This window comes from Polypterus senegalus, chromosome 15 (genome assembly GCF_016835505.1).
Source record: "Polypterus senegalus isolate Bchr_013 chromosome 15, ASM1683550v1, whole genome shotgun sequence".
Lineage (NCBI taxonomy): Eukaryota > Metazoa > Chordata > Cladistia > Polypteriformes > Polypteridae > Polypterus > Polypterus senegalus.
The window spans coordinates 30929039-31073217 of record NC_053168.1 but is presented as its reverse complement, the minus strand read 5'-3'; the positions used below and the strand labels follow the sequence as shown (position 1 = coordinate 31073217).

Genomic DNA, 144179 nt, shown 5'->3' with positions numbered 1-144179 from the left:
AGCAGGCTTTTCTGACCCCCAAGTCGGAGGACCGCCAACTGGCGCTCCAGGGCGTCGAGGAGGCCCGACATGTTTTGATAAGCGTGCCCCGGACCTGCTGGGCGAGGGAACTGGGCATTGCATTGACCAGGCCTTCACAGGCCACCCGCTCGACCACTTTCCGCCCGTCGGGTCCCTCTGGCCGTAGCCAGCGCCCATCTTGCCCCAGAACTTCGAGCGCCTGGGCGGCGGGGCTTTTCAGGGTCAAAGACCCAGTTCCGCCATTCGGCCGCCTGCTGGCCCGGGCTAATGCCGTAGCGGGCCAGTATTTCGGGCTTGAGGAGGTCGTAGTAGCGGCCTCCTCCTCAGGGAGGTCATAATAGGCCCAGCGCGTCCCTTCAGGATATGGCGCCAAGATGGGCGCCCACGGACCGCTGCCACTTTCGTTCGGGTGGCGTCCTCTCAAACATGCCCAGGTAGCGTCGGCGTCCTCGAAGGGCCCATCGGACTAAAGGAGGCGGCTGCCTGGGCGGTCTGGTCTCGCCCGTTGGGCTTCCACTAACCTGGCCTTCGTGGCCTCCAGCTCCCGGGTGGTGGCGGCTTGCGCGCTGCAGCGCCTGGAGCTGGTCATTCATGCCTGCAGCACCGTGTTGAGGTCCTGTCCCTCCGTCATTCGGGATCTCTGTATCCTGCCGACTCGCCACTTGTAAAGGACCGAGGAGACAGCAATAAGGGTTGGGGTTTCCGGCCCGTATATTGTAAACTTTGCACAGAAAAAAAAGTGGTCAAAAGCAAACTAAACAGTTCATAGCGCGCGCCGACTCCTGGCGTCGCGCCATTATTGGGGTGGAGCGGAAGTGGAGGATGCTGGGAAGGACCGCAAGGGAGGATGGGAAGGATGGCGTCAGGGCAAGATGGCGGAGGAAGGCGGAAGTACGCACTGCGGTCAATCCAGCCTATGGTGCAGGAAGGTCTTTCTTTCTATGAGGAAGCAGAGGGAGAAAGTTAATACCCGCCATTCCCTGGCGAATGGTTTCCCAGGTGCTATCGAATCAATCCATGCGGCCTCCTACTGGCGTGCGTGACAATATATATATATATATAATAGATAGATAGATAGATAGATAGATATGAGAACAACACTCATATCAATGACAAAACAATTACATTAACAATCATGTTACGTTATTTTTAAAATTTTTCCTTTTCTTTTTAGTACCTTCTTTAACACACTACTTCTCCGCTTTGAAGCCTTGGTATTCTCTTAGTATATATATATATATATATATATATATATAAATGATTTGTATAGGATTATAAGTAACAAGCTGGTTAAGTTTGCAGATGATACCAAGATGGGCAGATTTGCAGATAATTTGGAATCCGTTATATCATTACAGAAGGACTTGGATAGCATACGGGCTTGGGCAGATTTGAAGCAGATGAAATTTAATGTTAGTAAAAGTAAAGTATGACACATAGGAAGTAACAATGTTAGGTTTGAATACACAATGGATGGTCAGAAAATCAAGAGTACACCTTATGAGAAGGATTTAGGAGTCATAGTGGACTCCAAGCTATCGACTTCCCAACAGTGTTCAGAAGCCATTAAGAAGGCTAACAGAATGTTAGGTTATATAGCACGATCTGTGGAGTACAAGTCCAAGGAGGTTATGCTTAAGCTTTATAACACACTGGTGAGGCCTCATCTTGAGTCCTGTGTGCAGTTTTGGTCTCCAGGCTACAAAAAGGAGATAACAGAGCTAGAAAAGGTCCAGAGAACAGTGAATAGTCTGATTCCAGGGCTACAGGGATGAATTATGAGGAAAGATTAAAAGAACTGAGCCTTTACACTTTAAGCAAAAAAAGATTAAGAGAAGAATGATTGAAGTGTTTAAAATTCTGAAGAGAATTTATCCAGTGGATCGAGACTGTTATTTTAAAATGAGTTCTTCAAGAACACGGGGACACAGTTGGAAACTTGTTAAGGGTAAATTTTGCACAAGTATTAGGCAATTTTTCTTTACTCAAAGAACGATAGACACTTGGAATAAGCTACCAAGTAGTGTGGTAGACATTAAGACTTTAGGGACTTTCAAAACTCGACTTGATGTTTTTGTGGAAGAAATAAGTGGATAGGACTGGAGAGCTTTGTTGGGCCGAATGGCCTGTTCTCATCTAGTGTGTTCTAATGTTCTAATGATGTCGCCCTTCTGTCATCGCTGTTTCCTCTTCTGACGTCACTTTCAGACAAGGCATATTTATTATAAAATTTGTCCTTTCATGTGTTTCGCAACACATAATTATTGTTAAATACACCTGATTGGCTGGCTGTCAATATGATGGATGAATTCGATCAGACTCTTTAATGTGTTTGAGTATGTCCGTTTTCTCAAACAGTAAAGTTTTTGATGTTTTAAGAATCTCTTGTCTCAAGATGTAAATTAGTTTGACAATTTCTGGTCTCACGGCATCTCCTTCTGTTTGCAGGTTGTAAAGTTTAAACAGATGTTACTTTGATTGATACTGGTAAAATTTAGGAAAGTAGAATGTTTTGATGTTAAACTGCCCATGCAAGTGTCCTGTATTTAAGTACACCTTGTTTTGTCTCGAGCAAAATATAATAAACGTCTCGGCAAAAATGTGCACATTTTGCACACCAAAACAAACCCCGAATGAAAAACCAAAGCTACGCAAGAATGGCTTAAAACAATAAAGTGAATGTCCTGAAGTGGCAAAGTGAGAGTCCAGATCTGTCCTATTGCAAATTTGTGGCTGAACTTCACATAGGCTGTTCACTCACAATCTCCATGCAACTCGACTGAGTTTGAGAAGTGTTGCAAAGAAGAATGAGGGAAAATGGCAGCGGCCAGATATACAAAGCTGATGGAGACCTGTGCACACGGATTCAGGACTGTGATGGCTGCCAAAGATGTGTCTACTAAATACCTACTTGAATTGAATGAATACTTATGTAAATGATTAATATGTGTTTTATATTTGCTATTAATTTAGAGGTCTGTTTTCCATTTCACATTGAGTGTGTTTTTTTCTGTTGATCAGTGTCAAGACTAATGTATTAAATCTTTGAGATTTATAACTGTACAACAGAAAAATCTGACAACTTCCAAGGAGGTGAATACTTTTCATAGGCACTGTAATTCTTTCAAAATGATTTTTCTTAAGTACGTCTCATTTTTGTATTTTAAGAGGTGGGCACTAAAATATATTTATTCATCCACTGCTTTCCTGGGCCCAAGTTCTCTATTACCAGATCACAAAGCTAATCCTGGCACCATCAAGTCCATTTGAAGTGTCAACAATGGATGGGACACCAGCTTGATAGACTGTGTGTGTAGGACTGAGTATGCCCTGAAATGGATTAATGATATGATCTAAAAGTGTTCAGATTATTTCAACCAAGAAATTGGATTGAACAGATTCTGGAAATGGAAAATTAAATGTAAATATATGAATCAGTGCGCAATACAAAGACTATGAACCCGTCACCACACTGTATTTGTAAGTGACCTAAAACATATGGAAACATAACAGCAGTAGAAATGATAATAAACCCAGGTAAGGACTTACTAAATGCTCATTAAGACATTTTTGTCTAACATTTTAACTGGTTTTATAATACTGAACAGAATGGCAAGACCTCTGGGATTTTATTTCAGCTAAAGGTCTTGTGGGATTGAAAAGGTGGAAAATGAATGTCATATTTTGTGAGGCTGCTGATCCATCTGAGATTCTGCCCCTAATTATGCCTGTTAATAAATGAGCCGTCTGACCCTTAACATCTAATCTCTCTCTGTAAATATTCTTATTGCCTTTCACACTTTAATTTGTGAAATACTGTATATACACATAGCCTGCCATATATTTTTGACTGACATTTTAATCTGATCAAAATAGTTACTTTTTTCATATATATTAACAAACTTAAATATTAGATAAAATTAAAACAGGGCACATTTCTTCATTGTATACACAACACTCACATCACTGGCTCACTGGATTATGAAGCCACAAACGATACAGTCGGTAGTATGAGAAGATGAAAGCATCAGGACCTCCTGAATAGTAATCAAAAATGGGTGCATCTGCTCAATGATCTACAGCATGGAGTATCGAGTACCAGTTTTTACTTGAAATGTGAACAAACTAGGAACTCTTTCAGTAAGTTGAGTGCGCCACTACAGTATTTGAATCTGTACATTCAACAAAAAATTTTGCTCTGGATGATCAGGTTTAGAAAATGGACAGATGGATAGTGCAGTGGGAACAAGATACCTGGTAATGAAATGTTTTTTGGAGTTGTTCATGTTTATTTGAGATGGCTGATGCTAATGCAGTGCAGTGGTTGGCACTACATATTCACGGCTCGACATGTTTGCTTTCCATCCTGAATATGCAGTGCACACTCTCCCTAGCATCTTTTATTTATTTATTTTTAAATAGGTATTCTGGTTTCCTTCTGCATTGCAAAAATGAGTAAACAGGACCAATTAGTCAAGTATGAGTAGGATTGATTGGCACCCTTGATCAGGATTAGTTCCAGCTTTGTGCCCACTGCTTGGCACTGTATGACATGGCATTGGAATAAACAAAGTCAGACAATAAACTAAAACGTAACATTATCAGATCCGTCTAATCAAATTCAAGGTTGTATATTATATTATATTATATTATATTATATTATATTATATTATATTATATTATATTATATTATATTATATTATATTATATTATATTTTTCATCCATCCTTTATCCAACCCGCTATATCCTAACTACAGGGTCACAGGGGTCTGCTGGAGCCAATCCCAGCCAACAAAGGCCGCAAGGCAGGAAACAAACCCCGGGCAGGATGCCAGTCCACTGTAGATATTATATTATATTATATTATATTATATTATATTATATTATATTATATTATATTATATTATATTATATTACACTAATAATGGCGCACTACACAATAACGTACAGTAAATCCACTTGACTTGAGCATTCCTAGTTTTCATCCTCTCTCTTTGTATGTTTAGCATTCGTTTGCTCAGAGGTTGATGCGTCTGCTGCTTCCTGAGCTTCTCTTCTATTCTCCACCCTAGCGGCCTGGCATCTTTTCCTGTTAAAACTGATTAAGTCAGTGTTTGTGTTGCAATTACTTAGTATGTTTTCTTTAACTTTTCACTTAAGTTGCCACTGAAGTCTTCAATCTGCCTCAAGAATGATTTAAGTTATGAAGAGGTAGGGGAAGTGACAGCGAAGGTGGTCGGGATGAGAACGGCGCCCATATGCATGTGCCGCACGGCCACCCTGCTGGCCACTGCTGAGAGCTAATTCTACTATAAAATAAAATAAAAATAAAAAGAGGAATAACCTTGAAGGTCAATCATCACTTACGAAAGCAGATAGCAGACGTCACGTAGTATATGTGTACCAAATTTCAGGTCAATTGGTCAAACGGTTTGCGAGCTACAGGTAATTTAAAATCCAGGACAGATAAACGGACACCCAGAGTAGCGTATTAAATTATACTATATATTATATTATATTATATTATGGATTAAGGGTAGCAGGAAGTAACAAAGAAGGGAAAGAAGGGTTGAAGAGGATGGTTGTGTAAACTGTGGCACTTTCAGTTCAGAGAGGAATGAAAGAGAGGGTGCCCTAAACCTAAGCAGGTTAGCAGAGTCTGGATCGCAAGGTGCCACAGTAAGAGTAACAATTATATTCTTAATCACAGTTTCCTTACAAGCTGCTAAAGTACATGGACAAATTAGCACAAGGATTATAATGAAAAGTCCTATCAAGTGACTTAAATGTATTTCAGTAAATAGGAAATGAATGCCAACAAGGAGATGAGCCAGTGGTCACCACCCTCTCAGTTGAAGATCAGGGTTTCAGAAAGCTCCTCTGTGCATTTGGAGAGTTCCATTAAGTTAGAAGAAGTATCAGGAATGTAATTGTCACATTGACAACCTATCATGATGCACTCTTTGGTTCCTATATCACATCCAGACGCAGGCAGCTCTCAAGAACAACAGGAATTAGTTTAGCATTGATCTCATCAATAGCAATGGAGCTTCAATCAACCACAGTTTGCATGCCCAGGGAAAGTTCATTATTAAGCCAACCATAAGCTAACAAAATGGCACAATGGTAGACAACCCCAATACTTCTAACTCATTGAGGTATTGATTAGATACTAGGGAAAGCCAGATTGGTTGCCCTTTTTGTTTTGGAATGGGATAGTTAATAGGTTTTAGAAAGTGCAGATTTGATAAAGAAATTACCCCAGCCAATAATCAAATCAGCCTCCTCAGATATTACTGTCTCATTAGCAAATGGTGTAAGAGTGAAAAGAAAAATGTAGGACACCGTCACATACACTGAGCCGATTTAAAACTGCCTTTCAACTTGATAGCTTGTCTTTAAATTGTAAGAACATGCAGATGTGATACGCAGTTTGGAGTCAAGAAGGTCCAAGTGTTGTTTGCTTGTCATCCACTTTATCAAAAACCATAAATTAAATGATCCTGCTGCTGCTTTGTGATCCCCTGCAGCTGTGTCTACCTGACCCTTTCACTTCTGTGTTTTTTGAATTCTAAGTGTCTGTCTGTTTCACTTGTGGTTCAAGATAAACCGAGTGATTGAAAAGAAGAAAAAAAAACACCTTAAGCCTATTAGTACATCATGGACACGTAATTTAAGTCAGCTATAAGTCTGTCTTCACATTTAAATTCCATCTGTCCTAAACTTTAATAATTATTCATCTCTTTGTGCAAATTATGAAATTATTGCTGAAAATGGAGTAGAAACATGATTGTTAAAATGTTACAAGAAACAAAGCATTTATTGATTGAACCCACTTCTTCTGTAATATCTGGAACTCTTAAAGGCAACAGTGGGCAACGGAATCCGTCCTGCTCAGGCCGTTAGTAAACTGCCAGGCACACTCATGCGCCCACATCACAATATCCAGAGTAGATTCCGCAATTAATATGACAGACAGGAAGGAAGTACTGTATGTATACATATTACATTGTGCCTGTCATATCCATCTATCTGTCTTTCTTATATAGTACTTTTCCTATGAATCTTTTATAAAGTGCATTAACTAATTATCTATCTACCCTTCCATCTATCCGTCTTATATGCAGTAGTGCCCTTCTTATCCATTTGGTTATTATATAGTGTTTTTCAATCTATTATAAACCGACTTGATAGATAGATAGATAGATAGATAGATAGATAGATAGATAGATAGATAGATAGATAGATAGATAGATAGATAGATAGATAGATAAGAAGAGCACTATCTAAGACAGACAGAAAGATTGATAGTGAAGGTTGTATTTATTATGGATAGATAGACAGGAAGGACACTAAATAAGACAAACTGAAAGTTTTCATCATATATAGCACCTTTCCTATGTAGCTGTCCTATAGAGTGCACTAGCAGCAGCACCCAGCATTGCCTGGGTAAGTAATTTTAAGCTCTGGTCCTTTTGTCTACTAGTCTGGTTTCAGTTGGTTCTGCTGTTTCTCTTTCTCTGGATATCACTGACACCAGTGAGACATCAGGTGGCGCTGTCCTTAAAAGTCCACCAAAGGTACCCCCATGTGGAATATACCTTTAAAGTTTTGTTAAGGTTGGACCAAGGGTGTGGAAATGTACAAGGAACAAACAAACAAACACATACACACACAGAGAGAGCTTTATACTCTATATATTCGATTTCTTATCCATCTATAATACAGTGTTTTTCGTATATACTGCATCTTTTATAAAGTGCCTTTTATATCTATTTCTGTGTCAGATAGATAGATAGATAGATAGATAGATAGATAGATAGATAGATAGATAGATAGATAGATAGATAGATAGATAGACCTTATTTGTCCACAAGGGGTAATTTATCCATTTTACATACTACAGTACCATTACTTGCAATCTCCCTCTGTCTCTCTCCACCTACAGTATGCAGCATTATGTCCTTCCTGTCCAATATAGTGTCTTTTCTCTCCAACTATCTGTGTTATATGGCACTCCTCCTCTCCACCCAGTGTATATAATGCCCATGCTATCTCTCCCTCATATAGTGACTTTGCCATGTGTCTGTCTGTCTACTTTGAAGTGCCTTACCTGTCCATCTCTCTCTCTCTATCATATATAGTGCGGTTGTTAACTATTATATGGCACCATTTGTGACGATGCGTGTTCTGCTCCATGCTCTCATCCGCTGTTCGGGAGCCCTTGAACCCAACACCGTCGGTATTGTTACCGATGAGCTACACAGTGATGCAATAACAACAGAGCAAGAGGATGGTGTATAAAAACTTTTATTTAAAACAGTCAACAAACAAAAACAGTGTTTCCAAAATAAAGTGCAGTGATTCTCAAGTTCAAAAGTCTTCATCAATTAAATAAATAATCCAATGAAACAGTGACAATGGTGGAGGTTAAAATCAATAAATAGAAAACAATCCTTTAAAACGAGGTTAAAACGTTGATCAAGAAGCAGTCTTTTAAAAGCCAATGTCAAGCCCCGTGCTTCTTCTAAACTAGCGTCACCCACTAATCCCGTTAGGGCCCTGCAGCCGGTGAGACACTCTCTCTCTCTGCAGCTGACCTTCTTTATTCCTACTTCTGCTACTGCCAGTTGCCTTACCGATCCTTGGCTCCGGTCGGCTCCCCCGACAGTGACTTGGGAATTCCCCCGCGACCAAGGGTCTCACATAGGGGACACCACGTCCCAAGTCGCGACTCCCGCTACCTTCCACGGAGAGTACTACACCTTCCGGTCACTCCCGTCCTTCAAAACAAACTCTGCAGGAGTGACCACAACCACTACTTCTCCCCGGTGTTGGCCAAACACCCAGGCTGCCTACTCTGCGAGTTTGCTCTCGTTCGCTTCCTGCTGCACCGACTTGCTCGCTCTCTCTCTCTCTCTCTCCTCACTGCTTCCTCCTGCAACCTCCGTTTCCTTCTCTTTTTCTGTTTTGATCTTCTTTTCCTTCTAACTGACTCGTGCTTCTATATATTGAGGGGCCATAGCAGCTGCAGAACATTAACAGTCTCAGGAACAATCACGGATGTGGGTAGTAACCCACCAGTGCACTAGGTGAGAAACGGCAACACCGCAGATCGCCCCGAGATCCACTACAGCCACCACGTCCCCTCACTAAGCCGCGAGCACGGTGATTATTTATTTAAAACAAAAACGGCCTTTGCTGGACACATATCACCACACCATTCCTGTCTATCAATTGTAAAGTGCCTTTTGTAGCTATAAAAGACAGACATACAGACAGATCACAGTACTTTATTGTTTGCAACAGCAACTTGATACGTAAAAACAAAGTGCAAAACAGTAAAAAAAAGGGCAGACTATTTCCTAAGTAAAACACACAGAATTAAACATAGAGCATAAATTATAATGATATACAGTAATAGTACAAAGAAAACTGTCCCTTTGCAAACCTGATTACTGTAAGTGAACATGCGGAGAACAGAGAAAATCTGCACAGACTGTGAGCGGGCCCACTACTGTGAATACACAACTATTTTTGTGCTGTGCGCGTTGTGCAGCAGTCACTCAAATGCTGACAGTTCAGGCACAAAGGAATGAATTAGAGGTAAACAGGAGCTTTGTGTTATCAATTAGATACTCACGAGGATGGTACACATGTAGAAAATGAGCCAGAAATAACTAAATAAAATGGAAAGGCAATCCACTGCATTGGCTAATGCCCTCCTGCCAGGGAAGCGTAATGAATTCATCCCACAATATTGCACGCGGCTGTTACAAAGCAGAGTTGAGTCACTTGGCACGTAAAGGGCAGCAGGCCCAGCAGAGCTCCCGGATATTTCCTTTCACTCACTTGACAAGTCCTGCCCCAGCTGTTCAGCCCTGATTGACTGTCTCCCTCTAACTTGTCTGTGCAGGTCATTCCAGACAAGGTCAGTGGACAGCAGACTGGGATGCCCAGTTCATACATTTTAAAACACCTTTCATTTCCATCGTCCGGATGAGTGCTTTGGGAAATTGCCCTGTATGATGAATTTGACTCCAATTAAAACTGACCAGATGGCAAGACGCATCTTAACAGAATCCTGAGATCACATTGTTTGGCTAGGGTGCCAGTAATTTACGCCGAGTGCCAACTATTGTTACCAAATACCAGACTTTACACATTTGAAGAGGACGCAGTGCACACACCTCAAGTAGGCCCCACTTGAAACAGATTTAGAAGGCAATCCTACATAAAATCATAGAGGACATTAATACAGAGCAGATTTCAGTGCACATTTAAACAGATTACCCTCCTACACAATTTAATTGCATGCAGAAACTTGCAAACAATGTTATCTGTTCCAAAATATGTATTATTTGTATATTATGTTTTATAACTTATAAAACAACAAGTGTAATTCAGTTCTACACCAAAAAAAAAAATAAAAAGTTCCCATGCTGCCAAGTCGAATGTATGTATGAAGACTATCTGTATTCAAAAAATAACAAATTAAATGGCAAAAAGCCTCTCTTAATGTTTTGTGCTATTAGAAGAGCCCAAAAAATGTATCTGGATGTGTTTCTCTCAGACATTTAAACTTCTCTCAGACCCTTTTATTTGCGAAAACTGCTTCATTCCAATATATGAAGATAAGAAATTTGACAAATGGGAGGAGACCATTCAGTCCATCAGTCTTGTTTGTTTAGCTAATAGCTAAGCTGTCCCAAAATCTCATCTAGATTCTTCTTCAATGTTCTTAGGGTTTCTGCTTCAACTACAAATTTACGGGGTTTGTTCCAGATTCCCACAATTCTTTGCATAAAGAAGCAATTCCTGGCTTCAGTCCCCACACAGTCTCCTACGGCTGCAACTAAACAGGCTTATTTCTTGGATTCTGTCACAGTTGGACACGTCCTTAAGTCCTGGGATGCACTTGGTTGCTCTCCTTTGCACAGCTTTAGGTACTGCTCAGTCTTTTTTGTAGTGTGGTGACCAGAACCACACGCAATACTCCAGATTTGGTCTTATTACTGCCAGATTATAGTCTGAGCATAACGTCACTCGATTTATATTCAACTTTTTGTGATATAAGCTATTATTTACCTTTTTAATTGCTTCTGAGTATTGCTTAGATAATGGAAACATGCCAGCATAAACCCCCAAATCCTTTTCAAAGGTTTCTTCTTGTGGAACAGTGTCTCCCATCTTGTATTTTTAACTGATTTTCCTTTTGAGCAATATGTAGGGCTTTGCACTTTTTTTTAACATGAAACTGTGTTTTCTATGCGTTTTCCCAGTTCTGAAGCTTATCTTGTTCCTCCAGTTTTAGAGTCATCAGAGAATTTCACAAGTTTAATAACTATACTGAAATCAGTATATTGTTGTTGCCCAAGTTGCCCCAAATTTAGACACCAGTAAGAAGTGGTCACCAGCAGAAGCAACCAAGCTTGCAAAGGCAGCACTCATGCACAGGGACATTGTGGGTCGGGTCCAGCAAGCGTGATAAGATATAATGATAAGATATGATAAGGTCCAGCAAGGAAGGGGGGGTCTTGGACTTGAGGCTAGTACACCATCTTGGAACAAGGCCACACTGTCTCAGAGATGCAGACTTGTGGTGCAGGAGATTCGCCAGCAGGAGGAGGCAACTAGGCAGGCAAAGGGCATTGCACAGGCTAAGCAAGGGCAATGGCTGAGATGGGAGGGAGCAGAGAAGAGGAAGTTCTCTTGAAAAGATCTGTGGGAGATGGAGGCATTTAGAGCAAGTTTCACCATCAAGGCTGCCTATGATTTCCAGCCGTCTCCAAAAAATCTAAGCCAGTGGTATGGAGAAGATCCCACATGCACGCTCTGCCTGTCACCAGAAACATTAAAACACATCTTGGTGGGGTGTCAGACCAACCTCCCTCAAGGCAGCTACACCTGGTGGCACAACCAGGTGCTACAGTGCTTGGCAGGAATACTGAAGAAGCAATGGATGAGTGTTAACACCCTCCCTCCCCCTTTATTCCATCGGCTGGCAACATTTGTCCGGGAAGGAGAAAGTCCAGACGGACAAGCCACTCCAGGACCACACTCCGGGCAGCTGGGAGGTGCGTGAGATTGGAAGCTGTTGGTAGGCCTAGGTCAAAAACTCTGCTCACCAGCTGAGACTGCATCTACCAACCTCAGACCTGACCTTGTGAATGACTCTAGCTCGTCTATATCATTGAGCTTACTGTACCATGGGAGGATGCAGTGGAAGAGGCCTATGAGCACAAGAAGCTGAGATACGAAGATCTTGCAACCAATGTGCAACAACGCGGCTGGAAAGCTAAGGTCCAACCAGTCAAGGTAGGCTGCAGAGGGTTTATTGCCACCTCAACATCAAGGCTACTCCCGGAGTTGGGAGTGCGGGGACAGGCTCACTGGCATGCATTGAAGGACCTCTCCAGAGCTGCTGAAAAGGGCAGTCAGTGGCTCTGGCTCAAGAGGAAGAACTCCAGCTGGGCCTCAACTGGGTAGATGGTGTCTTGGGGGTGAGCCTGGGATGCTGGGATTCACTGCTGAAGCCTCTGGAGACGTCGTGGGCCTATCAGTGAAATTCTGAGGAAGGGGGGCACCCACTTGATAACCCAGAAAGGTACCATCACTCATTTCACTGAATATAAGCTGATGGTCTCATGTTGTGCAATTAGGGATGTAAACACCTAGTCCTATGAAAAAGAATAGAAATCAATATATGGAAGGGCAAAGAGGATGTGCCCAAATGCAAAAGCTATCACCCGATTCGCCTGTTTAGCCATGGCATGAAGATATTTGAATGTGTCTTTACGCAAGCGTTGAAATCATGGCGAACCAATGTAGGTTCATCAAAAGCAGCAGCACAACGGATGCCATACACGCTGCCCATCTGCTGACTGAATGCCATCGAGAGAAGAGCCTGTCCCTTCACCTTGCCTTCACTGATCTGGAAAAAGGCCTTTGACTGCATGCCACGTGAGCTTATTTGGCACTCATTATGCTCTCATGGTGTCCCAGAAGCCTACGTCCAGTGGGTCAAGCTGCTCTATGTCGATGTCTCGAGCACTATCCACTGCCCACTTCTCCACTCTTCAACATAAACGCTCACGTGCACCAGGGATCAGCCCTGTCATCGCTCCTCTTCATTGTGTGTGTGAATAACATCATGGTCAATGTCAAACGCCCCCACCCCTGGAACCTCCTGTACGCCGATAATGTATTTCTTGCCAATGAGGCTCATGCTGCCTTGAAGACCAAATGCAGTGGTGGGCAGCAGAACACACTACCAACAGAATGCACCTAAACCTTCAGAAGATGGAGTACTTGAATGTAGTGAACAGACAGATGGCAACATCTGAGTCGATGGCCACGACATTAAGAAGACTAAGCAAATTCGATACCTTGGCACAGTCCTGTCAGACGGTGATACTCTACCCAACACTCAAACCTGTGTCAATGTGGCCTGGTTGAAATGGAGGCAAATCACAGGCGTCCTTTGTGACTGGAAAATGCCCATCTAATTGAAGGCGAAAACCTATAAAGTGATGGTTCACCCAGTCGCCCTTTCTGGATAAGAATGCCGGCCAGCAAATGTGAAACACAATGCGCTCCTCAAAAAAATGGCAATGAAGATGCTCCGATGGTCAACTAGGGTGAGCCTGACTTGACCATGTCATAAACGAGGACGTCCAACAGATGATGCACATTGTGGCATCCATAGTGCCAATGACTCAGGAGGGCAAACTGCGCTTTATCTCAGCCCACTCGGTTGGCGACCATGAGGCCAACTGAAGCGGCAGTGGATGGATCAAATTAAGGATGATTTGATGCACACCAATGATGTCCCCGAGGATGCTCTCAACCATGCCAAGGGGAGACATGCATGCTGGATAGTGATCCCTGTGCTGACACGGGACAGTCACTAGGATGAAGAAGAAGACTAACTATACTGAAATTAGTGGTGTTAATAATAAATCAGAAAAAGTAGCAGGCTAAGGATATGCCCTTGAGGGACTAAACTGATGACCTCACTCCACGTAAAGTAATCTCTTATCTGTACTCTTTAATAATAACTCTTTACATGTATATAGCTCTTCTTCTCACAACTCAAAGAGCACACAGTGAGTGGGCTGCCACTTCAACCACCACTAATGGGTAGCATCCACCAGGATGATGCAATGGCAGCCATTTTTGCACTAGTACACTCACCACACATTAGCTATTCAGTGGTGAAGTACGGAGAGATAGCCAACTAAAGACAGGGATGATTAGGGCTTCAAAATGATGAGGCCATGTAGGGCAATTTAGCCTGGACATTGTGACACACCCTACTCTTTACGAAGGATGCCAAGAGATCTTTTATGACCACAGAGAACCAAGGCCTCATCCGATGGACAGCACCATTTTTACAACACAGTGTCATTCCCTATCACTGGACTGGGACATTGGGATCCACATTCAGGTCTTACCAAAACCTCTTCCAGCAGCAACCCAAGCTTCTCCTAGATGGTCTCCCATCCAAGTACTGGCCAGGCCTGAGCATGCTTAGCTTCAGGTGGATGACCTCTTCTGAGGCATTTAGCATTGCATCTTGCTGGCTAACGAACTTAAGATCCGCTGAGTTATGGTTTTAAAGTATCAGAAGAAGCGTACAAACCAGGACTGGAGGGGGCTTCTTGCTGGGCACATGTAATCTTGGTAAGCCCTGCTACTGTCTGTGCTGCCCTTTCCTTCCTGCAGTCCTCTGGACCAGTTCAGAGAGACTGAGGAGGATCTTCTATCCACAGTAAACAGTTACACATCCTAGAAGAGGGCAGTGCCTAGAGCTACAAGATGCCTTATTGATAATTCACTTATATTAAGTTATTTATTATTTATTCATTTGTGAGACCCGGGCACCCAAAATTGCTCTGTGTACTAGAGACTCTGTTGAAACAGGCAGGAGTTGGTTGTACGCTACCGGGTCAGCAACAAGTTCATAGGCTTACTGCTTAACATGTCTATCGCACAATGGCTGACTCGGGGAACATTTAAAACCGGCCGTTGAGCTGGCCTTGTGCTCACTTATAGCCTTCTCTGCAAGGAAAGCTATCTGTTCTTTTAATCTGTGGAAGGAAGCTAATGCATAACGATGCTGGCGTCACTGCTTGCTTGCTGTGTTTTGTGTATGCTGAGGTGAGTTTTTGATCGTTCCCATCTTCTCAACAATAAAGCTGACTTTTTTGGAAACCTGAAGTCACCTCCTTCTCTCTTGTACAAGTCTGTGACCCACACATCACAACTATTAACTTATTTATTACATATTTTTATAACACTATAATGTAAATAATGGCTGTCATTTAATAATCATTTTAATTGATATTTATAAAGTTATGTATTAATGTTTATTATCCTTTTATATTCTACTGGACTTTAACAGTTAAGCATTTCACCACGTATCGTACTGTGTGTATAACTGTATGTGGCAAATCATATTTGATTTGATTTTTTTGATTTGGATTAGAACCTCATCTCCTTGAGCAGTGAGGCAGCAGCATTAACCACTGTGCCACCTGGCCACCCCCTTAATGGAAATGCTATTGCACACTGTCACATATAACCTAATTAGCCTGAGACTGCTGCATTGGTGCTAAAATGAAATACATTTTTCAAAATGAATCCAAAGACTCTGATCGCAAATATGCCAGGGTCTACTTGTCACAGCAGTAATAGCAAACCTCCTAAATCGCCTCTGACAACTTTACTGCTATTGCACAGTAGCACAGCTTCGGCTTGATTTGTCAAAGGCTGTTGACTTGCTGGATCAGAGGTTATTTCTCCTTAAATTAGCTGAGACCTGGGTCAGCGGCTCTGCACTAAATTGGCTGGAGTCCCGCTTAAATAGACAGAATTCAGAATGCTGGTCTAGGTGGCGACATTCGGATCCAATTTTCCTTTCTTGCTGGGTTCCCAAGAGTCAAAGGCCAAACAGTTTCTCACTATTGTTTTCTTTAGATTGTTCTTCCACCTTTATTGATTTATTTCTAAATAATTTTCAGTTGAATTCACAGAGTAGTTATGATATATAATGTATTTATCCATGTATTTCCTGAACCTGTTTAAACTCAATATAGAGTCATAGAGACCTGGAGTCTAATAATGTTGAGAGAAAATTAATAGCCAGGATGACTGTCAGGGAAAAAGGAAAATATGGCAGGCCACCATGGAGGAAACAAAAAATGGGCTTGTGCTCCCCATTCAAAATGATTACAGGTCAGGTCAGGCTGGGGAGCATGGTACAGCAAGATCCTGGGTGGCAAACCCCAGGCAGACACGCGGTCCAGTCCCACCCCCCTGGAAATGACCATCTATCTGCCGTAGCCAGGTGTTACGTGGGCGTCCCCTTGGTTTGCTCCAGCCACTTGTGTTCTCAGCAATGAGGATCCTGTGAGTTGGATCACCCTCGGGGAATCGCGCCACATGGCTGCAGTTAAGTAACTGACACTCCCCCACAATGCAGGTAATGTGCCTCAATTAGGACTCCATGAGCAACCGCTCAATCGAGACAAAGCCAAACCAGCGGTACCCAACGATCATCTAGAGAGAAACAGTACCAAAGGAGTCCAGTCTTCATCTCTGGATAGCGTCCATGTCTCACAACCATATAGCAAGACAGGAAGCACCAGGACTCTAAAGATTTGGACCTTCGTCCTTTTGCATAGACATTGGGAGCGCCACACACCCCTTCCCAGTGACCTCATGACCCCCCCATTCTCTCCCAATCCGTCTACTGACTTCACAGGAAGAGTCACCAGAGACATGACTGTCACTGCTGACGTAAGTAAACCTCTTGACGCAGTCGACACTCTCTCATGAAATGCTTGCTTGCATGTGCCCATGCAGACAGTGAACATAGACAAAAAAAACACACACACCATAAATAAATGAAAAAAAATAAGTAAATAAATAAAACCAGAATCCTAGGAATAAATAGAGACAGTGGCAGAAGTATATGTGCAGGTAGCAGTGGAGGTGACACAAGGTTACAGATTGTTCATGAGTCTGATTGCAGTTGGGTAGAAACTGTTCCTGAACCTGGAGGTGTGCGTCCAAATGGACTTTTGTCACTTCCCAGATGGGAGGAGGGTGAAAAGTGACAGTGTAGGGTGGCTGGGGTCTCGCCTGATACGGTTCACTTTCCTGAGACAGCATGTAGTGTGGATGTCATGGATCGCAGGGAGCTGTGTGCCCGTGATCTGCTCTGCTGTGTTCACCACATGCTGCAGAGCTCTGCAGTCCTGAACTGATCAGTTGCTGTACCAGGATGTGATGCATCCTGTCAGGATGGATTCCACAGTACACCTGTACAATCTGCACAGGGTTGTGGGGGACATCTGGGCTTTACTCAGTCTCTTGAGGAAGTAGAGGCGTTGCTGGGCTTTCTTAACTAACTGCCACAGTGTGACTTGACCAGATTGGACAGATGAAACTCTCAGATATGCTAAAAATATCCATAAAGACAGCAGCTAGCTGGTCGCAAAATGTTTTTAAACGTGACCTGAGACTCCGTCTGGGCTGGGTGCTTTGCGGATGCTAAGTCAGGAAAAAGTCTTCCTCATGTCATCCTTGGAGAGCCTCAGGCTGGAGTCTTGAGGCACTGCAGGGGTCACACGGGCCTGTCCATTCAACTCATCCGGGACTGAAGTGGCAGTAGCTGTGGCCGCGTGGGTCCGGGGTTTGTAGTCTGTGATCAGCTGATTACCCTGCCACATCTGACGAGCGTCTGCTGTGCTGTTAAACTGAGAGTCCAGTTTGTGGGCGTACTGGCGCTTTGTGTATTTAATGGCTTTTCAGAGATCATACCTGCTCTTTTTGTATGCCTGTGTATCTCCAGAGTGAAACACAATACTGCGCTCATGGATCCGCCAGCGTACTTCAGCACGCATCCAGGGCTTCTGGTTGGAAAATACGTGTACAGACTTTGTGGGTACACAGTCATCCACACATTTCCCGTTGAAGCCTGAGACAACTGTGGCATACTGGTCCAGATTTTCAGAGGACTCTTTGAAAACATCCCAATCCACAGATTCAAAGCAGTCCCTAAGTTGCTCCTCCGCTTCCGAGATCCAACAGCGTACCTCTCGCAAGACCGGCTCTGCGCGCTTTAACTGCTGCTTGTAAACAGGGAGGAGCAGCACAGAGCGGTAGTCTGACTGCCCAAGGTTCGGCCGCTGAGGGGGGAGCGATACGCGTTTTTCTGTGCGTTGTAACAGTGGTCCAATGTATTAGCACCCCTGGTGGGACAGGAGATGTGCTGGTAGTATTTGGGGTAAACAGACCTGAAGCTTGCTTTGTTGAAGTCCCTGGCGAAGATAACCAGACCTTCATGGGTGTTTTCACAGTCTGTAATGAGGCCGTACAGTTCCTTAAGTGCAGTGCGGTTGTTTGCTTGCGGGGGAATGTAAACAGCTGCCATGTGTACAGCTGTAAACTCACTAGGCAGGTAAAGTGGCAGGCACTTGAAGATCAGACACTCCAGGTCTGGTGAACAGCTTTGTGAAATGACCTCCACATCCGTACACCATGCGTTGTTGATGAGGAAGCATACCCCGCCGCCTCTCTTTTTCCTGGAGGAGACTGAGGCCGATCAGCACGGTGGATAGAGAAGCTATCTGGCTGAACAGTCGAATCCGGTGTGCAGGTGGTGAGCCATGTTTCTGTGAGACAGAAAACACGACAGTCACGCAGATCTCGCTGAAAACAAAGTCTACCACAGAGATCGTCTACTTTGTTGTCCAGAGACTGGCATTGGCCAGGAAAATGCTAGGCAGTGGAAGTCGCAGTCCTCGGCATTTCGTCCTCGCTTGGATCCTGGCATGGCGGCCACGTCTTCTCCTCCGGTTTCCTCTGGGCGGGGCCGGGTGGGTCGCGTCCTCTGGGCGGGGTCAGGTGGGTCGCGTCCGCCACCTTGGTCTCGAGTTATTGTGGCGAGCAGCCCCTGGTCGATAACTTCAAAAGTAGCACCTTGTGCCTTTGTTGCTCCGATGTTTACCGGTGTTGTACGGTCGTACATAATAAAACCGCGAACAGGCAGTGCAAACAGCGACAATAACAAAAATACAGACACAAAAACAAGGAGTAGCATGTAACACGTCACCTCTCTCTGGCGCCATGTTGGGGTATTGCTGATGCACATTGCTGATGGCTGTGCTTAAGAGGTCATTAAAGGCCTGGATCTTGGTTTTTATCCAAGACACTCACAAGCCCAGACACTCAGACTCCTCACTCAGTCTCTTGAAGAAGATCTGAAGGAATAGGACCTGACTGGTGAGGAGGTGCAGGACCGAGCTGTTTGGAGAAGGCTGATCAAGCACATTAGCCACACATAGGAGTGGGAAAAGAAAAGAGGAAGAAGAAATAGATGAAGACGACCCTCAGATCTTTAAAGAACATGTCACATTTTTTGAGGGAAGCATAACATTTTGTTTGTTGACTAGTGTTGTTTGTATAACACCATAACATTTTTTAATTATATTTCCGGGGTGCAAACCCTCCACCACCTTAGCACAGTTTTGATTTTCAGGGTATAATGGTGTCCAAAGACTTATTTTAAGTCCTTGTATCTTGATTCTAACCAACAAATTGAAAAATGTGCAATAATGCTATAAAAAATCAACCCAACTCAAATACTTTTTCACAGCACTGCTAAAACCAGATGTTTCGAGAAGAGGTTGTGCACCTATAATAAGCATGCATACAGAACATGAATGAGAAGCTGAGAAGTGAAGGCCCAGGCAGCTCTGCCCGTTTCTGTGACTTTCCTCCCAACAAAAACAAATCACTTCACCGTCTGAAACAACCGTGCAATCCCTTAGTCCAGAATCTAAATATTATGAGTAAGCATTCTTCCAAATTAAACATGTAATTTTCAGTCGATTTCAAAAACAAGATTTGACTCTGCAGCCTACTACTACAGTAGCAGGTTGTTATCGTATTAAAACCGGGGTTTCAAAAGCCCAAGAAAGCAGCTCATTAATTAACTAATCAACACTTGCAGCTCGGAGACAGAATTAAGCATATGGAAATCTGTTAGCCTGGAAACGGAAAAAGAGAGAGTTCTATGAAATTGTAAAAAAAAAAATGGCTATGCCTGTACAGTATGTAAGAAATATGTTACAAAAAGAATAGATGATGGAAGGAGGAATGTTACACTCAAATGAAAAATAACGAGAACGTAACAAGTAACTTTGAATGGGGGAAGTCAGGCAGTCTGCGGAAATATCTTCATTAATTTATTACAGCATTTTAGAACAAGGTAAGAGGAAACTCACTTTTAAAAATTGACTTATGTATTTTCAATATCACAATAGCGCCCCCATATGTATAATTTGTGCAATACTCGGTACCTTATTATTATAAGGTAATTATAATGTGCTTAAATTATACCGATTTATGAAAGCCAAAGTGAAGCAGAGGAGATATGCTGGGTGTAATTGGGAGAACATGGGAAAGGCGCTATATAAATAAAATGTATTATTACTGTTATTATTAAGGATGCTAAGGATAGAGCTGCTAGGCAAGAGGAAAAGAGGAAGACCTAAGAGGAGGTTTATGGATGTGGTGAGAGAAGACATGCAAGTGATGAGTGTAACAGAACAAGATGCAGAGGACAGAAAGATATGGAAGAAGATGATCTGCTGTGGGGACCACTAACAGGACCAGCCAAAAGAAGAAGAAGAAAGTGAAGCCTCACTGTCATGATGGTTTCCATCTTATAACAGTTTTGATGAGGGTGTGAAGCGGACAACTGGCAAATAAAAGGCACCATGAACATTTTTTTTTAACTTTATTGATTTTATTTGAAGAAAACATTCCATACGATATAGAATTCAACCCCCATTCGTTCTGTTAAGCCAGAAGTTCCCAAGCTTTTGTGGTTTGTGACCCCATTTTGAAATCTGAGCTTTTTGACCTGTTTGAAATATTGACATTCACTTCTTACTCAGTACATTGCTTTTCTATTTTTTAATATTTTCTCATTAGCATATCAGGTGACCCCACTTGTGGTCTTGACCCCAAGGTTGTGAGATGCTGTGTTAAGCTGTGCAGCCAATGCACCTTCATGAGCACTAAGGATTTTCTAAAAGTTACACTTATTAAGCCCCATAGCCCTAATTTTGATTAAGTGGGGCAGAGAATGCATACATGTGCACTTACTTGAAGAGTTTGTGTGACAGTTAATTTCAAAAATGCTGAATTGTTGATTTTTTAAAAATTCTTTTAAGGGTTTTAACTTTGAAGGAAAATGTCTACACATTTTCGGTATGAAAGCGTTAGAGAGCTCACTTAAATAACTGGAGGGTAATAAAGGGCCTGCAAAGAACCGCTTATTAATGTTGGAGGGCCGCAGTGGCTGCAGGTTTTCATTCTGACCCTTTTCCTAATCATTTTTCATCGCTAATTAACTCATTTTAATAGCCCTGTTTTGAAGGATTCAGTCCTCTGAATTTATTCTTTTCTTCATTAAATGACAGCCAAACAGAAATGAGATGTGAAACGAGTCAACAGATGACCAGCTAAACTGGGATTTCAAACTCCAACCAATTGCACTCCAACCGATCTCTTAATGAGAAACTAATTCTTGTTGGTAAGTAAGCCCATTATTTAATTCCATGGCTTGTTGTTTCTCTCATTCTGCCACAACAGACATTTCCAAAACCGTCAAACCGTCAAAATGTTTTGGTGACCTGAGAGATCAGCCTTTAGTTTCAGATATTGAGTGATGGGCACAGGTGAGCTGGTCATCTGGCGGCTAGTTTTGTGTCTCATTATTGTTTGGCTCCTAATTAAGGAAAAAGGAACAAGTGAGGGGCCTGAGTCACACCATTTAAAACTAAGGCAAATGAAGTTAATCAGCAGCAAAGCTGAAGAAGATGGTTAGAATGAAAACCTGCAGCCACTGCGGCCTTCCAGGACCGGAGTTCAACACCTGTGCTTTAGGGGGTCCATACATTCAGTAATTAATCACAGCCATCGGGTCCGTATTTAGTGGATGCACAGGCATTTAGGTGGACCTGACATCCAAAGCACTTACACCGATCATCACTTAACATTATGACCACCCACCTGATATTGAGTAGGTCCCCTTTTTGCCATCGAGACATGGACTCCACTAGACCTCGGAAGGTATGCTGTGGTATCCGGCGGCAAGCCGTCAGTAGCAGATCCTTGAAGTCCTGTAAGTTGCAAGGTGGGCCTCCAGCACATCCCACAGATGCTTGTTTGGACTGACATCTGGAGAATATGGAGGCCAAGTCAACACCTCAGACTCGTTGTTGTGTTCCTCTAACCATCCTGGAACCATTTTTGCAGTGTGGCAGGGCACATTATACTGCTGCAAGAGGCCACTGCCATCAAGAAATACTGTTTCCATCAAGGCGTAAACATATTCAGCAACAACGTTTAGGTAGGTGGTACATGTCCAAGTAATATCCACATGAATGCCAGGGCCAAAGGTTTCCCAGCAGAGCATTGCCCACAGAATCACACTGCATTTACTGGACTGACTTCTTCCCATAGTGCATCCTGGTGATGTGTCTTTCCCAGTTAAGCAATACAAAGGTACCCAGCTATCCGCATGATCTAAAGGAAACACGGTTCATTAGACCAGGCTACCTTCTTGCATTGCTTTGTAGTGGTGCTACATGAATGGGAACGTCTTAATGTGTTTTGTGCCGAGTTGCGTCTTTCGTTGTGTTGTCCTGTTTTTTAGCCTATGGTGCGTCTGTGTAAATGTTGTCCCCCTGGAAACAATGGGGTAAGGAGAACACTGCAGGACCGTGATCCCTCAAGGTAATTTTTCTGTCCACCCATCAAGTCCATCCGGATTATTTCTTATTTAAATGAGAGGAGGGAAATAAGGAGTGGAGGAGGAGAAGGAAAATAAACAGAACACAACATCGAACACAATACAAGAGACAGAGAAATGTCGATCCAGGTTGTCACATACCTATCCACAGCTTGCTGCTCTCAATGCCGGACCTGTAACGATCTCGCCATTCTCACAAAACCCTGGGGTTCAGTAGTATAAGGAAAAGCCAAGGACCATATGGTGAGGAGCAAACAATTAAGTGCTTCCATATTGCAGTTACTGCTGGACAGTTTCTAACCGGTTCACAGTCATTTCCATTATTCGTTCTCTGGATAAATTCCTGGACTTTACGTGTGACACGTGTTTCTTGTGCGTCATATCTGTTTTATGTTCAGTGTTGGGTCAATGGAGGGTTTGCAGTGTATTTTTTATTGCTGCACTGTTTATTATGATATTCCGCCGTTCACTTGTGAGGTTGGGGGTGTTAGGGGAGGGGAGAGCTGAGATGTTTATACTGTTTTGCATTTTGTTTCACTTCTTTTTCATTAATATATATATTCACATTATTATTTTACATACTATTTGTCCTTTTCTTATTTTTGATCGCCGATTGAGGAAGTTATTGGAAGAAGTACAATTTGTCTAAGTCTGATGACCCTCAGGTTGCCAGGCCACAGGTCTTGGCAGTGTAGTTGCCAGTCTGGACAATTGGGCCAGCCATTACATCTTCATGGTCCAGTTCTGATGCTCACGTGCCCATTGTAGGCACTTTTGGTGGTGGACAGTGGTTAGCATGGGCACCCTGACCAGTCTGCGGATATGCAGCCCCATACGCAACAAACTGTAATGTATTATATGTTCTGACACCTTTCTAGCGTTTTCAGCAATTTGAGCTACAGTAGCACTTTTATTAGATTGGACAACATATGTCAGCCTTCAGTCCACGTGAATTAATGAGCCTTGGAAATCCATGACCTTGTCACCAGTTCTCCTTCCTTGGATCACTTTTGGTACATCCTGACCACTACAGACCCGGAACATTGCACAAGAATTGTAGTTTTGGAGAAACTCCGACCCAATCGTCTAGCCATCACAATTTAGCTTCTGCCAAAGTCGCTCAGATCCTTATGCTTGCCCGTTTTTTATGTTTCTAACACATCAGCTTCAAGGACAATATATTCACTTGCTGAATAATATATCCCACTCACTTCCAGGTGCCATTGTAACTGGATAATCAATGTTATTCACTTCACCTGTCAGTGGTCATAACGTTATGGCTGATCGGCGTATATGAAGGAGAGATTTCAGTTTTTTGATTTTTAAGAAATTTGCAAAACTTTCTGAAAACATGTTGTCACACACGTCCGCATGGGAGGCAGCTAAAGGGCTTGTATGAGGGTAATTCAGAGCCAGACCGGGATGTAGAAGAGTGCACTGACTCTTTTTCTTGCTTTTCTAAAGACTGTTCATGGGAAATCCCGCCTGTTCCTGATGACGTCAAGCCTACTTTCGACCCCTTTGACGTCACTTCTGGGTCCGAGCCTTTGGATGAAGACCCTTCCGGGTCCGGTCCCGCTAATGTCATTTCCAGTCTTGAGCCTATGAAGGAAGATCCTTCCGGTTCCGACCCCCTGATGTCATTTTCTGTATTGGCCTTTAAAAGCTGCCACTTTTCCCCTATCCCTTCAGTTCTATTTTGGACTCTGAATCTTGCACTACAGTGCTATCAGTTTTGCAATTTTGCATCCAGGAAACAATATACAGGTGGCTGCCCCAAACCTTGCTATGGCTCTTAGTCGAATTTGTGACAATATTTTCATTTTGTCATTATGAGTTATTGAGTGTAGACTGAAGGATGAAAATGACAAGATTAGATTAGATTAGATGCATTTTATTAATCCCATGGGTAAATTCAAATGCATACAGCAGCAGAAACATAAAACACAAAAATACATACTCACAGGGCAGTTAATACAACCGATCAATCAATCGATAAATAAATCAACAAATAACAATAAACTTAACAAGTATATCAAGTGGAAGCATTGAATTGCCTGATAGCAGTGGGCAGAAAAGACCCCCTAGAGGTGCTCCTTAGCACACCATGGTGGAATGAGCCTGTGGCTAAAACAGCTCCAAGACAGCACCTCCTGGAAGGGCTTTTTCATGATGGCATCCAATTTTGCTACCATCCTCTTTTATAAAAACAGCTTCCAGTGGGCCCAGGGTTCACTCTGTGATGGATCAGGCTTTCCTGATACGTTTGTTCAGTCATTGAGCTTCTTTTGTGCTCAGACTGCTTCCCCAGGTGACTGTAGTGTAGTAAACACGCTGGCTACTATGAACTGGTCGAACATTTCCATCAGCTTGCTGCAAACATCAAAAGACCTGAGACTCCATAGGGTGTACAGTCTGCTCTGGCCCTTCTTGTACGACGCCACTTTGTTGTTAGGCCATTCCAGTTTGTTCTTTGTGTAAAGCCCAAGGGACTTGTAGCTCTGCACCACTTCCATATCCCCTCCATCTTAACGGTGACTGCTCTCAAAGGCTTCTTGGCACGTCCACCACCAGTTCTTTTGTCTTGCAAGTTTATTAACTTAAAATTAAATCTACAACACAATAAATTGCACAGAAAGTGAAGTGGTCTCAAAACTTTCTGAATCCACTGTATATGCATATTGTCATATGCGTGGTGGGGGCAACTTCAGGGCTCATCTGATGGAAATTTAACTCTAAGAGTGGCATCGAAAAACTACTAACATCACTTCCTGGCACCGCCCTCTTCTGTTTACTCAGCCTCATAACCGGCTACGCTGCCATCTGGAGGCAGTCGGTTGAAGACTCGCATCAGAGAAGATGCTCTACATAACTGCATGCCAATTGTGCAATTCTTTTTTATCATTAAATATTGTGAGGTTTCTGAATTATTTTAGGACTGTCCCCGACCCAATGGGACAGCAACAACAACATTTATTTATATAGCACATTTTCATACAAACAGTAGCTCAAAGTGCTTTACATATTAAAGAATAGAAAAATGAAAGACACAATTATAAAACAAAATAAATCAACATTAACATCGAATAAGAGTAAGGTTCAATGGCCAGGGGGGACAGAAAAAACAAAAAAAACTCCAAACGGCTGGAGAAAAAAATAAACAGCATGGCGAAGCACAACTGTTGCGTCTGTGGATGACTGCTTGTCCATTGCAAGGCAACCACAGGTTCTCAGGGCAGCAGCACAACGCCGCAGAAACAACTATGAGCCGATCGAGATCACACTATATGCGCCTTTCACTGATGGCTATAATGCAAGGGACATTATAAATGCAGGGAACAGTATAACTTGGCCACTAATCTGGCCCAGACTATGCCTGTTTGCTGTGTCTGTGTTCAGGAGAGTGATATCTCCCACTGCCATAAATAACCATGCTGTTCTTGTTTCAAGCTGAATAAAGCTGATTTTACTAAAGTACCAAGTCCCTGCCTCGTGTTTTAGGGTGCAAGACAGGGACTCACACATCACAATATACTGCAGTGCCCCAATGCTTTACAAGCTCTCTTGTCTTACTTCTACAATATATTCTGAATTTTTTGAAAGTATCCTCCTAAACATTAATGTGATTATAACATTCCCTGTACTTCAAAGTGAAACAAAGGCTCCTCATTAATTTTGAGGATCAGTAAGACTTTGGCCCTTGAACTGCACTGGAGAATCAGATAAGCATTAAACTTTTTCAGACCACTTAAATCTAAGAAGAAATTCTTGTTATCTATACTTAATAAAAGTGAACAGAAGGCTATCCAATGGGTATGGCTATGTAGTTATTTTACCTGCAAGAATTTAGTACAATTATTACAATGGTGCTGAACAGTACAATTATTTTCACTCCAGGCACAAATGTTCAATTTTAGCAGAGTATGATCATTTTAACCAGCCCATTAGAATTTTAAATAAAATGCATTAGAACATTTTCACTCCAGAAAGTCAACAGGATGCTCCTTCAAAACATACAGGATGTGATATTTATAGAGCATGTGTCATTACGAGCTCTCAGGCGGATGACACATTAGGTTTATGGTAATCTCCAGGCACCGGTCTGATCCACAGGTACGCTATTTCCAGTTCGGTGTTGTAGCTACATGTTCTAGTGTAACAGTTTTTCGTTTACCTCCATGTTGAAATTTGACTACATTTCTAATTAATTATTAAGTACATGCTTCAACTTGAGGATCTGCATATAAGCAGTCCCACAGTGGAGGCTTATTATCTCAGCAAAGGGTTAAACCGAGATATGTGCAATTTTAAAATATTTCGGTGGTGCTGGAGATCATCATAGCTCTCTTATCTTTTTTTTCACAAACTGGTAAATATTGATCTCGAGAATGCCAGTCTCCTTCATATCCTACAGGGTGAACAGTTGCCTTGATTCTGTAAGACATTCCCTAGCATGCAGACTTTAGAATTCAACACAAAAATACAAAGCAATTAAGGTCACAATTTAAAGGATAAGTAGTGTATAACATGAAAGAAATTTAAACACCAAAAGACATCACAAAACCCTGGAACACCACCATTTCTCTAGACTAAGCGCCCCAGTACAAAAAAACAAAACCTGCAAAGCATTGCTGCCTTTTGCAACCCCGCCAGTGCCAAGATACCAGCTGCAGGGTCATCCTGCCACCCATCAAAGTCAAGTAAAAGTGAACTTTATTGTCATCTCAACCACATACAAGTATACAGATAGACGAAATTGAGAAGCTCAGGGTCCACAGTGTAACAACCTGAAGTGCAAATAAAAAAATGAAAATTAAATTATTTAAAAAATAATTAACTAAAGATTTAAAATTAAAATGAAAACACAAACAAGACATTGTGCAAAGACAAAGAAGTAGCAGCAATCACGCATTTCACTCCTTTAAGTCAGAAATGTTCCGTGATTGTGGGGCTGTGGTCATGGAGGTCTCCTTGCAACTACCTAGAGCTGGATTTAGACCCTCAGGAACTTCCTTAACTAACTGGTATCTTAAATCCCCCCAACTCTCGTCTTTCCTTTCTCAAGATCTTTCATCTGTAGCTTTTTTTTATTAAAAAGCTCACAAAGCCATGGCAGTCGATACCCCCTGGGTAGGTTATAAATATCCAACCCATATCTCTACATTCTGCCACCACCTTGCCATATGATGTCTTCTTCCTTTCATAGGCTTTCTGGATGCCCTCTCCCCAGGGAACTGCCAGTTCATCCAACAATACATGCTTCTGAGTCATCAACCACATGACGATGATGGGTCTCAATGAGGTGATGGTGATCTGAGTAGGGAACTTTAGCTGCTTAGTTATGTCTGCTTTCATGACCCAGCCTGCCCCTTGGTCCAAGGATGATGCCCTTTCTTGTGATGGCTTGCCTGGACTTTCATGGACTCTGCATGTTCCACCGTCTATAGCAACCTTGGCCTTAAGTGATTGTTTTGTCAGCGAACTGGCAGATAAATGTTGTTAATATAACATAAGATGTGCATAAAAGACAAAACAAAAAAGGAGGTATAAAGTGAAATGAAACCGAAGTCCAATACAAGAGACAAGAGGGTCGAGAACAAAAGTACATGCGAGAAAAGAGCACAATGATAAATATTGAACACTTAAGAGATTTGGTATCCACCGATCAGATAAGGATTTGCACTCACGGCCATCCTCTTATCCCGTTGTGTCGATTATAAATGTTTTCCGACCTCAGAGGCCACGCCCTTAGCAACACTGGCGGTGGACCTAACGACAGAAATAAAGACTGCTGCCAACTGAGGACCCAAAGTCCTACCAATTCACAACAGTAATGTTACAGCCACATAAGACACATGGATCATAACTAATTTGACCCAAGGGTGGAAGATTAACTTTTTGAAGAAGCTCAGGTCAAGCTAATTCTCCATAAGAACTTGGCATTTAGCTCATGAAAGGTAATTTGCTGATTTTAACGAGAAATGAAAACTACTATCCTTCATGAAAACTACTATCCTTCAGAGCCCAACTGTTATCAAACCCTCTTAATATAGTTCAATGTTGTGGTTTTGGGCAAACATAACGGACGAACTAAATGTGGACAGGGAACCAATCCGTTGCAGGGCTACCAATATTATATCTTATTCACGAAACTGGTTATGGATTCTTTTTATTCACAACTTCAGTTTTCCTGATTTGTTTTTGATGTATCGGTTAGACGCACACCATAAGGATATAATGTGAAAAGCACCTGCTGTCACCATCACGTCTGTGTGGGTCTCTGTCTGTCTGCCTGTCTCTCTGTATGCATGAAACGACTTGGCTAGCAGTGGACTAATATTGTTGAAAATGAACACACTTATTCACAAAGAAATGGGTTGAGAAAGTTTGATTTCCATGTAGATATCTTAAACACAGCACACAATGAGTATGTTTTACATATTCACACATAACCTGGTTAAGGTCAGTCAGTCATTATCCAACCCGCTATATCCTAACACAGGGTCACGGGGGTCTGCTGGAGCCAATCCCAGCCAACACAGGGCAGGAACGATTCCCGGGCAGGGCAGCACACACACCAAGGACAATTTAGGATTGTCAATGCGCCTAACCTGCAGGTCTTTGGAGGAAACCAGAGCACCCTGAGGAAACCCACGCAGACCATGCAAACTCCACGCAGGAAGGACCTGGGAAGCGAACCCAGGTCTCCTTACTGCAAGGCAGCAGCGCTACCACTGCGCCACCATGTCGCCCCAGGTTAAGGTGAATAACCAAATTAAGGCAAAAACCTGATGTCCTCAGAATCCGCATTTAACTTCGCAAGTAATCTTCTGGAGATCTTCTTTGGTAAAACAAAAAAACATCATCATCAGGTTGAAAAATAAGCATGATGCCTGTGATTGTTTTCTTGACTTTTTATAAATATGTTAAGTCAAAATGACATGTTATTTCTAGGTTTCCAGTACCGGATTTTGCACAGCAGACTCTTTTCTGCTTGTCTGTGCGATTAAGACTTGCAAAAGACCGGCGGTACGTGTGCTTCTTGTCTTACCCCCAGTGCTTCTTCAATAATAATAATAACGCAGGTATATTTATTTCAGTAAGATATACGTCAGGTTACTTGTTACTATAAAAAAAATAATCAGTTTACTTAGCAGACATGTGCTACTTTTAACATGTTACCCTACTGCTCTTGAGATTGTGCTGCTAAGTTTAGCTTTGTATGTTCAGCTCATCAACATAATTTAGCAAATTCTGAAATTCTGAGACTGATTATTTCAGCCAGGAGAAAGAATAACACGATCGCCCAAATATTTGCCTTTAGTAAAGTATTTTGTGGACGCTTCTACCCATGCCTGCTGATTAAACTGTGTGTGCACAAAGCAAAAACATGAACAGGCTGACAGAGTGCAACGGACCACAAAATCCTTAAGAGTAACCCTTTGATTGGTTTCTGTGGCCACGTGATTGGATTATTTGCAGAGAGATCTACCTCTGTTAATCAGGTTTCTCAGAGCCCAATCACTCAATTTCTTTAACCAGAATAAGGGTTAATGTGGTGTGACAGATAGGGGGCACTCTCGCTCCCTTGAACCCCTGTCCACGACTCCAAACACCAGGTAAAAGTCCTCAAATTGACTTTATTCAATCGCCACAGTGCACAAAGAACACTCTCCACCACAATGCTCATATAAATTAACAATACACAATCAATAAGCAGTCCTCCAGCTCCCAGACGTGTTGGCACCCTTCCACCCACCTCAGCTCGCCGTCTGGGAGCTCCCACAGTGATTTTATATCTCCTGGCCCGGAAGTGTTCCTAATCCCCAGTCCATGTGACTCTCAATCACTTCTGGGTCAGGTACAAGTTCTTTTCTTCCTCTTGTCCACGTGTGCTTCCGGGGCGTAGGGAAAATAGCCATTATTCCTCCCTGTAGCATCCCCTAGTGGCCCCCACGGCATCCAGCAGGACTGTGTATAAAAACTACAATGTCCGTGATGCCCTGCTGGTCTTCTGGGGACCTCCATACTGCAAGGAGGGCTCCACCTTGCGGCTTGGGGGTATTGGCCGGGATAAAGAGCCGGCCATTCACCACAGTGGCATTTTAGAAACCAGGCTTCTATGACTAACTAGGTTATTAAGGCGATAATATCCAGCTGCAGAGTCAGAGCACCATACATCACCACAGGTCTACACCAGCAGTTCTAGTGCTGAAGCTAAGGTTAGGGGTTAGTGTGGTTAGTATTTAGGATAAATGGTTAAGGTTAGGAGTTTGTTAGTTTTAGGGGTTAGATTTGTTAAGGTTAGGGTTTGGTGTAGTTAGCATGTCAATCAGTTTGATTTGTGACAAGCAATATGAAAGGCCTTCTCAATTGGATTCAAATTGGGTGGCTAGCTTGGTCATTCAAGAATTTTCCATTTTTTTAGCTTTGAACAGCTCCTTTATTGCCTCAGCAGTGTGTTTGGATCTTTATCTTGTAGTAGGATGAAGTGCCATCCATTACGTTTGGAGGCATTTACTGGAACTTGAGCAGATATGATGTTTCTATACACCCCAAAATTTATTGTGCGACTGCTGTCAGCAGTTCCATAATCCTTGAAGCCAATTGTGCCAGGACCTGTGGCAGCTATACATGCCCACGCCATAACACCACCACTATGTTTAATAGATGAGGTAGTATGCTTTGAATCTTGGGTAGTTCCTTTTCATCTCCACAATTTGCTCTTGACATCACTCTGATCAGGTTCGTCTTTGTCTCATTTGTTTACAAGACTGGTTTTCCAGAATTCTCAGGCTCTTTTAAGTTATCTTTCTCAAACTGTAACCTGGCCATCCTGTTTAAGTGGCCAACTAGTGGTTTGCATCATGCAGTGTGGCCTCTGTATTTCTGTTCATGGGGTCTTCTGTAGACAGTCGTCTCCTGAAGACTATTTCTGATCTGTCAGGCATTGGGGGCTTTTTCCTTTACCATAGTGAGGATTCTTCTGTTGTCAGCAGTGGAAGTCTTCCTTGGCCTACCAGTCCCTTTGTGATTACTGAGCCCACCAGTGCATTCTTTCTTCATAATGATATTCCACACAGTTGATTTTGGTAATCCAAGGTTTTACTGATGTACCTAATGGTTTTATTCTTGATCCTCAACCTCATAATGACTTTCATTGGCAAAGCTCTTGTCCTCATATCGAACAAGAGAGAATCTTTCCTTTAAAACCAATCAAGGCACAGTGCTTCTTTCTTAAACCAGTTGTGTACTGTGCTTATCCTGGATGGGACCTTGCAGCAAGAGTAGACATCCGTGCGACAGGCACAGTCACCCTTCAAATCCTGATGGGGTCCCTATCCGCCAGTCTTTCAGTTTCTCTTGGTCTTTGGCGAGAGCCCACTCGCAATGTTTGATCGTTTCTGCTCTGTGGCGTGTTCAAGAGAAGCAACCCCTCTGGAGGGCTGTCTTAACGTATGGACAAAATGGGCACTGGCCGGGGGCCCCAGGAGCATAGGAGCCCACAATGTTCCGGATGCCCATGTATGTTTTTGTTCTGCTATCAAAACAGGGTGCCCAGTGCACTACTTTGCCCATGGGCCTGTGATGCTGATAAGACAGCTCTGCCCCTCTGCCCCACACTCCTCTTCCGGGGCTCGCTTTCATGACTGCTTGCCTACTCTTCTACCACACCTGCTCCACCATGATTCCACCGTCTTCCTCTTTCCTTTCCTTTAACCTCATGTTCACTTCTTTCGTCTCTACATTAAATATCCTGATTTATCGCTGTCCAGGCTCCGTTTATAGCACCGATTGGGTGCTGGTGCTGTCATTACCTACTCTGAGGTGTGAATGAAGCACTTGACCAATCTGCTCACATTTACACTTGAATGTGCGGTCAGCCAAGCACTCCAATAAACCAGGGAACATGGCATGTTCTTGTACCCACCTGCAGCCTGCATGCTCCAGGACTCCCAATTACTTATTTACATGCACATCGCCACAAACCTCTCTCGTCACACTTTATTGTGTAGGTTAGGTTTTTGGAGAATGTCCATGTTCCCAAAAGTTCTTCCGCAATAGACTACCATACCATCTCCTACAAATTTGGACCTTCCAGAAATGGAAGTGCCATTTAGACTACAATCAACTGAAACCCTAAACTAGTGGTCTCTATTGAACTAATTCTGGGACTGGCAGGAGTGTTACCCAGGCAATGGTGCAGACTTGTCTTTTCATAGCCTCATAATGGCGTCCCACAAGAAACCAGTCCAGGTGTTGCATGCTTTTGACAGAGATATAAGCAGTGATGATGAAGTGAATCTGTCTTCAGGCAGTGAAATTAAAATGGAAAGTGAAATCGAACGCGATTCTGGTGAATCTGAAAGTGACGCTTGTGTCAATCGCACATGTGCAGTGGGCTGTTCAAAAGCTGATCATTTTGGAATGAAAGTCTGCATGGGATCACACTACTATTGTCCTGACTGTAATCTTGGATTGTGCATTTCCCCGTGCTTCAAGATATACCACAAATGACACATTTTGACAGTATATACGGTATTAGCATTGTTTTTATTATTCATGATTGTTTGCATCGTTATACTTTCTGCACTTCTGACTTTGTACTTTTAGTGTATTACAGTAGAAAGATCAGATTTAATAAATATGTAATTTTTCAAGCCAAAAACTGCAGTCCCTCACCTCGGCTTCTTATTCCAACCTAATATGCTGCATTTATTTGCTTTTAGGAAGTGCATGGGAAAATAAATGACAATCTCAGGCAGGTGCAAACAAATGTGTGGCTGGAAGTTTAGCTTTATAAATTGCTATACCATGCCAGGAAGAGGAAAAAAATCTATAAGATTACACGGATGTTTAAATTGTAATACAACATGTTGCAGGGGAAAAAAGTAAAGATAGATGGCATAAAGACTTGGGGCAATATAACAGGAACTCCGTGTATTCAATGACAACAAAATGATCGATAGCAAAAGGGACATCTTTCCAGACACAAGTCAAAAATCAGACGTCTCCAAGGTGGCGGTAGAACCCTGATGATGAAGTAGCTAAGGAGGAAGAGGCGGGCTCAGGAGGCCAGGACCCAGAAGTGATGTCACTGCTGGTCATCAAATATTTTAAAGAGCACGGAGGAGGCAACGGCACCAACCCTCAACTCGGGGTGGAATTACCATTCGATGAGTCTGTATGTTGTCAGCACGTGTGTGAGACAGTGTTAGAATTTCACAAATACTAATTCAATGAAGTTATTTTTTTCCTATAGCCTTTTGATAAAACTATAGCCTCTTTTTAATTTTGCGAATTTTCTCATATGTTTAATGCTAGTTAATGTTTATAACTTCTTTAAGAAAATATATTAAAAAAGCCTTAATGGCAGCACTAGAACCGTTAAACCAAAACTTTAACAGGTTAGCGTTCTAAAACATAGCCTGACGATTCATGTTGGTAGCGATGAAATGCTGTGAACCTTGTATGTTGTGTGCTTTCAATCATCATAGTAAATAATTACAGGTAGAGGAGTGTAGAGTCAGCGGTACCAGAAATTGAGGAGTTGAAGTCAAAGTTGGAGTTGAAGGTTTTGTGTTTTGACTCCACAGCCCTCCACACTTGGGTATTTTTATTTTGTATGTCACATTTCTACAGCGAACATCACACTAAAGGTGTGCAACAATAGAAACACAGTGCCATTGCAGGTTTAGTGACTTGTTCTTGGTGACACAGTGGATGAGAAAGATCGAACCAGGAGCCTTAGCAGTTCATAGATCAATGCCATAGCCACCAGACTATCCTGTGTGTAATAAGTTGCCTCAAGTATTTGCTCTCACATATAAAAATTACTCTGAACTGTTATGCTGACCTTAAAAGCTAAATTACTTGTGACTTTACACTGTATATACTCAACTGCAACTCATTTGCAACAGGCTGGCATATTCCTCACAACGGGTTTGCAGGCTTTTGTCAACCCTTGTTAAATTTCATAGTTTATTTATGAATAATCTGGAACTCCAAAAGGATAAAAGAAGACCACAATAAATTAATGAAAGCTTTGCATTCATTCTCATAGATAGATAGATAGATAGATAGATAGATAGATAGATAGATAGATCTAATGCTTTATTTGACTTTGGGGGGACTTTGGCTTTTTATCAAAGCTCTTTAAATAAATACATACATACACAGGTAGATAAATAAGTAAATAAATAAATATACACACACATTGGTTTGAACACACACTGGAGTTACCATAAAGCAGAAAAAGCTTCAAAAGAAAAAAAAAGTCTGACTTTATAGTCCCGGTCACAGTGAGGCTTTATGCAGGTGTATTGCTGTTGTTATAAAGGAGTCCCCTTAACGTTTCTTCGCACAATTCTGCTGAATGAGTCATCGGCTGAAAGTCCTCATTGTTGATGTGTCATAGAGAGGATGTGCAGCATTGTTCAGAATGACACTAAGTTTTGTTTTAATACTCTCCTTTGCTACGACCTGCAGGGTGTCCAGAGTGTGTTCTATAACTGAGTCTGCTCTCTATACTTAGTCTGTCGATTTGGTGGACCTCTCTTGAGGTGATGTTACTGGACTAGCACACCATAGCATAGAAAGTCAAACTGGCTATCACAGAGATGTAGAAGATGTGAAGGATGTCACTTCCCACATTAAAGGAGCACTGTCTCCTGAGGAAAAAGAGACTGCTCTGCCCTTTCTTATACAGTTCCTCTATGCTCTGAAACCAGTCCAACCTGTCATTAATGTGGACTCCCAAGTACCTGTAGGAGTAGACCACCTCTACATCCATTGCTTGAATAGTGACTGGACTATAATAATAATATATTAATTTGATATAATTTGATTTTATTTATTATTTAATATATTAATATAATACATAATGATCTGCACCACCACCACCTCAAAGCACCACGTAGGACTTACATTCATGGATTAAAGGCCAGAGGTCCACATGAACATCATCATCTAATTCTTCCACATGAAGCCTGAAAACCATGAGAACTGATTGAGATCATTGATGTTAGGTAGAATGCCCAGTGGGGTTGTTGTTGTTGTTGGACATAGAGACTTTTTGGTGCAGTGAAAGTCAATAAGTAGTTCCTTGGTTTTACTGATGTTAAGATACAGACATTTTTTCTTTGCACCAAGAAACAAACTTTTCCAACTGAATCCTCTCCTCTGTCTCATCCCCTTTATCAATTCACCCCATAAGTGCAGAATCTCCCGATAATTTCTACAAGTGACATGGCCTGCTGTTAGATTCATAGTCAGAGTTGTACAGAGTGAAGAGAAAAGGAGACAGGCCTGACAGTTCCTTGTGGTACTGCAGTGTTGCTCAATTACTATAGAGAGGGAATCATACTGAAGTAAAAAGTAAGTCATATTTGATTTGACAAGTTACAGGATTTTGTCACAATTCCAAAGTATTAAACTCTTAATATTGATCACAAAAATACAGTTGACAGCAGATCTGAATCTTCACCCTCTGCTGCCCCAAAACAAACAAATGCATTATTAAGTTATGTTCAGCTGCAATGCAAACAGTAAAGAAGTGATGAAGTGGAATAGTACTAAAATAGAGAGAAAATGAGAATAAAACTGAAGAATCGACTTGTTACAAGGAAAATGCATTACCATTATGGTCACAACACAGCATCTGAATGTTCCTCAGCTTATACAAAGTTTTAATGCAAGTGCAATCCTACCAGTTAAGAAAGGCAAGGTTTTCATTTTCTTTAGTACTGCACTTTTAGTTTTACAGTGCCTATAAAATGTTTTCAACCATCTTAGAAGTTTTCACATTTTATTATCATACAACACTGAATCACAGTGGATTTAATTGGGCATTTTTGATATTGATCAATAGAAAAGACCCCTTATTTGTGAAAGAGAAAAAAGATCTTACAAATATTAAATGCAAATTAATTGATTGCAAAGTACTCACCCCCTCCAAATCTGTTATTTAGTTGATGTGCCTTTGACAAGCCTCTGCCTCTTCAAATATCCGAGGACAGCTTGCATTTCTCCATCTGTCCTCATGAACTTCTGCCGGTGCACAGTGGAGGCCATCCTCACTGACCACATCATGTTCTGGTGTACCACCCTCCCACCTCAAGAGCATAAAACACTGAAAAAGCTGGTGAAAGCAGCACAGAGCATTACCAGCACCCAGCTGCCATCTGCTCAGGACACACTTGCGGTCTTGAACAAGGCAAACAGGATAATTCCTGAACCGTCGCTTTAAATACTTCTCCCTTCTGAAAAACGGTACAGGACCACTGGCACTTGCACCAGGAGATTCTGGGACAGTTTCTAGCCACAGGTCATATAGTTACTGAGAAGTCAACCATAAAAACAAATATTATAACAAACAGAATGCATGTTTAAATGCATATACAGTAAAATATACTAGCGGTGTCACCCCACTTCACCTGGGAAATTTCATAAGACAATGGGTCTCACTACAGTACTGCTGGTAAATGTGATCACATCTCTTTTTCCTGTCCAGGACACCGCTCCTTCTTCAGTTGTCTGTCCACCCTAGTAGTTAGTGGTGTTTTTTTGGTATTTTGTGCATTGCTTACGTATTGTTCTTCATTTGAATAACGCACACTCTTAGTGCAGTGCACAGCATATACATTAGCATAAAATTAGTAAATATCAACAGATAAAAAATTTATTTACCAAAAAAAAAAAAAAAACTACTTTCAATGAAATCAGTCAAAGCATTTTGCAGATTTTAGGGGTATTTAGTATATTAAGAATTCTCCACTCCAGCAATTCAATGAACCGTGAGGAATCATGGGGAGGTCCTCCATTACATAGGGTGGAGGGCTGTTCCTAGCGGTGATAGGCAGGTGGCCCCCACCCCTTGTGGGACCACCGACAAAGCGCAAGGGGCATAACTAAGGCCCTTTTTCTAATATACACACAAAAATATACATAGCAAAATAAACATTAATATAATTAAATAATACAAAATTAAACAAGACAGACATGAAACAACTGTGAACAACAGCCAAGGGGAAAATTGTGGCTGAAACATAACAAGCACATATTATTTGTGGATCACCTAGAATTGCGAAGGGTTATTAAAAGGTTTTGTGCCTGATCTGGAATTCAGGTACTCTTTAGTGATGGTTTTGTCAGTAGCCTAAGACTGGCTGTTGTGTCCTAAAGTATGTGAGGTACATATTTGCAGCATTTGTGGTTTACTATGAAGGTTTCTTGTTTCAGAATGAAGTCGACACAGATGCCTAAAAATTGCAAAACCAAGTACTGTGCCATGTAAAATTTTTAATTCTAGAGAACAAAATGCCTTGAGAGATTCATTCTCACTAAGTCAATGGGCATCAGAACCACAGTCAAGAATTCAGTTGTGCCAGGATGCCTCTTGAAGATGACCCCAGGGTCTGGTTGGCCTTCAACATCAATGACATTAAGTGTCGCAGTGGAGCAAATCATGTTGGAGAAGAGAAGAGTGACGGTGCCTTAGATGACAGACACAATATGGATGAGTTCTGGTTCAGTTTAATCCATTCTTCACAAAATATTAAACATGACCAAAGTCTGTGCACATTTGATGCCTGGAATGTTAACTCCTCAAATGTTCCATGGGTTATCTCAAACTTTAAAAAGTGTTTCACAATTGGAGATGGCGCTTGGGTGCTTCACTATGTCAAAGTGGGTTTAAAGGTGGAGTGGAGGCTCTGAGGCTAAGAGGTCTGAACTGATATCTGGAAGGTTTCCGATTTAAATCCTGTTACCGCCAGAAGGGATCCTGCCCCGTTGGGCCCTTGAACAAGGAACCTTAACTGGGAAATTGCTTCAGGTAGGCTGTACAATGGCTGACCCGGTGCTCTGACTAAACCCGCCCAACCCCGTCCCCACAAGGGCATGCAAATAGCCAATTTCCCACTCGGGGGTAGTAACATACAGTTAGGTCCATAAATATTTGGACAGAGACAACTTTTTTCTAATTTTGTTCTGTACATTACCACAGTGAATTTTAAATGAAACAACTCAGATGCAGTTGAAGTGCAGACTTTCAGCTTTAATTCAGTTGTGAGAACTAAACGATTGCATAAAAATGTGAGGCAACTAAAGCATTTTTTTAACACAATCCCTTCATTTCAGGGGCTCAAAAGTAATTGGACAATTGACTCAAAGGCTATTTCAAGGGCAGGTGTGTTCAAGTCCGTCGATATGTCTTATCAATTAAGCAGATAAAAGGCCTGGAGTTGATTTGAGGTGTGGTGCTTGCATGTGGAAGATTTTGCTGTGAACAGACAACATGCGGTCAAAGGAGCTCTCCATGCAGGTGAAAGAAGCCATCCTTAAGCTGCGAAAACAGAAAAACCCATCCGAGAAATTGCTACAATATTACAAGTGGCAAAATCTACAGTTTGGTACATCCTGAGAAAGAAAGCAAGCACTGGTGAACTCAGCAACGCAAAAAGACTTGGGGCCTCATGCATAAACGGTGCGTACGCACAGAAATGTTGCACGTTCAAATCGTGATGTATAAAACCTACACTTGGTGTCAAGCCATGCACTTTTCCACAGTACCTCATACCCTGTCGTACGCAAGTTCTCCACTCAGTTTTGCAGACTGGCGGCACCCAGCGTCAAAGCAGTGCTACTGTTCCTGTGTGGTTACCCTTTATTTCTTAGAACCACATTTCTGACGCGACTTTATAAATACACTGAAACTAACTGCATACTGTTTACTAGTGTAATGCATCTGATTTCATCTGCTCCCTTTAAGGGTTGCCACAGCGGATCATCTTTTTCCATATTACTCTCACTGCACCACTCGGAGTATTTATATCACTGTATCTGAGTGGGGAATCACAGCAGCAGCCGATCAGAAAGAGAATTATCGGTATACAGCATCAAGTACACACTTGCCATTCAGCCACGGCAAAACGTTTCAAAGCCTTTCCTGTACGGACTTCGCAGTTCAGAAACAGTTTCATCCCAAGAACTATAAACGCACTCAAACAATTGCTCCTTGTAGAAATGTCTGTACTTATAAGTACAATTACCTCACTGTAAACTTGCACTACAGTTATAATATTGCACAACCTGAGCCACTTTATAAAGCATGTATTTACATATGATGACGGTATCATTTGCAAGATGAAATGCAGCAAAATATGTTGATTATATTATACAGATAAAACATTAACTTCATTTAAATAATCTGTATTGTTAGTAATTAAACATGTGAGGACACGGTGCAGCAGCGCTGGAAAGTCCATGTATTGTTCCTGCCTTGCGCGCTGTATATTTGCTGAGGCTGGCACGACACTGGAAGGATAGATGGATAGAATAATTAAACACGTACTATGAAGATATTTCAATGTTCCTTAAAAGTTTTGAGCTTACAGATGGCTTAACGTCTATTACAGAGCTGATTGTGTGGCGATTGGGTATTTGGGGAAAGAAAAGTAAGGACAGGAATTGGAGATTAGTACATTTGAAAGAGACAGTACTGCTACAATAAAGTATTTCATCGAAGGTCACACATGGCACAAGAGTATCTTGTGTGAGACATGAACAATCACTGCACCATCGTTTAATAACATGCTTTCATTCCAATCATCATTAAAATGATATCACGTATACATCTCAGTATTTTAATTATTCAGAGAGCTGTAATATCACGAATGTAATGGATTCTGTGTCCTGTCGGAGAAAGAGAAAGAACGGAAGCACTTGATGATTCACACACATAGAGCACTTTGAAGATCAAATACAAAACAAAGCATTTAACATGCTACTTTAGTTACGATGGGATTTGAGAAACTAGTAAATTAAATGAATTTAAGATGAAGTTTATGATGTTCTACTTTAATGACAAAATAAAACTATGTGATTAAAGTGGAAATTTTGAGATTAAAGTTGACATTTCGTGCTGTTTTCCCAATGTGTGCCTATTTTTTTTGTCTGTACCCTAATTATCTCAGACGGTGGGCTACAACTCGCCCTTTCACGGCGACTTTGATATGTGACTTTTTTATTTCCGGCACTGTGTGACTTTGTGAACTTGAGCTTTCGAGTTTCTCCGACACGCTATGTCACTCAATCAACTTCCTTTTGTTGATTATATCACTGTTTAAATCAACAAATAGTGTGTTTTTCCTTTGCCTCCACTTGGTATTCACTGAAATTCTTATATTTTTCCCCGTGCTTTTCCCATTGTCTTTTCACAGAACGCTGAGCTTAAGGGCCATTTATTTTGATTTGCATATTCAAGGAGGCGTAATTCTGGGAGAAATTGAGAGAACAGTACACACATGCACGAGTGTTACTTTTCACGCTGACCGGGATTTATGGAGCAGAAGAACGCGGAAGTTGGAGTACACACAGATTCCTGCATCTAGATTTTTCTGTGCGTAAGCACATTTCGGCTTTTGTGCTTATGTCATGTTATAGTGCAAATTCTACACACGGCGTTATGGATGAGGCCCCTGGACGTCCTCGGAAAACAACAGTGGTGGATGATCGCAGAATCATTTCCATGGTGAAGAGAAACCCCATCACAACAGCCAACCAAGTGAACAACACTCTCCAGGGGGTCGGTGTATCGATATTCAAGTCTACCATAAAGAGAAGACCACATGAAAGTAAATACAGAGGGTGCACTGCAAGGTGCAAGACACTCATAAGCCTCAAGAATAGAAAGGCTAGATTGGACTTTGCTAAAAAACATCTAAAAAAGTCAGCACAGTTCTGGAAAAACATTCTTTGGACAGATGAAACCAAGATCAACCTCAACCAGAATGATGGCAAGAAAAAAGTATGGAGAAGGCGTGGAACAGCTCATTATCCAAAGCATACCACATCATCTGTAAAACACGGTGGAGTCAGGCAGTGTGATGGCTTGGGCGTGCATGGCTGCCAGTGGCACTGGGACACTAGTGTTTATTGATGATGTGACACAGGACAGAAGCAGCCGAATGAATTCTGAGGTGTTCAGAGACATACTGTCTGCTCAAATCCAGCTAAATGCAGTCAAATTGATTGGGCGGCGTTTCATGATACAGATGGACAATGACCCAAAACATACAGCCAAAGCAACCCAGGAGTTTATTAAAGCAAAGAAGTGCAAAATTCTTGAATAGCCAAGTCAGTCACCTGATCTTAACCCAATTGAACAGGCATTTCACTTGTTGAAGACTAAACTTCAGACAGAAAGGCCCACAAACAAACAGCAACTGAAAGCCGCTGCAGTAAAGGCCTGGCAGAGCATTAAAAAGGAGGAAACCCAGCATCTGGTGATGTCCATGAGTTCAAGACTTCAGGCTGTCATTGCCAGCAACGGGTTTTCAACCAAGTATTAGAAATCAACATTTTATTTCCAGTTATTTAATTTGTTCAATTACTTTTGAGCCCCTGAAATGAAGGGATTGTGTTAAAAAAATACTTTAGTTGCCTCATTTTTATGCAATCGTTTTGTGCAACCCACTGAATTAAAGCTGAAAGTCGGCACTTCAACCAAATCTGAGTTGTTTCATTTAAAATTCATTGTGGTAATGTACAGAACCAAAATTAGAAAAAAGTTGTCTCTGTCCAAATATTTATGGACCTAACTGTATATCGAATCAAAAAGAAAAAAACAATCTAAACAATAATACGTAATAATTCATTATAGTTAATTAGCACTTTTCCCGCTACTGAAAGAGCTACGGTGTGTGGGAAGCCACTTCAACCCCCTCTAATGTCCAGCATTCACCTGGATGATGCGGCGGCAGCCATTTTTGCCACAGTACGCTCACCTCACTTTAGCTGTTAAATAGTGAAGTGGTGAGAAGAGAGAAAGCCAATTAGACACAGGGGGTGATTAGGGGGCCACAATGACTAGGTCATGGTGGGCAGTTTTAGCCTGATATACCCTACTCTTTACAAAGGATGCACAGGGATATGTTAAGACCAGAGAGAGACAGGACCTCAGTTTTAAATATCATCTGAAGCATGACACCATTTTTACAGCACATTGTCCCCATCACTGCATTGGGATCCACATTCAGAGCACAGGGTAAGGCTGACATCCCTCAGACCTTTTCCACCGAAAACCAAAGCTTTTCCTGGTTGGTCTCCCATCCAAGTACTGGTTGAGCCCAAACATGCTTAGCTTCAGGTGGATGACCTGTTCTAAAGTGCATGTGGCATGGTTGCCAACAATGTCAGTATGGCGATTCTTTAATACCAAAGAATTTCAAAGCAGTAGCCTTCTCCTGCAAGGTCACGTTCAGACGTTTTTATGAGACAGGTGTGGCATTTTATGGATTTACAGGTGTCATGACCAGTCACTGTTACACCAATTTGTTTTGATATTTTTGGTGATCAATCAGGGAAAAAGGGTGACGAAAGCTGTCAGCCATTCCCCTTCTGCTTTCCAACAATGTCACCTGCTCACACTGCAAAAAAACAAACTTTAGATTAGGGTGTAGGATCTTCTTGAATCTCAACACCTGGCCCACCATGGCTATTTTGTATTCCCAGATTTAAAGGAAATAAGCAAAATGAAACACTAGGTCTAGGTTTGCTAAACAGTACTGTAATGGTGAATCCTCAAAAACAAATAAGATTTTTTTAAGCTTTTCTAGTAGCAACTTTCACGTCAATCAGACCTAAGGCATAACATTTTATTCATCATTGTACTTTGCAGCAACAGACGCTTTCCTTTTAAACATCTCCCTTTCTGCCCTGATATCAGGCTATTTCTTCATGGCTGCCTATTACTGACACCTTCTGGTATAATCAAACAATTCAAGCTGCACCGTGCTGTGCATCAAGTGAATATTAATTCTTTTGTCCTTGCAGCGTGCACAACATTAATCACCGCAGAGGGGAAACAAAAACTTTTATCTAGTGCATTCTCCTCTGCTGGAGTATAAGGAGAGTAGACTGCAGAATAAAGATGACATTACTAGGCAAGAGTCCCAGCTTGTCATCTGTGGTCAAGGTAAAATGTTTTAAAAACGTGTCATTTCAAAACAGGTTGTTTGTGCTTCTGACCTCAAATATCTGAACTGATCCTTAGAAGATGGATGTTATATTAACGTGATACTTGAAGCACATTAGCACAAGTTTTTCTTTTTTTCTGCTCTCGAATGCAGTAAACGCTAGTCTTTGTTAAAGTCTGTGAGGTCTACCACCACATTTAATAAAATGCAACAGTCCAAAGCAAACAATAATCCAGGTTATTCCACTCTAATGTGTCACCATTAACAGGACAGGAGCTTTGGGGTGCAATAACTGAGAAAGCCGGGCACAGCAAGGGCCAACAGACTTCAGCAATTCTGAAGAAATACAGTGACGGGCAAAAGAATTCAATCTCCTTGAAAGTCATCATAATTTTCTGCATGACAAATGATTTGTACCCATATTTATCCATTCAGTATTTTTAATGTGATATCTTGTGCTGTAACAATATATTTACAAAGTGAAAATAAACCATTTTCTGCAGATATTTAACTGAAACTCCAAAGTTAGGGTTTGCAGAAGTCTTCAAGGCCTGCACATTAATACTTTGTAGGGAACCTTTTTTCTTCAATAGGAGCCTTAATTCTTTTGGGGTAATTATATTACAATTTTGCACATTGTTCAGGAGTGATTCTTTCCCATGGAAGTGTTTAGGAGAGATGGCAGTGGAGTTTTTAACCAGATTGTTTAATGGAATCTTGGAAAGTGAGAGGATGCCTGAGGAGTGGAGAAGAAGTGTACTGGTGCCGATATTTAAGAATAAGGGGGATGTGTAGGACTGCAGTAACTACAGGGGAATAAAATTGATGAGCCACAGCATGAAGTTATGGGAAAGAGTAGTGGAAGCTAGGTTAAGAGGTGAGGTGATGATTGGTGAGCAGCAGTATGGTGTCATGCCAAGAAAGAGCACCACAGATGCAATGTTTGCTCTGAGGATGTTGATGGAGAAGTTTAGAGAAGGCCAGAAGGAGTTGCATTGCGTCTTCGTGGACCTGGAGAAAGCGTATGACAGGTTGCCTCGAGAGGAGCTGTGGTATTGTATGAGGAAGTCGGGAGTGGCAGAGAAGTATGTGAGAGTTGTACAGGATATGTACGAGGGAAGTGTGACAGTGGTGAGGTCTGCGGTAGGAGTGACGGATGCATTCAAGTTGGAGGTGGGATTACATCAGGGATTGGCTCTGAGCCCTTTCTTATTTGCAATGGTGATGGACAGGTTGACAGACGAGATTAGACAGGAGTCCCCATGGACTATGATGCTTGCTGATGTCATTGTGATCTTATGCTCAAGACAGGAGAGGAATGAAGGTCAGTAGGAACAAGACAGAATGCATGTGTGTAAATGAGAGGGAGGTCAGTGGATTGGTGAGGATGTAAGGAGTAGATTTGCCGAATGTGGATGAGTTTAAATACTTGGGATCAACAGTACAGAGTAATGGGGATTGTGGAAGAGAAGTGAAAAAGAGAGCACAGGCAGGGTGGAATGGGTGGAGAAGAGTGTCAGGAGTAATTTGTGACAGACTGGTATCAGCAAGAGTGAAAGGGAAAGTCTACAGGACGGTAGTGAGACCAGCTATGTTATATGGGTTTGAGACAGTGGCACTAATCAGAAAGCAGGAGACAGAGCTGGTGGTAGCAGAGTTAAAGATGTTAAGATTTGCACTGGGTGTGACGAGGATGAACAGGGTTAGAAATGAGGACATTAGAGGGTCAGCTCAAGTTGGACGGTTGGGAGACAAAGTCACAGAGACAAGATTGCATTGGTTTGGACATGTGCAGAGGAGAGATGCTGGGTATATTGGGAGAAGGATGCTAAGGATAGAGCTGCCAGGGAAGAGGAAAAGAGGAAGGCCTAAGCGAAGGTTTATGGATGTGGTGAGAGAGGACATGCAGGTGATGGGTGTAACAGAACAAGATGCAGAGGACAGAAAGGTATGGAAGAAGATGATCCGCTGTGGTGACCCGCAGCCGAAAGAAGAAGAGTTATTGGCTGAATTTCTAGGTTGGTGGGATGGCACCTCTGGACAGCACTTTTCAAATAGTGTCATAGATTCTTGATTTGGTTAAGATTATGGCTTTGACTTGGCCATTCCAAAACATTCACCTTTCTGTTTTAGGGCCATTCAAGTGTCATTTTGGTCTTATGCTTAGGGTCCTTGTCATGTTGATAGATGAATCTTCTCCCGAGCTGTAGGCTCACAGCAGACTAGAGGAAGTTTTCCTGCAGTATTATGTAGTATTTGAGTCTATCCATTATCCCTCAACTCTGAGATGATTCCCAGTCCCCGCACATGAAAAGCATCCCCATAGCATTATGCTGCCACCACCATATTCCACTGTAGGTATGGAGTTTCTTGTGGAATGGGCAGTGTTAATTTTACACCACACATACCTCTTTGAAGTCTGGACATAAAGTTCTATTTTGGTCTAATCTGACCATAAAACCTTCTCCCACACTGGGTCATTCTCATGCTTTGAAGCAAATGCCATATGTGCTTTTTTGTGGACCTTCTTAAGGAATGGCTTCTTTCTTGCTACCCTCTTGTAGAGGCCTGTTTTATGGAGAGCTCGAATTTCTAGACCCCTGTACCTTCACTTCAGTTTCAGCTGAAGAGCATTGCAGACTTCAGAGAGTGATGGTTGGATTTTTAGTTGCCTCTCACACCAGTTGACGTCCTGCTCTGATGTTTAGTTTTGAGGGATGGCCTATTCTAGTAACAGTCTGGGTGCTGTGATGAGCCTTCCACTTTCTAACAGTGCTTAACCAAACTCTTCGATATTTTTGTAGCCATTTCCTGCTCTGTGCATTTTAATGATTTTTTTTTTCACATCATTTTTGCAGTGATTATCTAACAAAGACTATGGTCCTTACAAAGGGGGCTTTTATATCCAGAGAGATATAAAGGACTCACAAATAGTACCCAATTATGCTTGAATATGACAATCACCTTTGTGTCATTTGTGTAAACCTGGAGTTTTAAATACTTAAGCAAACAGTCAGTCATTCTCCAGCCCGCTATATTCTAACACAGGGTCACGGGGGTCTGCTAGAGCCAATCCCAGCCAACACAGGGCACAAGGCAGGAACAAACCTCTGGGCAGGATGCCAGTCAAACGCAGGGCCCACACCCATACCGCACAAACTATGGACAATTTAGGATCGCCAATGCACCTAACCTGCATGTCTTTGGACTGTGGGAAGAAACCGGAGCACCCGGAGGAAACCCACGTCGACACGGGGAGAACATGTAAACTCCACATAGGGAGGACCTGGGAAGCGAACCCAGGTCTTCTGTCAGGCAGCAGCACTACCATTGAGTCACTATGCTGCCCTCTTAAGTAAACACTTCATAATTTTCCTCCTTCTGTTAAATATCTACATAAAATGGGTTATTTTGACTTTGGAAATGTATTGTTACAGAATAAGAAGAGTTCACATTAAACACACTGGATGAATAATATGTATACAAATCTTTTGTCGTGCAGAAAATTATGATGACTTTCAAGGGGAGTGAATACTTTTGCATGTCACTATAGTTATGGTATATTGCATAAGCAATCTATGTATATTTTATGCAGTGGTTAAGAATCCATTCATTTATTCTTCTATAATAAAAGAATGTGTATCAAAACAACCCACAATAATTCCAATAATGATAACACATTTTAGTTAAGAAAGAGATAACCAAAGACTTGCCGGTCGGAAACCGATCTCGCCATCATGCAAGCAAGTACACCGCTCCCGATCGTCCCAATGAAGCTGTGGTGGTGGATACAGGGAGTCATCACACCTTAATACGGTCTAGTATTTGGAAGAAGATTAGCCGACCATCAGACAACTTAACATCTGCCCCCTCTGTCCGATTTGTATTGGCAGATGGGAGTGAACACAGGGCCCTGGGCAAAGTCCCCTTGAGGTACAGTGTACTCTCCACCACCTGGGAAATGGATACATATGTCCTGGATGACCGGCACCTGTTCGTCCCGTTACTCCTTGGGCTGGACTCCTTGACCACCATGAAGATGACCATCTATCTCAGTCCCAGGGGGTATACGGTGTCGGGGGAAGAGGTATGCAAATTTATTTATAAATCCAAAGATCTGGGCTCAAAATTTATTGGTTTCTACGCAGCAGTGAGGAGTGATGCAAGAAACTCAGTGGCAGCCCCTGTGGAGAAACAGCCCAAATAGGTGAGGCCGGTGGTGAAGAAATGGGCCGAGGAGTGGACTGAAAAATTAGGAGTCGCCCGTGGGGTTACCCATGTGATCCACACTTCGGACGAAATTCCAGTAAGGCACCGCACTTACCGCGTTTCTCCACTAAAGAAGGGAATAATTAAAGAACATCTTAATCGAATGCTCGCCGAGGGAATAATCGAACCATCTTCCTCCTCCACTTATGTAACGGCTGACCTCTTTCCCAGCCAGCAGCTACACCTCCAAGGCCATTGATTAGACTTCAGGTTTGCCACCTCCTGACTCCAGTTAGCATTTGTTGAAGTTATCCTGGGGGTTTGCAGACATTTTCCAACCTGCACCTGTGAATATTTGAATGATGTATTCAAAATGTACAAGAATAATACAATAATTTGTCTATTATTGGTTAAGACAGATGATGTTCATACATCTTTGTAACTCAGATGAAGATCAGAGCATATTTTAAGACAGTTTTCTATACATAAATATAGTTATTTCCAAAGGGTTCACATGCTGTTTGTTCTTGTCGCTCTATTTGTAAATGATAAAAAATTTTTAGTTGGTGCATGACCGAGCTCTATTCCTTTTCAGAAATTTTGATTATGAGTTCCCTTTCCTGTCATTCCCTAGGATCAATAAAGGGTAAATTCCTTCAAATATTTTTGTATAAAGATAGTAGATACTGAGTGGGGCAATTGGTACGGAAAATTGAGTAGGTTGCTTTTAACAAACTTTCTAATTCATACATACGAAAAAAATGTGTAGCTGGAAGATTCAATGTAGAGTGTAATTATTTAACAGATACAAATAAATTATCAATACAGAGATCTCTAAGTGTTGCAATCCCAAGTAACTGTACAGAGAAGGCTGAAAAAGGTGATTATGATATATCTCTCTCTATAAAAATATATATATATATATATATATATATATATATATATATATATATATATATATATATATATATATGAAATCCAACATGTCTGTCCACTTTTCACGAGAGAACGACTTAATGGATTTAGATTGGGTTTTTTTCTATAATTTGCTTGAACATTCTGGTTGTTTTTACGCTTCTCTCATCGCGCTAAATATCATAGTTTGCTTGCAATACGGATTTATTTTCATGAATCAGAGAGCTGCAGTGGACCAAGGGGAGGGGGCAGAGCCCTCCTCACTCACACTCCAGCCTCCTCATTCACACGCTGGCCTCCATTCGAGTCGCTCTTCCTCTTGCCATGTTTTGGAGCGTACCTTGCCTCTGCTTAGCTAGCGATACTTGGTTGTTTATTAATTTTTAAAGTTTGTCCCGGAACCGCGGGGACAGCTAGTATTGTATATACACAATGGATACAGGAAGTTTCAGACCTTCATTTTTTTCACATTTTGCAACCTTATGCTAAAATTTTTAAACTAATATTTTGCCCACATCAGGAAACACTCAATATGCCAGCATGACAAAGTGAAAACAAGATTTTTTTTTCAAAATTTATCAATAATAAATAACTGAAATATCACACTGATACAAGCATTCAGACCCTTTGCTATGACAGTGAAATATAGCTCAGGCACATCCCGTTCTATTGATCATCATTGAGATCTTTCTACAACTTTTGTGGAGTCCACTTGTGGTCAATTCAATAGCCCGGACATAATTAGGAAAGGCATACACCTGGCTACAGAAGGTTCCGCAGCTTACAATGTGTGCAAGAGCGAAAAAACCAAGCCATGACGTCAAAGGAAGTGCCTGCAGAGCTTAGTGATAGAGGACTGTGTTGAGTCACAGGTTTGAAGAAGGCTGCAAAAAAAATTCTGTAATATTGGAGGCTTCCAAGAGCACAGTGGTCTCTATAAATGTTAAATAGAAGAAGTATGGAATAACCATGACTCATTGTAGAGTTGGCCGCCCAGCCAAATTGAGCAAATGGGTGAGAAGAAGAGATGAACAAGTAAGATGTTCATAAAGGCTGAGGTCCAGAGAACATCTGTGGAAAAGAGAGAAAGTTACAGGAGAACAACCATCAGTGCAACACACCATGAATCTGGGCTTTATGGTAGAGTAGTCAGACAAAAGCCCCTCCTTAGTAATAAGACACATGAAAGTGAATTTGTAATTCACAAAAAGACACCTAAAGGGCCCTCAAACTGTGAGAAACAAGATTCTCTAGTCTAATGAAATCTAAGATTAGCGTCATACTGGAAGAAATGAATTGCTCATCTCTGCACAATACAATTCCAATGGTGAAGCAAGGTGATGGCAGCATTAAGCTCTGGGCTTTGTTTTTCAGCAACAGGGACTGGGAGACTAGTGAGGTTTGAGGGAACGCTAAATGGACAAAAGTATACAAATACCCTTAATAATAACCTGCTCCAGAGCACTATGGACCTGACATAGGGTTCATCTTCCAATAATACAGGGTGAGTCAATGGAGCACTATTGGATTATTTTTATCTCGACCACACCTTTCCAGATCGATTGACAGGTCTTGGTGGACCATTGTCATGGCCTCCACACTCCCCTGATTTGACACCATGTGATTTCTGTTTTTTGGGGTATGGTGAAGGAGCGCATGTATAGCAAGAAAGTTTGTGGTATCAATGACCTGAAGGAAAGAATATGGACTGTGGTATCATCTATTCCCAATGAAATATGTGTCCGGTCTTTAAATGGTACTGTTTCTCTTTGGTTTTTGTGTGTTGAACATGATGGCAAACAGGTTGAGGCATTCCTGTAAACCACCTTGCACATATGAAGTATGCTTTGTGAATAAATTGTTTCCGCCATTCAAATGTTAACATAATTTTGACTCACCCTGTATAGTGACCAGAGCACAAAGCAAAGACAACACAGGAGTGGCTTAGAAACAATTCTGGGAAATGTCCCTAAGCAGGTCAGCCAGAGCCTGGACTTGACCCCAAAAGAACATTTCTGGAAAATCCTGAAAAAAAAAACTGTACAATCATGGTCTCAATCTAATCTGACAGAGCTTGAGAGGATCTGCAGAGAAGTTTTCCAGAAAACACCCAAATCCAGAAGTGTGAAGTTTGTCACGTCATACCCAAGACAACCCAGAATGGAATCACCGTCAAAAGGGCTTCAACAAAATACTGAGTAAAGGGTCTAAATGCTTGTGTGAATGTCATATGTCAGTTTTCCATTTTAATAAATTTGTCAAAAATTCTAAAATCGTGTTTTTGCTTTGTCATTCTGGGTATGAAGTGTTGCCTGATATGAGAAAGAAAAATACTTTAAATGATTTGAGCTTTGGGCCGCAGCAAAGATAAATCTGAAAAAAGAGAAGGGGTCTGAATACTTTCTAAAAGCATGGTAAAATCTAACAACTAATGCGTAGAGAAGTTTAAAAAGAACAAAATATGGAGAAACTGCACTTGACATTGATCTTGGTAAGTAGTTTTTATAGTTCTTCCTTAGAGATTGCAATTACTCAGATGTACAAATGAACCATACTGGAACTGATTATTCAAATTAGCCTAAAAACAGAACAGATGGGTCTCCTTCACTAGCTCACCCAATAAAGGCATTGTATCACAAACTTAAAAAAATTCACACACTCATGGCCTGAAGTCTTATTTGTACATCTTTATATACTTCATCTATACATCCTTGATGTCTGTAATCTAGCCAAGAGTATCAAACTGGGAAGAAGTAAGCAGTAAGTAAGAAGAACAGCAGCCATTACCCACTAGTAATACAACATAATCTGCTTAACAGCTCCGTGTGAGTTTTTTTTTTCTTTTAGTAAATATGCTTAGTTCACTATACAGTTTTTACCCAAGTGTACATTTAATCAGTATGACAATAATTAAAAACATCACCAACTGAAAAATGCCTTGAAATCGGTGGTTACAGCAATATGCTGGACTTTCTAAAAGTTTTTTTCCGTACTCTACACACGCTGAACTGTATTTTATTCAACTCCAAAGTTCCTTAAGCCAATCAACACAAGCTTAATTTAAAATCAAAGGTCCCTCCAGTGCTTATTCACACATCATTTGGATTTATTATTGTGCTCTGTTACACAAGTTGAAAAGTTGGCAATACAAAATGCTGCGACGTTATGATAAAATATGAATTTTAGATTATATTGATTTTACTGTAAATATAAAAACCATCACTTCAAATATATATTTGTGTCATGCTACTGTTTTCACAAAAGTAAATGCAGCCGTCTTATAAATAGGGAAGAAAACATCATGCTGAAAAATCATCATGCCAGTGTTTAACACACATTGTATTTTTACAAAAACACCGGATGTTTTTGTTATATGTAAACTAAACCTAAAAACATCTAAAACATGGCACTACACAAAAGTCAACCATATTACATATGCATTCCAATACTTAGATCCACATAGTTAAATTATATGGACTACAAATGTGTGAATTATTGCACTGCAAAAAGGGTGTAGAATTTAAGCCATAAACATAAAGCAAAGGCAAAATGTAGTTTAAAAAATGCATCAATTTGCCATATTCTTTAACATTTACAAAGGCGGGGAAATTATGACCATCATTGATAATAATAATAATAATAATAATAATGAGGTCACAGATACCTTTTCAGTGTACTGGCTATCTTGCCAAACCTTCCATCTTTTTAATTTTCGCAAGTTTTACATGATCATTTTACCTGAAATGGCAAAAGCTTTAGAGATTCATAAAACCTGCTGATAAAGAGGCAGCAAAATATAATTGTTAAAGAAAAATTCACAGGAAAATTATCGTGATATTTAATACAATTAAATTATATTCTGAATAAAGATATGAAAAAGTGCTCAAACTCAAAAATAAAAATTCTGACATAGTACATTCCTTGCTGATTTATTTTGACAATGGTACCTACTGTCAGAATCTCTCTTTCACACAGGCCAAATGTCGTAATGGGCTGTAACTTTCTTTTTTGGAGGTGACGCATGAAAAAAACATAGATTATGATACAGTGCATTTTACTTGCATAAAAAATATTTCTAATTTTATTAAAATCAAGACCAAAACAATAATCAGACATCCTAAACCATAGTTTAATCAAAAAAGATTAAGCTTGAATATGTACCAAAGGCTACAAAAGCAATATGACATTCAATATCATACTTTCAGCAGCATTATAAAGGCAGTATGTGAAAAAGATTAAACTGCTGCATTACTATTAACTATTATTATTGTAATTCTTTTCATGCAGAAAAATCTGCACAATTACACAAGTGGAAAGACATCAAAATATATTATTCTGTTTAGTTTATACTTTTTCTTGTAGACATAATATTTGTTTAAAGTACAGTCAAAAGAAAGTGGTGTCGTTTACTACAGAGGTGGTCAGTTTACAACACCCATAATGGGTGGTACATCATTGTGCAATAACAACCTTTTACTTCAGGATGAGTGACTGACAATCTAGCATAGTGAAAACCTTATTCATTTGAACCGAATCACTACTGCTGTGCATTCTCCATGCGTAGAGCTTAGACAAAAAGGTTTACTAGGTCTCACAAAAACACCCATAAAATGACAACAATATTAAAAATAATACTACCTGAAAAAATATTGCACTTTATCTCTCAAAAATCATGCTTATTTTTTAAAACAGTTGTAGAAGGAACTCTGGGGCCCAGTCTAAAGCAGTCTGTGCAACAGCCAATGCCGTAGCCCCCAATGTCGCAGATATGGCCCACACTGCCATTTTTACAATTTGGCTCGTTCCTTGTGCAACCGATTCATCAAAAGCTGCAACATCTGACGGGATTTTTTCTCGAGTTTGACGTTGAAGTATAGCATCCGGACGTTGTTGTAACGTAGCCATCTGAAAGTCTCCAAAGGAACTCATTGTGATGCTAGAAAAATGTTAAAGCAGAAAAATATTTAATATCCTATGCACCGCTTATCACAATCTTATACTTTCACCATAATTACACAGATAATACAGACTCCCTAATTAATGGCATCACTCTAATAGTGCTGACCTAATGAAAAAACATATATTTAATTCTTATCAATAAACTCATGAGCACTTCAGGCTTATCTGTAATGTGAATGATCATAAGATAAAAAAAAAAAAAAACAGGTACAGACAAATTTTAGTTGTCACATTAAGTCCGTCTCAAAGGCAGGCCTAAGCATGTGTGTAATCTGATTAAGAGCCTGTCCCTCAAAAAACAAACAAACAAAAACTAAAAGCAGGAATTAGGGTCTGATTCCAAGCCCTATTACTAATAATAATGTAACTGAAATTGGACGGTTCTGATTTGTCTTTTTATCTTTTTAATTTTTTTTTAAACATTAAGCTTCTACATAACCAGTCATTTAAAAGCCCATTTTAAAGTAGTATTTTGATAATTTGACTAGATACCACAGGTGTTACCTGTTAATTGTTTTAATAACAATCAAATTCTATATGCTTATTGTTCAATGACCACAAAAATACTAATGACCATAAACAATACTAATCAATTAATAAAATCCCTTTAAAACATACTAACATACAAACTAATAAAATATATACAAAATATGTATCCTATAATACACATGCAATAAAGAAAATACAAATTTTTGTGGTAGCTATAGGCAACCACATAGCTATGGCCTGTTCTTGTCCAGATTGTTCTAATAAAAATGTTCATGTTCATCAAGAAGATATGGGGCAAACATACTTAACACATTTACACATAAAATCGACACATTTGGCTCTTGAGCCAATAAAACAACTGTTTACTGAGCAGCAGAGGCAATTTCTTCTTTATTTGTTGTTTTTCTAATTAAGTTGTAAGCATATTAATATTTTTTAAGTGCAGTTTACTTTTGGACAGACTTAATACTTTATGTAAAGGAGCATTACAACTAAATTACCACAAAGCTTAGAAAAGCAGATTATGAAATATCACTTTTTTTTGATTGGCTAATTTACTAAGTACTGATCGAGTCATTTGAGGTAAAAACAGCACCCAATCAATCGTAACATCGCAGCTTATTACTGGTTTCTTGTAGTTCCCCCTTTGTTTCATGGGCTACTTTCAAGTTACTCAAGGGTGAGTTTCTGCTTTGTGCCAGATGTTACGTTGCTCTGTTGAGGCCCTGGTTTCCCTGTAATGAAGACGGCAAGTTCGGTAATTTGATGAAATTGCATATAAATTATTACTTATAATTATGCACATAATTACAAGCCCATGTCCATAAAAAAACACAAATGTTTAATGTAAAAAAAAAAAAAAGCTTTTTTTCCCCAGCAATCATTTTCATAACTATGCGAGGGAAACAAAAATACAAAAAACATAAGCCAATATCAATGCAGGGACACTACAGCTATATGAACACTAGGATATAGTGTATTATGACAGGCACCACTGGGCATGTGTACAGGAAACTTCAGTTGTTGCTGTGTAAGGCTGGTGCTTCTAGTGTTTCTTGAACATTGATATCCCAAAGCTCTTTCAAAGCCGACACAAAAAGCTTGAACACGAAAGAACTGGGAAGAATCTGATCAACCAGTCTTATATACTTTCTCTCCAAGTTTCTCTTCCTCACCATAGTGCCACAGATCTGAATAAAGTAATATCCCATGTCAGGCTAAAGCATATTCCGAAGCTTTATCACTACAGCTTGCCAATCAATTCATGTTTATTCAGGCATGAGCAAGTGTTCTAATCAGGCAAAGGATTTTCTGAAAATGTTCTTCAACGTGAATCTTGTTAGAATTGTTAATAAACTGTTTGAGGGCAGGATCCAAGATTAATAAGCACTTGATTTCACCAATTACTAGGTCAAAATAATCCCATTGTTGTAGTGATTTACAGTAATACTGAGTAGCAAATCAACAATTCACAAAATAACGTTAGGGCATGCCTTATTCATCTATATGTAATAACCCTTGATATGAATAACAAGCAATTATGCTAGAATTATTGACTAGGTAAAAATTACGGGACATAATCATTACAGAAAGACATGGATGAGAAGTGTCTGATAATCACGCTTTTCCTAATGGATCAGATACACTAAATTTCATAAATATCTTCTACTTACTGGGCAGCATACCTATTACAATCTGACCAAAACGGTGCAGAATTTATTACTAATGATGCAACTCTTGAATTCGCTTGTTAAACTAAACTTCCATTCGTTTTAAACAAACAATGCTGAATTGGTGGGCAAACTTTAATTAAAAATGACAATCTAATATGTTTGCTTTATAGGAATTTCATAAAAAAGACATTTCAGATTGCCATTTCTAATAGCTCTGTGGTGTGGTTTTTAAAAAAAATTCTCTCTGCTGCAATAAGCAATAGGATCTGTCTCATACTGTAAATACCAGAAACTTCACAGAACATGTTTTAACTTTGTAAGCAAAATGTCAATGGACAGTTTCTGTTAAGGACGACAGCTTTTTTGTTTTGAGCTTGTAGCCACTGTGATAGGGTCTGATCACCTACATCCTTATAACAGAAAAAAAATGCACTCGGGATACTGTAGCAATTGATGCTGAATGACTTGTCAGGTTTAGAGATTTGTTTTTTATTTTTCAGAATGCCTTGCTAAGTAATTGTATTTAGTTGGATATCTACTGCTACTTCTATCATATTGGTCGCTCAGTCATTTGGGCTTATGTGTTTAGCTCTGTTGAACATTTAGTGGAAAAATGTATGGAATGTCAAGAGAAAAATGCATACCAGATGGACACATTTTGTAATATAACCAATTATTGCATATAGACATAGCTTATTTATGCTCAAAAGGGCTAGAAAAGATAGATTTGTGTCCTGTGTGCGTGCTTTGTTAAAATGTACAATCTCCCTTGTTTTCGAAGCTATCAAGATTGATGTGGATGATGTTATAGCTGAATTTGAGCAGGAGAGAGACCCATTGAATATGAAAAACTGATTCAGCCTGTGAAGACCAGCTTTATGTGGTCGGCTCTGTTCCAAACAGAAAATAGGTTTGCATAATTTAGTGAAATATAAATATATAAAGTATATTTGCTGCTTAAACATTTTATTTTAGGTGTATTAACTCACTGTTGGACCAGGTTTTGAATTTTCAATTTCAGTCTCTAGGCAAACTACATTAATACAGCCAGATGTCAATTTCAGTGTAGTATATTAATCAATATTTCAGTCAAACTCCTGTTGAGTAATTTATCAAGTAAACAACAAAAACAATTGAATTCATACTACTGCTTGGTCACTGCTAATAAATCAGACATGCACTTTAATTCAGAATGGTTTACAGACGAGAATGGAATTCAGGTTGTCACGTTTTTTAGTTAAAAGGGTAATTGCAAGTGAAATCATCATACTTTTGGATCTCATCATCACAGATTTTAACAAAACCTGATCATAGGAGTAATCCACAGAAGTGAAATTGCACGTCTCTTGGATCAATTTTAAGGAACAAAGCTAACAAAGTTTGAACTTATTATTGGGAGTGGAGGGGTGGTTGGCAGATTATGACTTTGACTATATCTCCCTAAAGATAAGTTGCACAAAAATGATTCACATTGTTTTAAAGTTCTTTTCCAGCTCTAAATATTGCATAAATACTATGCTATCCCCAAATCGAAACATTATCATGTTATGAGTGATTATAATATTAACAATTGAATAGCAAAATAAACATATTTGAAAATTGGTCATGGTGGCATGGTAGCACAGTGGTAGTGCTGCTGCCTCACAATAAGGAGACATGGGTTTGCTTCCCAGGTTCTCCCTGCATGGAGTTTGCACGTTCTCCCCATGTCTATGTGGGTTTCCTCCGGGTGCTCCGGTTTATTAGGTGCACTGGTGACCCTAAATTGTACCTAGTGTGTGCTTGGTGTGTGGATGTGTGTGTGCCCTGCGGTGGACTGGCGGCCTGCCTGGGATTTGTTCCTGCCTTGCGCCCTGTGTTGGCTAGGATTGGCTCCAGTAGAACCCTGTGTTAGGATATAGCGGGTTGGATAATGGAAGGATGAATGGATAAAATTGGTCATTTTTTTGTTTACTAAAGCTAGCTTTTAATGTTATGAACATCTACAGAAAATTTGGTCTTTATTTTTTGAGTCATTGCTGGGCTATCATTACTTATAGGTGGAATCACATGGTTTCATATCACTAATGGGCCTTTTTCATAGCAGCCATATTTACATGTAATAGTTTTGTAAGTAGTGACTTTATAATTAAGGTTCCAGTTATGATATGCCAAAATCGTTTTCAGTGAATTTTTACTAGGACATGCAAGTGTCTTTGAGTATGTAATTGAGTTTTTATTAGAAGTTTTCTAGTTAAATATTAAGATTTTTAAAGAACAGAATTCAATTACAAAACACATATTGGCTAGAAAAGACTAAAGAGATTCAATCACATCTACAACTTCCCATTTAATCCACGAATTCATACAGTTTCTTTTGTTTGTGTGACTTCTGGTGCTGCTTTGTCATTTTTGAAGCACAGTAACTAGAATTGCAACAGTCCTGCATATACTGTCTCACTTACATATTCCATAGCCTGATCCTAAAATCCCTTAATTTAAACTCTAAATAGTGGAATGTTTTGTTTACCCTTTTAAATTGCTTCTGTGCATTAACTGGAAGGTGACAATGATACATTAGTGTAAAACCCTAAATCTTGTTCAAAGTTTGTTTTATATAAGTTACTGTGTCTTTCAGCTTGTATTCATCAGTGTTACTGTTGTCTTGATGTATCAATGTACTCCTGTCTACAACAAAATGCAATTCCCAGCTCTTTGTCTTTCCAGCTCTAAAGACTGTCAATGACCTTTAGAACTGTTTACTGCCAACTTTGTATCTATTATGTCTTCTATCTTGGCGACATTTGCAAATTTCATAAATTTACGCCCTATATATGAGTTTTAATTACATAAGAAATATCAACACAAAGTCTTTAAGGAAATTCACGACAAATTCTGATGATGATCTCACCCATGTGAAGCACTCTTTTTTATTTTTACACTTTGTGTTTTGCATTAAACAACTCACAGTCCTGTTTCAAAGATACCAATGACTTGTATCCTAAGGAACAGTCTTTGGTACAAACAATTCTATGCAATTTTATTTTGTACTTTGCAGAGAGTGCAGGCAGGGTGGAATGGGTCGAGAAGAGTGACATGAGTAATTTGTGACAGATGGGTATCAGCAAGACTGAAAGTGAAGGTCTACAGGATGGTAGTGAGACAAGCTATGTTATATGGGTTGGAGACGGTGGCACTGACCAGAAAGAAGGAGACAGAGCTGGAGGTGGCAGAGTTAAAGATGCTAAGATTTGCATTGGGTGTGACAAGGATGGATAGGATTAGAAATGAGTACATTACAGGGTCAGCTCAAGTTGGACGGTTAGGAGATAAAGTCGGAGAGGTGAGACATGTGCAGAGGAGAGATGCCGAGTATATTGGGAAATGGATGTTAAGGATAGAGCTGCAAGGTAAGAGGAAAACAGGAAGACCCAAGAGGAGGTTTATGGATATGGTGAGAGAGGACATGCAGGTGATGGGTGTAACAGAACAAGATTTAGAGGACAGAAAGATATGGAAGATGATGATCCACTGTGGCAACCCCTAATGGGAGCAGCCGAAAGAAGAAGAAGAAGAAGTTGCCAGCATATGACAACATGACATTCACAAACTTGCATAATCCAGTTCAGGTTTGCAGGGCTGAGCAGCATTGGGCAAAAGACAGGACATTGGTCAATCATAGGAGCCACTCTCATGCACACCCACAACAAGACAATTTGGAATTGCTAGTCAACCTAATCTGCATATGTTCAGTGATGAGGGAAGAAACTTGGAGTACCCAGAAGAAAATCCAAAATTTGCACTGACAACTATGAGGTGTGGGATTCGAAACCAGGACATTTACAGAGTAGCCTTCTTCCTTGAGATCAACTCTACTTGAAATAATTTGTTCCTCTCTGTGGAAATCTTTTAAGACAGAATGAACTTAATAGGAAAAATAATACTGTTGTCAAAATCATAAAAACATTACAGCTGACTGACCTCATCTTAGAACTTGGCAAAAAAACATACATTATTACAACACACTTCTGAAATGTATAACAAACGGTTTGGAGTCCAGATGAACTTGATCAGCTGTCTTTAGGAAACACTGTGCTAAACAATATATTGCTACTTAAAATCACATCATTTGCAATATGAATATGAATAAAAAAAACTATAGGATAGGAGGAAAACTTCTAGTATTTTTTTTAAACTTTAACACCATGAATGGCTCAAGAACCACAAAAAAAAGATACAAATTATCTATTTTATATACTGTTTTTTCATACTGAATGCCAACATAATGTATTTTAGAAATACAAATAATAAACTACAATTGTGTATTTATTTTTTATAGTAAAGCATACAGTAATTAGGAATGGAAAGCAATTCAGAGTTGGAACTATAATGACAGGCTGGGATTAAAATGTCCAATGCCTTACATACAGCAGCTGCACACTGCTTCCCTATAATTGGAATAACTGGTACCAGTTAGAGGAGAGTACCACAATTAAGTAAACTTTCTATTATACAAACATATGAAATAAGCACTCATAAAAAAGTTTAGATGCTGATGAGCTTTGTTCACCTCAGTTTTATGGGTAAAGTTGGACTATTAGTAATGAATGCCTAAATAAGTAAGAGTGTCAACAATCACTAGAGTAGCTCAATTTGATAGCAATGGGAGCATGAAATCCTCCCTTTTGCAGGAATCAGCAAACAGTTCCTTGGTTCACCCATTGTTTTGAGAGAAATTACTGCCTGGTCATTCATCGCTTCCTTGTAAGAGTCATCATCTACAATGGAGGTGTCATCCACAAACTTGGAAGATGGAGTACTAGTTGTGTCCAACAACACAATCATGAGTGAATGCTTCATAAAGCACTGCTGTGGGGAGGCTCCTGTCACAAGGATCAATGTCGAGAATATACTGCCGCTATTATATAGATGGAGTTCTTATGATCTGAAAATAGATTTGTTCAAAGTCCAAAATTGCTAAAACATAGTAATTAGATTATAAAGAATTAAAATATTGAAAATGTTCAGCTACAGTCTATAAAATGTAATCTTACATAGGTATTTTTATAGTCTGAGTGAGGCCGGACTGTGCATAGAATAAGAAAATGGCTTTGTGGACCTTTCACAGTGGCAAGCAAAATGTTGTGGATATAAACTGAAGGGGATGCTATGTGTCATCACCATCTTGTCAAAACACTTCATTAAATCTGATAACTGTTAAAGCAAGTAAGCTTATTTTTCATTGGTACTGAAATAACTTTTTTTCTTTAAACAGAGAAGAACAATAGACTGGGAAATATTAAAGATGCTTATGCAAGAAGGACTGCACAGTACATAATCTCTTAACTCATGGCTCTACAAATGTTTGCTCATTTAAAACTTTTTTTTTTTTTAACTATAGTTACTTTAACCAAAACAATAGATTTATCAAGAGCTGGTAAAGTAGGCACAACTATTTCTACATCCTCACAATGAAAGAGTGTAAAAGACATTCAGTTTGTCAAATAAATGGGTCTCATTGGTAGAAGTTTTTTGATGTATTAGTTTTACAGCCTGTATGCATAAATGAGACAAAAAAGACACACACCACAAATATTATGCTGCCACTTTAAGATGTATTAAAAATCTGTCCCATTTACCCCACTTAATCTGAAATCTTTTTATTTTCCATAGCAGATTTTTAAAAGTGATAGAGAAACTGTTACCAGTGTCCTAACTACCTTAGTGATACCAAAATAATTTTCAAATAAATATTCCCCAATGAAGTCAAGCACCAATGCCATTACAGTATCTTGAACAAATTTAAAACTTTATGGAGTTAAATGTGCAGGTTAGGTACTAAATACAAATGTGTTCTTTCCCCATTCACTTTGTATTACATGTTTGTCAACCTTTATGGCTAAATTCTGCTTTTCAAAAAATGCATACTGTTAATGCAGGCTATGGTGAAAGAAATTGCTCATTTTTCCTGAAGTTAACAAATGTAAATATTTTACAACAGGCTTTTGTGAATAGTGCAAAAGACAAGTTCAGATATTTTATATTATTTCTCTGGAGTAAATAGCAACCTGAAACATCTGGTCCAAATGGGTCACATATAGGGCTACTTGCAGAGTGCTTAAGTTGTCATAACCAGTCCATAAGGTGTTTATTATATTATGGTGTGAACACAGAACTGTGAACCTCAGGAGACAAGACAAAATGATATTACCCTTATTTTCAAATGCACCCATCGTCATTGTGATGATACATGGATAATGCTTTTATCTTAAAATTCTCTGGTTCAGTCTGTCAGTTTGTGCCTCTTTGTGTGAAAATCTAGTTGTATAAACAAACATTTCAACTGAACTTTAAAATCTTTAGAAACAAACGTTAATATCTTCAAACAAAAATAAAATAAAAGTTTGCATTTATTACCTAATCAATAAAAGTTCTGATAGCAAGAACTAATATTGGAGTTACTTCAAATAGACTCTTCAGTTGCCAGCAAGGTTTCTCTTTATGCTTATTTTGATACATTTTGCGTCAAACAATGTACTTCAATATATTTGGATACAACTTCCGATGAATTCCGAGATATTTCAAATACATTTGGAGATATCCCATATTTACTTTCTGTTCCTGTTTTTCAATAGGACTTCCTATCATTTTAAAATGTCTTCTGAATATTATCTGAATTGCAGAGGAAGTTATTTCAAGATATCTGGAAATGCATTCCAAGTGAAGATAACAGGTTTTGTGCCGAGGAAAATCAGACTAAGTTGATTGGCGATTATGGAGTGAAAGGCAGAGGATATTTGGGTGAAAAAGTGCGCCAAGGAGGGAATGGGGCCAAGAGTGAGGCTAAAAAGGATGTAGTTGGAAGTGGTTTCAGATGATCTGACATAAATTTTTCTCAGGGTTCAACCTGTTACAGTGGCGAGGATGATAACTCAAAATGTAATCAAGATACCACAAAATACATTACAGTTACCTTCACCACTGATGCACACTGGAGATATCTGAAATTATTGTTTTATATATCATATAATGGGTTTCTAATTGATTTGAGATATCTTAAGTTTTTCAAGATATCGCAAATTTTATTTCAAGATATCTGAAACATTTTAATATTTTTCTGAAAAAAGGCAGGAAGTTTTTTTCCAGGGTGTACATCATTAACAGAGTTCTAAAACGCAGTTTATATATATGATTGAATTTCTGCATGTTTCCAACTATTTACCTGTTTTGTTTTTTTTTTTTTGAGATAATGCATTTAAAGATGTCAAAATAATGTCCTGTGTATTTTGAGGTTGCACATACATTTTGACAGATCTTAAAACAGAATGAAGTCCTATTGAAAGGATAGGAAATTGGGCAGCTAGTCTAACCTGAATGAATTTCAAACATTTTAAAATGTACAGATCAGTTTGATCAGTTACGTCATCTCAAAATGTATTTCGATATCTTGAAATGTGTTTTCAAGATCTTGGAATGAACTGTACATTTCTTCAAATATAAAGGAACTCATTTTGAGACATCTAGAGTTAAGTTTTAGATCTCTAAAACGCTGAACTGCATTTTAAGATACCTAAAATTAATTCTGAGACAGCTCTAAATGTTAATTTGACTTGCCATAGACTAATGTGCTGCATTTCAAATTGTAATAGTTTTGCATGTCAGATGATTTAAATTGACAGTAGCAGTTAAAAGGCTTTGCAAAGCAAATAGATCCTAAAAAACATATTAGAAATTTAAACTGACAATTATTCATGATCAATCTGTGCTAGAATGCTAAAATAAAACACTTGTTACAAAATACCAGATTATAAAAATTGAAAACACAAGTACAAAATGTTTTTCTGGGTACTTCACCTGATAGCAATTCCATATATTAAGTCTAAGTGTGCTTTCAATGATAGACCCATGATTTAAACCTTTACCTGACACTTCAATAAAATTTTAAAAAAATAAAAATGAAAGAAAAATCTTATAACAGTACTCCAGAGTTGCAGCATTCTAGAAAAATCCAGTTACCAGATAAGTTAATAAGTAATGCAAACATTGAAAAGAAATAAAAATAAATCCGTTAAAAAATGTCTCTGCCTCAATCCATTCTCACGTATTCTCCACATATGTTTTGTGAAAAATCTTAAGCCTAAAAAAAGCAACTCTGTAACTTTAGTCTACAAATAAATAAGCACAATGTCCTTGCAGCAGGATGTGCATTAGTCTTTGCACTGTCTCTTGGGATCTGTTCATTAATTTGGTCTGGACTGTTTAATTCCCATTAGCACTTGATTAGAAGTCTATGTATTTAATTAGCCCAGTCATATTCAAAGGCAGATGAGCAGGTTCCCCACACTAACACAGGCACTATTTCTCCAGAGTTACTACTGGTCAGGTGACAGGGGATTTCACTACCTTACAGTATTTATTAAATTGAATCTATCACTCATAATATTCACCTTAAGACTAACCTTACATAAGCTATAAAGGTTTTAATTTTTCTGTTCCAAAAATCTTAATTCTTCTTAATTGCTGTGCCACAGACTAACATGAATTCTGATATTTCAGTATGCATACTTAAGTATTTTTTTCAGAGTTAAGCTAAATTTACAATGTTATGTGGAAGATAATGCTTAAGCACCAGAAAAAAATAAGTGAACGTATTAAAGGAACACACAACTTTTACACAAGGTAAAAATAACATCAGCTGAAGAAATTAACAGATGTTGAATATGACCTTCCCAACTCACATTACCATCTGCAGTTGATCAGCATCATGTCATCAACAGACATTCAGAGAATCCACACACCCCCAAACCACACACATCAAGCCACTCACTCCCTTTTCAGAGCAAACCTGAATATTAGAGTTAACATTATTAATATTTACAACAGTGACCATAAACAATTAGCTAAAGTACAAACATTATTATCCAATGAAGGTGTGAAATGAAAACTCATCTTGATTAAAACAAAATGTAAAACCATGTATGGCAGTTACTTACAGCAAATACTCAAAATACCTCCCAAAAGAACTTATCTAAAGTGAAACAATTATATCAAAAAAGCTGAGCTCTTTCTAATTGTTTGTCATGCTAAAGATCTGTTGTTCACTTACAAAATACCTAAAATGCTGCAAGAATGTGCTAAAACAAAATTAATAATTTTTCACTGCTGGCCACATGAATTTTACAAAAGCAAAAACAATAAATACAGACTAAAATATTAACATAGTATGACGTAACATTCTCTGAAACACTTAATGCAGTTCAAGGTCATGGGTGGTCAAAACTGTTTAACTTTACACACGGCACAGAAGACATTTACTCTATTCACATTATGACAACCTCTTGAAACTCCAACTGAAATATCATCACAGGCTCAAATGGCAGGGTGTCTTGATACAGTAGGGAAGCACTGCACACAGGTAGAGTAAAGGACTGAATAAGGAGAATGGAACAGGGTGTGGCTGACATTCTTTATAAAGTACTAAGTGGAACCAATATGGTTAGACATCAGTATGAAAAGAGGGCAGCTGCCAGTAACTGTCTGTAGCAATGCACTTTAAGCGCTACACTACAAGTAGACACGGGATTCTAGTTGAACAGTGAGTGAGCAAGTGCATTTCTGCTTTACTACCATAATGCTGTCACTTGTCATGATGTAAACTATCTGTAATTACTTTAACATTATTAATACATTATTCTATCAATGCTTTTTTTTGAGGTAGGAAGTTTAAGAGTAAGGTAGCCATACAAGTGATGAGCAGTGTCTGGTTGTCTCCACACATACCGCTTAGAATTAAGGCCAAAAAGTTCTATCTTGGTCTCATCAGACCAGAGAATCTTATTTCTCACCATCTCAGAATCCTTCAGGTGTCTTTTAGCAAACTCCATGCGGGCTGTCATGTGTCTTGCCTCTCCTCAGTATGTGGAGACAACCAGGCACTGCTCATCACTTGTCCAATACAGTCCCCACAGTGAAGCATGGCGGTGACAGCATCATGCTGTGGGGGTGTTTTTCAGCTGCAAGGACAGGACAACTGGTTGCAATTGAGGGAAAGAATGACGCCAAGTACAGGGATATCCTGGACAAAAACCTTCTCCAAAGTGCTAAGGACCTCAAACTTGTTTACCTTAAAACAAGACAATGACCCTAAGCACACAGCTAAAATAACGAAGGAGTGGCTTCACAACAACTCTGTGACTGTTCTTGAATGGCCCAGCCAGAGCCCTGACTTAAACCCAATTGAGCATCTCTGGAAAGACCTAAAAATGGCTGTCCACCAACGTTTACCATCCAACCTGACAGAACTGGAGAGGATCTGCAAGGAGGAATGGCAGAGGATCCCCAAATCCAGGTGTGAAAAACTGGCATCTTTCCCAAGACGACGCATGGCTGTATTAGCTCAAAAGGGTGCTTCTACTAAATACTGAGCAAAGGGTCTGAATACTTAGGACCATATGGTATTTCAGTTTTTCTTTTTTAATAAATCTGCAACAATTTCAAAAATTATTTTTTTTTGTCTGTCAATATGGGGTACTGTGTGTACATTAATGAGGAAAAAAATTAATTTAAATGATTTTAGCAAATTGCTACAATATAACAAAGAGTGAAAAATAGAAGGGGGTCTGAATACTTTCCGTATCCACTGTACTGATCAGTCATGCCTCTTCCCCCAGATCTTATACAGAAGAGGCGTCCCGTTCACCATACCCATTACATTTCGCAACATATTGTTTTTATTGCTACCACAAAAAGTGTTTGAACATAATCATAAAATAATCTTCTTACTTTTCTACATACTCTTAGCCAACTTCAACAATAAGAGCCTCTGCCCCCTTCTCATACTAGTCTGTGTTTAACCCATGTGACCACATACTTCTTCAATAAGCTCATCATCATTCACATACCACTTGACCTTTCTCAGAATCCTTAACTTGTGAGCCCAGATGATTATCAATGTTTTTACCAACACCATTGATGCTCTATTTTTTAATTGTGTGTGAATTTTCATTACCGATTTCTTCTCTACCACAGACATAAAACCACACCATTATTTTGAATGCCAACTATGCATTAACTAGGAAAAAGACCAGTATTTGCTGGCACTCCGGTAGAAAAAAGGACATTTTAGATTAATTTCAGAATACACGTCAGGCATTTCTTGTTAATTTTGACTGACTTATAAAAAGGATTGAACTTTTCTGGGGGGCAATCCCAGTATTTTGTTTTTGTTACTTCATAATTCCTCAGGTTCATCAGCATCTTCTAAAATGCTCACTTAAGTGAAAATGATTCACTTCTCTAAATGATTCAAGATGCAGCAACTCAGCATCAAGAAACGTGTATTCCTGAACACTTAGCATCAAGAAACGTGTATTCCTGAACACTTAGGCATACTGAATAAAATACAACAGCATTTTGCACACTAAGTTCTGACTTTAAGCTGGCAAGTGTTTTACATAGTTTGAAAAGATCAATTTAACAACTTTACCTTCATCGGGTGCTTTGAATATAGTTCCAGTAAGGCCACTGTTTACATTGGTTAGTAAGAAATCTGATTACAAAATCTACTAATGTCTCAGAAATCACATGCGACTTCTAAAAAATGGTAATGGATTCATCTTTAACATTAATGAAGCTGTTGATGAATTAATGCCCAGCTTGTAAAGTACCTACATACATTAAACACATCCAAGACTATGTGCTTGCTTGAAATGTTGATCCTGAATTTTACACGTGAAATTGAAATTAAAATGGCAGTCACTTAAACAGGAGTCTTTACACTATTAAGGGGAAAAAGACTTTCAAGGAATACACATATACAGCAACAGCTTATTTTCATAGAAACATAAACATGAAAAAATACTATGCAAAAAATATTTGCATTGAAAGAAAAGCCTCTCTTTCATAAATCACTAAAACAAAAAAACACAATAAGAGTGGCAATTATTTCTGTTATTATTCTTGTAAAAATATATTCGAACATAAAAAAATCTGTCAAGAGAGGGGCCATTCAATCATATTTATTTATAAAAATAAATGAAAGTACAAACAAAATATGAATATTTCTCTGCTCTTTTTTCAGAGGTTTGCCTTATATCAATAAACCATTTGTTTTCCTACCTGGGTTAATGAATTTCAACAACTAAATTAAAGTATATTTACCACATTTTTTATTATCCTTACATTCACAACCCATTTAAGGCTCCTTTTAATTTTCATGCAGTTCAGCCATTTCTCTGTACATATCTCCAGGCCATACACCACTGACATATATTCTGAAACACAAGCTTTTTACAGAGCCTATTATATCTTCTCACTGTATGTACTTTACAGACCTTATTTGTTTTTTGTTTTTTTACCCTTGTCCCGCTGAAAAAAAACAAAAACTTGATTCTTCATTTACTTCATGATACAAATGCTCAGTTCAAGAAATGTAAGAAACAGTGCCTACTGGATAAATAAGAATTAAAGTTAACTTTTAAATTAATTATTAATTTCACATTAGCTCACTAATTCTCTCACACTTGGCTAAATGTGCATATATAATCTCACAGTTAACCTCCATTAGCCTTTGTAAAAAACAATTTTCTATCATTTCCAGTCGTGCCCATTCATTCAGCTTTTATCATGAAGGCATTTAGAGTTTATGTAGCCATTTTTGTGGTCAGCCTAAACTTCACTACTGCAAAATGTACATTATTTTAGTAGTACTAAATGACAGTATGACGGGGGCACTTTTTTATTTGGAGGTCAGAGTTCACATTCACACACTTAATTGTTTTAGTTTACACTAAATTGTATTATGAACAATCAGCTTCTTTAATTGAAGACCAACACTTTTTTCAAGTTTTACAGTTCTGCACCGTACATACATGATATTCCAAGCATGAAGTACATCACATCCCCAGAAGGCATCATTTTTCAAAGTATGACAGGTTTTTGCTTTTAATATACTTTTAACAGTGCACATTCTACAGGTTTTGGCCAAGCTCGTGATAATAAACCTTATGTAAGTTACCAAGACACAGTCATGACAAACAATTTCTTTTAGCTCTTTGTTTCATAATGCCAAACATTAAGGCTTGACAAAGCCTAATTAACATTTTTTGGTACCTTAAATGCTCCATTTCAAAGTCTAAAACGTTACTGTAATGAAAAAAACACGCAGTGTGTCTGTCTCCAAAAACAGATGAATTTTAGAATTATATGAATCTTAGAGAATTATGCAAAATGCTCAGCTTTCTTTATGGTTACTAAATAATTAAACAGTCCCGGAAAAAGACAACCTCCACCTCAGACTGAATACACAGTAAATTACCTTTTAGATGCTCTGTCTAATGAGATGAATATTACATTGATAGCTTTGGGGGGTAGAATTCGGCTGAAGGATTATATCTTGTGTAACTCATCCCCCAATGTACTGCTGTAATTTAATTTAAATCAGCAGGATGGGTAGACAATAACTAATATTAATTTCGAAACACTGTGCTCATCTCTCATGTTACAGCATGATATACACATTTTAAGGCTATAAAAAATATTACAAATAGCTTCAGTAATAAATTTGCTTACAATCTCAGTGTACAATTTCTGATTTAAAAATGTCCTCTTTCCATATAACAACAAAATACATCAAAATACCATAAACTACCATTTTCCAATAACTGACATTTTCCATAACTACACAATTATAAACTCAAGTTACACTACATTTAGTATATCATGTTCAGAGATCTCAGTTCTGTCATCCTAATTTATCTCATGAAGGCTTAAATGACAAAAACAATGCAGATTGTTTAACAAGGAATCCCAACAGAATCACCTTACAAGACTGCTTTAGAGAGAGGAAAACATTTTTACCTTTCATTTACGGCCTTCTAGAAATTAGAAATAGCACTGATAAAGATAAGTGCAATCAGTGTAATTTTTTACAAAACCAAACTTTTTATTAATTTTTTTTACCTGAGCTGCACTTAACCTTGAAAACTAGAGCAGGATCATGCAGCTGCATACTAGCCTTGGCCTTCAGAGTGCACCATCTGTGACCCATATACTCCATGTTACTTACTAAAGAAGAAGTCTCTTTTAACATATTTTGTTATTAACCACTCACTTTAGGTTAGATCAATTTATAAAAGGGCTTGTATTTTGAACTAGATACAGTATATTGTTGCCCAAACAAGTAATCCACCAAAAAGAGGAAAAAAAAAAAGAATACAGCACTGTAATAACTAAAGATACAAACTGTTTATTCATATTTACTATTTTTTTTGCACCATCTGTTGGTATGCATTCCTGTTTGTGCCAGTCTCCCATGGGTTTTTCCAAAATCTCTAACTCACAAACAGCTTCATAATTATTTGTGGCCTTTGCATAATTAATTACCTTTACTCAAAGTCCTCTTTATATGACTAATTTTGCTTCATGTCAGACATGCATGGTCTTTTGCTAAATAATAAATATTAACTTCAGACTCAACACAAATATTCACAGCTGATCTATAAGTGGTCACAAGGGTACTGTGCCCATAACCCAATAACAAACATGACAATAATTTGCTCAAATATTTTTAACATTCAGATAATAATGCAGCTGCAATATTGATCTTTTTCTCCAGAAATTTTCATAGACAGATGGATGTATGCTATTTACCTAACTCTAATAGCCTGTGAAGACATACTTTTGCTCTGTTCTAAAGCCGTCTTTAATTTTAGCACCGACATTGTAATGCACAGCAAAATGGGTTGCATTAATAGTTCAGGAAGTGGCCACTGAGAGGTAAATGAGAAGGATCCTCTCATCATGTAACCAGAGTTGTCAGTCACTAGTGCCATTTAACTCAAATCAATGAGGACTAAGATTAGAACAGATTTAGTAGAGCAGGCCCAGACATCGAATAATGCATTGCAGTGATTAATTTTTTGTTAGTATGAATATCCATCCATTCATTTCCTAAAAAAATGGAATCTAATTTACAGTCACAGATTACCGGATCTCATTCCAACAATATGATAATTGTTAGAGCTTAAGTTATAATTCCAACCAAACTTATTTTTTTTGTATTTTAAAAGTTTCTCATTTCACCCATATGAATCTGATATAATCCATTTATCAAAACAGTGGAGCTACCTATAGTAATGTTAAACTATAGTATTATGTTTCTTTTTAATTTACAAAAACACTCATTTTGAAAAGCTCTAAGATCTGTGAAGTCAAATATGCACAAATGAGTGATTCCATTTATTTATTTGCATTATCCTGTGATATATAATCAGGAAGTTTCTGGTGTCACAGTCTATCACTTAAACCACAATCACTGGAAAGCATTTTAATTGTCAAACTATATAACGCCTTGTGAAAAATGAACTAGAAAACAACAAAACGAAGCACTTAAGTTAAATACACTGTATTTTGTCTGATGTGTGTTCATTCAAAATCATCATTACACAAGTAGAAAGGATTAACATGCCGGGAATACAGCATTTCATCACCTCAGACAATAAAATTGCAGGAACACTGCAAACCTTTACACCCTGCTGTGGGCAGACAGCCTCAAGAGGCCACAGATGCTGTGGAAAACAATTTATGCGATATTAGTAATGCACATAATTACCATGGGACATGTCTTATTTATTGTATCAGGTAGCGCCCCCCATATGGGGAGAACAAACTTTGTACAATGAAGAATGATTAAATAAAAGCCAGCTTTACAAATGCCAAAAAAACACCTCTTATGACTATAGCAGCAAGGGATAAAAAAAAAAAACTACTTCCTCCATTAATTGCTATATTTTATATGCAGAAATACAAGTTCTTTGAGCAAGATCTGCAAATTAAAACTGCTGTGACAAGTACTGCTCACTTAACCGTTGTATTTAAGTCTGATAACAAACAGGACAGCAGCTGGACTACATAGTTTCAGTAAAAGGATCTCGCACTCAATACTACCACCTACTGGATTTGTGAACATTCCAGCATTGATCTTTCAAATGACATTTTGTATACTGTAAAAAGGAAACTCTGTAACCTGAAAACTTGCTTGAGAGCATTATGCTATTTGTGAAATGAAATTCGATTGTTGCATAAATGGAAAATAAACTGATGAGTGAAAACAGTCCACACAGTATTATAACATAATTTAAATACAGATGAACAAATTAGCTCTTAGTCTTTTGAAACTCATTGCTAAAATGATGTAATACAAACATCTGTAAAATCTTTACCTTTTTTGGGGCTGGTGGGCTGCTCGTTTGGCTATTAAGGATGGAGGAAAGCGTGTGAAAAGCTCATGTGCTCTACAGATTAAATTTTCATAGGGAAGATCTTGTGGAATCTGCGACAGAAGTTGGTGGATACTGGCCATGTCACAATCACAATTCATAACTTCCCTCTTTCTGTGCAGGACAATCTAAACGGTCAAGAAAGGGAAAAAAAATCGACTTACGTGAGTGATGGCTAAAAGGCAGAGAGAATTCAGTACCAATGTTAAATTTATATTCACAACAAACAACATAACATACAATGATCAATGTAGTTACAGGTTTACTACAGTAAAGCCATCCCTTCTATAACACAGAAATGATTTACCATAGATCCCCGAATATAAGCCGACTCGGTATATAAGCCAACCCCCTTTTCTACCTACTAAATTACATGTATTTGCCGATAACCGATATTTAAGCCGACCCACTTCTCCAAGCAAAATTTTCTAAATTTCCTTAAAAGTGTCTCTTCAGGTATATTTAACATGTTTATCGGCGAGAATTTGAGACTGCTGGCATTTTTGATGGAAATCAGGAAGTGATTGCGGAGAAGTTTGGTAAAATGAAACCTTTGTGTTGAAACTATATACGCAAATACGGTACATCAGCGGGTGGATTTCCGGAGACTCGTTATAAAATTGATTAATTTAAATACGCAATACAGTGGACCCTTGACTTACAAACTTAATTCGTTCACGAGGGCTAGTTGTAACTCAAGTTGGTTGTAAGTCAAGACTATTTTTCCCATAAGAAATAATGAATATACCTATAATGCGTTCCGACCTCCCACTGTAACACTTACTTAACCTTTTCATAATAAAAAAAGGTTGTATAATGTGCATAATTTACCAAAACACCAATAATATTTCTAATGTACTAACCAAAAAGTTTTAAAAAGTGCCTAGCCTACCAGAAGTAGGCTAGATTAAGCTAGGCACATGGCGGCACGCATGGTCGCAGCGGCTCAGGGCTCTCCTTTTCAGTGCACTTTTTTGTTATTTTTGTACTTTTTTTTTGCTTGTTTGTGCACGATCGGTTCGGCGAACATCCGCTACACCCGTCAGAACCTTATAGACATCGGTGTCTAGAGGCAGACATCTGTTTCGAGTGTTTTTCATCACACGCACAACATCCCAGACAACATAGCAAGACCAGCGGGCTCTCCATGGATTGTTGTCGGGTCTAGGAGACGACGCAGACGAAGGAGGGAAAGAAAGCAGAAGCGGGGCCGCAGATCCGGCATTATGCTACGGCTAAAGAAACAACCATACAAGCCCTATACAGAACTTTTTTTTTGCAACTTCTTTGCATCTTTTCGCACCATTTGTTTATTTACTTGTTGTGTTCTATACATATGTCTGCACTGAAGGAGCTGCTTTTAATCTCATTGTACATGTGTATAGTGACAATAAAAGGCATTCTATTCTATTCTAGAAACAACAATTTCAAACTGTACTCACCATTTAATTTGACATCTTTGGGCTGCAGGAAGGGAGGAGGAGAATGAAACGGAAGGTGGTTATTGTTTAGAAGGAGCCTACTTATGCAAATGTTTTCTTTGTAAAACTGTCGAGATGGTGGATTTCGACATGCTGTACATATTAGCGAGATCGGTCACACGAACAGCACTCTCACATTTCCACACAATTTCCTCTTCGTTTCAATTGTGATCGTTTCTTTACATTCGTTACCTTCTCTTCCTTCCTTAGCAAGAACGTGTCCTGCTTGCATGGTCTTAGTGAATTATATATATAGGTAAATCACTGTAATGACCTATATGACATCCACAAACACATGTATCTGGGCTCCAACTGACGCTTACTAATGCTCTTGGTTGTTTGTTTGCAATCGCGCAAGCGGATACACGGGACCGCATTCGGGTCGTAAGATGTTGGTCGTAAATCAAAACAAAAATTTTTATTTTAAACTTCTCGATAATTTATTATAAATTTTATTAATAAAATCAACAACTAAAACACTTTTTTGAATAAATTCTTTAATTAATTTAAAGTACCGGCATGCAAAGTTACTTCTTCATCTGAAAGATGGCACTGTGGTTTCATCATTAATTACTTCTGTATTCATTGGCAAAACCGGCATTGCGCTGGAAATCTTGAAACTGAAACGATACTCATTGTATAAGCCGACCCCCAAACTCCAAGCCAAAAATCAAGGACGAAATTTTCGGCTTATATTCCGGAATCTACAGTAATATAGCTGAATTACAGTTAAGATTAAATATATTTTGTAAATGAAATACTGTGCACTACAGAAAAATATGAAATTAAGGGAAAACACTAATGAGAATGCAGGATATTCAACTTATTTTGTATACATATAGTCATATCCATTGTAAGTATCCAAAATTTTCAGAAGACTGAGATGTAAACACAAAAGCAGCAAGCAGCACATACCATTAAATACTGATAATATGATCTAATAGAAAGCACAGAATACATTTAATTTATAAATATTGGAAGTGATTTATTTTATATAATACTTAAATATGTGAAAATCTTCTTCCATGTGCCAGACTGTATGTACAGTTGAGGAAAAAAAGCTAAAGCTTACTGTAACCACAAGGTCACTGAGCCCCAAAATTCAAGCATAATATCACCCAACACAACTCCAAGTTTAAATAATAGATTTTTATTCTTGCCAACCTCCTTTTCAAGAGCACACAGCCAAAAATATGATAATACAAATGTTTTCCTTTCCTTCCTCTCCTCCAGGTGAGTTTTTCCCACTCTCTTTTAACTCTGACTCCACTGCAGGTGGCTGGACAGCTTCCTTTTATATTGGATTTACTTCAGATGCAACAGCACTGAATAGTGGAAGCACCTCTAGATTACACAGAAGCCCTACGAAAGAGGAAGTTCTTCTCCTTGCAGTGCCTTTGCTAGCACCCAAGGACCCCTGCAGGGTTGTCCCTCAGGACTACAAATCCAGTGGGTTCCTGTGGGTGTCCATGCCAGAGGAGCACGTCCATCTATTGTGCTGGGGGAGAAACTGTTCTGGATCACTTCCTATACACCCACTATGGCCTTCCAGCCAGGAAAGGCAACATCAACCAACCTGGCCAGGATACCTGTCCATCCACCTTGGCACCTACAGTACACAGCAGACAACATTCTCAAAGTTGCTAAATCAATTCAGGTGTGTCAAGTAATTTAAGATGGGGCCCACTTAAGCTTCACTGGGCACAAGTGAATCCATCTGAGCACCTAATCATAAATGATCTGAAAATGAAACAGATTTTCTGTCCAGAAAACACAGTACACTGTAAACAATGTCAGTAAATTTAACGGTACAAATACTGTAAATGGTGAAGGTAAAAGACCTTTTCTGAAAAAAAGGAAAGTTACCTTATGTTCTACTGAAAATTACCTGTATATCTTAAACAATAAATTTCATTATTTTTTACAGCCAAGTTCTGTAAAATCAATATTTCTCTACCTTAAAAATATGCTAAATACCGTTTATTGATGCATTACAGTTATACTGAAAAAAATCTGTGAATTTTACAATGTAAAACTGTTAAATAACGAAGGTAAACAACCGTAAAATGTAAAACGGTAAATCACTATTTCAGTAAAACCGGTTACGATATTTGCATAAGGACACACCCCTTTTTACAATATCATTCCTGGCGAACCGCATACCTTTGAATAGTAGGGAAAAAAACTTAACGTTAGTTAGCAGACCTATTTTTCCCCACGTGCTGAAGGTTTTTTGAGGTTATGGAAGCTGATTTATGGTGGGTTGTATTCGATAAGTAGGACACCATACACCACAAAAGAAAACTTTACTTCCCCACCAGACAACGTGCCGTAACTTCCTTAAACATTGAATTGTTTTCAATGTGTATAGTTAAATGGTACATGCTTGCTATTGGTTATTACTTAACTGATGCAAATTGTGTACTGGGGTTTGACCCTGCCAAAACATATTGTTTATTGATTGTCATATTTATTACACAACATGAATTTCTGGTTATGGTTAAACATTCCCTTCTGTTGGAATTTGTTGCAAAGACCAAATAGATTTTACACTACAAAATTATACTGTAAACCTAAAAATATTGTCACCTTATTTATTACAGTAAAATTTTGGCAACCCAGCTGCCAGTATTTTACCGTAAATTTAACATTATTTTTTTTAAGTGTACCGTAGACCAAAAAATATTGTTACCTTCTTTTTATGTTAAAATCCTGGCGACCCCAGCTGCCAGTTTTTTTCAGAAAATTTAACATTATTTTTTTTACAGTTGTCTGGGGTTCTTACCCGGCCGGGATGCATAAAAGTACCGGAAGGGGGCAAGAATAGCTTCCGGGCCACGAGAGGGCAACTGCCCTGGAACAGGAAAGGACCACGGGAAAAGAAAGGAAAGATTATAACTCGTTGGGACCCCTGGCCACCACCAGAGGGCGCCTTAAACCTCGTGGGACCTGGAAATAGTTACTTCCGCCACACTCTGCAAGATGGCGGAGGAACCGGCCAGGGGCGCCCGGAGTGCTTCAGGTGCAAAGGGCAGCACTTCCGCCACACCAGGAAGTGCTCCAGAAGGACGTCATCAGCCACCTGGAGCACATCCGGGCAGGAATAAAAGGGGCCGCCTTCCAGCAATCGGGGAGCTAGAGTCGGGAGAGGGAGTAGGACGAAGCTCCCAGGAGGAGATTGGCGGCTAAAAGACTGACGAAAAGAAGGTTTATTGGGGAGATTAGTTGCTGTGTGCATTGTGGACTTTATTCCTGTGTTTATTTAATGAATAATAAACGTGTGACTTTTATAAAGATGTGGTCTCTGACTGGTGGTGTCCGGGCAAGTCTCACAGAGTGTATAGTTGCTTGTTTTACTTATGTTCAAAGATGTAGTTTTTATTACTAAATAGTGCCATGTCATATTGGAAAAGCAATAATAAGGTTTGATTAGGGCTTAAAGTAGTGTTAGAAGTATTTAGACCCTGAAAAAAAGACTCATTTCTGGTCATGGTCTAATGTGAATGTTTAATCAAGATATTTCTAGCGTTGATTTCTGTACAATGCAAAAAGCTCCAAAAAAAGGTTCATCAAAAAAATTTTAGTGCAGACATTTTCTGTACAGCACAATCTTTGTAAAAGTGGTAGGGAGATGTTTAAAAAATGTACTTGAACATTACATTAATAGAAGGCTCTCTGTAGCATAATGTAACAATTCAGTAGTAAGAGATCCTGCCTTTCAACAAAACATAATAAAATTAGGACTACTTATTAGACTCTCGGTTATCCATTTGATAGAACAAAACAGAACACATTTAATATATTTGTATTATAATATGTTTGTGCTACTCATACGTGATGTCACATTTAATATATTTGTATTATAATATGATAATGAAGCATTCAACCTAGTGTTTACAAAACCCCAGCAGAAAACAGCTCCACATTTCAAATGGGAATCACAGCTCCATGGTTGATGGATGCAATGCACACGATAGATCAGTGTGCCCAATGCGTCGATCGCAAAGGTAGTGCAGGTAGATCGCGTTACATTCCAAAAATATTTTTTTAAACGTTAGTCTATCATATACCCTCCTTATGGCACTTGCAACTTGATTCACATACAGGGTGGCCAGTCTGAGATCTCTTCTTTTCTAACACACTGGTCATCCCGCACGCACGATCAAACGTGCGAACTACTGCAAAACTCCAGCTATCTTAAGTGATCTAGTTAGCCTTCCAATTTATATCAACTAAAGAAGGGATTTAAAAAAAAATTGTTTGGGGAGGGTATGGGCTGGATGTGGAATTGGAAGAGGATTTTTTTCTCAGAATGTCAAAATTGAAGTGCGTTTGTCTGATCTGTCAATCTATCATTGCTATTCCTAAGAAGGAAAATGTGGAAAGGCACTTTCGAACTGTTCATAAAAACTACGAAACTGACTTCCTTCCAAAAAGCAATCTGAAAAAGAAAAGGAGAGAGAACTAAAATCGCAATTAATCAGACAGCCGTCATTTTTTACTTGGCTGAATTCAAAAGCTCCTTGACTGCATTATTCGGCTCTACTTATTTATGCGAGTCAGCCTTTTCCCACATGAAGATTATTAAATCCAAATACTGTAGTGACCATAAATGTACTGAATTGTTATTGTGCCATAAAGGTTATTCAGTTATGCAAGGTACAACAACATATATTTTATGTATAAAGTATACTCAGTGTGTATGTGTATATTATATATATATATATATATATATATATATATAGCATTTTTAATGTAGGTAGATCATTTCGACCTGGTCATTTTAAAAGTAGCTCGTAAGCTGAAAAAGTGTGGGCAACCCTGCGATCGTGATCGAGAGCTGCTGGAAAGGCTGCCATTTGCGGCGGCGCCTGAGTCACGCTCTTATTGTACACAAGATATGAGAGAGTTTGTTCTTTCATGTTATTTAATACTATACATTAAATGATAAATTATACTGCATAAATTATTGAATCCTAAATGTAATTAAACCTATATCCTTTCAGTTTATTTATTTATTTTTTGTTTTTTTCATTTTTGGATCAGCACTAATGCCAATTGTACACGTAATTATACATTGTAATATTAATATTTGTCTTGCTAAATCAGACAGCAAGCAAAGCAAAACTTGTAGTCCTTTGCAAAGCAAACTCAAACAAACACGCTAGAAGAGTTTTGAAAACCCAATACACCCAAATGGGAACAGAACACAAAGTAACCACTGAAAAAATGTAAACTCAAACACAATCACTCGATTTCATTTCATCACAAGAGAATCTAATCAAAAGAGGATTGGGCACCATATCTGCTAGCTCTACCTACCATGCTGCTATCCAATTGTAAACCTACAGAGTGAATGCAAAGCACTACACATGCATACATTTTCTTCATACAAATGAATAAAAAAATGTTATTTGTAAACCACAAGACAAAAAAGTAAATGCATGATACCTCTGATATGACATCCAAACAGCAGCAAAAAATGAGACATTTAAAAAAAAAACAAAAAAAAACAAAAACAAAAAAGACACACATTAAACATTTTTAAGAGAAAAGAAATATACATACTGTAGGTATATTAAATAAAATAAACACACACACATAGACTCTAATGTGAATCTGCATAAAATTAGACTATATGAGGTGGTCAAATTACTAGATACATTACAGATTGTCTTCACCACTTCCTGACACAAATGTATGTAGTCGAGCAACGTTTTCCACTATAACATCAGAGATTACTGTAGAGTCAAAGGATAAAGTTAGAGAAACCTGTAGTTATCCAAATCATTTAATTGTCCCCGGTATTCAAAAGTAGTTTCTATTCTCAGACTAAGTTGTAATGAAAAAAATACAATGAAGGACATTATTCTCAGACCTAAGGTTTTCAAAATACACTTCTCAAAAAATTAAAAGAACACTTAAAGCACACAGTGGATCTCAATGAATGAATGCAATATTCAAGAGAAAAATCTTTATTGAGTAATATTGTGTAATTTGTTGACAACAAAATAATGCAACATGAATCAATGGAAACCAAATCACTAACCCATTGAGGGCTGGATTCAACATCACACCAAAAATCAAGTCAAAAAATGAAATCACAAGGTGATCTAAATTGCGTGAATTTCATCACGGCTACTCATAATGTGACTCAGTAATGGGTATGGCCCACCACTTGTCTATGAGGATGTCGTGCTGGGGGTTCTCCTCTCAGACCTGGATCAGGGCATCAGCGAGCTCCTGGACAGTCTGTGGCACTACTTCGTGGTATCTACTGCACTGATACATAACATCCAAGAGGTCCTCAATTAGACACAGGTTTGGGGAATGTGTGGGTCAGTCAGTGGCATCAATGCCTTCGACATCCAGGAAATATATACACACTCTGGCCAAATGAGACCAGGTATTGTCCTGCACCAGGAGGAACCCAGGGCCCATTGCTCCAGCATAAGGTCTAACAATGGCTCTGATGATTTCATCATGGTACCTAACAGCTGCCTGGGTACTGTTGCCTAGCATGTGGCATCTCCAATGATATGTCTCCCCAGACAATCACTGACCGACTGTCAAACCATCATGCTGGATGATACTGCAGGCTGAATAACATTCATCACAACATCTCCAGACTCTTTCATGACTGTCATATGTGCTCAGTGTGAACCTGCTCAAATCTATGAAGAGAACGGGGCGCCAATGGCAGAGCTGCCAATTTTGGTGTTCTCTGGCAAACACCAATCAAGCTACGCGGTGATGAGCTGCGACCACAGGTCCCACTAGAGGACGTCAGGCCCTCATGGAGTCTATTTCTGACAATTTGGTAAAAAACATGCACACCAGCAGCCAGCAGGAGGTCATTTAGTAGGGCTCTGGCCGTGCTCTTTGCACAAAGGAGTAGATAAGGGTCCTGCTGCTGGTGTGATGCCCTCTACGGACCTCTCCAGCTCTCCTCATGTAACAGCCTATCTCCTGGTATCTCCTCCGTGCTCTTAAGACTGTGCTGTGACACACAGCAAAACCTTCTTATGATGGCACATATGGATGTGCCGCCTTGGAAAAGGTACACTATCTGTGCAACCTTAATCAGCTGTAGATACCACCTCATGCTACCAGCAGTGACAAGGACACTAGCAAAAAGCAAAACTAGAGAACAATCAATCAGGAAGGATAAGGAGAGAGCAAATGTCTGTGGCCACCACTTGCAAAACCATTCCCTTTTTTGGGTTTGTCTTACGGTTGCCTCTCCAGTGCACCTACTGTCACTTTGACTTTTCACCAAAGCAGGTGAAGTTGATTCATAGTTGCTTATGCTTCCTAACTGGACAGACTGATATCCCTGAAGGTTAACTGACTTGGTGTTAAGACTGTGATGATTAATTGTTTCCTTAATTTTTTGAGCAGTATATATTTTACAACAAAAATAGAAATATATAATGGACAATTGACATTATCAAAACGTTATTTTATCTACGATGTAGTCATGCGCTGATTTTCCTTATTAGCACTGGAGCAAATATTTTAAATTGCAATTGTTGCTGGTGTTGCAATGATAAGATTCAATGCACAAGTTTCAAACACAACAGAAAGAAAAGAAGTAGGAAAGAAAGAACAAAGGAAAATAATATTCATACTACTCTGACAATTTCAACACTGCACTTTCAAATGTAATCTTTCAACTCCTAAAGTCTTCATTGTCTGCTACATACCTAATTACAAAAATACAATAGTCACAAAATGAATATTTTATCTGAGCCAGCCAGCTTGGGTGACTGATTATATTTGTGTTCAATATATTGTTCTTTTGGAATTATATACTACATTATAAAGTTCAATTGTTGGAATAGACTAAATGACCATACTTACATAATAAGGGCATTGCTATATTTAAAAGGTACAGTAAGGTTAATCATTGTTATGCTGTGGTCAAAGCTTAATAATAATAATAATAATATAAAGTCTAAGTACTTGTTACACTATACTTTACGAGATTCAGCCTTAATATCAGGCCATATTCTGTGTGTGTGGGAGATGCAATGGACAGTGGTTAGAACTCTACCTCATGGACACAGAGTCCCAGATTCCGGTCCTGCATTTAACCAATATTTTGTGTGGAATTTTCATATTCTCTACATGTTAATGTGGGTTATCCTTGTTCTGTTTCCATGTCCCAAAGACATTTTTACTAAGTTAACCAGGCACTTTAAATTAGCCCTGTGTTTGCATGTGCATGAGTGTATTTAACAATGAACAGGTATGCCATCCAGATTAGATTCCTGCCCAGCACCTAATGCTGCAGGGATAAGCTGCACCTTTAATGGGATTAAGGATTTTTCATGTTTTAACTGTTGCAATACGTCTATGTGTTAATGACCGTAACACCTGGGTTTGTTAGGAGGCAGGGAGAACCCACTGTCACTGAGACTGTTTAGTAACTGGAAAAAGTTATCTGGCTGAGAGACAAACCCTTAAAACCCTTGCACATTTCAAAAAGAACAGAGAAAAGAAACAAACACAAGTCTAGTATGCCACCTCACACATACAGTGCATCCGGAAAGTATTCACAGCGCATCACTTTTTCCACATTTTGTTACGTTACAGCCTTATTCCAAAATGGATTAAATTCATTTTTTTCCTCAGAATTCTACACACAACACCCCATAATAACAACGTGAAAAAAAGTTTACTTGAGGTTTTTGCAAATTTATTAAAAATCTGGATGCACTGTACATGCATAAGAATATCTGTCAAGATTTTCCTGAGTTAAACATAACACTGTTCTGTTGGCAGCAAAGCTTAAGAGGTTTATCAAGATGAATGAGATAATCAGTGGCTGTGTGAATGACACCTATTGCTTGTATCTTCACCACAAAGTTCGAAGCACAGACCTCATATAGTTTGGGGATATACAAATAAACTCCATGTACTGCAAAAGACACATGGATGCATTTGAGGAGCAGAAGAAAAGCATTTACGCAGACTGTGAAGCAGCCCTTTGAAAAATGAAAGGAAAGCCAGCTACTTTGAGTAGCAGTGCTCACTGCATGTCCACTGAAATATGCAAAGCCCTAAGCCATAACACATTTACATGATATATATTTTATACTAGGGATGCACCGAAATTTCGGCCGCCGAAAATTTTCGGCCGAAATAGCATTATCGGTTTCGGCCGAAACGTAAGAAAACGCCGAAAATAAAAACCGAAATTGTCGCCACGCCTCTCCCATCCTCCCGCCTCGCTCAAGGCTGTCATTACGCATCAAACACGGAGTATGTCGGCGGTTTGGAAGCACTTCAAAGTTTCAGATGAGGACAGCAAAGTTGCAATATGCAACATTTGCTCTGCAAAAGTTTCAAGAGGGGGTTCAACAGCAAAGACATTTTCGACTACAGGTTTAATACACCACCTTAAGTCAAGACACGCAATTGAATTTGAGGAATACCGTCAAACAACGTTGGTTAAAACTAAGCCAACTAGCACATCAACACCCTCGGTTGCCACATTTTTCGAAAAAATTAAGAAATTTGCAAATGACAGTGCTAAAGCACGTGACATAACAGAGAAAGTAATGGAATTCATTGCTTTAGATGACCAGCCGTTTTCAGTCGTGGCCACTCGCTGGAACAGTACATACTATATGTTGCAAGGATTACTTGAACAGAAGCGGGTTTTAGCTGCATACATGACAGATCACGACCTGTCAGCAACTTTGAGTGCACATCAGTGGATGTTGGTGGAAAACATTGTCTCTCTTCTCGCCCCGTTCGAACAGTTAACCAAAATAAGCTCAGCTCAAGCGTCTGTTGCTGAAGTTATTCCACTGATCGCAGCACTGAAGCGCCTGCTTGGAAAAGAGGCGAAACAGATCATGGCGTAAAAACAGCTAAAAAAACTCTACTGGAGGCTGTTAACAAACGCTTCCAAGACATTGAGTCCAACCCTCTTTACGGCATTGCAACAATATTAGATCCACGCTTTAAAGACCATTACTTTGACGATGAGAAAAGGCAGGATGTACGCGAAATGGTGCAAACAGAGCTTACGGCTCTTTAAACCTCTGGTGAAGCACAAGTCGCGACGGGGAGAACAGAGCAAACTGTGCCTGAGAAACGGTCACGCATACAAGTGATGAGGCACATTCCTTCGCTTTCTGATATGTTTGACGAAATTTTACAGGAAAGCGTCCCAACCCACAGCGGTGTAAGAGCAAGCGCAGCCTCACAAGTAGCAGCAACCTATCTAGCTGAACTACCCATTGGCAGAAGTGACAATCCACTTGACTTACTGGCGCGCGAACAAAGCTCGCTTTCCTTTGCTTGCATGGACTGCGCGCAAGTACTTATCTGCCCCAAGCACCAGCACAGATAGTGAGAGATTATTCAGTACAGCATCTCATGTTCTTGATGAGAACAGAAATCGTCTCTCCAGCCAGAAAGCTGAACAACTTTTGTTCATAAAGAGAAATCTGCCACTTTTGCTAAAATAAAAGCAGCCTAATTTGATGTTGTTTACAGTTAAAGGTTTGATTTATTTATTCTGTTATTGCAATGTTGTTTTGCACAGTAATTTAAAATTGAAGTAAACGTTTAATGCAGGTAATATTTTGCACAATTCGTAAAGGCACTAAAAGCTAGCACAGACTGAGTGATTTTATTCAGTGCAGTATGTTCTTCATGAGAAGAGGAACTGTGTCTTCAGCCAGAAAACTGAAAAACTTTTGTTCATAAAGATAAACCTGCTTCTTTTGCTTAAATTAAAAGCAGACCAATTTAGTGTGTATAGTTATGTTGTTTACAGTAAGAGGTTGGATTTATTTATTTTTCTTCTGTTTGTGCACTATTGTTTGGTACAGTAATTTAAAATTGAAGTAAAAAAGCAGCTAGCATTTTTTTTGCACAATTTTGTTACAGAAAGAAATTTTATTTAGTTTTGTTATTGTTAAACAGCCTTATTACTGTTATTTATTATCAATAAAAGTTTGATTGCTTAATTAATTTGTAGTTTTTAATACAAACAAAAGAAAATATTTTAAACATGTTTTTAATGAAGCCATTTTCGGTTTCGGTATCGGTTTTCGGCCAAGTGCATCCAAAAATTTCGGTTTCGTTTTCGGCCCAGAATTTTCATTTCGGTGCATCCCTATTTTATACACAACATTCATTTAACATATATAAAATGCATTAATTTAGCCCAAAGACCGTATAGCATTTCTAAAATACAAAGAGACATCAGCTCAAAACAGGGTGATCTTTTGTAAAAAAAAAAAAAAGGAAACATAAGAAAGCAAAACATTTGTTTAAGAATGTTACAAATTTTCCTATTAAAGGTGCAACCCAGCAATATATTGTTTTTCCATTTCCCCCCGCCAAGCGGATGCATCAATCAATAAATGAATCATTACTGGGGGTTGAGAGTGGTTGGGACTTTGCATCCTCAGAACGTTTATAGCAAGTACTTCAGGAAATTACCTCACCTAAATGCCAAAACTTCAGAAATCATGAACCCACACACACACACAATACTCCTACTTCCAGGCTTGAAACAACACAGTAACATATGAGTTGCTGAGGTTGGTTGATTCCCATCACCTGGCCAATGGCTGCATTTTGGCCCAGCTAAAATGTTTATCATGCTCTTTGTTCCGTGTACAGTAAAGACCACATCACATTAGACAACATTTCCAGTGATTTTCAGTTGTAACTTTCATCTACATAATCTTAGCAAGTTGGAGGCAGACAGTGACTTGCTCCCATGAGGGCACTTGTGTAATGTGACAGGGATTCAAACACATTTGATTTTGTATTTAGTCACATGGGCAGGCACTGTGGACTGGGAAGGAGTAAGTTGCATTTTAGCAGGTTGTGAGCTGAGAAAGCTCTGATGAAGTTGTATCATCTGCATAAAATGATAGCCCAGAAATGCCAGAGCATGTTCTCCATTCTGACCAATGAATGTTCTTCTGTTAAGATTGTCAGCATCAAGGACATTGGGGTTACAGAAGCGATTTTAAAAGTGAGCGCACAGAGCCAGTAAAATGCATGTAATGCAGCAATGAAGAATAACAAACATGAGTGTTTTGCACCTTGCAAACAGAAGAGAGGCTCACCTATCAGACTTAAGGTATTAAAACCTTAGCTGCCCAGCATTAGTCAAAAAATAATAACCATGTAGAGGTTTCTGGTTTTAACTCCAACTTTGATTTAAACAAAAGGTTTAAGGAATGCTACTTATAACTTGAGACACTGAGCAAGTGCAATGCTTGAAGCAAATGGTTTCAGTTTAGGGAAAATGTGGACATTTTTAGAAAATTAAAAAAAAAGACATGCGCCAAACCATTTCAGTGGAAGGCTTTTGAAATCTTGTGCAAAGTACAAGGGGGAAACCAAAAATAACCAGAATTGAAAAAAACTGTTTTAATAATTTTTACTCAGTGGAACTTTAGTTTCCTTTAAAATTCTCTCCATGTGAATGAATGCACTGTCTCAATGGTTTTCCCACTGGTGGAATCATTTTTGGAATTGCTGAAGAGAAACTTTGTCCAAGGCCAGCAGAGATTTTTCTTTGACTTCCTCCACGGTACAAAAACACTTTGCTATGAGTTCTTTTTACATATGCAGGAACAAGAAAAAGTCTCATGAAGCAAGATCAGGTGAGTAGGAAAGGTGGCAAGAACTCCAGGACACACAAGTCAATTCTGAAATCTCATAAATAGTCCAACGACAATCTTTGTGAATTGCATTGAAAACTTTTTCAAGATTTTTGTCATTCCTTATTGTGGAAGGTTGGCCAGATCTTGGTTGGTCTTCAAGTGACATTTCCCCTCATTTGAAATGTGAAAACCACTTGTAGACCTGTGTTTTACTTAAAGCTTCATCTTTAAAAGCAGTTTCAAGCATCAATATAGTTTCAGCAGGTGTTTTCTCTTAGAGATTTTACGCAGACTTGCTGTTCTTTATGATCACCCATCACAAAAATTGCAGAATACGTTTTATAAGCTCCAAGAAAAACCAACACAGAATGGCGTATGAACAATACAGAGCAACACCACTTGGCAGACTTTCACAGAATACTGTAAGTATGCTATACCTAGCGGTGAAATTCACAACTAAGTCTATATTGTGTGCCATTTACAGATTCTGGTTATTTTTGGCTTCCCCCTCATATATCTTTTATGTAGTCATTAGAACAGCAGAAGGTTCCAAAGCTATGTAAATAATGTACAGAAATTACAGTAGCCAAAAACAAAAACCCTAAAACTTTAGCTGACTTTAGACCAGTGGCTTTGAAATCACTGGTTATGAAATCAATTCAGAAACTTTTAAAGAGGAAGCTCACAGAGAAAAGGGGTTTATTAGATCAATTTCAGTTTGCCTACCAGTCTAATAAAGGGACAGAGGATGCCATTGTCACTTTGCATTAACTGTTGTATAATCAATTGGAGGGCATCAGTACTCACACAAGGTCCTTGTTTGTAGACTTTGCATCATCTTTTAGTACCATCCAATTCACCATTCTTCAAGACAGACTTATTCAAAATTTTAATTTGGACTTCAATTTGGTAGGGTGGCCGGTAGACAGGACTCAACGAGTGAAAGTAAATGTTTATATGTCTGATATACTGTCCTCATTCACAGAATATCCACAGAGGTGTGTTAATTCACCTCTTTTGTACATTCTATGCACTAATGGTTGTTGCAGTAAATGTGAAAATAGGTTTATCCTAAAATTTACTGATAACTTGGTGATTGTAAGTCTACTTAATGAGAATTAAATTGGCTATGATCAAGCAATGGTAGATGATTTTGCTGTTTTTTCTACGACTAAACATTACAAAAACCAAAAAACTAATAACTGATTTTAGAAGAGACACCATTCACTCACAAGAAACAATCATCAAATACCAGGCAGCGGAAATTGTTGAAAGTTATAAATATCTATGGACAATCATAGTCTCAAAGTCAACTTCTAATGAAAATGTGGAAACCATCTGCAAAAACAGACAGCAGTGCCTCTACTGTCTAAGTAAGTTGAACTTTTTAGTGGGAATCCTACCATGACATCAATCTATTATTTAATAAAATGCTAAGGTCTGTGTGTCCAGCATCTCTAAACAATCCAATTAGTCAGCCTTTGGAGTGATTGGTCAGTTTTGGTGACGCAACAAAAAAGACAAAAGAGGAGGTGCGAGTGTGAGACGCATGAAGAGGAGAAAAGATTTATGAGCAACACAGAGAAAGTTGCCTTCAAAGATGGCAGGTATAAAATCAGACAGGAGGCGAGAAAAATGACTTGCAATTAATGGAAGAGTATGAAATTTAGGGCTTACAAGAACATGCTCAAGAGTGGGAGCACCAATGAAGAAGTGTTCACACACACACAAATATGGAAAAAAGGCACAGAAGGTACATGTAGGGCTACAGATAACATATTTTTTTTGTAATTATTCTGTTACCTGTTTGCAACAGGTACCATGGCTAGTTTTTTTATAAATCTTGTATTGAGTCTGTGTTTACTTATGTTCGACTGGCCTGGTTTAGAAATCTTAATGTCTGAAACAAAAACAGAATAAATCAAATTGTAAAATGAAGCAGTAAAATAAGGGCTGAAGAGGCAAATCTGAAAGATCTGTTAAATACGGAAAGTAGAGTGTATGCTGTCAGAAAGGTCTCAACCAGTACATTCTCAGTTTTACTTGTTGTCGACAAGACACAGGTTCAAGGGTTTTAAGGATAAAAATCAACCAATTGAAATACTACTTCATCCCAACTGCGATTGATCCTCTAAATAATCTTTTTTAATTAACAATCACAGGTTTAAAACTTGGGATGAACAGTTACTATTTGTATCAATCATTAGTCATGTCTTAATATTGGTTTAATTTGATATGTGTGATATACAGAATATTATTATGTTATACCATAAATATTATGTTTACGGTTGTACTTTATTTTTACAAAGTCTATGTTTGAAATTTGTGTTCTTTGTGAATCGATTTAATGTGATGCTGCATTCTCTCTGTAAAACCTGCTGACAAAATTCTCACCAGGGACAAAAAAATTGAATGGAGGCTTTTGCAGTCCTCAAAATGGAGTCTGGAACTTTGTGTATACAGAACAACATGGGAAAGGAAGATATCACAAATGGTAAATTCACATAGAATGTGAATACAGCAAATTGCAACATAAGTGTAAAGGAAAACACTTGACGTCAGAATTCAGTGCTGACTAGCTGCCACCATCTACTGACACCAAAAAGCAATCAACAAGCCAAGTGTGGGTTGCACTTTCTCATATGAACTGTAAATAACAGTAAGTACCAAAAGACATTTTACTTTTGTCTAACACAAAATAACTAAAACACGTTAAATTATGTTGTGTTCATTTCTTGATTTTTTTAGCACTGTGTCCAGCATACAAAAATAAATTAATATTTAACATTGTGAATCAAATACAGTTAAGAAACATTACCACTTATTACCAAATTACTAAGTAACATCAAACATATTAAATACAATTAGAGAAAAAAAGAAAAATAAAACGTTTACCACTGCTGCAAAGTAAATAGCCATTAGGGGATGGGAAGCCAAGAAGAAATCATATAGCCGAAGAACATGACGGAAATCTGTGAGAACATGTCCATACCAGGTAATCAGCCAGCTTAAAGCAAAAATTGTGCCAACTTCTGCCCTAAGGAGTTGAAAAAAGGGTATAAAACCTTTAAATAATTTGACATTGTACTCATTAATTATGAGACTCTTACTTCTGTATTATTTAGTCTATACAGTGACATGAAAAAGTATTTGCCTTCTTCATGTACAGTATTATTGCAAATTTTTGACACTAAACATTTTCAGGTCTAATCCAATATTAAATACAGGGTACTGGAGTACTCAAAAAATAATAATAAAAAATTGTAGTTTATCAAATCAACAGGGTTACCCAACAATAACAGAAACCAACATAAACATAACCATATTTGGCAAAAGTCATTTTACTTATATATATATTTAATATAGTAGATTGAAAGCAACCATAGCAGAAAAATATTGCAAATTAAGCAAGACATAGATTCGTTTTTCTTTTAACTGGGAAAAAAAACATTTGCAAAAACAGTACTGTATTTAAGCCAAACCAAAGAAAGCACGTTTCAGGTAAGTCAGTGGTAGTCAAAGTGTTTCAGAGCAATGAAGAACTTCTGCAATACAATCTACCACATTTATTTTATTAAAGGTATTCTTGTAAAAATATAAAACAAAAACATTCCAATCGAATGCAATGTTGATGGATTTATATTTCAAAGACCTGGATTTCAGGCAGCTACCCATAATAATCCTTCGAACATACAGATTATATAATAGTAGACAGCCTAACAGCACTGATGCAGCACAAGGGGTGCAACGTCACCGGCTGTCTGTTGCTACAGGACAAGTTCAGTATTTTTCCAAGTCATTTTTTCCCCGTTATTTTTTCACAAATATGGTATATATTGGTTTGCAACTTGAAATTGCATTCATAATATCAAATATTTTATACAATTTAAAAAATACCTAGTCTTACATTTTCTAATACAACTAATGGGTACCAGTGTCTCATTTTAAAGAAAAGACTTAAAACATATTGAATATATCCCAAAAAACAAAACAAAAAGCAAACTACTGTAATTAGATTTAGCCATTTTAAACACTAGTCTTCCTCAGCAGCAGCTTTCAGGGCCAGAGGGGTGGACTCTCCTTGGAAAGTCATTACCAAGCACTCTTATTTACAATGAGTGCCGATGTCTATGTGTGAATTTCTGTCTCTATTCTGTAGACAATTAGGCAATAATAACTGAAAATGCCACACTAACGATCGCTTATGTACTTTCACTATACAGAAGGTTTCTTTGCCATTTTGCAAAAATATTGCATGGTGCCAATGTTTCAATATTGCAGGCGTGCACTTCAGTGAGAGAGAATTTCGAGGTGAAATTATAGGCATCCATCCATCTTTCTAACCCACTTATCTAGGGAAGGCAATTCCCAGACAGGGTGCCAGTCTCTCACAGGGCAAACACACACAAAATCCCCCTAACCAGCAATTGTTTTGACCGCGGGAGGAAACCAGAGCACCAAGGGAGAAGATGCAGACTCCACGAAGGGAACACCCGAGAGATGAATCTCAGTCTCCTTCACTGCAAGGCAGCAGTGCAACCAGTGCATCACCATGCTGCTTAACAATAATAAGAATGGTGGTCTTCTGTATCTTCCACTCATTAATCTCTTCATATATTTTTCTCCACTATAGGCACAATAACAATAATGATCTGTCCATCTTCCTAACCTGCTTATCTAGGGCAGGGTCATGGGGCAACAGTCCATCATGGGGTGAACACACACACACACACACACACACAAAACTAGGGCAACTTTAGTAACTCCAATTCACCCAAGTTTAATCAAGTTTGAATTTCAGTAAGGTTAGTATAGATGTTTTAACATAGGCACAGAGTGGTAGCACAGAGCTGTCATTCCTGCCTCAAATTGTCAGGTTCTACATGGAGTTTGCATGTTCTCCCCAAATTTTTTCAGACTGATTGGCATCAGTCAAAATTGTTGTCCTCGGTTCTTTTATTATGATATCCTCACTAAGAACAGCTCATTATGCATTCAAAAAATGTGCTAATTGGTTTGTGGTGCTTTAATCTGCTCTAACACACACTGCCTTTTTCATCTCCAACTACATTTTTATCATGTGCATGCACAGCATGCTACAAATAGTGAAATGTACAGGTGGCTTGAATCTTTCAAAAATATAAGGCCTTTATTAAAAATACAATACAGCGCAGTTTAGACTTATTGTCATAACTCCAACCATGGCATGGGACCTGCTGCAAGTACAGAAGCGATCAAGAAATGTATCCTTGCCTCAAGAAAACAGTTTCAAGAACATGTGATAAAATGTATTATTTTACGGAAGGCAGATTTTCATAAATAAAAACTTTCCTTATTCAAAGTGGATATATTTAGTAACTTTTAAGGCTTTTCTTCACAATGGAAGCCAGGTACAGATTAGCTCCATTAAAAAACAAAAGTGTGGGCTAGTTATTTTTCTAAATTTCTAAAATGCACTTCACTTTAGAATGCAATATCACGGGACAACCTAATATACATCATGATTGTGAAGAAATAACTTCGACTTGAAAAATACCAAACTTATAAAAGGATTGCACTGACCAAAAGTGTGCATTCAAGCTGACATCAAAGTGAATTTAAAGAAAGGCTGGTTCAATAAACTGGAGAACACCAGAGCTTAAGACATATTGAGCGAAAAAAAAAAAAAAGAGAGAGAGAAGGCAATCACAACAAGCATGTGCATAGCAGGAAGGAACAACTTTGAAGTAAAAATTGTGACCGTCCACAAGCAAGATGAATGGTGTGCCATATGGTGATTGCTTTTATAGCTATTCCTCAGTGACACAAGTTAATTTTGTAGCATAGATGTCATACAGCAGCCTGGCTGTTATAAATAAATACCTAATTAAGTATAGAATGGACTGATGTAGCTGAGCAATTTAAAAGTCACTTTGCTTTGATACAATGCGATGACGATCACCTTACAGACCACCAATTTTCTCAAGTTAAATAAAGAGAAAACTGAAATTTTAGTGATCAGCAATAATGGATACAATGAGGCTATTAGAAATAAACTGGATACATTAGGATTAAAAGTCAAGACGGAGGTAAAAAGCTTAGGGGTGATTGTTGACTGTAATCTGAATTTTAAATCACATATTAATCAGATCATTAGGACAGCATTTTTCACTTAAGAAACATAAGTAAAGTTAGACCTCTTTTATCACTGAAAGATGCTGAGAAATTAATTCACGCGTTTGTTTTCAGTCGACTAGATTACTGTAACGCACTCCTCTCAGGACTACCCAAAAAAGATATAAATCGCTTGCAACTAGTGCAGAATGCAGCTGCTAGAATCCTAACTAGGAAAAGAAAATCAGAACACATCTCTCCAGTTTTGATGTCACTACACTGGTTACCTGTGTCATTCAGAATTGACTTTAAAATTCTGCTTATGGTTTATAAAGCCTTAAATAATCTAGCCCCATCTTATATATCGGAATGTCTGACACCTTATATTCCAAATCGTAACCTCAGATCCTCAAATGAGTGTCTCCTTAGAATTCCAAGAACAAAACTTAAAAGAAGTGGTGAGGGCCTTCTGCTGTTATGCACCTAAATCTGGAATAGCCTGCCAATAGGAATTCGCCAGGCTGATACAGTAGAGCACTTTAAAACACTGCTGAAAACACATTACTTTAACATGGCCTTTTATAACTTCATTTTAATCGTAATTTAACTTAATCCTGATACTCTGTATGTTCAATTCATCATAACAACTATTCATGGTGGCTCTAAAATCGGTACTGACCCCTACTCTCTTTTCTGTTTCTTTTTCCGGTTTCTTTGTGGTGGTGGCCTCGCCACCTCCACCTACTCAAAGCTTCATGATGCTCCAACAATGATGGACGGATTAAAAGGAAGAAGTCTACGTGACCATCATCATCATCAAGCCCTTCCGTGAGAACCCTAAATCCAAAGAGGACTGTTTCATTTATGTTAGGTAGAATGCCCAGAGGGACTGGGCGTATCATGGTCTGGAATCCTACAGATTTTATTTTTCTCTGATTTATGCTGGCAGGCCATAGGTGGTCTACAAAGCAAAACTTTGAGAATCAATGCTGTAAATTTCCAACTTGGGTTGCTAACAAACTTAGTGAACATTAGCCAGCCTGTTAAATACCAAAATTAACCAATTTATAACAAATCACTAGACAGTTTAATCTTAAACATATGCAAACATGTGGCATTTGCTCAACTGGTACAAGGAAAAGATGCATCTTTTTATTTTTGCTATGGTTTATGACATTACCTGTAGCACTGGGCACTGGCACTACTGTAACAAAAAGCTTGACAAGCCTTGCAATACATTTGAGATATTCTATCAGCATGCATTTCTCTTTCAAACCAGTGTAACGCCTATATTTTAATAGCTTATAAACTGACCTGTCTAATAGTTATAGGCTATTGTGCTGGTGATTGACATTGTTCTTTGTTTTTATAGCAAGTTTTGCAGTAGCCAGTCATATGATTATGTGGTCATTTTACAAAACCATAGTATTTGTATAGTTAGAAGATCAACAGAGGAGGAGGAGGAGTAGTTTTTTTTTTTTAAATAGAATTATATATTAAATATTTACACTACTGGTCAAAAGATTTGTAATACCTCACTTTTTCCAGTTTTTCATCAAATTTACTCAGTTGAAATGCAATTAAAGACCTAAAATAGTGATAAGGTAAGCAGTAAACTGCCAAAGGTTTAAATCTATGTTTTCATTTTGTTTTTATGTTTTAATTTTTCCCAACGGCCACTGTTCTACGATCGTGACTCTTTACTTAGCATATATTTTCTGGCTTGCTTTCCTCTCAATTTTCATCTCCTGATGGGATATTATGTGAACCTCCACCTTTGTTTTATTCATCTCCTGACTTCTTCACCTGTATCAGTGAGTTGAATGCCCCTCGCAGACGCAAACGCATCAGCCGCCGTCGTGGATAAAGAGCCAGAATTGCTGTTAAACAATGCCGACTCAAGTCCCAGAGCTTGGATTTCCAATGCCTACGAGTCGTCTATGAAACATCTTCTCCTGCATAGGACTCCAGCCCTGGTTCATGGGCGCTGGACACCGGATTTAAGTTCTCCATTTCAAGGCGGCATTACTCCTCCTCGGTGAGCTCTCGGGCAGTAAACGCTGCTAATCTCCGCACGCTCACCTGTGCTCATCCCGCAACGAGCTCTTCTACCTCTATCAAGGCTGCTCTCTTGAATGTGAGATCAGTGTCTAATAAAACTTTTATTCTGCAAGACTTTATTACCTCAAATAATCTGGATTTCTTTTTCATTACTGAGACCTGGATTTTAAATGGTGACTCTTCATGTTTTATTGACTTGTTACCATCAGGTTATTCATATTTAAACTCTCTGCGGCTGACTCGTCATTGTGGGGTCATCACCACTGTTTTTAAAAGTTGTTCTTATGTCCGATCCTTACGTTTAGCAGCTTTGAACTGCAACTTTTCGAAGTGTGCAGCTCCTCTTCTTTGTTGTTTGCCGTGGTTTATAGACCTCCTGCATTTAATGATACCTTCATTTCTGAATTCTCTGATCTCCTGGCTGATATCACCCTCTCCCATGACAAAGTATTTATTGTTGGTGATTTTAACATTTATGTTTGCTATCAATCGAAAATTATCTCGTTCTTACTCGTGATGTTTCACGATCACTTTTCTATAATGATGGATTTGATTATTACTGTTGATATCCCGACTACTAGCTGTCCCCCACGCTGCTTGCGCTTTTTAAATTCTATTACATCCAATTTTAAAAACATTTTCTAGTCTTGATCTGCATGTCCAAAATAATGGTAATAATGATTCTGTCAAAATTGAATTCTTCTTGTAAAACGTTTTAGACTCAATTGCTCCACCCAAGATACACAATAATAAGGGAAAACCTGCTCCCTGGCTAAATGAAACTATGAGATTGCTGCGCCTGTCAAACTGCAGAACGGCGTTGGAAAAAAGATGGACTGATTGTTTCTAAACAGATTTTTAGGACTTCTCTATTTGACTTCCAGGCTGCAGTTAAGAAAACTAAACAAGATTTCTTTGCTGATTTAGGATATCGTCATTCTAAGAATCCTAAGGTCTTATTTAATTCAATTAATGCGGCCATTCACCCTCATTCTGTGATGGGATTAAATAGCAATGTTCATTCATGTGAACAGTTTCTATCATTCTTTTGTCAGCAAAATTGATACCATCCGCTGTGGCATTGTTCAAACTGGCTATGAACTTCCTACTGTTAAACAAAGCATTGTCTTAGAATCCTTTGATCTAGTCTCACTTTCACAGTTAAAAAGAACTATTGACACCCTTACACCAGCTCCCAGCCTTCTCGATATAGTACCACCACGCCTCTTAGTGGAAGCCTTTGATGTTTTGGGCCCATCTTTACTAGCCATTATCAATAATTTTATAAGTGCAGGGGTTGTGCCCTCATTTTTTAAACATGCTGTGGTCTGTCCCTGTCTAAAAAAGGCAGAATTAGATTCTGGAGTTTTAGCCAATTTCCGCGCAATTTCCCCAACTGCTATTTCTAGCTAAAATTCTAGAAAGAATTATTTATAATCAATTGGTCGATCACCTTAACTCCAATAATTTATTTGAGATCTACCAATCTGGCTTTAGCCGTTTTCATGGTGTTGAAACGGCCCTCCTGAAAGTATTCAATGACATCTCTATTATTACTGACTCAGGTGACGCGGCAGTCCTTCTCCTCCTTAACCTGTCCGCTGCCTTTGTTCAGGTCATATTTAACTGATATAACACTTTTCAGTGACTTTAAATTCCTCTTTTTCGTCTACTGCTCCACTTAAATATGGTGTTCTTCAGGAATCTATTTTGGGCCCCATTTTATTTTCTATATAACCTTATCCTATTGGAGCTATTTTTAGGAAATGTAACATTTATTTTCACTGCTATACGGATGATACACAGGTTTATATTCCTGTTTGCAACTCTGCAATAAATCAACTGCACAACTGTCTTTCTGATCCTGGATGGCTAATAATTTTCTTGATCTGAATCAAAATAAAAACGGAGGTGCTTATAGTGGGTCCATCAGCTAAAGCCCAAATTGGTCTTGAACTTCTCGGCTCTCTCTCTATCTTTTGCAAACCTCAAGTCCATAATTGAGGTGTTATCTTTGACAGTAACCTCTCTTTTGAGAAACAAGTAAATTCTGTAGTCAAGAGTTGCTTTTTCAAGCTTTGTCTATTAGATAAGATCAAGCCTTTTTTATCTTCTAGGGATCTGGAGAAAGCTTCTCATGCTTTTATTTTTTCTCGCCTTGATTACTCACTGTATTCTAGGATTAGAAAATCCCTGATACGCAGGTTATAGTTGGTCCAGAATGCTGCCGCTCGCTTTCTGGTTCGGGCAAGAAAGTATGACTCTGTTTCTCCTATTTTAGCTTCTTTACACTGGCTGCCTGTCATTTTCCGCATTGATTTTAAAATCTTGTTGCTAGTTTTTAAATCTTTACATGGGCTTGCTCCTGCCTGTTTATCTGAATTGTGTGTTTTACACCAGCCATCCAGAGTGCTTAGATCTTCTGGTCAGTTGTCTCTTGTTGTCCCTCGTACCAAGTGTAAAACCAACGGGGACAGGGCTTTGGCAGCTGCTGCTCCTCGCCTGTGGAACTCTTTACCTCATCATATAAAAGGAGTCGTCTACAATTGAACTGTTCAAAACAAGATTAAAGACTCATTTCTATTTACTTGCAATCCATGACCTTCAGTAATACTGATGGTTTCCTCATTGTGATTATAGAACATTACTTATATGTATTGTATTTATGTTCATATATTTTATTTCTATTTATGATATTTGTTTTTTTTTTAATTCTATTATTGTAAAGCACTTTGGCCACAGCATTCCTATGTGACTGTTAGGATATAGTGGGTTGGATAATGGATGGATGGATTCCTATGTTGTTTTAAATGTGCTATATAAATAAATTGACATTGAACAACTAATGGGTTACAACCTATAGATGTTCTGCAGCAATTAAAGTAAAATAAGTAAATTAAGCCTTGTAAGATGAAACAAACAATTTGCACAGGTGTCCCATCTTCTGTTTATTACTTAAAAACCTTCTGTCTGTCTTAAAGCAAAGCTGGAACAGACTGTTACTACACCCTCTGAAGTACTACTTGGAAAATGATTAACATTTGCGTTAATTTATTTGGCTGATGCTTTTATCCAAAGCAACTTAAAACACTTGAGATACAGTTGGTTATATTTTTTCCCCAATTGGAGCAAAGGGTCACACAATGTCAGTGGTGGGATTTGAACCCACAACCTCAGGGTCTGATGTCCAAAAGACTTAACCATTGCGCCACTCTGCCTGCCTAAAAAATGAAATAAGACAAAGCATTATTACCATTAGAAGTGTAGGCCTTTTATTTAGAAAAATTGTAGATGGAACTCTGATAGGAAGAGATCTGGCAGACCCAAAGTCACAACTCAATCAGAAGACAAGTTCCTGAGAGTCTCCAGCTTGCGTGATAGGCGCCACAGAGCCCCACAGCTTCAAGCACAGCTTAACAGTGGCCAAAAAAAGCAAGTGTAATGACCTTGTGATAGTCAGAAAAGAACTATTGGCTATTCCCAAAACAGCCATCTCCTAGAATTTCTGTATCTCTCTCAGGTCCTAACATTACCCTAACATTACCTACTTTTTTGATCCCCCTGCTTCCTGAGCCATGCTACACACCAAAATTTACAGTCAACTGTTCTGAATTGCTTTGCTCTTTCTGACAGCCTAAGAACACCTTAAGCATCATCTCTGTCAGATCCACCTTCTTTAGATGCCACTGAGTTGGTGAAAGGATGGTTCCTCAGTGTGACACCAACTGTCAGACATAGAGGAGGAAGTGCGTGATGGTCTGGGGTTCTTTTCCTGGTACAGAGTTGGTGACATGCACAGAGTGACTGGCATTCTGAATCAAAAGGGTTACCGCAGTTTGACTGTTATAATACCAAAAGGTGGCTTTTTTAAAGAATCAAAAATTTGAAAAACATTTTGTAAAATTAATGATTCCTTGACTAATTTTTTATTTACCATGGTTTATTTGATCTATGCCCTGATTTCATGGAACATTAAGACATTAAACTGCAGGCATTTCCATGAACAATGAAAAAACTGAAGTGTTCTAAAAACTTTTGACCAGTAGTGTAAACACATTGGACATATTAAAATATAATAAAAAATGGTAGAAACTTAAAATGATTATGTTTTCCAGCAGCCTTTTAAGAAAACACACTGTTCAACCAAACCCCCACTTCTTCCTTCTGAATAAAGTATAAAGACTTTTTCTTTTTAACAACTTGTACCTATAAATAAATGATAATTTAACAGTTATTGCATACATAGATTTGTCATTATATAGGGTGGTCCATATCTAATTATGCAATTTTCATTACGCTATAACTTATTAAGTTTATTACATAGAAAATCACCCAAAAAATCCCAGACCATCGAGAAGTGTGCAAACTGATGACATGAAAAATCGCCTTTGCGCCGAACTGGAATCGCCCCCGCATAAATCAAAGTCATCCAGACGATCTGGATCTGCATAATTAGATCTGGGCCACCCTGTATTATTCAAGTTATGCGACATATAGTTGCTTGACATTTATTTTATATCATCAAAAGTGAAACAATTATTATTTAATGATCTATTATTCTTTTTCAATTAATAATAATAAAAAAAAACACATATTATTAAAAAAAAAAAAAAAACACATTCCTACCTACACATAAAATCATGAAGGTCTTGGTCTACGTCTTGCAAAATTGGCATCAGGTAATTCAAAATATGTTTTGTGCTATCCATGGTAGGATCCATAAAATCCCTTTAAAATGTAAAAAATGATCAATATAAATGATATATATATATTAAAAAATATATATACAGTATATATATATATATATATATATATATATATATATATATATATATATATATATATATATATATATATATATATATATATATATATATATATATATGTATTCTACCAGACTAAATCTAATAGCATTTCAATAAAAGTAACTAATATTCAAAATATAAGAAAAGCAAGAAACAAAAATAGTAAAAGTACATAGTAAGTTGGAATTACAGTGCATCTGGAAAGTATTCACAGAGCATCACTTTTTCCACATTTTGTTATGTTACAGCCTTATTCCAAAATGGATTAAATTACTTTTTTTCCCCCTCAGAATTCTACACACAACACCCCATAATGACAACGTGAAAAAAGCTTACTTGAGGTTTTTGCAAATTTATTAAAAACTAGCAAAATACCCGCGCTTCGCAGCGGAGAAGTAGTGTGTTAAAGAAGCAATGAAAAGAAAAGGAAACATTTTGAAAATAACGTAACCTGATTGTCAATGTAATTGTTTTGTCACTGTTGTGAGTGATGAGTGTTGTTGTCATATATATATATATTTACACACACACACACATAAACATATATATATATATATATATATATATATATACACACATACAGTACATATCTATACATATACACATATATACATACATATATATCTACATATATACACACACATATATACACACATATACATACATACACACACATATATACACACAAATACATATATATATATATATATATATATATACACACACACATATATAAACATATATATACATATACATACATATCTACATATATACACACACAGCTATTTCGTATCAGTGCAATACGCTGTTTGTTAAAACGGTTGACTCTTACGTGCAATAACAAATCAAATCATTCAGTTGTCTTTGCTCATATGTCATTTTAGAGCTGGACGCCTGGCATCTTTTTGGCCACAGGTTCGTTTCTGTTTGCTGTGAGGTTCTGTGTTGTGGAGATTCTCAGGATGGATTGCAGGTGCTCATCAGTGAGGCGACTGCTGTGTGCTGTTTTGTTAGTCTTTATCACTGAGAAGAGCTTCTCACACAGATATGTGCTACCAAACATGCACAAGGTTCGAACCGCATGTAGACGGACTTTTTTTGTTCATCAAAGTCACCAAAGCGCCGTGCAAACTCAGTGCGCAGTGCGCTCAGTTTATCAGCAAAGTGCGATTTGGGAACACCGTAGTGACGACTTGGTTTAACAGTACTTGGCAACAGGGAAAGTGGGGCAAGGTGAACTGGTGCATTTGTGTCTCCCATAAAAGCAGCTTCACTTGAAATCACTTTGTGATTGTGCACGGGTTAAAACGTCCGCTGAAGTGTCAGATTCTTATTTAATTATGCTGTTTTCTGTATCTTCTGAATTGCATTCAGGTTACCCTGATGCAAGGCAGCTGAAGCGCTGCATTATGGGATCTGTAGTTTATTGTGTTACCAGCGCTTCATATACCCGGCTTTAATAACAATAATACAGTATATAAAATGATCTCGGGCGGATATAATTACACGCCGGGCGGATGTGGCCCATGCCCTTGAGTTTGACACATATGGACTAAATAGAACTTGAAAAGATATATTTTTCAAATGTGATCGCAATTCAGATAGAGTTGACGCCAAGCACTACAGCCTGCATGCCTCAATAAGTCATCCTCCTCGCTCTTACTTTTTACCGTTCATCTAATGAATACACTGAGTATGGCTTTACCAAAACAATCATTGATGGCGAATAAAGTATCCATTATTAGAGTATGTAGAGCGGGATATATATATATATACATATATATATATACCCGCCAGATCAGCGAGAAGTAGTGTGTAAAAAAGGTAGAAAAAGAAAAGGGAACATTTTAAAAATAACGTAACATGACTGTCAATATACAGTATTTGTTTTGTGAGTGTTACTGAGTGTTGCTGTCATCAAGGATTTGATTATCATTATTTCTTTCAATCAGGTTCGTATTTGTAGGATGTGTTGTGTTCAAGTTACATTCCGTGTTTGTCAATCTTTGTAAAGATGACAGGTTTCATTCATCGATTCGCTTTCTTACTGCATCAATAAACAGCTCGTCTTCTTCTTTATCTGAGACCTGACACACTGCATGCACGTTTTTTTACACTGTCTTCCTTTAGCGGACATTGACTTTTTCCAACGTGTGCTTTGTTTCCGCAGTAGTTGGATTTATGAATATGCTTGTATGTATGAGACGCTTCATATTTTTGCTGCCTTTTCAATTGTGTAATTGGTTTTGTTCAGCCTCTTTGGAACTGTTGCTTTTATCTGTGCACTGCGCCAGTTCACGTGAGCCACTCGGTGTACATGCATCGAAGGTTCCCAGCTGTGCTGGTGCCATCTCGTGCTATGTCCATGGCTGTATTTAATGTTACCTTAGTCCTGGCACTTAAAACTTTCTCTCGCAGTTTCGCTGAGTTTGTGTCAAACACCACCCTGACCATCTCATCTTCCTCTCCATAAGCACAGTCCTTCACCCGTGAATATTTACCCGTGGCAGTTTGCTATTGGATTGCCGCTGACGGACGGCCTTATATGGGCAGGCACTAAATTACAAACGCCAGCGCAGCCTGTCTATGAACTTAATTTAAAGTGTAGGTTTACATCGTGCTTTGTTTCCGAAGTAGCAGAACTCATGAATATGGTAGTATATGCCACTCGCTCGCTTCTTATTGTTTCGCTGCCTTCTCAATTATATAATGCATGTTTTCTTGAGCGCTTTTTTGAGGTCTTCCTGGTTTTCTATGTACTGCGTGATTACGTGGGAGGCGTGATGATGTCACACGAAACTCCGCCCCCACGGCGTTGAAGCTCATCTCCATTACAGTAAATGGAGAAAAACTGCTTCCAGTTATGACCATTACGCGTAGAATTTCGATATAAAACCTGCCCAACTTTTGTAAGGAAGCTGTAAGGAATCAACCTGCCAAATTTCAGCCTTCCACCCACACGGGAAGTTGGAGAATTAGTGATGAGTCAGTGAGTGAGTCAGTGAGTGAGTCAGTGAGTGAGTCAGTGAGTGAGTGAGGGCTTTGCCTTTTATTAGTATAGATAAAAAAACTGAGAAATCACATGTACATAAGTATTCCTATTCATTCTTGGAAATAAGAAAAAAAAATCACAGGGTGCCAAGTCCAGGGGAATGGGGACCGATTTCACTCTCGTTTTTCGTGAGAAACTGCCGCACACTTAATGCTGTGGGGGCAGGAGAGTTGCCATGATGCAGAAGCCAATCACCTGATCTCCACAATTCGGGTCGTTTTCTCTGCACGGCATCATACAATCGCTTCAGCACTTTAAGGTAAAAACCCTTGCCTGGCTCAAAACTTCTTCTTTGAAAGTCTCTTGAAGCTTTGTGATAGCTACTGAAGCTGTTTCCGCATAAGAAAACAGAGCTTGATGCAAACATATTATTCTTTCCAGTCTGCCATCACAAAATCGACAAGATGAGGCTTCAAGAAAAGAAATTACACTGACCTTACAGACCTTTTTCCAAGGATGTCGCTTGACCAAATGATGCAGAGGGCAGTCTAGTACACACACCTAGCCGGCAAATGTCGCAACTAACGCCCCTCCGGCCTCCAGAAAAAAATTGTAATATTAACAATGTTGGCAAATAATTCCCCAGAGTTATACTCTCGTTCAGATGAACCCTAAAAGCTGTAAACACCAAAAGCCTACTATAAAATTATATGCACAGGTAATCAATTGAACCTCTCACCTGAGATGGTGAGTAGAAAGCATTTCCACCATAGCTATTGACATCCTCTCTCCAACAACAAGTAAAAAAGTAACAACAATGTCATGATATCCTTGATAATAATGCAGCTGAGGGTTCCTCTTCAAAATACACAGAATTATATCAATTAGCTGTTCCTGTAGGACTTCTCTTTGATCATCTCTCATTCCTATAGATACAAAAAGAAATATCATACAAGTGTAAATTAAGATCAATTTTGTGTAGTTGTTGATGTACACATAAATATATGTTACATTTTATTAATCTAAATTTCTTACCAGCTACAACTTTAGAGATCAGAAACAATAATATATAAATGAGTTTACAAATGAAAAACTTCAAGGTTAGATACAGTATGAATATTTAATTCAATTACTTTTCTAGACAAATTGTAACACACTCTACATGTACACAAAAAATTAAAAATACCTGTTGTGGACACCAGGGGCTGCTCCAGTTCCCCAAACACCTAACACAAGCAGGCACAGACAAAAGTTTAAAAGCCCACAAGTCTTTTATTACATTTCCTACCACAGCAACAAGTACAATACAGCTCAACTCTTTTCTTCCTTTCTCTTAGTCTTTCACTGCCTCCTCCACACAAGCATCAATCACCTTCCTCATGACTCTGGCTCGTCCATGTGAGACAGGCAGCTCCTTTTATCTCCCACCTGGGACTAAAGTAGTTCAGGTGCTCCAAAGACATGGTCTGAAAGCACTTTCGGATGAGATGGAAACCCTTGAAGTAGGGCTTCCCAGTCCCTGCAGCACCCCCTGGTGGCACACACGGAACCCAAAAGGGCCGAGTCAAAGCACTTCATGTCCTATACTGCCCTGTGCGAATCCGAGGCATTGCTACAACCCAGGGGGCCTGCCGTCTAGCCCTTCAGGGGAGATAATGCCTTAAAAAAGTAAGACTGGCTGCATGTTAATTTGTTGTGTGTCACTCACATTAACTTTATAAATTAACATCAGTAAAGCAGCAGCTAAGTTCATGATTGTAGATTACTCAGCCAGAGGATTGTAATAGATGTGGGGCTGGAAGAACAGAAAGTATGCCGTTAACTGAAATTTGGAACATTACGAAATATTGAAGGAAATTCATTCTATCATCAAAAGATAAATGAAGAATAATAGGTAACATCAGAAAGTATTCAAAATTAAGCACAAAGAAAGTATGGAAGATATTGATTGATACTTCACAATAAATCCTTCAACCAGAATGTAAGGGCACAAGTTAAATGATTGTTACAGGTAAATTTCACACACGTTAGGTAGATTTTTGCACATGGCGTATATAGCACTTTGGTTCCTACAAATAACACCCTGACAATACTTTTAAAAGCTATGTGAATAAAAAAATATATGTTGGACTGAATGGTCAATTCTTGATAAATCTTTTCTTATATGGATAGACAAGAGTAGAAAGAATAACTGAACCTTGTGTGATCCTATGTTCAGTAAAGGAGTCGGAACCTGAGCTGTACTCAGAAAAACTCCAATACATCAAGTATCTGAAGTACTTTAAAACACAATAATAAAGTTTACCTTTTTTCCTAGATACCAAAAATCCGATTTTAAAATTGCTTGGAGTGATCTGACTCAGTTACCATAAATTAAAGGGAAAGAGAGTCCACAAGGATCTGTACTTCCTGAGAGAGAACAGGTTCTTCTCTTGAGAGAGAGAGAGACAGGTTGAGAACATGTGCTGATAGCATGTTGCTGCACCCACCTCATAACGAACCACCTGAATTGGGACACGAGTGTAATGGGTGACACCTCAGCATCACACAGGAATAGTGTGAGTTTTTTTTTTTACGGTGGCTTGAATGCCAATCCTGCCATTAATCCCCAAATTTTCCCTGTAAATTGGAGGATCTGCTTGCAGGGCTGGATGCAGATTAACGTCATACCCTGGACGAAGTAATTACAGGTAAAGGGCCTTGCTCAAGGGCCCAAAGGAGTAGAGTCACTTCTAGCATTTATGGGTTTGAACCGGGGTGCAGGTTCCTAGCCTCAGAGGCACCACTCTGCTTAAAGGGAATACATGGACGGAGGGATGCAGGACTGGCTCTTCGCCACGCGGTGGCTAAAGCAAAGGAATAATTTACTTTGGGTTTTGTATTTGCGTTTTGTATTTGCATAATACTTCATCTTTTGTGCAAAAATACTGTCACATAGAGTATTAACAATTATAAAAGTTATGAAGTGTTTTCAGTTATGAAAAATTATATTGATTTTTTTTCATATAACTGTGACAGAGACAGTCTCTGAGGGAAAAATATTAAGAAAGATTGAATAACCTAGTGAAAGGTAAGATTTGAGGTTAACTCGTTTGCAGCATAGATCTTTTCCCACATCTTGCTTAATGGAGCAGTTGAATTTTTCAATATATAAATGCTTTATTCCTCCTTAACAGACCTCAATTTGGCATTTCCTATGGTTTTATATGACTTGGGAAACAAAACAAGTGTCTTCTTATTACAAATGTATCCTAGGGATTCCTTAGTGAATTAGCACCAAACCTCCGCAGTTCAATGGCACCTAGTGAAACTAGGAGATTAAAGGTGTGGCAACAATGGCATGAAGGGTATTCAGTGTGAATCAAAAGCAAAATATATTAATAATCTTACATATATAGACATTCTGTCAACATCAGATAAGTTAGAATATCAAGGTGATGTGATCAAACATCTCAGTCAACAGTTCATTGCATTCGGGAGATCTAAATTACACTACACTAAGAAACATAAACAATAAAAGCTTTGTCACTTCACTATAGTGGTATTTTCTGTAATAAAAATGTTATGGGATATGAACAGATTACAGTTTAGATTAAGAATTCATACTGATTCAAAAACTAAAGAAGATACCTTTTGGGAAACGCCTCATAGACCGTCTGACATCAAGTAGCACTTGGTTGAAATCCTTATGGCCCTCTCGAATGTCTTTATCTGTGTGTATAAATATATTATATATGTTAAAAACAAAACAAAAAAAAAAGTTTAAATGCATAATTTTTGGAATGTAATTTTTATATTAACCTTTCAAGGAATCCCTGGTTTGTATAAAAAGCAATAAAAAAACAACAAGAAGAAGAATGGTGCAATATATATTTTATATGTAAACATATAAATATATTAAAAAAAAAATTCTTTGAAGACAAATGTTTAACTCAGCAAACTTAAAAATTAACCTGAAATAGAAAGAGTCTGTTTAGGCTCATTGGTCATAAACCAATCAATGAATTGCTATTTCCATCGTTGCCATTTAGAAATCTATTTCTACATAAATATGATATAAAATGTTGTAAGATTTTTATGTAACTCCTAAAACTAGACAAAGAGAATTGAGTTTAAAAAAATTACGTAAAAACAATAAAAGAGGAAAATTATCCATTGTTTGTGTGTGAAAAAGTAAATGCACCTCAGTTCACTCAAAGGAGAAATTAGAGTCGGGTGTTTCAATAAATGGGATGACAATCAGGTGCGAGTGTGGGAGGCCCTGCCCTATTTAGAAAACATCAATCTGGGTCTTCACTATCAAAGTCTGATCTTCACCACACAGATTTGTGGTGAATCAAACAAGATTTCAGAGGACTCAGAAGGAAAGTTGTTGATGCTCACCAGTAGAGCAGGGCAAATAATTGAAAATTAATCAAACCCGACATTCAGAATCTCTAAATCGACATAGTCTTGCCCATGTTGGTTATTTCCGTTTTTTTATTCTGTTAGCATTTTTTTTTTTAAACAATTTTTGAGGTGGGTGTCTTCACGGAGCTGTTAGCCACTACACAAACACATTCAGCACTATAATCAGCTGGGGACTGATCAGCTGATGCTGGTACATCACTTTCATTTCGATCTCCAGATCACTTGCATCAAAATCGGAGGACGAAAGGTCAGAGTCCAATTCAGCAATAATATGCAAAACATTGTCTACTAAGTATTTTGCTTTTTACATTTGCTTTGCTCTCTCACCAGATCAGCCTTTAGCTCCAGTGGCTGGTGCCTGTGTGAGGACAGCTCCGAAAAAACGTTCAGCCTTCACAGAGTTAAATCCTATTAATACTTTCCCCAGTGTGTGCCAATGTACTGTCCACTTGTGTTTTCACGTGACTCTGCCCCGTGACAGGGAAACAACATGAAGGAGAACTCAAACGCTGAGCAACTCTTACCAAAGAAAATTGTCATGCCCATCGTTTTGACACATTTTGGTTTCAGTGTAGACGACACATGAAGAAAGAATCATGTACACTTTCCCACTCTAAATAAGGTGGTAAAAAAGTATCTTTGCATACCAGCAACTAGTTGCCCATCCCGGCAAATTTTCAGTTCAGGAGGAAACATTGCTACATACCTCAGATCCTGCCTGAAACTTGAAAAGGGAAACATGCTAGTGTTTCTTAATAGGAACCAAGATTAAATACTACTGCACAGAGTAGAGTGACAGGACAAGATCACTGAGAGGAAGATCTCATGCAACAGCAGTCATGAGTCAGATTCACATCTACAGCACTATGAGCGCACAGGATACACAGCCTGCTGATCCATTAGAGGTGCACTTTCTAAGCCCCTCTCTTGCTCTTAACCAGCAGTGTTTTATTGACATTTTTGCACATGGCATTATTTAAAATATATACTTACAAGAGAGACAAATTATTATTTTCTACTTTTGACGTGGCCTCATTTACATTTTTTAACAAAAGATTCAAGTTATTTTATACTTAACACATGGCAATATTTAAAATAGTTTGCTAGGAATACAAGCTTTTAATTTCTCCTTTTTTAAGGAACTTGTTTTTTGCATTAAAACTAAAATGTGACCTTTTTCATAAGACATTTCATGTCAAGCAATTTGTGCTTTGATTTCAGTTCTTCAAAATATTCAATAAGTAACCATAAATACTTCATCTCTGTGTGTTTCCTTCAATTATTTTAAAAATCACAAAAATTAGATACTATATATACTCTTTCTTAAAAAAAAAAAGGTTTAATAGATGAGCATATTTACAGTACAAACCTTGTCAGTGAACTATGAGAACAAAAATCAAACAGCAAAATAATCATTCATTAATCATAATCGAGATAAAATGTTAAATCAATCATGACAGTGATTTGAGGTCACATCGCTCAGCTCTACTTACCAGATTGCAAAAGGTTACAAAACCATTTTTAAAGATTTTGGACTCCACCAATTAACTTTCAGACATATCTTGTACAAATGGAGAATATTCAACACCTTTATTACCGCCGCTAAGAGTGGTCAAACAAAACAAGGGCACTCTAAAAGCATAGCATGTAACATTCCAGGTGGTCACAAAGAACCCCAGGGTAATGTCTAAGGATCTAGAGGCCTCTCTTGCATTGGTTAATGTCACTGTCATGAGTCCACTATCAGGAGAACACTGAACAACAATGGTGTACATGGCAAGGTTGTAAGGACAAAGCCAATATTTTCCCAGTTTTTTCTGCCTGTCCAAAGTTTGCTAAAAATAACAGCAGCAAGATATCCTCTTTCATCTATGAAACATGGCAGTGGCTTTATCAGGATTTGGTTTTGCTTTGTTGCCTCTAGACTATAGCGGCTTGGCATCGTTGATGGACCTATGAATTCTGAATTGTACCTGAAGATTCTACAGGAAAACAGAAGGGTATCCTTACACAAGTCATTCGACCATAAAGTGGTTAAAGCAAAGAAATTTCATGTTTCAGAATGGCAGAGTCAAAGAAAGTCCTGATCTTAATCCTATAGGAATGTTGCAGAATAACTTGAAGCAAGCAGTTCAAGCAAAAAAAAAAAAAAGCCAACAAACATCCCAGAGTTGAAACAGTTCTACGAGGAAAAATGTGCCAGCAGCAAAACAATTCAAGGGTTATCAGATACGTTTAGTAGGTGTTATTGCCATAAAAGGCAGTCAACCAACTACTGAAAGCAAAGATTCACATACAGTTCACACCCAAACATGTAACATTAGATAATAGTAAATAAATAAATGAACAATTTTAATGTTTTGTGTCACTTGTTTATCTACTTTTAGGACTTATATAAAAACATGATCATGTTTTAGGTCATATTTATGCAGAAATTAAAAAAAAAAACTCTTAAAGGATCATAAACTATCCAACACCACAGTACATTTCTGCAACACTAATTCCAAATATGTTGACCTATTCACCAAGCAAAGAACAGAAAAATATATTGTCTTTTATTATTAATTCTCAGTTACTAATGTAATAATCGCATGGTAAACTATTCAAGATTTACATTTTTTTTTAAACAATCTAGCATTTGTAAGTAGTGTCCTCTGTAATGTTTGGATCAGAGACAGAGTTCTACTTAATATACCCCTCTGCTCCACCATTAATAATTACAAATCAAACAATTCAAATGTGATTAAAGTGCACATTGTAAAATTTCATTTAAGGGAATTTGCATACATTTTGGTTACACTATGTGGAAATTAACAATGCTTTATCGACATGGTTCTGTGCATTTAGCAATATTCATAAGTGGGGTGGAGCATTCAAAGCACACAATGCTGTGTAAACTTAAATCTGCAAAACTAGTTTTAGAACAAATTAAAGTTGAACCAATAGTTGAAACAAGTGATAGTGATGACAGCATGAACTGGTCATCAAACATTGACACAGACTTTTATAAAGTCAAAACCTGAATATATAAAGTCAGCGCTGGAATATGTAAAGTCAAAACTTTAATATATAAAGTCATCGCTAGAATATATAAAGTCAAACTTGTTTCTGAATATATAAAGTCAAAACCTGAATATATAAAGTCAGCGTTGGAATATATAAAGTCATTCCTGATTATATAAAGTCAACATCGTAGTATGTATATAAACTCATTCCTGAATATATAAAGTCAAAGTCAAAATATATTGATTGAAACAACTCTGAACTGAACTAAGTTAACAAAAACGTATTCAGAAAAATAAATTAAAAAAACACTGTTCGGTTAATGTTTTGAAAATGATGCATGTGCCCTGCCCAGGATTGGTTCCTGCCTTGCGCCCAATGTTGGCTGGGATTGGCTCCAGCAGACCCCCGTGACCCTGTGGTCGGATTCAACGGGTTGGGAAATGGATGGATATTCCAGCGCTGACTTTATATATTGAAGTTTTGACTTTATACATTCCGACGCTGAATTTATATATTCAAGATTTGACTTTATATATTCCAGCGCTGACTTTATATATTCAAGTTTTGACTTTATATATACCGACAGTGACTTTATATAATCAAGTTTTAACTTTATATAGTTAAATTTAGTCATCATTGCATAACTTTTTCTTTACCATAGAAATTTAAAGACTAAATTCAACTTCCATTCCTACCAAAGATATTTCTGGCGACTAAATAGAACCTACTTATATACAAATTCGAGCTAATGAGCTGTCGCCTGCCTGCCCGAATAAGTCGCCCTCGCTTCGCTCTTACTTTTTTACCGTTCATTTAATCATGGCTAGTGGCGGAAAAATGATAAAATGGAAGGAGGATTACACGGAGTATGGCTTTACCAAAACAATTATTGATGGCGTATCGATAATTTATAAAGCTTCAATTGGTGATCGGTTTTTCTGTGTTAACCTCATATTTTTTCATACTTCTTCTCAAACCAAGGGGGTGCGAGGGTAAAATGAATCGGGAAGCGCTGATCAATGTAATCAGTGTACCAGGAAATCATGCATTGACAAAAGTTCCCCTTTGCTTGTAATGCAAAGTGTGATTAAATGCGTGATTTTTTAACGCGTTATGGAGCACATGCATCAAGCTTCTCAGCTGTGCTTGTGCTAAGAAAAGGAAAGATTTTAAAAATAACGTAACACGATTGTCAGTGTAACCTTTTGTAAGTAGTGCCTGGAGGATTCAGTGTGGAGAAACTCTAGAGACAGCGTGTGTATTAACTTGTGGATTTTTCTGTGAGTATTTGGTGGCAGCGTCACAAAGTCGCTTCCGTAAGACTGCGTTAGCTGCGGAGCTCAGCTCAGACCGAAATGAGGTGAATGGGAGGGGAGATGATGACGTGACTCCCCCACCCGCCTTAACTGTCAATCCCCCACAAACACAGTCTCTCGGAATTGGCATAAGCACAGCCCTTCACCTGCAATTTTAACTTAGTTACAAAGTGATCAAAACTCGCTTATATCCCGTCCTCTCATTAAACTTGTATCCCGCATTACCCGTGGGCATGACAAACGCCAGTGGCAGCCTGTCTATGAACTTAAATGAAACTTTAGGTTTACACCGTGCTTTGTTTCCGAAGCAGCAGCACTCATAAATATGGTTGTATATGTCACTCGCTCGCTTCTTATTGTTTCGCTGCCTTCTCAATTATATAATTCATGTTTTCTTCAGTGCTTTTTGGAGCTCTTCCTGGTTTTCTACGTACTGCGTTGACAGTCAGTTCACGTGATTACGTGGGAGGCGTGATGATGTCACACGAAACTCCGCCCCCCACGGCTTTCGACCTCAACTCCATTACAGTATATGGAGAAAAATAGCTTCCAGTTATGACTATTACTCGTAGAATTTCGTAATGAAACCTGCCCGACTTTTGTAAGGAATCTATAAGGAATTAGCCTGCCAAATTTCAGCCTTCTACCTACACGGGAAGTTGGAGAATTAGTGATGAGTCAGTGAGTGAGTGAGTCAGTGAGGGCTTTGCCTTTTATTAGTATAGATTTTTGATTAACTATTTTAAATTTACCATTTTATGAATTTTTTGTTTCCAATTTACTTTGTTTAAACCTTCGCACTCCGATATTTCTTTTACTTATGAGTGCAACAACTCAAAGACATTTTGGACTTAAATGATATAACAATTAAATTTCAATTTTAGTTTTAATAAATTGGTTAATTTTAGTACAAATATATTTATTTAAGTAAATGAAAACTTTTCCAGGATGCTCCCATCCTTCATGATTTTTCATCCCTCCAAAGATTCGAGGGAACAGAAAGTGATTGCCATTGCTGGATTTGCGATTCTTTAGAGAATCGGGGGTTTACTGGTATCAAATATAAACGCTGTTTAATTTTATATTGTTTAATATAAAAATACTGTATTTTATTTATTAAAATGTCATTTTTATTTTTATGCAACTCTCAGATACAAAACGAACAAAAAAAATAATCAAAGAATTACTAACATCATATAAATCCACTGATACTGTTGTAGATGAGATTGTTCTACTGACTGTTATGTAAACTCTTAAGAAAATTTAAGCACTGCTGCAACATATCTTTAAATTAAAAACTAGAACATGTATTATAGGACACTAATGTTTAAACCCCTCGTTATCTGTTGTCACAACGTTGATAATTTAATGTTTATATCTGTGCTGAGAAAGCAACTGTGACTGCTGGAAAAGGCCCTGGACAAAACATTACCACATGGATACTACAGCAACTACTTTTCATTCAAATGCAAAAGGTTGACTTACAAAGATATTTTGTAGTACGTAATTTAATGTGATAAAGAAACATATTCTTATGTTTCTGAGTGGTTAAGAGAAAAGTTACATTTTCGAGTGTGCCCAAAAAATGTACACTTCGACTATAAGTGTTGTTTCAGTGTTTGGCAGAGGCATATACTGATGATTCTTCAAATTTCCTTTCAGAAACATCTAAAGTAAACACAGATAAGGTGTATGTGGATGCATTGTTTATATACATGCACCTCTTCAGCTTTGGCCTCTTAGCAGGTTTAAGAAATACCTGTCAGAAAACCATAGTTTACCTTCAAGAAAAAAATACATACCTTATCAAGAAGATGATATATTTTTGAAGTTATTTAATTTTTACCATAAAATACTATTAATGTCTCAGGGCTACTACTGCTAGAGCTGAAGCTACTTGCCTCAACTAATTTAATGTTGGCAGGACAACAACAAATGCTCAATAATACCATCAGATGCAGTTTCACCTTCTTGAACCTCAATTTCTACCACTTTCTTGAAGACCAATTACTTTCAGTAGGACTATATAAAATGTATGAGGTATAACTACAACTTGTGTGACTGATGTGCATTATTAAAATGATTTAATAAAAAGCATCATGCTGATATTTTGCATCTTGGGAGACAAACAGATCAAAGCTTGAGACTGTTAAAATGTATGCACTCACTTGGAAAAGGACTAGTCATGCATCAGAAATTAAAGCAGTTTCAAGACATTTCCAACTCAGAAAACCAGCCTTGATGTAAAAGCTTCTAAGATGTTGTGGGTTTGAAGTTTCAAACTGTAAATTCTAAGACATCCATGGTAACTGACAGCAGCTTTGCTTGCTTCATTATGAATGCCGGGAACTGTCAGAAAAAAATAATTAGGTCTCATGCTGCATTTAAATTCATTCCTTTCTAAAAAGATACAATTATTTAGCTGACCCCCTAGTGAGTATGCAGTACTGTAGCCAATAATGTTACTATTTTCTGCTTAGGTAAAGTTGATAATTCAGAATGGCACTTAAGCCTCTCATATTTAGTTGTTAAAAAATAAAGGTTTTACCCCAAGGTTGTTGACTGTAAAGATGATGGAAAAAATGTCAGACAAGGACACAGTTTACCTGGATGACACAGTTTTAATAATCAGATGTTATACATTAAAAGCAGCACATACTCTCTGTTTGAACTCTGATAGAATTTGCTATACACAATTCATCTAGTATGTTTTGAATACAAATCTAAAACCCAAATCAATAAAAAAATTTGATCAATCCTAAATTTTTCCTAATTTACCAATTTGCTGATAGCTTGTAAAAAAAGTTTTGTTTTTTTTCATTAAAATGACACATCAAATTTAATACTAACATTCCTGCATAATGGATTAGTCACGCAGACAATTCTTTTAATATTGTTTGATGAAAAATCTAACAGACCTGCATACTTCCAATCTCCTCAGGATCAAACCTTTCCATTTATAATCTACTGAATTTCTCAATAACATTCAAACAGTGGCTGCAGTAAATTAAACCAACTACCATTCTTTATTACTTTTGGCAGGTCATTCTTTGCAAATCCTTTTAAAACAGCAGAGCTATACAGTTAGAAACTGGCTGAAGTCTATTTTACTTTTCAGCACTGAAATAGAAGCATTTTTTCGATAGCACTTAAGATTTTCTTATGGAAAAGTTGGCAGCTCAACAGTTTTCTATTTCACCAAAACAAATTGACTGCTCTGCTTAAACTTTTCTGCTCTTGCAAGCTGGCATATACAGTAGAAACAGAAAGCCAAGAAAGTAAAGGACACCAGGAACTGCAAGTTATCCAGTAAAAACAGATAATGTAATGTCTATGAATAAGCACAGAATGAATTCAACTAATATACAAATATATTATATATATATATATATATATATATATATATATATATATATATATATATATATATATATATATATATATATATATATATATATATATATATAGTGACTGGTGGCCTCAGCCATTACCTGGTGGGGACGCTAGCTGGATGGAAAGACTGGGGGAGAGAGGATCTGTGAGTCACTACGTCCCCTGGGATGCTAGAGGGCAGCCCACCGGGGTGGCCGTGGCACCACAGATTCCCACAGGGCACGCTGGGACTTGGCATTTGGTATAGCCCTGTTGGGCTCCGTGGGACCACCAGGGGGAGCTGCAGAGCCCTACAGTGGACTTCCACCACATCTGGGAGTGATTCCAGGTAATACTGATGTGCCACCTGGAGCACTTCCAGGAGCTGAATAAAAGGAGCCGCCTCACTGAATTCGAAGAGTCATAAGGAAGTGGATGAAGCTTGCTGAGAGAGAGAGAGCACGTGAGAAAGAAAGAAAGAACTTCCCTACCTATAAATAAGGATATGTTGTGTGGCAATTAGTGTCCTTCCTGTCTTGTGTAGGGGCTAGGGCGGCTGTATTCATCCTGGTGGTCCACAGTATATATATTTATATAATCGCGACTGTATTCATCCCGGTTGTCCACAGTATATATATTTATATAATCTTTGGGTCAAACACACATTTTTCCTTGATGTAGGCCTCTGCTCCACAGTTTAAAATTACAAATAAAACAATTCAGGCGTGATTAAAGTGCACTTTGCAGTCTTTCATTTCTACATGTTCTACATAATGTTTCAGACACAGCAATGTCAGGTCTATTAACGCTGTCATATTTAGTACTTTGCTGCATGTCCCTTGCATGCAATGCCTGCTTGAAGTCTGGGATTCATAAACATCCCCAGGTGCTGAGCCTCTAATGCAGCCATCTTCATCTCTTGCTTGTTTTGGAGGTTTGTCCCCTTAAGTTTTCTCTTCAGCATATAGGTGACTGGCATGGCCATTTGAGAATTTTCCATTTTGTAGCTTTGTAAAACTTACGTGTTGCCTCTGCAGTGTGTTTGAGATCATTATCGTGTTGTAGAATGAAGTGCTGTCCAATGAGATTCAAGGCATTTACAGGAGCTTGAGCAGATGTTTCTATACCCTTCAGAATTCATTGTGCAACTGTCAGTGAAGAGAAGTGTGCCAGGACCTGTAGCAGCCATACATGCTCATCCCATAACAACCCCAGAACTATGTTTAATCGATGAGGTGGTCTGCTTTGGACCTTGGTCAGTTCTTTTTTTTTTGTCTCCACACTTTGTTCTTGCCATCACTCTTTGTCTCATCTGTCCGGAAAAACATTTTTTTTTTTTAGGACCCTGCAGGCTCTTTTGAATACTTTTTCTCAAACTGTAATCTGGCAATCCTGTATTTGTGGCTAGCTAGTGATTTGTATCTTGCAGTGTGGCCTCTTAAGTCAAAAATAAAATAAAAAATTGATCCATTCATAAATTAGCATGGCATATGATGCTAGTTGGCAAACCAATATTAAAAAGAGAGCACTTACATTCGCAGTTGAAAAGATACATTTCATGAAAATATCTGTACCCTTTTACAGGTGTTTTAGATGACATGATGTGTTCCACTAATTGCATAACATATGCCACGGTCACTTTGGGAAGATTTTTGAAAGAACAGCTGAACAGCAATGCAGATGGCTCCATTCTGTTTGCCGACCACCATTCAACAGGAAGTTGATTATCCCAGCAAGAAACTAGTACAAAGTCGTCATAGCTATGTGTGAAGGTTGCCTATTTTCCAAAACATTATGGTGCCCTGAAATGAGTTGGTTGGGCATGGGTTAAAAAGTGCTGTCATATCTAAATGCTGCAATCAAAATATATGAAAATACACTTAAATTAAAGTCTGCAATGTGTGACTTGGAATTTTAAACAGTGGAGCAGAGGGGTAAATCAAAAAACAAAAATTGTGTCTGTCCCAAAAATTATGTAGGGCACTATGCATATACTGTATATATTTTTTTATTAAAAGAAATGTTAGTATGAATAGAGCCATGAAAAAACATGTTAACATCAAATTTATTTTAGGGAAAGTTTGGATTTAAGACTAGGGACTTTTAAGTCTTCTGTTCTGGCCAGGAGCGGCTATTTGTATCGTGTTAATGATTACTCTTCTGCTACTCAAATGTATAGCAACTGCTCACTTAGTGCAAAGATTACCATGAATGTAGTTGGTTTATCATTAACTAATAAACAGTGTGAGGTCTTTTGCAAGTTTTTTTTTTTTTTTTTTAAGTCAGGCAGCACTATTACGAGGAAATTTTTTGCTTTATTTGAATACAAGCAGAAAGCCACTGTAATAAAGATTGTCCCTATTTTAATGCTAAACTAGCTAATATACATTTTAAAAACTTTTTACAGCACTTCTGATTTTTCCTGCATTTCTAATATTATCACAGAAGCAGAAATCAATGTACATTAAGGAATACCATCTTTGTCTCCAGTTTGAAGTTTCCACTTTTGGATTTAAAATATTATTTTATTTAAAAAAAAAATCTGTTACTATGTTGGGAGCTGAATATGCTGCAACAAACTCTGATATGCAAAACGTTTGCTGTTGTACTTCAACTACTTTCACCAGCAGATGGCATCTAGGAACATAAATGACATGAATGCCCCAGAAAGAAATGACATCATTTTGGGAAGCATGCAGTACATTCAGCTGTGGAAAAAGCATTGTTGGTCAGGCAAACGCTGCAGAACTGGAGAGACGCTGTTTTAATGCAAGTGTTGCTGCAGAAAGAGTAATATGTAGTAAACAGTTTAAAATTTACAAATTCATATTTTATAATTTCTTATGGAGTGTTTGTATATTTGATGTGAAGTAAAACATGCTATGATAAGACAGTGATTATGTTTACATGGATCCAAGGATTTATTAGTTGGTCACATATTTTGCTTAGAAAAAAAACACCATTGCTATCAGTACAGAGTACCCGGATAATAGAATGACCCAGTTAATCCAGTTAAGAGTCATGGGGGTTGGAGCTTAACATTTTAGTGTCAGGTATATAAGCCAGAAAGGGCTTAACATTTTAGTGACTGGAACTAAGCCAGAAAGGGCCAGCAGTCCACATTAAATCACCTAACCATCTCTTTGCTGCTCTCTGATTATTCCATTACAAGTCACTAGAAGACAAAAAATGGGTCCTGGCAGCATCAGACACAAAGCAGAAAACGCCTCTGAGAGTGTGCAGTTTCAACTGAAACACACTCAGAAAATGCACTTTATTATTGATTACATTCATGTGCATGGCCCACTTTCACCTTGACATCTAAAGCACGTGTATCAGTGCTTACGTGGGGGTGCCTGCCACAGAAAACAAACCCTCATTATCAAGTTTCATTAGTCACATGAGCCGAAGCAGTTCTCCTTTGACTTTGTGTGATGTTATTGTTTTTTTGCTCCCTACACAAAGAATTCAGGTTGACAAACTTGAATATGCAGTGACAGTAACAGTAACTCGGCCTGGAATCGCTTCACAAGCAAACAGAAACCTAGGCAATTATGATGGAATTTCAAAACTACGCCAACACAGTTTTATTAAAAATGGTTAGTTTTTTGTTTTTCTAGTAAAATTTACCAATTGCAATTTAAGAGTCCTAGATACATTCAGAAGAACTCAAGCCTCATTCAGAGGAGTCATTCCTGCTCTCATATACATATTTCAAGTTATGCCAATTCAAAGTAGAATGTGTATAAATGCAATGACGTTTGGCACCTTTCAAAAAAAAAACTTTTTTCTGTACTGTACAGTACATTAACCTTAATTTTACATACTGCATTGGATTTTAAAATCCAAGGCTGCCAATCCTCCAGTTGTAAAAACAAATTCTCCAAACCTGGGCAGCTCCTAGGGTTGCTGCACTAAATAAAAAAGGGTGTTTGTGTATCTTTTTAAAGTGATTCATAATCCATATAATCCAACACTGAGCTGAAACGTTAAGTGGAGAAGGGAAAGGAGGGAAAATAAAGCATTTTACAAAAGCTGCTTCAGTGATTCTTTCCTATATAGTTTCTTGGAAAGTTCTTGTCTGGTCTCCAGAAGCCATTAATGTAATATTCTAGTTACCTGGGAGAAATCCATGCAGAAACAGGAAGTGCATGCAAATTACATACATACAAACAAACAGGAACTAAACATATAACTAAAACCACAAACAATAGGTCCATGAGACAGCATTACAGTGTGTGTTTGCGCGTATCTCACTTGGTTGGTTACCTTCTTATAAATGTTTCTAAAGGTATGTTAAAAAAACTAGTGAGAAACTACACAGAAGAGATCTTCCTAGTTACAGGCAAATGATGAATGTGTGCTTGCTTAAAGCTTTAGTCAAAAAAAAAGTAAAGTGGGAGGTGGAGCATAATGCTATTAAACTACACATGTTACTCAGAACACTTGTGATGCTTTTTCACAAAATGCACAGCCTTTACAAGTCCAGGAAGCATGAATGGATCAAATATGGGATGTGTAATTCCTGTAGGCAAGGGAGCCTGCTACAGTTTGTCCAGCTCTGTATGTGGGTGCAAAGATTTGACCGGTTAGTTCATAGTTCCAGGGTCCAAGGATCTGATCCATCCTGGACATAAATAAATTGTACATACTCAAAAGGGGTTATTTAAGGGGAAGAACTAACAGCAATATATATATATATATATATATATATATATATATATATATATATATATATATAACATATTAAAGAACAGGAAGCAGCAACAAAAAGCCATTTTATAAGTTATATATAAAAAAATATACATTTTATCTTTTTTTTAGGCTTTGGTTTCTGTTTGCTCTGTGCTATCCTGCAGTATTTTTTTTTTTAAATAAGTGGGTTTAAAAAATTAATTGATTAACTGAGTAGCAAAAGTAGTTTCACAAGTTTAATATTGTCTACGACTTATACATATTACGAGTACACTATAATACAGTTATAAATGCCTTATTTATTTAATTTATTATTAGTATCAGCTGAAGAGGTTACATGTTGCACAATTAAATAATTAAAAGTGTAGCAAATGTCAAAACAAAAGTAACTCATTTACGTAGTGTGTGCTACAGTGTAAACTTCAACATTTGAATATGTAAATTCCACACAGATGGTGATCAGACTGGAATCAGTATTATAAGGTAGCAGTATTAAACACTGTACCACCAGCATTTTAAGGGGTCAGTCAGTCAATGTCTTTTTATTCTTGTAGCAACTTACACACTAGTGAGGTAGTAAATGCGTTTTCAATGTTAATTTAATATAGATTTCTGTATGTAGTGTTTACTTTAATAGTTCCCTAATGCACATTATCGTAGCCTAACAGTGAATATTCCATTAAATTAATTACTTATGTTTATTTTTTTCATAACATTTTAAAGATGGGAAATTGTACTTTTTCTAGTTTACTCTCTCTAGCCCAACAGTGACTCCCACAGCATCTACTTTTTAATCTTGCAAGACACAGCCTTATGATATCTTAACCAAATGATATGTATTTAGTAGCAAAACCTGAAACTACTGTTTTGACATATAAAAACAGTTTAATTCTCATTAACTGTCAAAAAATATGCATCCTACCTCTAGCTTAATCATAATTGCTACCTACATATTTCAATTTACTTTCTGCTTTGCTGTGTTACATTTGAATGTAATGGGATACTGTACTTCAAATGTAAAATAATGGTTTGTATTTAATAGAAGTGAATAGGCTATACTGAAAAAATGTCATATAGGAAATTAATACATTTTAAAATAAATAGTGAACAAACAGTATACCCATTGACAGGTGCATGATACAGAATTAAAGTCCAAATTATCTTAAGAATATCCAGTATTTTCTTACAGTGCACCACGGTCAAATGTGATTGAGCAAGTATGATTTCCTCATATAAGTCTTTACAATTTGATTTTGTGCTCAGACACACTGCACAAGGCCTGTACTTAAGCACTGTCACATAACATGAATGAAATACCGGTCAGTGAAATAAAATAATCCTAATTTTTTTTTTTAATTTTGAGACAACAAAGCATTTGTATTATAATCATTTAAATCATCTTAATGTTAGTCCAGGTAACAAGCAAGCCAAACTCTGCCTTTGACTGAAAAATGCACCACTTTGTACTCTTTCAAGGTCCTCTTTTGTTTAAATGCTAACACTATTTTTGTGTTCCTCTGTTTTCTAATAACTGATCTGATGTTCTTGCTTTACAAAATCACCCCAGAAATACAACATAATATGATCACTTGCAATAGTGAAACAGTGATCTATCACAAAATGGATGGACTTCCTGCAAATCAAATAAAAATCTTCATTCAGTCAGGACATTCTTTCTTACAAATCTTAGATCACATTATTTAATTTTATTTACATTGAGGGGGTGCATTTCATAATTGTTTTGTAGGTAGGGTTGAACTTTAGAACATTAGACTGATTATGACAAGGCCATTAAGCCCAGTATAGCTCTTCAATCTCTAGCCTCCTAAAAAAGCAGTGATGGGAGTATGCTCTTTTACAGTTAATATTTATACGGTATGATGAAACATTGAGGCTCTCACTACTAAATGAAAATGTATGGGAAGCTTGTTTTTTTACATGTTTTTATAGATAACACTAAAAACTGGGGGCGGCACAGTGGCAGAGCTGCTGCCTCGCAGTTAGGAGACCTGGGCTTGCTTCCCGGGTCCTCCCTGCGTGGAGTTTGCATGTTCTCCCCGTGTCTGTGAGGGTTTTCTTCCGGGCGCTTCGGTTTCCTCCCATAGTCCAAAGACATGCAGGTTAGGTGCATCGGCGATCCTAAATTGTCCCTAGTGTGTGCGTGTGCCCTGCGGGAGGCTGGGATTGGCTCCAGCAGACCCCCATGATCCTGTGTTAGGAAAATGGCTAACTGACTAAAAACTGGGCAGAACAGGCTTATATTGGCTGAAACAGTTTTTATAGACGGCATATTCCAACTGAAGTGATGTCAAAATTGAAGACATGATATCCATGTCAAAGTCTTCTGCTAAAAATTGTTGGCTGCATTGTCACATTATGGATATCAGGCAATTACTGATAAAAAAAAATACAGTAGTCTAAGTGAAATATTGATTTTATTACAGTCTGCAGATAATGCAGTAGTGAGGTTGGTTTTAATGTAACAAATATGGAGCACATTTATATTTACTACATGATACCACATTTCCTCTTCCACTCATTTCTGGATAAATTGCATTTTTAACTTTGATGGTAGTGAAGACAATTTAAGTTAATTGGTACGATTTCAAGCAGTAGGAGATATGAGCTTTTGTGAATGATATTTGTGCAGCCCCCAGGCAGCACATCAAGCACAAACCATTGCCGTGCACAACTACAGAGAGAACTCTGCAGGACAAAACACAAAAAAAATACAATATATAAATAAAAACAGTAAACAAATCCATAATTGAAGTTACACCGAATATTTCTCCATTTTAAAACAGGCAAATCTGAAAATTCATCAATGCTTTTCATTGGGAGTTTTAAAAATTTAAATACTTTATACTATACGTTCTTGTCCAGATACAGTCATGGCCGAAATTATCGGCACCCCTGGAATTTTCCCAGAAAATGCACTACTTCTCCCAGAAAATTGTTGCAATTACAAATGTTTTGGTATACACATTTATTTCCTTTATGTGCACTGGAACACAAAAAAAACAGAGAAAAAAAGCCAAATCTGACATCATTTCACACACAACTCAAAAACCAGGCTGGACAAAATTATTGACACCCTCAACTTAATATTTGGGTGCACGCCCTTTGGATAAAATAACTAAAATCAAGCGCTTCCTATAACCATCAACAAGCTTGTTACACCTCTCAACTGGAATTTCCGACCACTCTTCTTTTGCAAACTGCTCAAGGTCTCTCAGATTTGAAGGGCACCTTCTCCCAAACAGCAATTTTGAGATCTCTCTCTAAGTGTTCAATCGGACTTAGATCCAGACTCATTGCTGGCCACTTCAGAACTCTCCAGCGCTTTGTCTTCAACCATTTCTGGGTGCTTTTAGAGGTATGTTTGGGGTCATTGTCCTGTTGGAACACCCATGACCTCTGTCACAGACCCAGCTTTCTGACACTGGGCCCTACATTGTGCCCCAATATCTTTTGGTAGTCTTCAGATTTTATGATGCCTTGCACTGAGTCAAGGCATCCAGTGCCAGAGGCAGCAAAACACCCCCAAAACATCTTAGAACCTCAACCATATTTGACTGTTGGTATTGTGTTCTTTTCTTTGTAGGCCTCATTCCGTTTTCTGTAAACAGTAAAATGATGAGCTTTAACAAAAAGCTCTACCTTGGTCTCATCTGTCCACAAGACATTCGCCCAGAAGGATTTTGGCTTCCGCAAGTACATTCTGGCAAACTCCAGTCTGGCTTTTTTATATTTCTGTGTCAGCAGTGGGGTCCTCCTGGCTCTCCTGCCATAGTGTTAAATTTCGTTCAGATTTCAACAGATAGTTCTAGCTGACACTGTTGCATCCTGAGTCTGCAGAATAGCTTAAATATGTTTTGAAGTTGATTGGGGCGGTTTATCCACCATTCGGACTATCCTTCGTTGCAGTCTTTTATCAATTTTTCTCTTCCGTCCACATCCAGGGAGATTAGCAACAGTGCCATGTGTTGTGAACTTCTTGATTATGTTGCACACAGTGGACAGAGGAACATGAAGATCTCTGGAGATGGACTTTTAGCCTTGAGATTGTTGATATTTTTTCACAATTTTTGTTCTCAAGTCCTCAGACAATTCTCTGCTCTTCTTTCTGTTCTCTATGCTTAGTGTGGCACACTCAGACACACAACAAAGGTTGAGTCAACTTTTCTCCATTTTAACTGGCTTCAGGTGTGATTGCTATATTGCCAGCACCCGTTTCTTGCCACAGGTGAGTTCAAACGAGCATCATATGCTTGAAATAAAACGATTTACCCACAATTTTGAAAAGGTGCCAATAATTTTGTCCGGCCCATTTTGGAGTTCTGTGCGACATGAGGTCAGATTTGGCTTTTTTTCTCTGTTTTTTGTGTTGTTCCAATGCACATAAAGGAAATAAACGTGTATACCAATACATTTGTAATTGCAACAATCTTCTGGGAGAAATAGTGCATTTTCTGGGAAAATTCCAGGAGTGCCGATAATTTCAGCCATGACTGTATCTGTTAAAAAAAAAATTCTTTCCTGGGAACACAAAAGTAGTGTGGCAAATTAAAAAAAAAAAAAATCCATTATGAACGGAGTTTTTTTAATGCAGACAAACAGTCAGGCACCCAGATATCATGACGATAATAGGTGCTTTTTTACATAATATACGAATGCACTGAAATTGGAGCACAATTTAACTAAAAATTATAATTTAAAAGGACTTTGTCAGTCATCGGGGAAGTTGCACTGCGATGGATATATATTTATTGTGGCAAAAGATATAGACTGCACACAGGCCTGTTCAGCACCCAGACCCTTCTACTATAAAGCCATGCTGTTGTAACAGATGCAGTATGCAGCTTAACATTGACTTGCAGAAATATGCAAAGCCTTCCCCGAGAAAGATGTCTGGATGGGAGCATATGTTACTCTAAAACCTGTATATTCTTTTCAGCATTGATGTTGCCTTTCTAGTTGTTCAAGCTGCCAATTTCATTGACACTGATACATCCCAATATTGCCAGAGATGCAGGTTTTTGAACTGAGCGCTGATAGCAAGCCAGATGGTTCCGCTCCCTCGTCCACGTTTTCCAAAAAGAATTTCAAATTTCGATTAGTCTGACCACAAAGCAAATTTTCCACTTTGCCTCAGTACACTTTAAATGAGCTTTGGCTCCAGGAACATTGATGCAATTCAGGATCATGTTCACATATGGATTCTTCTTTGCATGATAAAGCTTTAACCTGTATTTGTGGATGACACAAACTGTGTTCATAGACAAAGATCTGTGGAAGTGTTCCTGAGCCCATGCAGAGATTTCCATGACAAAAACGTGCCTGTTTTTAAAGCAGTGCCACCTTAGGGACCGAAGATCATGGGCATCCAATATTGATTTTAGGTCTTGTTCTTTGCACACAGAGATTTGTCCAGATTCTCAGAATATTTTGATGATATTATTTTCTGCAGAAGATGAGATTTTCAAAGTCTTTACAATTTTACATTGAAGAACATTATTCTGAAATTGTTCCACAATATGTAGACATAGCTTTTTGCAGATTGGTGAACCTCTGCCCATCTTTAAATTCTGACAGACTCTGCCTCTCTAAGATGCTCTTATCATACCCAGTCATGTTACTGACCTGTTGCCAGATAGCTAGATACTTTATTAATCCCCAAGGGGAAATTCACATAATCCAGCAGCAACATACTGATGCAAAAAACAATATTAAAGAGTAATAAAAATGCAGGTAAAAACAGACAATAACTTTGAATAATGTTAATGTTTAGCCCCCCGGGTGGAATAGAAGAGTCGCATATTGTGGGGGAGGAACGATCTCCTCAGTCTGTCAGTGGAGCAGGATGGTGACAGCAGTCTGTCACTGAAGTTACTTCTCTGTCTGGAGATGATCCTGTTCAGTGGATGCAGTGGATACTCCATGATTGACAGGAGCCTGCTCAGTGCCCGTCGCTGTGCCACGGATGTTAAACTGTCCAGTGTCATTCCTACAATACAGCCTGCCTTCCTCACAAGTTTGTCCAGGTGCGAGGCGTCCATCTTTATGCTGCCTCCCAAGCACACCACAGCGTAGAAGAGGGCACTCCCCACAACCGTCTGGTAGAACATCTGCAGCATCTTATTGCAGATGTTGAAAGATGCCAACCTTCTAAGGAAGTATTGTCGGCTCTGACCTTTCTTACACAGAGCATCAGTATTAACCTGATTAGTTGCAAAATCTTTCTCCAGCTGTTTCTTTTTAGTACCACCTACTTTTCCAGCTTTTTGTTGCCCCTGTCCTAACTTTTTTGAGTTGTGTTTCTACCTCGAAATTCAAAATGAGTTAATATTTTCCTGAAATAGAAAATATATCAAATGTTGAAAGTAAGACATTTTACTATGTTCTGTGTGAATAAAATATGGGTTTACACAGCATCCCAACTTTTTCGGATTTGGGGTTGTAAATGCCAATAGATGAATTCACACCTCAGTCATTAAATGGAGTAACAGTTTTATTCTTTTATATCAGGGTATTACTTTTATGATCAATATATTATTTTCCTCTCCTTTTAGCTAATTATGATGAAATTTCCCTTGTTCAAAGCAATATATAACAATATTATATAACTATATCCATATAAATTACTATAAAATACAAAGTTTGGAAGAATTTTCTTTAGTTTCTTATATCAAGTACTATAACAATGTTCACAAGAAAACTACATAGGATCTCAGCATATATTACATTCAGAAATAGGACTCAACACAGCTTGTAAAAGAGTACAGTATAACAGATTAACATAAAAATGAATCAAAAACAACAGTTTAAAGTGTACTTCATTAAGCATAACGTCTGTTACTTTACATGAAATACTAGATTTTTGTTTGGCACTTAAATTCGTAATGAGAATAAATAACCCGAGGTAACCTTAGACTTTATACTACTTACCAGGTTTTGCAGGTAGGTCATATATATTGATACTAAGAAGCTTTGGCCACACCTTTCGTCTGATATCATCTGTCAATAGGCCACCTACAGTCCTGGCTGTTTTACGCAAAATCTGAATATCCACAGGGTCAGAGTTCAAGGCTTGTTGAATTTCAAAAATTTTACGTTTCTTTCCTGATGCTTGCTCTGCAAAAATAATTAAAAGGCAAAGAAAGTGGAATTAATTTTTGTCTCATAATATTTCATGACAAAATTAATCATCATTCAGCCCCTTGAACAGACAAAACTGGAACTGTAGCTTAGCATTAAAACAAAAAACTTTCTGTATTGTATTATATATCGTTTGCTTACATGCAGAAAATTTTCAACAAAGACTACACAAAGTAAAATAATTACATTAGGACTTAAACCGATTATAGCTATCTATTTAAAGACAGTCTCCTAGATTATAGTCTTCTTGCACTGAAATTTATAGTATGAATGATCTGAGAGTTGAGAAAGACCGCAGCCAAAGATAATTACATTTCATGTTCATTCCAGAATAGCAACCTAGTAGGCATTGTGAAAAGCATGCCCCCGGACACAGACAGACAGACACCAGAATGTCCAAAATGCACACGTTTATTAATTTCACAGCACCACAATGCCAACAGTCTCAGTCCCTTTCTCTTCCTCTCAATGACCTCCACTCCCCTCCTCACAAGCTTCGTCTCCTTCCTCCCAACTCCGGCTGGAGGGAGGCAGCCCCTTTCATACTGACCCGGATGGGCTCCAGGTGTTCCGTCTGACGACACTTCCTGGTGTGGCGGAAATGTCATGAGAGCACCTGGAAGCACTCTGGGTGCCCCTGGAATTTCTTCCGGCAGCACTTCCTGGTGTGGTGGAAGTGTTGCCATCCAGGGTTCCAAAAACATCCGGGCAACCCCTGGCGGTGACTCCGTCTTCGCACAGGGTTGAGCTTCACAGCTCCGTGATCCCCATGCAGTCCAGAGAGGCCGCCCTCCTGCGCTCCAGGGAAAGTATTGTCCCATTTCTGGTCCCCTGCTTCTTCCGGCGTCTCGGCGGAGCAACATCCCCGGGCGTCTATGACAGCATATTTATATTTATTTGATTCTAAAACTCTGCCTTCAGAAGCCCTTGTAAGAAACATGCTCTGTGCCAAAGCAACCACAATGTTAATTGTATTTCATTTTCTCAAATTTCAGATAAGGTAATACATCAAGATTTAATATTCTAAGTAGTTAGTGTATTTAAAACTGGATTTTTGCTTTTAACCAATGTAAAAATGACAGTGGAAACAAAATTCTACAGACCTAACTAAACTAATTAACTTAAAAAAATGTAATAATTACCTCAAGACATATTCATCCCTATGGTATGACAAACCTACAATAAATAAGCTTTGGTGTAACCAGTGGTCATTACAAGTCAGGTATCAACTTGTGCAGTTCAGGAAAGATTCACGTGTGATTAGTACAAAATAAAACTCATGAAGGAACATTGAAAGCAAATCTGAGATAGTCTTAAAGGTTAAAAAGTTTGGAAAGCTATTCAAAAAGGTATAACAAAACCCATTATAAAGAACACTATAATACAAGTTTATGGTGAACAGAGAGTCCTCCAAAAAAGTACACAGGTAAAAAGGCACCTAGTTTGGAAAACCATAAAGAGAATTATTTCATTTGTAAAGTGCTAAAAAAATAGCTACATAACATCTTCCCATTTAGGTGACTGTTTAAACATCTAAGACAATTCTGGAAGGAAATTTATGAGTTTTCACTTATTAATGCAAAAAAAAAAAATGCCTACACAACACAGCACCTTCCATAGCTGCAGAACCAGTCACAGCAGGTTGCATTTTAGATAATAAATAGCTTAAAAATGACCTAAACATAATTTGTTTATTAATTATACAAGACATGAAATCTGCAGATCACAGATCTGGAATATCAACGGACAGGCCTAATTTGATATGCTGTTTTCCCAACAGTGTAAATTAAACATTGACAATCAAACTTTGAAAGCCTCCGTTATTTTCAAATGAAAGGACTGAGCAATCACTTTCTTTAAAAATGGCAATAAAGTACATAGAAGTCAACCATCTGATTAAGGGTGCAGAGCCAATGTGATCTCAATTTACACAGGCACAAAATGAACACAATCAAACACAGGATAATTGAATTTTAGGATTCAATTTTTTCTTATTTCAAATTTCAAAATTACATAACAATGACTAACCAAGAATTTAACTTCATATAAGCACTGGGTGAATAACTGTTTTTTTAGCTTCATTTACTAATATAACCAATCATTTTTTATCTTTAGTGCAAGGGTGTGTAAAGCAGGAATCAACCCATGACAGGACTTGAGTCCACTGTTATCAGATGCTGCAGTACCATTCATCTATACTAATAAAAGGCAAAGCCCTCACTCACTCACTGACTCACTGACTCATCACTAATTCTCCAACTTCCCGTGTAGGTAGAAGGCTGAAATTTGGCAGGCTTATTCCTTACAGCTTACTTACAAAAGTTGGGCAGGTTTCATTTCGAAATTCTACGCATAAGGGTCATAACTGGAAGCTATTTTTCCCCATATAATGTAATGGAGTCTTGAGTTGGAGATGGCCGTGGGGGGAGTTTCGTGTGACATCATCACGCCTCCTACGTAAGTACGTAGAGAACAAGGAAGAACTCCAAACAGCGATGAGCACAAAACGCCATTTCACAATTGAGAAGGCAGAAAAACATTATGAAGCAAATGATGCATACAAGCATATTCATAAGTACAGCTACTGCGGAAACAAAGCACGGCGTGAACCGTAAGTTTATATTAAATTAAGTTCATAGACAGGCTGCCACTAGCGTTTGTAATTTAGTGCCTGCCCATATAAGGCCGCCCATCAGCGGCAATCCAATACAAACACTGCCGGTAAATGTTCACGGGTGAAGGACTGTGCTTATGCAGAGGAAGATGAGATGGTCAGGGTGGTGTTTGGCACAAACTCATTGAAACTGCGAGAGAAACTTTTAAGTGCCGGGTCTTAGCTGACATTACACGAGATGGCACCAGTACAGCTGGGAACCTTCGATGCAAGAACACCAAGCTGCTCACGGAACTGACGCAGTGCACAGACAAAAGCAACAGTTCCAAAGAGTGCTGAACAAAACCGAATTACACAATTGAGAAGGCAGCAAAAAATATGAAGCGCCTTATACATACAATCATATTCATAAGTGCAGCTACTGCGGAAACAAAGCACACGGTGGAAAAAGTGAATGTCCTGCTAAAGGAAGACAGTGTAAAAAAAAACCCCGTGCATGCAGTTTGTCACATCTCAGATAAAAGGAAGACGAGCTGTTTATTGATGCAGTAAGGAACTAATCGATGAATGAAACCTCTTATCTTTACAACGATTGACAAACACGGAATGTAACTTGAACACATCCTACAAATACGAGCCTGATTGAAAGAAATAATGATAATCAAATCCTTGATGACAGCAACATTCAATAACACTCACAAAACAATTACTGTATATTGACAATCATGTTACGCTATTTTTAAAATGTTCCCTTTTCTTTTTCATAACTTCTACTTCTCCACTGCGGTACACGGGTATATATATATATATATAAATGTATATATATACCCCGATCTACAATACATACTTTAGCATAGACAAGCCACACGCTGTGGCGCAATTGTAGAGTCTTAAGCCTCTACGCCGACATTCGAGGTTCGATTCCCGAGAGGGTGTACTGACTATGTATGCAGCTACCTGATTCATTTTACCTTCGATCTCCTTGGTTTGGGACGTATGAAAAATATTAGGTTAACGCAGAATCATGTTACGCTATTTTTAAAATTTTCCCTTTCTTAGCACAAGCACAGCTGAGAAGCTTCGATGCATGTACTCCATAACGCGTTAAAAATAACGATTTAATCACACTTTCAATTCCAAGCAAACGGAACTTTTGTCAATGCATGATTTCCTGGTACATCCATTACACTGATGCACACATCACAGCTACAAAAATGTTAGAGTCGGAATAAAGCGCTTCCTACGACTGATCATTTCGACTACCCGAGCGAAGCCTTGATAAAAGCATGGTTTTGTGCACACTGAAAAGCAAGCAAAATTAGATGCATTACAGAAAGCGGACTTTGTGGCTCTTACTGGGGATCATTGGACTTCCGTGACCGTTAGTAATTCTAAATACATCTAATTACAAAATGTTCAATGATCACACTGTTTTAGCCTAATGTACAAAATAATTTTGGCTAATGTTACTCAGAGTTTAAAGAGTAAGCTGGTCAAATTACCTTTTATGTTTCTGACTTATTTTTTAAGAAGAAAACTGCACTTTATGTTGAAATTTTGGTTATTATTATTTAAAGACAATACTATTCTGAAAATGTACTTAAAGTACTTAAACTACCACTTTATTTTTAAGTCTGCCCAATTTTAACCAGGGATGATATTTTTGTTTCTGTTTTGAATTCAAATGCAGTTTAAAAGCTTTTTTTCAGAAATTAAAACAGCTTCAGTTTACAATATTCATGTCCATGTCTATTATTTGATTCTGTCGCCCACTAAAACCGCTTTTAAATTAAAAAAAAAACATTTGCGATTTGGGGCAAATTTACGTGTGCGATTACATACGATTAATCAAGATTAATTCTTACACAGCCTCTAATTAATTGGATTAATTTTTTAATCGAGTCCCACCCTAATATATATATATGTAGATATATATATGTAGATTATATATATATATATGTGTATATACAGTATATATGTAGATATGTATATGTTGTATATACAGTATGTATATATGTGTGTGTGTATATATACAGTATGTGTGTATATATATATATATATATATATATATATATATATGCCAGCAACACTCATGACAATGACAAAACAATTACATTGTCAATCATGTTACGTTATTATTAAAATGTTTCCTTTTCTTTTTACTTCTCCGCTGCCAATCGCAGGTATTTTGCTATATATATATATATATATATATATATATATATATATATATATATATATATATATATATATAATATAAATAGATAGATATGACAACAACACTCATATCAATGACAAAACAATTACATTAACAATCATCTTACGTTATTTTTAAAATGTTTGCTTTTCTTTTTCATAACTTCTTTAACACACTACTTCTCCGCTGCGAAGCGCGGGTATTCTGCTATCTATTTATAAATGCAAGGATAGTTTACCCAAGGATTGAAAGAATTATTATGGTAAAGGCTTCAGATCAGCAGTGTTTGTTTAACTGAGCCACTGCTAATTACCTCATAATTTCAATTAGTCAAAAATTTCCACTGTTACTTAATTGCCCAGACATAGTTCTCTTTGTGTCAACTACTTTTCTCTGATATGAAGGGCTAAGCTGTGGTCATTATACCACTGTGGCAGATCTGCTACTTTATTTACATATGCAGTCTTTCTATTAGAACATTAGAACATTAGAACAATCTTGACGAGAGCAGGCCATTCAGCCCAACAAAGCTTCAGTCCTATCCACTTGTTTCCTCCAAGAAAACATCAAGCTAAGTTTTGAAAGTCCCTAACCTTACTGTCTACCACACTACTTGGCTTATTCCAAGTTTCTATCGTTCTTTGTGTAAATTGCTATTGATTTGCCCAATTATTGTTGCATCATATGCAAATGTAAAGGTTTTGAATGTTACTACTGTATATTTGGCTGCATAGTAATGGATGACAACAATAAGCAAATTCTGGCAGTTAAGACAGCAGCCTGAAGGGTTCTTGTCTTTAACATCTGCAAGGATGACGTTAAAGACAGGGTTAGGATGTAAGGTTAGGGGTAACCAATTATAGAAGTTGTGTCGACCCATTAGGTAATCCAGTTGCCAATGGGTCTGGGATAATCCAGTCAATTTGCGCTTATACACTTACTTAAGGTTAAGCGGATATTCCAAGCACAAAACCTTAAAGCCTAATTATTCTGTGCTTGACTGCATACTGTAAGTTTCCACATTTCTGTATAAGATGTACAATCAATGTACCAGGAGACAGTGAATCATCATTATTAGTTTTCTGCTTGTAGTCAAGTCCTTGTCATGGAAAGGAAACTCAAACATTCCATATCTTGTGCCTTTCTTTTCACACTCTGGTACATTCCGTTCTCTTTAAATAATATCCAGAAATATCATTCACGGTTTTCAGTGCAACTTTTTTCCCCCTAACCTTCCTTTAATGATATTTCTTACCAGCTTTTGTGCCTAAATACATGTCCCACCTATCTCTTCTCACTTGTTTAAAGTTTTCTAATGAACTCTTCTCAGTACCTCCAGATTACTCACTTTTTCTGTCTGACACTCTCTCTCTAATGTTTTGCAAAATCACATCTCTAATGCTTTTAAATGTTTAAGTAATGGGGATTGTGGAATAGGGGTGAAAAAGAGTGCAGGCAGGGTGGAATGGGTGGAGAAGAGTGTCAGGAGTAACCTGTGACAGACAAGTATCAGCAAGAGTGAAAGGGAAGGTCTATAGGACAGTAGTGAGAACAGCTATGGTATATGGGTTAGAGACGGTGGCACTGACCAGAAAGCAGGAGACAGAGCTGGAGGTGGCAGAGTTAAATGCTAAGATTTGCATTGGGTGTGACAAGGATGGACAGGATTAGAAATGAGTACATTAGAGGGTCAGCTCAAGTTGGACGGCTAGGAGACAAAGTCAGAGAGGTGAGATTGTGTTGGTTTGGACATGTACAGAGAAGAGATGCTGGGTATACTGGGAGAAGGATGCTAAGGATAGAGCTGCCAGGTAAGAGGAAAAGAGGAAGGTCTAAGCAAAGGTTTATGGATGTGGCGAGAGAGGACATGCATGTGATGGGTGCAACAGAACAAGACGCAGAGGATAGAAAGATATGGAAGAAGATGATCCGCTGTGGCAACCTCTAACGGGAGCAGCTGAAAGAAGAAGAAGAATATCTGTACTCCTTAGCACCCAAGTCTTTGTTCATTAAAGTAAAGCACTCTGCACTAGTGCTTTATCTATCAGATTTTCCAGTTCTCTATTCAGTCTGCAGGTGAGGGGAATTTGTTTTGTTGAAAAGACACACAGCAATTCTTGAATTAACTTCTTTCTCACAATAACTGTCTTTTATGGTTACGCTTCCAAGATATTTAAAATGACACAACTGGTCCAATACCTTTCGGTTAACTCTTACTTGCAATTTATCATCTTTATTCTTTTCCAATCATGATCACTTACATCCATTTTATACTAATTTGTAATCTGAAGTCCTCTAGTTCAGTACTGAGCCAAACATACTTTGTAGACCATTTGTTAGTCTTGCTGTGATTTCTTGATGACCTGTAAATATAATAGTTTTCATCATTGTTCACCAACTTTTATTTCTATATCCATATTCTCTAGGACTTTTCTTAATTGGTCCCAATTAGGCACTGAAAAAATCAGAATTTCTTGAATTTTCCAAAAAGTTTGACATTTTGTGAGATTACAAGATAACCACCAATTGGTCAAATTCCACTAACATTGTACCTGATTAAAATTAAAGAAGTCTGTGATTATCTGTGCAGGTTAACAAATACATTAATACACTGGATGGTAACCACAAACACAAGAGTTTGAAGTGGTAAAGTGAATAAGCTATGACAGAAATGCCATCAAATTTTATCTTTGTTCAAACAATACTATAGTCAGAGAACAACTGCACACTAAACCGGAATTTCAGGATGATGTGAAAAGATGATTCTTAAAAGTTACTTCATTAAGAGATAAGAAGTAAACCAGTGAAGAAATGGCAAAAATCATGTGGTGCCAAAGTCATGTGAAGAAGTCTAAATGGTCTTACAGAAAGGTAACAAGCAATTTATACACAGATAAAACCAAAATATAATAATTTCAGATGATTTGCGATGTCCCAATTGGGAATCGGGTACCTCCTATTGCTCCTTTGCTACACTTTTTTTTAGAAAGCAGTGTTGGAAGGAAAATAGTCTGCTTGAACTTAGAATCCAAGCATGTATCTATTCAGTTTCTTTTCAAGAAATATATTCTGGTTAAATCTGTTGCATTTTTAAATTTATTTTGATCACAAAGAATTCAACAGTTATCTATACAAGCGGAATTTAAAATTAAAACATTAATTTTTAGGCCGAGCAAGTCTAAAAGTTTGCTCATTTTCGTTCGAGATTTCAAACATAACATCAGTTCTGCCCATTTTTGATGTAGACTAGGAATGACAAAAGAGTTGGCTCCTGTTCCTCATGGGTGAGCCAAATATTTGAATTGATCATTTAATTCTTTTCTATTTTGTGATGAACCAGTATTTAAACTAAATTGTGTCTTCACAGCAAGTACCAGAATTAAAATAGAATAATGACAATGCGTTTAATGTACGCCACCATATGGCAGATAAAAAGAGAGCAGTTAGAAAATACATCATAAAGCCAGATGTAAAATGTATGGTGAGCTTCTAAATGCAAAATATCTACATGTGTGTATGTATTTTTTCTGCCAGCTGTGTTCTTCTTGTTATCAATACCATCCATACTATAAAGACATGAAAGTGTCAATAAGAGAGGCTCTGAAACAGAGGGATACCATACAGAGCTATTGCCTGCCTTGCACAGTGTTGCTATAATCCATTAAATTGTTGTATGCAGAAAGCAGGTTCAGAAAATGAAAATGAATGGATAGATGAAAACATTTAGCAAAGAAGGTTTTCAAAAGTTCATCACCTTTACCGTTAAACTATTTAACTCAACAAAAACACGTTTATACTTTGTACAGATTAAGGTCAATAATTTGGCAAATGTATAGGTGGTGTTCACGTGACTTATTATTATACTATTATGACTTCTGCAGGATTTAACATGCTTCACTAGGTGGAGTAAACGATAATCCTCCAGTTAGGCTTGATTTTTTTTTTTTAATGTCTTGTATTTAAAATGTATTGGCCTGCAGTAGCCGTCATTGCTGCTTCATATCTCCAAGTACAACTTCTCCCTGGGTTCATGTGGATTTTCTGCAGTCACTCAGGCTTCCTCCCACATCCCAGAAACATGCTTCATGGGTTAGCTGGTGACTTTACACTGCCCCAGTGTGAGTGACTGTGGGTATGTATGAGCTTGTGCCCTGCAAAGACCTATCATCTCATCCAGGGATGGTCCTTGATTTGCACTTTTGCTGAGAACCTGAGCAAGCAGCGGCGGTGTCCTCACCTTGTTCCTGCCTTGTTTCTTTACCACATTCTTCGTATTTTTCCCCTGACATCCTCTTCATTTTTGAATTATAATTTCAAAAATTAACAGCAAAGCTGAAACAGTGGTATGTATGCGGATAATGCGGACAACATTATGAGTGCTGCTATGCTGCTTGATTTTCATACACTACATTTTAAGCAAATGTTCAGTTTGTATGGAGGAGTCATTTACAAAAATATGAATTTAAGATGTAAAATTAACATGTTTGTAATTTGATAGGCGTCCTCAAAAAAGTGCTCATGCATTGAGCAGCATCATACGTCTCATTTTCAAATCACAAAACTGATATTACTATTTATGATTTAGGTGTTCATATTATAAATATTCGGTTTTCCTTCTGAGTGCCTGTAGGTTGAGGCTTCAAAACAGATGGCTGTTAATTGGCGGTCTGAACCTATGGATGTTATTTAACTTTCCTGTGCTGCAATTGGAGGAAAAAAAAAAAACACACATAAAACCAGTATATCACAACGCATAGTGTTAACTACTGAAATACACCCAAAAATGTCTTTGTAAAATAATAGTAAGGTAAAGTACATTTTTTGCTGTTCAAACTAGAAAGCCATGTACAATGGTTTATTTTTACATATGTATAAATTGTTGCTTTCACTATCAAATAGTGTAAAGTTATTTAAATAAGTTAAATTACTGGCATTTCAAACTTCAAAAAAGTGCAAATCAATCAGGTGCCAAGAGAGCAAAAAAAAAGTGCTATAAATGGTAATCAGCCAGATCCCAATTGGCATAGACCTTTAAAAACAATAGTACTAATAGTCACTGCATTTGGATAATTTCCATTTGTTTATCTAAAAAGATAAAAATAGTGACATACAGAACCAAAGAAAGATAAGTGATTGTGTAAATAGAAAGTATTACTGCCAGTATCACCATATCATGGTATCAGTGTGCCAGCATCACTAGCTACTTCAGAGAATAATTTCTGAATGAATGACTCACTTAAATGGGAATAAGCAACAAAAAACAAATGATGCAAAGCAACATTAGACTTCAATCTTTATTTTCATTTGTTACTGCACTAATGGGGTATACAAAAAATGTATACAAAATTATTGTCTGTCTGTTATAACTTCATTGTTATCACTCTTTAATTTAATATTGTTCTTTATCAGTATGCTGCTGCTGGAGTATGTGAATTTCCCCTTGGGATTAATAAAGTATCTATCTATCTACTGACAAGAGGGATGAGACAAAGTTTTGAAGTCGGTTAGAGAACAAGCAAAAACCAAGGAAATGTTTATGATTTTTGCCATACCAAATTGTCTCTACTGGTACACCTGGTCAATATTCTGGCAGTGGATGTGGAGGTGGCGTACACCTACAAGTACTTGGGGGTCCTCATCAATTAAGTGTTGATCTGGTTTGAGAACACAGAGAAAAACTGTATAAGAAAGGGCAGAGCAGGTTTTTCTTTCTTAGGAGACTATGTTTCTTTAATGTGGGAAGTGACACCAGTCACATCTTCTATAGCTCTGTGATGGCCAGTGCAATTTTCTACGCTGTGGTGAGCGGAGCTAGTAACATCACGTCAAGAGAGACCCATCAAATTAACAAGCTAATTAAAAGGGCAGGTTTAGTTATGACCCACTCTGGACCCCCTTGGAAGTAGTAGCAAAGGAGAAAAATAAAAATGAGTGCCAATACAAACAATGCTGTACACCTCTCTGACACACTAACACTGAAGACTTTCAGCCAACGAATTATTCAAAGGCTATGAGGGATCCTTTATATCAATGGCAATACAAATGTATAATACCTCACTGTGACTGTCAAGTCAAAAGTTTTCTTTCTTTTTACACTTTTCTTCCTTTTTAGTCATTCTGGTGTGTATTCAGACTATAATGTGTTTGTATATATTTATCTACCTATTTATGTATTTTCATTTATTGAAAGGGCTCCTGGAAATACCCAAGTTTCCTCCTGAAGAAAAATAAACTTCTATCTAAATAAAGTCCTATCTAATAAGTTGATCACTCCATTCCTGACCAGTCAATAAAAGTATCTATTAGTTTTATTGCATTCAGTATAAATTCATTCTCAGTATTGTATGGCACAACTGAAAGAAAGGGGAAAAAACAGCAAAAGGTACTTGTGTACTAAATGGATGGCATGGACAGCAGTTCCTACCCATTCTAGTGTTGGGCTCCGTGGGGGAGGCGCCCCTGTTGCCTAATTTTTGGAGTTTAAAATTATTAGACCGGCCTACCACAACCACAAATACTAACCTTAAAGTTAGTGATGGTGGAGCATAGTTGCCTATAGGTCCCTAATGTTAATGTCCCCTTTGGGTGCCTAATCTTAACAACGAAAATCCGATTTGCGTCACGATAATAGAAAAAGGCACTATTCATCAGTGCCGTTCGTTTAGTACACAAGTGCCCAGCAAAGTTTAAATTATCAATCCATTTTCTAAGTCAACTCATTTCAAAACAAGGTGTATGTAGCCAGAGTCTGTACTGGCAACACTGAGCACCAGGCATGAACCCACTCTGGACAGAAATACAATCCAGTACTGGCCATATTAGCACACAGGCCAATACTCACTTGCACTATGCAAAGATATAGCTGCCAATTATTAGCATGCACATCTTGTGAAGGCAACTCTGGAGTGGAGTACCCAAAAAAAACTTTCACGGACACATTAGAATCTAGTCGTCTCAACCTGATGCACTCACAGATGTGCTAAAAACACTGCAGCATAATGACCCTGTATTTGATATACAGGGTGGTCCGGATCTAATTATGCAACTTTTAATACAATGCAGGAAAACAATACAAGACAAAAGAATCATTCAAAATATCTTGTAATAAATGAAAATGGACTTACATTGAATTAATTCACTGATTTCGCTGCCATCCATCAGCAACAAATATATATATTTTTTTGTGAATTGCCTATATATAAACTTAAGTTATAGAGTATTAAAAATTGCATCATTAGATCTGGACCACCGTATATATTGTCTGAAGCAACAGAAAACGTGCTTACTTAACTCAGGTTTATGTCACTCATGAATCTCAAATGAATCAGTTAATCTAGATACAGGAAATTGATTACTTTTTAAATTATATGCGCTCACTGTGAAATACGCAAACATAACATTTTATGACCCACAGAAACCAGTCCAGAAATCTGGGATGCTGAAGCCTAACCCAGCAGCATCAGGCTAAAGGCTGGATGTGACATCACAGGGGAAACTCATGCCAACATCCAAAAGGGATCAACTTTGAACTACCAACTAAGCAAACAGAAATCTCTTTTGGATGGAAACAGAAAGTGTTGGGAGTGCCCTGTGAGAATGCACAGGATCAACCTATATATTATAACCATATATGGTGCTCAAACTCAGAACCCTAGGTCCATGAAGCATCAGTGTTAACCACTGAACCACCCTGTTACCCAGAAGCTCCAGTTTGAGCAAGTGTGGCTGTCTTTGTCAAGAACATGCACCCTTAATGTAATCTACTGTCTACTTGGTTCAGCCCCCTACGTCCGAGGATTCCGAATAAAACAGCACCTTATAATGAAGTCTAGAAACGTAACGTTACTACGTAATGAAAAGCAAATTGGAACACTGCGTTCGTTTAAGTTTTTAATACTGTAATTCTCATACTACATTTATTTGATATAAAACACAACATGAGGCAATTAAATAAATACTGGAGGTATCCAGCAAATACTACCACTGAATAGCTAGGAATTCAGAAAATGAATGAATGAATGGTACTGAACAAGGCTATCCAGTACGAATTGTCATTAGTTGTACGTATAAACAGGCAATTACTAAGAAAATACAAAAATAGATATATTGATAAATGTAAATAAAAAAACATTCGCAAATTACATGGGCTCATGCACTATCATATGAATGTCTCCATCATCATTATTAATAAAACGGCGTCTTGCAGCACTAAACGATTCTTGCATGGGAGGACACCATTAACTTGTCTCATTGACACATCATCAAAAGAGACAGGAAGCCAGACGGACCTCGGTTGCCTTTAATACTTGAATGTCATAAGTCGCATAACTATATGAGCTGCCAATCGCATTTCACTAATCCACAGCCTCGGTCATTTTATCTTGGTGTAGCAGTAATTTAGAAAACCTTACTGACATTACGTACCCCCTTGTTTCTTCACACTGCCGTTGCTATTTACTTGAGAAGAAACGCTGGGTTTCTTTCCTTTCCTCATGTTCCAATTTCTCAATGAATTGCTGCCTCTCTGTCGTTTCTCATTGCAAGTTTTAAACGATTACCCGTACACGAGTCATGAACCCACTGTTTTACAAGTATTATATGTATTACTGAAACCGCAGACAACCTTCACTTCTGCGTTCAGCTGTTACCCCTTACGTTATGCGTTTCAGACTCAACCTAATATTTCCTTATGTGGGTTGAGTCTAGAACGTTAGCCGTCGTTTCTTCTAATTTGATTGGCTATCAGTAGCCAAGAGCTCTTGATTCCGCGTTTGATTGGTGAAAACGTCTTTCATTCATGTCATTTGGCCAAGCTCCTTTGCCTTTCTCGGTTGGAATTATCCAGGATCACCTCATGTTTTCCTTAAATATACATCTAACAAAACACGTATGAATTAAATGTTATTATTGCCAATATCATTTTCTTTTGGTTTTGAATTGCCGGATTTTTTTTTCGTGCGAAAATTACATATTCTCCAGATCGAGTGTATTGATCGGCTCTGTCGCCACGTATGTTCAGGACTCTGGCAGTCTTGATAGCTCTCAGTGCCTGGGTTTTACATCTTAGACGGTGCATTTTTTCTCAAACAATCTAACAGACAACTACGTCTGGTCAGTGGCACCTCTGAATTGGGAGAGGTGTGTGAGTATGTTTTTTCTGTACATCGGCATCATCAGAGTTGAAATTGAAATAAGTGAGTTAAATGAAAGGATGCATGGATAGTCTCAGTAATTGATCTGTTACCTCAAATGAAGATTGTTGAATATACAGTAGAATATAATTATGCAACGCTACCCAGTTTCTTATACTAAGGAATCATTCTAGTGCCTGAGGATTCTATTCATCTGCTATATCCTGACTCTATGGATATAAACTTTACTCAAACTAAGTGTGGTTTATAGTTTTTAGTTTATTTTTTTTAAGTGTGGCAAGTTTTAGTTTAAAATTCACAAAAAATACAATAAAAGAAGCATGAAGTAATGAGGTGTGGATGCAAAGCACATTGTTTTTATTTGAAGCACTGGATAAGCACTTGCAAGGCAAGGAGCAATATTGAACAGGGCACCAGTCTAATTGTAGGTTAAACCTATGCACACAAACACATCTTTGCAGAGCTGGATTAGAATCTCCAAATAATCTAACATGCACCTGTTTATAATATGTAAATTCAGATGGAGCACCCAGAGAAAGCCATGCAGATACAGATGTAATATATAGACTGTGCAGGCCATGTCTGGACCTGGGATTATTACCCTGCAGCAGTGCTAACAACTGAATCACCTGCCTTCTGAGTAATAACATAAGTTTTGTTACTAGATGGTTTATGGCATCTATTTAAAATATGGATTATGCTACTAATTTTGGACAGGTAAATTGAATGTTTTTTATATGTATTCAGCTTAACCAACATTGACTTTAAAGGTGTCTGCATGCTGTCCAGCCAAAGGATAGCATGACAGAACAGCTTATCCAGTGTGTCATATTAGGTGGTGGGTATACTTTGATGGCATGACTGACCAATGTTAATACAACATTTTCAGACTCACTCTGGCACATGTTGGATCTCCTCTCTTCTTGACTGTACTTACCCTTGACCTGGACATCTCATCCTAAATAAGCAAGAAAGACTCCCAACTAACATGAGGAATCAATAACCACTAGCAGTTATTTAAGTGTAGGTTAAAAATTATGAGACATATGACTTGAAAGCAAAGAGAGTGCAAATTGATTTGAATAAGTGGTTATTATTTAAGTGAAAAAGTCATACCAAAGACAGACACGAACTATTAACCAAGCAAGGAAAACATACTAGCAAAAATTATATCAAATAAAGTCCAAAAATTGACAACAATAGAAACTTTTAAGCAATGCAGATCAACAACATTTGTAAAATGTAATGTAGTTGTATGAAAACAAATAATGGATTAAAATAACATTTTGTGCAGATATTTTTTAACTAGAGATGCAATGTAATATGGTAGTTAGTGCTTCCACCTCAGAAATCCTACACCTGAGGTTCAAATCTCACATCGGGTTGCTGTCTCCCCAAGATTATCTAGTAATCTCTATACTGCAAAATTTATGGCAGTGACGTTGTGCCAGATATTTAGGCTTCTAGCATTTCACAGTGCTAATAACTATGCCAGTTTGGTTTGTGGAATTTATCTGAGTTATCATGTCTATGGACTTACATCCTCTCACATACACATACACACAAAAATCAGAGAAAGACATCACTACAAAATTAGTCACATCATGTTCAGGGATGCCTAAAACAAATGAATTAATTAAAAACTAGAACTCAAAATTTAAACCCTGTCATATACATTATATATTGCATTTAAAAAATATAAAACAATGTACCAAGGGAAAGTAAAAGTGAATTTGTGTTTTAGATGTAATTTTAATAATTAACCATTTCATTAACATGAAAACTCTTCTGTCTGTGAGATTGTGTATTAATAAAGGTATTTGATTAATACAATTAAGCAAAAGTCACATTGACATTGAAACAACTGAGAGCAATGTAGAACAGGGGTGTTCAGATAGATTTGTTTACTCAGTTATGTTGACCACTTTTATAAGTTGCTTTGGATAAAAGCATCTTCCAAGCAAATAAATGTAAAAGTAAATATGACCTGAGGCCAGATTGTTAGAGCAAATACTCTTTGTGTCAGACTTGACTATAAACCCTGCCCCCCAACCGATACACACACACACAGACACGCACACACACACACACACACACACACATACAGACGCTTTAACTGCCAGACACCGCCATTCACTCATGAAGGCAATGGTGTCTGATCACCTGCCATTTGTCCTAAATTCCACTTGCATTTGAAGGGGACTCCCGCTTCTGACCTTAGAATCAAAAGAATCTAACTTGGAATTATTATTTACTTATTTCATTGTGAATTGTAAGTCTCATACTCTCACATCAAAGTGACAAATGTGGAGTGAATTATTTTATTTCAGTATGACTTCTCTTTGATGCCTCACGTGACTTGTTAACATGAATTCAGCACCTTTCTCTTTTACACTCTGCATGTTCCAGATTTCATAGATGTCCTGATAATTATAGATTCTCCATAATTTTAATATAACTCAAAACAATGTGTTGGAGGGTGGCTTGGGGTCAGAGAAGTCTTGTATGTACAGTAGAGCTACATTTGGCCTGCAGACTAGCAGATGATCCTGAATGTGGTGGTCAGGACTCAGTTTCCCTAGTGCAAATCATGTCAAAAAGAATGTTTTATAGTGGTCATGCTCTTACGTTCCAGCCCGAGATAAAATATTTTATTCCTAGAGTATTCATCATTATTTTTATTGTGTTTAGAGAGACATGGCAACAACATGATAAGCTGGGTCCTCCAGGTTACCCTGTCCTCAGGAAGATCTTCAAACTTAGCTTGGGAAATGTTAAGATGCTTCCATGTCATCTGACAGAAATAACTCTTCCAACATGTCCTGAGTCTGCTCCTGAATCTTCCCCCAGTAGGCTGTGCCTTGTATATCTGTCAGGGAAGCCTATGCACAAACTACCTCAATGGACTTCCCTAAACTGATGGAAGCAGCAGCAGGTCCTCCCACATTGCTAAGCTCCACATCCTATTACAGATAGTGAGCTCAGCAACTTGCACAAGAACCTCATTTTGGGTGCTTGTATTTATTAAAATCATATAGTACCTTGCACACAACAAAGAAGATGTGAACCACATGAACACATCACAGTAGTGTATGTTTTAACAGAGTATCTCTCTATTATAAAAAAAAATGAGACATGATCTTTTGAAGTGAGATCTTTTGAAGAGAGACAGAGAGACACTTTCACGTCCCGTGAGGTTAAGTCATGTCATACTTACAACCTTTGGAAGCAATCCCTTGATACACATGCGGAGCAGGTTAGAGATAATGGAAATAGGAAAATTCGAAAGTCTCAAAAAAAGAAGAGTAAAGATCACATTAGCGCAAACAAATAGCAAATATTACCTGGTGAAATAGCAGAACAGCGAAAAGAGATAGAATAGTGTTTGAGGATGTCTGGGGGAGAAGAGAGACAAAATGCAGATGACACGGCACAGCAGCAGCAGCAAGCCAGTGCAGCTGATCGAGCAAAGAGGAGGTAAAGCAAAAGCTGCATTTGTTTCCCATTGTGTCACCGTCTAAGAGGGGGTTTCGGAAGAGGAGCCACGTCTCCTTGGGATGCGTTCTGCCCCTCTCTTCACAACGGTGCGTAGCGCTGGTGGGAGGGGGGTAGGCGAGCGAAGTGCAGATCATGCAGCACGGCAGCAGCAGCAAGCCAGTGCAGCTGATCGAGCAAAGAGGAGGTAAAGCAAAAGCTGCATTTGTTTCCCATTATATCACCGTTTAAGAAGGGGTTTTGGAGGAGTGGGCACGTTTCCTTGGGGTGCGTTCAGCCACCCTCTTCACAACGGCACGTAGCGTTAGTGGGGGGGGAGGGGTTGACGGGCAAAGCAAGCAGGGGGCAAA

The 144179-nt window shown here is 38.3% G+C and overlaps 1 protein-coding gene across 2 annotated transcripts; it reads right to left on the bottom strand.

The window, feature by feature from the left end:
* Positions 1–52863: 52863 nt before the first annotated feature.
* zgc:63863 (uncharacterized protein LOC393372 homolog) lies at positions 52864–139863 on the bottom strand. 2 transcript variants are annotated; one of them, XM_039736929.1, is made up of 8 exons: positions 139607–139863; positions 126162–126347; positions 106045–106125; positions 103154–103340; positions 99244–99345; positions 89359–89500; positions 72279–72463; positions 52864–53894 (listed from the first exon to the last, which is right to left on the bottom strand). In XM_039736929.1, the coding sequence occupies exons 1-8, from the start codon at positions 139674–139676 to the stop codon at positions 53642–53644; spliced, it is 1206 nt and encodes a 401-aa protein (XP_039592863.1). In that variant the 5' UTR covers positions 139677–139863; the 3' UTR covers positions 52864–53641. The 2 variants fall into 2 exon arrangements, with proteins under 2 accessions (XP_039592863.1, XP_039592864.1); XM_039736930.1 differs by lacking the exon at positions 99244–99345.
* Between the last annotated feature and the right edge of the window lie 4316 nt (positions 139864–144179).

Excerpts from the sequence above, each read along its gene's own strand:
- zgc:63863 (XM_039736929.1), bottom strand. The coding sequence starts at position 139,676 with ATGAGGAAAGGAAAGAAACCCAGCGTTTCTTCTCAAGTAAATAGCAAC. Across the intron at positions 99,346-103,153 it reads CTTTCTACTCACCATCTCAG|GGATTTTATGGATCCTACCA; the intron begins GTGAGAGGTTCA and ends TACATTTTAAAG. Across the intron at positions 72,464-89,358 it reads CTATTTACTTTGCAGCAGTG|ATTGTCCTGCACAGAAAGAG; the intron begins GTAAACGTTTTA and ends TTGACCGTTTAG.